Source organism: Homarus americanus, unplaced genomic scaffold (genome assembly GCF_018991925.1).
Source record: "Homarus americanus isolate GMGI-L3 unplaced genomic scaffold, GMGI_Hamer_2.0 scaffold15667, whole genome shotgun sequence".
Taxonomy (NCBI): domain Eukaryota; kingdom Metazoa; phylum Arthropoda; class Malacostraca; order Decapoda; family Nephropidae; genus Homarus; species Homarus americanus.
In genome coordinates, this window is record NW_024726107.1 from 386,388 (window position 1) to 519,982 (window position 133,595).

General features: G+C 42.5%; 2 protein-coding genes across 2 annotated transcripts; both read left to right on the forward strand.

Annotated features, from left to right (window-relative positions):
• Positions 1 to 26,276: 26,276 nt before the first annotated feature.
• Positions 26,277 to 115,354, forward strand: LOC121865347. The gene is made up of 7 exons (XM_042364687.1): positions 26,277 to 26,432; positions 36,286 to 36,451; positions 64,899 to 65,097; positions 100,015 to 100,195; positions 105,958 to 106,087; positions 110,366 to 110,538; positions 114,499 to 115,354. Exons 1-7 carry the CDS (start codon positions 26,380 to 26,382, stop codon positions 114,713 to 114,715), a joined length of 1,119 nt encoding a protein of 372 aa, XP_042220621.1. The 5' UTR covers positions 26,277 to 26,379; the 3' UTR covers positions 114,716 to 115,354.
• A 1,216-nt stretch (positions 115,355 to 116,570) lies between these two features.
• On the forward strand, positions 116,571 to 120,869 carry LOC121865354. The gene is made up of 2 exons (XM_042364690.1): positions 116,571 to 118,430; positions 120,012 to 120,869. The coding sequence occupies exons 1-2, from the start codon at positions 118,200 to 118,202 to the stop codon at positions 120,867 to 120,869; spliced, it is 1,089 nt and encodes a 362-aa protein (XP_042220624.1). The 5' UTR covers positions 116,571 to 118,199.
• The last annotated feature ends 12,726 nt before the right edge of the window (positions 120,870 to 133,595 follow it).

Consider the following 133,595-nt stretch of genomic DNA (forward strand, 5'->3'; position numbering starts at 1 on the left):
CATATGTTCCCATTCTTCCTCACAGTGCCATTACCTTCCTTACAAGTCTCCATCCTTCCTCACAGATCCCCATCCCTCCTCACAGGTCCCAATTCTTCCTCACAGTGCCATTACCTTCCTCATAGGTCCCCATCCTTCCTCACAGGTTTCCATCCTTCCTCACAGGTCCCTATCCTTCCTCATAGGTTCCCATTATTCCTCACAGTGCCATTACCTTCGTCTCAGGTCCCCATCCTTCCTCACAGTGCCATTACCTTCCTCACAGGTCCTTTTCCTTCCTCACAGATCCCCATCCCTCCTCACAGGTTCCCATTCTTCCTCACAGTGCCATTACCTCCCTCACATGTCCCCATCTATCCACAGGTCCCCATCCTTCTTCACAGGTTCCCATCCTTCCTTACATGTTCCCATTCTTCATAACAGTGCCATTACCTTCGTCACAGGTCCCCATCCTTCCTCACAGTGCCATTGCCTTCCTCACAGGTCCCCATCCTTCCCCACAGGTCCCCATACTTCCTTACATGTTCCCATTCTTCCTCACATTGCTTTTAACTTCCTCACAGGTCCCCATTCTTCTTCACAGGTCCCCAACATTCCTCTCAGTGCCATTACCTTCCTCACAGGTCCCCATCTTTCCTCACAGGTTTCCATACATCCTCACAGGTCCCTATCCTTCCCCACAGGTTCCCATTCTTCCTCACAGGATCACATTCTTCCTCAAAGTGCCATTAACTTCCTCATAGGTCCCCATCCTTCCTCACAGTGCCATTACCTTCCTCATAGGTCCCCATCCTTTTTACAGGTTCCCATCCTTCCTACAAGTCCCCATCCTTCCTCACAGTTTCCCTTTCTTCCTCACAGTGCAATTACCTTCCTCACAGGTCCCCATCCTTCATCACAGGTCTCCATCCGCCCTCACTGGTCCCAATCCTTCTCACAGGTTCCCATTCTTCCTCACAGTGTCATTACTTTCCTCACAGGTCCCCGTCCTACCCCACGGGTTCCGAACCTTCCTCACAGGTCCCCATCCTTTCTCAAAGGTCCCCATCCTTCCATAACAGGACCCCATCCTTCATCACAGGTCCCCATCCTGCCATCACAGGGCCCCATCCTTCATGACAGTTCCCCATTCTTCCTCACAGTGCCATTACCTTCCTCACAGGTCCCCATCCTTCCTCACGGGACCCGAACCTTCCTCAAAGGTCCCCATCCTTCCTCATAGGTCGTAATCCTTCCTCATATGTTCCCATTCTTCCTCACAGTGCCATTACCTTCCTTACAAGTCCCCATCCTTCCTCACATGTCCCCATCTATCCTCACAGGTCCCCATCTTTCTTCACAGGTTCCCATCCTTCCTTACATGTTCCCATTCTTCATAACAGTGCCATTACCTTCGTCACAGGTCCCCATCCTTCCTCACAGTGCCATTGCCTTCCTCACAGGTCCCCATCCTTCCTCACAGGTCCCCATACTTCCTTACATGTTCCCATTCTTCCTCACATTGCTATTAATTTCCTCACAGGTCCCCATTCTTCCTCACAGGTCCCCAACATTCCTCTCAGTGCCATTACCTTCCTCACAGGTCCCCATCTTTCCTCACAGGTTTCCATACATCCTCACAGGTCCCTATCCTTCCTCACCCATTACCTTCCTCATAGGTCCCCATCCTTTTACAGGTCCCCATCCTTCCTACAGGTCCCCATCCTTCCTCACAGTTTCCCTTTCTTCCTCACAGTTTACCTTCCTCACAGGTCCCCATCCTTCATCACAGGTCTCCATCCGCCCTCACTGGTCCCAACCTTCTCACAGGTTCCCATTCTTCCTCCTAGTGCCATTACCTTCCTCACAGGTCCCCATCGTGCCTCACAGGTTCCCATTCTTCCTCACAGTGCCATTACCTTCCTCACAGGTCCCCATCCTTCCTCACAGTGCCATTACCTTCCTCACAGGTCCCCATCCTTCCTCACAGTGCCATAGCAGATGTAAACAGGGAAGCCAGATACCAGATGAACAACGATGCCATAGAGAAATCCGACTGCGAGAGAGATTTAGGAGTAATGATAAGTAAGAACCTTAAGCCAAGTAAACAATGTGTTTTTGCTCGTAACAAGGCTAATAAAGTAATTGGGTTCATACAAAGGAGTGTTAGTTACAAGACTAGCGAGGTCATCCTAAAACTGTATCTTGCGCTTGTGAGACCACACCTGGATTGCGCAGTTCAGTTCTGGTCACCGTATTACAGAATAGATATAGAATCATTGCAAAGAATTCAGAGGAGAATGACAAGACTAATCCCGGGCATTAGGAACCTTGAGTATAGAGACAGGTTAAAGCATCTTAATTTGCACTCCCTCGAGAGACGTAGAGCGAGGGGCGACCTGATAGAGGTGTATAAGTGGAAGTCAGGGCTAAACAAAGGGGACATTACAAAGGTACTCAAACTATCCAACCAGGAGCGAACTCGTAACAATGGTTTTAAATTAGACAAATTTAGATTTAGACGTGAAATAGGTAAACACTGGTTCGGAAACGGAGTAGTGGATGAATGGAGCAAGTTACCAAATATCATCATTAGCTCTCCTATTGCACCCTTCTTTGGTCATCCTCTCTTAGGGATTATGGGGAAACTTTTGTCATAGCCCTCGACATCTCCAAAGCATTTGACAGGGTATGGCACAAGTCTTTGCTATCAAAACTTTCCTCTTTTTGGTTTCTCTCCCCCACTTTGTTCTCTCATCTCTAGCTTCCTTGAGAATCGATCCATGGCAGTTGTTGTCGAGGGATCAATTTCTCGCTCTTTCTCTACCAATAGTGGCGTCCCACAGGGTTCTGTTCTTTCACCAACTCTCTTTCTTCTTTTTATCAATGATTTACTTCACACTACAACTAATTCTATCCATTCTTACGCCGATGATTCTACTCTTCACTCTTCTTCACATTTTCCCTTTCCTCCTAACTCTCAAACTAGATCTGTTTCTAGAACTGATATCATTACTTCTATCAACGCGGATCTGTGCAGCATCTCTGAATGGGGAGATACAAACTTGGTTAAGTTCAATAGTAACAAAACTCAATATTTACCAATTACACTTTGTAAAGTAGACGATCTCCCACCAATTACATTTCAGGACGCTATCATCCCCCAAATTCTGAAATAAATATGTTAGGCCTCACCATTTCCTCCAATATGTCCTGGAAATCACACATCCTTAGTATAACTAAAGCTGCCTCCCGAAAGTTGGGAATGCTGTACAGATGCCGCAGCTACTTCACTCCTGAGCAGTTGCTCCAAGTATATAAGGGATTCATTCGTCCTAACTTGGAGTACTGCTCTCATATCTGGGGTGGCTCTTCTTCTGTCCAACTATTAGATAGGGTGGAATCAAAGGCATTTCGTCTTATTAACTCTCCTCCTTTAGTCGACAATCTCTCTCCCCTTTCTCTTCGCCGCAATGTTGCTTCACTCTCTCTCTTTTACAGGTACTTTAACGGGCAATGTTCAGGGGATTTGGCATCCTGTGTACCGCCGGTAAGGCCGTGGGTTCGTAACACACGTCTTGCCCGCGGTGCCCACCATTTCTCTGTGGATATCGGTCACACGAGAATAACCCGTTATAGTACCTCCTTCTTTCCTCACACAGCCAAACTGTGGAATGCTTTGCCTTCTTCTGTGTTTCCATGCTCTTACAATCTGTCTCACTGAAAAAAGCTGGTTTTCCGGCATCTTCGTGGAGTAGATTAATACAGTATAACCTTTTTTTCTATATTTTCAATTTCTTTCCGTTCTTTTTATTTCGCCCCCCAGGCTCCGTTGTGGGTCGTTTGACCTGTGCCCGGGTTGGCTAATTCCCGTTAAAAAAAAACATAGGTTGGATGCTTATATGAGCAATAGGGGTTGGGTGTAAACGGGACTGCACAGTATGGGCCAATAGGCCCGCAGCAGTTTCCGCCATTCTTATGTTTTTATGTTCTTATATATGCAAGTAAATCACTGTACGCTGTAGGTGCGCATGATCCAGGTATAACCTGATAACCACAAGGAAAAAGAAAACACAAAGTTTCCAAGCGCTTTCGTGTAATTCACATCTTCAGGGGTGAGTAGAGACTAAGGAGAAATTCATAACAAGGCAAATATATATACAGTAGAGGAAGGTGAGATCAATTCCACAATAGTCAGGTTATTAGGTAGTGACCCTACTAATCTTCAAAAAGCACCGCAGCAGTCGGTAGTCAGGTCAGAGGGTAAGATGACCCAACCTTCTCACCTGGTTACAAATTTTCTTAATTACGAAATTATCCAGTTTGTACATACCACTACTCAAATTCAATGGAGAATATCATGCTAAAAATTTTGGTATGGCGATGGGTAATCCTCTTTCACAGGTATATCGCAGCTTATATGTGGATTTTTTTTTAGAGAAACTACTAAGTAATATTTTACCACCTTCAGCAGTTTGATTTAGATATGAAGATGATGTAATATATCTTTGGCCATGTAATGAGGAGACCAGAAAACTTAAACATGACATAGGAATAAAGAAAGGAATTTATAAGAAATTAAAGGGAGGGGGAGGAGCAGCTCAGAAATAGGTATAATGAACTATCTAGGAATGTTAAGAAAATGTAGGGAAAGCAAAGAGAGACTATGAAATCCGAATAGCAAGAGAATCCAAGGCGAATCCCAAGGGATTTTTCCAGGTATATAGAACAAAGGTCAAGGACAAAGTTGGGCCTTTAAAGTCAGGGAGGGGAGAATTGATAAATGGCAGTGGAGAAATAAGCAAAGCATTGAACAGCTACTTCTTATCAGTTTTCGCAGAAGAAATTCGAGAGGAAATTCCAGAGGTGGAACTGATATTTAGGGGAAAGGAAGAAGAGAAATTAAAGAATATCACTATCAGTAAAGAGGATGTTCTTAAAAGGATAAATAAACTAAAGAAGACAAAATCCCCAGGGCCCGATGCAATTTTCCGTCGAGTCTTGAAATATAATAGGGAACATATTAGCGAACCCCTCGTAAATTTATTTACAAACTCATTGGACACGGGAGATGTGCCAGACTTGTGGAAACAGGCAAATGTAGTACCCATATTCAAAAAGGGAGACAGAGCATCAGCGTCAAATTACCAGCCGATCAGTTTGACTTCAGTAGTGGGGAAATTTCTTGAATCAATTATAGCAGATAGCATCCGATCGCAATTAGAGAAAAGCAAATTAATCTACGACTCTCGACATGGTTTTACAAAGGGAAAGTCTTGTCTAACAAATCTGCTGACGTTTTCTAGGAAAGTCTTCGAGGTAGTAGGTAATGACGAAAATTACGATGTTATTTACTTAGACTTTAGCAAAGCATTTGACAGAGTACCGCATCAGAGGCTTCTGAGAAAAGTTAAGGCTCATGGTATCGAGGGGAAAGTTTTAAATTGGATAAAATCATGGCTCACCAATAGAACGCAGAGGGTCAGCGTAGATGGTGCTAAATCTGAGTGGGGCTGTGTAACCAGTGGGGTTCCCCAGGGGTCAGTACTAGGCCCACTCTTGTTCATAATCTACATAAACGATCTAGATACTGGGATCAGCAGTGACATAAGCAAGTTTGCGGATGACACCAAAATAGGGAGGCAGATTAATTCAGGGCAGGATGCAAATGCACTACAGGAGGATCTAAATAAACTGCAGGGGTGGTCTGAAAAATGGCAAATGAATTTCAACACCTGCAAGTGCAGCGTACTTAATATTGGAAGAACAAATACTGTCAATGTATACAGCCTTAACAACATCAACCTTGAGAAGTCGACTTGTGAAAGAGACCTTGGGGTACTTGTAAGCCCGGACCTACGGCCTAGAAAACAGTGCGTTAATGTTCGAAATAAGGCAAACAGAGTATTGGGTTTTATTTCTAGAAGTGTAAGTACTAAGAGTGCAGAGGTCTTATTGCAACTATATCTTGCGCTAGTCAGGCCGCATCTCGATTATGCTGTTCAGTTCTGGTGCCCTTATTATAGAATGGATATCAATTCACTAGAGTCGGAGCAGCGAAGAATGACGAAAATGATTCCGGGACTAAGAAACCTTCCATATAGGATAGGTTAAAGAAACTAAACTTGCATTCCCTAGAAAGACGAAGAGTGCGGGGAGATATGATAGAAATATTTAAGTGGGTAAACGGAATCAATAAAGGGGATATAGATAAAGTTCTTTTAATATTCGAGCAGGATAGGACTCGGAGCAACGGATTTAAGTTGGATAAGTTTAGGTTTAGGAGGGAGATAGGAAGGAACTGGTTCACAAATAGGGTGGTGGACGAGTGGAACAAGCTTAGCAACTTTGTAGTAAGTGCTGGAACGCTGGAAAGTTTCAAAAGGGGACTGGATAGATTCATGGATGATAGAGAGTGGTAGTAACTCTCGACAGGAGCTGCCATGCGCAGGCCAACCGGCCTATTGCAGACTCCTTTTTTTTTATCTCATGTTCTTATGTTCTTATGTTCTACCACTACTTATCAACTTAGCTCCCTCAATGAAAATAACTGTGGAATTAGAGAATGACCGATCCACAGAGTAGGCAACACCTTTAAGTTCAGTATTTATAGGAAACCTACTAATGTGTGTTCAAATATTCATTATTAATCTGCCCACCATAATAGAGCCAAACAGTCAGTATTCTCATCAATGTTTTTACGGGCTCTACGAATATGCAGTCTTGAATTTATTGAAGAGGAATACAAATATATCTATAATATTGGTTTGAACTTAAATTACCCTAGTTCTTTTGTAGACAAATACCTTAACATTGCTGAGAGATCTTTTTATAGAACTGATCCTAAGCCTCCCCATGACAATAAGAATCTCTTACTATTACCTTTTAACAAAAAAATTCTCCCAAATTCCTCTACAATTGAAAACCTTGAACGTAAATGTAACATTTAGTAAATCATGCACTGTAAAACAAATGTTAATTAAGAGCTCCTTCAGCAATGCAGGTGGCTGCATTTACAAGGTTCCTTGCAAGGAATGCACTATATTCTACTTAGGTCAGACGGGAAAAGATCTTATAACTATACTTAAGCAACGTAAATATAATGTTATGACAGGTCAGGAATCCAATGCTCTGTTCATTCATATGAGAGTAAATAAGCATTGCATTAACTGGGATAATGCCTCCTCAGTATTACCTTGTAACTCAATTGTCAGTCGGCACATTATAGAATCTAATCTCATTAAACATACCGAATCTGTCAACATGAATCTGAGTAATGGCATGTACAAATTGGACAATTTTGTGATTAACAAGATTTGCAAATAAATCATTGTAGGTGCGCGTGATCCATGTACATGCTGATAACCACATAGGAACAAGAAAACACGAAGTTCTCAAGCGAATTTCGTGTAATTCACATCTTCAGGGGTGAGTACAGACTAAGGAGAAATACTTAACAAGGCTCATATATACAGTAGAGGAGAGTGATATCAAGTTCCTAGGGACAGCAGGTGTCCACCACATTCGGTTCATAAGGTAGTGACCCAACCCTTTCACCTGGTTTCAAATCTTGTTAATCACAAAATTTTCCAATTTGTACATGCTATTACTCAAATTCATGCTGACAGATTTGGTATGTTTAATGAGACTAGATTATATAATGTTCCTATTGACGATTGAATTACAAGGTAATATTGAGGAGGCATTATCCCAGTCAATGCAATGCATATTATCTCTCAAATGAATCAACAAAGCATTGGTTACCTGGCCTGTCCTAAAAGTATATTTATGCTGTTTAAGTATAGTTATAAGATCTTTCCCCGTCTGGCCATAGTAGAACATATTACATTCCATAATTTTACAAAAAATTATAAGTGTATAATAAGGTTTTGAATGGCTTACTAGATAAACATTAGTTTGCTGGGATATGCGGAATTTGTCTTGAGTGAAAAAGTGAGAAATTACGGTAATCCAATCCTTAATTAGTAATCATATCCTTCTACCTGGAGGATTATAAGGTGAGAACGGTGTGGGGAATGAAGTTGGAGTCTGTATATGAGGAAAGTATAGGCAGGTTTTGTCGTGCGTATCAAGGATAAGTATTAGGTGTAGGTGTAACAAGTAGCGCTAAGGAAAGGTGCAAGGAACGTTTATTAAAGATAAACAGACTTGAACTTTTTACTCACACTTTTTGGAGTTGCGTGGTGCTGATATATATGTGTGTGTCTATCAATTAAATCTATTATTCTATTTTTTATGACAACTTTATTATATACCTCTTAGATTCACTAAACATATCGAGTCAAACATCGGCCATGGTTTTGCAGGCAAAAGGTCAGAGGTCAAGATAACCGTTTCCGAGAGAGGAGTAAATATGTGGGTGGGTGCGCATATCTGAGGAGTGTTAAGTGACCTCACCAGTAATTTTATCAACACAAGGAAGACGTAAACAAACCTAACCTAGCCTAACCTAACCTAACCAAACCTAAAATTACTAACCTAACCTAACTAACCTAGCTTACCAAGGTTATCACAACACAATCACCAGGAATATAACATTTCACAAACACCAAGGTTATCACACTACAAACACCAGGAATATCACACCACAAACACCAGTATTAACCACACCACAAACACCGGAGTTACCACACCACAAACACAACGATTATCACACCACAAACACCAAGATTACCACACCACAAACACCACAAAGACTTGAATCTCCACACCACAAACACCTGAGTTACCACACCACAAATACCTTAGTTACCACACCACAAACACCTGAGTTACCACACCACAAAGACATGACTCACCACACCACAAACACCTGAGTTACCACACCACAAAGACATGACTCACCACACCACAAACACCTGAGTTACCACACCACAAAGACATGACTCACCACACCACAAACACCTGAGTTACCACACCACAAATACGTTAGTTACCACACCACAAGTTACCATACCACAAACACCAGAGTTACTACACCACAAACACCAGATACTTTACACCACAAACACCAAGATTACCACACCACAAACACCTGAATTACCACACCACAAACACATGAGTTACCACACCACAAACACCAGGATTATCACACCAAAAACATATAAGTTACCACACCACAAACATTTGAGTTATCACACGACAAAAACCAGAGATACCACACAACAAACACCTGAGTTACCACACCACAAACATCTGAGTTATCATATCACAAAAACCAGAGATACCATACCACAAACACCTGAGTTACCACACCACAAACGCCTGAGTTACCACACCACAAACACGTGACTTACCAAAATATAAACACTTGAGTTACCACACCACAAAATACATGAGTTCCAACAACACAACCACCAAGATTACCACACCACAAACACCTGAGTTACCACACCACAAATACATGACTTACCACAACACAACCACCAAGATTACCACCCCACAAACACCTGAGTTACCACACCACAAACACCTGAGTTACCACAACACAACCACCAAGATTACCACACCACAAACCCCAAGATTACCACTCCACAAACACCTGAGTTACCACACCATAAACACCAGAATGACCACATCACAAACATCTGAGTTACCACACTACAAACACCTGAGTTACCACACCACAAATACATGAGTTACCACACCACAAACACCTGAGTTACCACACCATGAACACCAGAATGACCACACAACAAACACATGAGTTACCACATTACAAACACCTGAGATACCTCACCACAAATACATGAGTTACCACAACACAAACACCTGAGTTACCACACCACAAATACATGAGTTACCACATCACAAACACCTGAGTTACCACAACACAAACACCTGGGTTACCACTCTACAAACACCAGGGTTACCACATTACAAACACCTGGGTTACCATACCACAAACACCTGGGTTACCATACCACAAACATGTGGGTTAACATCCTACAAACACCTAGGTTACCGAACTACAAACACCAGGGTTACCACACTACAAACACCTGGGTTATCATACCACAAACGCCTGGGTTACCTGCGACAAACACCTGGGCTTCCACACAACAAACACCTTGGTTACCACACTGCAAACACCTGAGTTACCACACCACAAATATGTGGGTTACTTCACTACAAACACCATGGTTACCACACTACAAACACCTGGGTTACCACACAACAAACATCAGGGTTACCACACTACAAACACATGAGTTTCCATACCACAAACACCTGGGTTACCACACTACAAACACCTCGGTTCCCACACTACAAACACCTGGGTTACCACATCACAAGCACCTGGGTTACCATACCACAAACACCTGGGTTACCACACTACAACACCTGAGTTACCACACTACAAACACCTGGGTTATTACACTAAAACACATGTTTAACATGCCACAAATACCAGGGTTACGACATTACAAATACCAGGATTACTATATCACAAATATCAGGGTTACCACACAACAAACACCAAGGTTACAACACCACAAACACCAGGGTTACCACACCACAAATACCTGATTACGTCATCACAAACAACAGGGTAACTACACCACAAACACCAAGATTACGTCATCACAAACAACAGGGTTACCACACCATAAACACCAGGGTTACCACACCACAAACACCAGGGTTACCACACCACAACAACCAGGGTTACGACATTACAAATACCAAGATTACTATATCACAAATACTAGACTTACCACACTACAAACACCCGAGTTACCACACCACAAATACATGAGTTACCACATCACAAACACCTGAGTTACCCCAACACAAACACCAAGATCACCACACCACAAACACCTGAGTTTCCACACCACAAACACCTGCGTTACCACACCACAAACATCTGGGTTTCCATAACACAAACACCTGGGTTACCATACCACAAACACTTGGGTTACCACACTACAAACACGAGTGTTACCACATTACAAACACCTGGGTTACCATACCACAAACACCTGGGTTAACATCCTACAAACACCTAGGTTACCGAACTACAAACACCAGGGTTACCACACTACAAACACCTGGGTTATCATACCACAAACTCCTGGGTTACCATGCCACAAACACCTGGGCTACCACACAATAAAAACCTTGGTTACCACACTGCAAACACCTGGGTTACCACACCACAAACACCTGGGTTACCACACTACTAACATAAGAGTTATCACACTACAAACACCTGGGTTACCACACTACAAACGCCTGGGTTATCACACTACAAACACCTGGGTTACCACACCACAAGCACCTGGGTTACCATACCACAAACGCCTGGGTTACCACACTACCAACACCTGAGTTGCCACACTACAAACGCCTGGGTTATCACACTACAAACACCTGGTTAGCATGCCACAAACACCTGGGATACCATACCACAAATACCAGGGTTACCACACCACAAACACCACGGTTACCACACCACAAACACCTGATTAAGTCTTCACAAACAGCAGAGTAACCACACCACGAACACCAGGGTTACCACACCACAAACACCAAGATTACGTCATCACAAACAACAGGGTTACCCCACCATAAACACCAGGGTTACTACACCACAAACACCAGGGTTACCACATCACAACAACCAGAGTTACGACATTACAAATACCAGGATTACTATATCACAAATACCAGGGTTACCACACAACAAACACCAAGGTTACCACACCACAAACACCTGAGTTACCACACCACAAACACCAGAATGATCACATCACAAACACCTGGGTTACCGCACTATAAACACCTGGGTTACGTCACTACAAACACCTGAGATACCACACTACAAACACCTGAGTTACCACACCACAAACACCTGCGTTACCATACCACAAACACCTGGATTATTACAATACAAACATCTTGGATATCATTCTACAAACACGTGGGTAAACATGCCACAAACACCTGGGATACCATACCACAAATACCAGGGTTACCACACCACAAACACCAGGGATACTACACCACAAACATCAGGGTTACCACACCACAAACACCAAGATTACCAAATAACAAACAACAGGATTACCACACCACAAACACCAGGGTTACTACACCACAAACACCTGAGCTACCACATCACAAACAATCAGGAATATCACACCACAAGCACCTAGGTTATCATACTACAAACTCCTGGGTTAACATGCCACAAACATCTGGGATACCATACTACAAATACAAGGGTTACCACACCACACACACCAGGATTGCCACTCCACAAACACCAGGGTTACTACAACACAAACACCAGGGTTACCACAACACAACAACCAGGGTTACCACATTACAAATACCAGGATTACTATATCACAAATAGCAGGGTTACCACACAACAAATACCAAGGTTACCACACAACAAATACCTGAGTTACCACACCACAAACAACCAGGATTATCACACCACACACACCAGGGTTACCACACCACAAGCACCTGAGTTACCACACTACAAACACCTGGGTTACCGCGCCACAAACACCTGAGTTACACCATAAACACCAAGGTTAGCACACCAAAAACACCTGAGTTACCTCACCACAAACATCCAGGATTATCACACAATAAAAACCTTATGTTACTACACCACAAACACTTAAGTTACCACACTACAAACACCAGGGTTACCACACCACAAACACCAGGGATACTACTCCACAAACACCAAGATTACTTCATCACAAACAACAGGGTTACCACACCACAAACATTAGGGATACCATACCACAACTACCAGGGTTACCACATTACAAATACCAGGATTACTATATCACAAATACCAGGGTTACCACGCAACATACACCTAGGTTACCACACCACAAACACATGAGTTACCACACTACAAACACCTGAGTTACCACACCACAAACAATGAGTTACCACACCACAAACACGAGAATCATCACATCACAAACACCTGGGTTACCACACTATAAACACCTGGGTTACCACACTCCAAACACCTGGGTTACCACACTACAAACACCTATGTTACCACACTACAAACACCTGGGTTACCATACCACAAACACCTATGTTACCTTACTACAAACACCTGAGATACGACACTACAAACACCTGAGTTACCACACCACAAACACCTGGGTTACCATACCACCTACACCTGCATTATCACACTACAAACATCTGGGTTTTCATACTAGAAACACCTGAGTTAACATGCCACAAACACCTGGGATACCATACCACAAATACCAGGGTTACCACACCACAAACACCAGGGTTACCACACCACAAACACCAGGGTTACCACACCACACACACCAAGATTACGTCATCACAAACAACAGGGTTACCACAACACAAACACCACGGTTGCCACACCACAACAATCAGGGTTACCACATTACAGATATCACAAATACCAGGGTTACCACACAACAAACACCAAGGTTACCACACCACAAACACCTGAGTTACCACACCACAAACAACCAGGTTTATCACACCACAAACACCTGAGTTACACCACAAACACCAATGTTACCACACCACAAACACCTGAGTTACCACACTACAAACACCAGGGTTACCACACCACAAAAACAAGTGCTACTACACCACAAACACCTGAGTTACCACACCACAAACAATGAGCTACCACACTACAAACACCTGAGTTACCACACCACAAACATCCAGGATTATCATACCATAAACACCTACGTTACCACACTACAAACACCTGGGTTACCACACTACAAACATCAGGGTTACCACACTACAAACACCTGAGTTACCACATCATAAACACCTGGGTTTCCACACTACAAACACCTGGGTTACCACACTACAAACACCTGGGTTACCACTCTACAAATACCTGGTTTACCACAGTACAAACACCACGGTTACCACGCTACAAACACCACGGTTACCACACTACAAACACCTGGGTTACCACACTACAAACATCAAGGTTACCACACTACAAACACCTGAGTTACCACACCACTAACACCCGGGTTACCATACCGCATACACCTGGATCATCACACAACAAACACCTGGCTTATCATACTACAAACACCTGGGTTAACATGTCACAAGCACCTGGGATACCATAGCACAAATACCAGGGTTACCACACCACAAACACCAGGGCTACCACACCACAAACTCCACGGTTACCACACCACACACACCAAGGTTACCATGCTACAAACCCCTATATTATGTCTCCGCAATCAACAGGGTTATCACACCACAAACACATCAGAACATAAGAAAATAAGGAGTCTGCAATAGGCCGGTTGGTCTGTGCATGGCAGCTCCTGTCGAGAGTTACTACCACTCTCTATCATCCATGAATCTATCTACCCTCCTTTTAAAAATTTGCAGCGTTCCAGCACTCACTACAAAGTTGCTAAGCTTGTTCCACTCGTCCACCACCCTATTTGTGAACCAATTCCTTCGTATCTCCCTCCTAAACCTAAACTTATCCAACTTAAATCCGTTGCTACGAGTCCTATCCTTTTCGGATATTATGAGAAATTTATCTATATCGCCTTTATTGATTCTTTTGACCCACTTAAATACTTCTATCATATCCCTCCGCACTCTTCGTGTTTCTAGGGAATGCAAGTTTAGTTTCTTTAACCTATCTTGATATGGAAGGTTTCTAAGTCCCGGAATCATTTTCGTCATTCTTCGCTGCACCGGCTCCGGTGAATTGATAACCATTCTATAATAAGGGCACCAGAACTGAACAGCATATTCGAGGTTCTTCCTGCCTAGCGCAAGATATAGTTGCAATAAGACCTCTGCACTCTTATTACTTACACTTGTTGATATAAAACCTAATACTCTGTTTGCTTACAGTATTTCGAACATTAACGCACTGTTTTCTCGGTCGTAGGTCCGGGCTTACAAGTACCCCTAAATTTCTTTCACAAGTCGACATCTCAAGGTTGGTGTTGTTAAGGCTGTATACATTGACAGTATTTGTTCTTCCAATATTAAGTACGTTGCACTTGCTGGTGTTGAATTTTATTTGCCATTTTCTAACCACTCCTGCAGTTTATTTAAATCCTCCTGTAGTGCATTTGCATCCTGCCCTGAATTAATCTGCCGCCCTATTTTGGTGCCATACGCAAACTTGCTTATGTCACTGCTGATCCCGGTATCTAGATCGTTTATGTAGATTATGAACAAGAGTGGGCCCAGTACTAACCCCTGGGGAACCCCACTGGTTACACAGCCCCACTCAGATTTAACACCATCTACGCTGACCCTCTGTCTTCTATCGGTGAGCCACGATTTTATCTAATTTAAAACTTCCCCTCGATACCATTACCCTTAACTTTTCCCAGAAGTCTCTGATGTGGTACTCTGTCAAACGCTTTGCTAAAGTCTAAGTAAATAACATCTTAATTTTCGTCATTATCTACTACCTCGAAGACTTTCCTAAAAAATATCAGCAGATTTGTTAGACAAGATTTTCCCTTTGTAAACCCATGTTGAGAGTCGTAGATTAATTTGCTTTTCTCTAAATGCGATCGAATGCTATTTGCTATAATTGATTCAAGAAATTTCCCCACTACTGACGTCAAACTATTCGGCCGGTAATTTGACGCTGATGCTCTGTCTCCCTTTCTGAATATGGGTTCTATATTTGCCTGTTTCCACAATTCTGGCACAACTTGCGTGTCTAATGATTTTGTAAATAAATTTACGAGGGGTCCGCTAATCTGTTCCTTACACTCTTTCAAAACTTGAGGGAAAATTTCATCCGGACATGGGGATTTTGTCTTTTTTAATTTATTTATCTTCTTAAAAACATCCTCTTTTCTGATAGTGATATTCTTTAATTTCTCTTCTTCATTTCCCCTAAATATCAGTTCCACCTCTGGAAATTCCTCGTGAATTTCTTCTGTGAAAACATTTCAAAAGTAGCTGTTTGTTCAATGCGTTTCTTTTTTCCTCACTGTCATCGATCACTTCCCCTCTCCCTGACTTTAAAGGCCCTACTTTGTCCTTGACCTTTGTCTTATATACCTGGAAAAATCCCTTGGGATTCGCCTTGTATTCTGTCACTATCCTGATTTAGTAGTCTGTCTCTGCCTTCCTTACGTTTTTCTTAACATTCCTAGATAGTTCATTATACCTCTTTCTGAGCTGCTCCTCCCCTCCCTTTAATTTCTTATAAATTCCTTTCTTTATTCCTATGTCATGTTTAAGTTTTCTGGTCATCCACCTTGGTTCATTCTTATTTAACCTGATTTTTCTGTATGGTATTTTTTGTTCTTGTGCTTTACGTAGTATAAGAGTGAATATATTATAGTCATGAACAATTGTTGTGTCATCTGTGACCTCACCCGTTCCTACTGGGGACTGACCTGACTGTTCCCAGGCGACCTCACCTAGGTACCTTCTTAGCCCCTGATAATCCGCCAATCGAAAGTTTGGGACTCTAACCCTATTGTCATTGTTTTTCGTTTCCCAATTTAGGGTGAACCTGATTTCTCTGTGATCGCTGTTCCGTAGTTCTTCCCATACTGTGATATCTCTAATAATATTTTCTTTATTTGTTAATACTAGGTCTAATATATTGTTATCTCTAGTACGTTCTGTAATTAGTTGTTTAAAAAAATTGTCCTGTACTGCATCTAGGAAGTCTTCAGATTCATAGTCACCTACAATGTTGTCCCAGGCAATATTTCTGAAGTTGAAATCCTCCATAATGCATAGGTTGTTTGTATCTTGCTGCCTTACTCATTTCCTGCCATATGGGCTGAGCTGCTTCTTTCCCAAGACTTGGGGGCCTGTAAATCACTCCCATAATTAGTTTTTCTCTTCCTTCCGCAATTTCTACCCATACAGACTCGGTTCCTATTTCACCCTTTATTGAATTATTAATACAACATTTTAATGTATCCCTGACGAAGAGGGCGACCCCTCCCTCCTTCCTACCTTCCCTGTCCTTGTGAAAAAGGTTTTACCCTTCTATGTGGTTCTTGCTCGCCAGATTCATCCAAGTTTCCGTGTTTGCTATGACGTCTATATTCTCGCCAGGGATACTACACCACAAACACCAGGGTTACCACACCACAAGCACCAGGGTTACCACACCTCAAACAACCAGGAATATCACACCACAATCATCAGGCTTACCATGCTACAAACACCAGGGTTACCACGCTACAAACACCACCTACAATCCATTCTACCATTTACCCTCTTGGAGTAGTTGACCGAAGCATTTCTTTTGGTTCATTACTGGTTCCCAAGACAATTATTTAAGCTTAATTTTGTTTCCCAGTTATTGCCAGGTTTATACTTAACTTTAATTTTGTATTCACTATTTTCCCTACATTCATGTTTGTTATTTAATTTGTAAATATTGCCTAAGTTAAAGATTTGAATGCAGTCAAGTTATTCCAGCTCCCCTGATACACAAACCTTATATATTTATGTTTCACACAAAATTCATCATCCTTCACAAACCCATTTCAATTATTTAAATGGCTTGTTATTTTACAGTCAGGTAGGTACTTACATACATATAATGCATAATGTACACTCGGAAACCATATTCTCTAGCCCACCTGGGTCGGTGCTGGAGGTTAGTACAGTGTCGTTTCTGGACGGGGGCCCACTCTAACTATTACGTGGCAACACACGCACGAACAACACAGTCATAGTACGGCTGTATAGATGATATTATGTTTAAATATTGTATATGGGATTTTATATTCTGCATTATCTTCATTATATATGAACACGAAGAAAAAATTACCATAAGTTGTAGTTACTAAAGTATGAATGGAAATAAACACTTCCAAACCACCCAGTGAATCCACTTGTCGTTTACAGCGCTTGTGGCCAGACCACGATGATTCCACCACACCCCATCTATATCTTTCATTTCCCATCATTCGCGTAACTATATGAAAAATCGTTTTTAATTTAACGACATATTTCAAAAACCTTAAATTACATGTGGATCAGTCACTCCTCATTTGACACACTTATAGTGTAATACTTTGACCATTCCACCTGGGCACATGGAAGCCCAAGGTAACTCTCACGGGGCAACATCCTTGCATTTGTTGAGAAGAGTTAAATATATATAAATACATATATATATATATATATATATATATATATATATATATATATATATATATATATATATATATATATATATATATATATATATATATATATATATATATATATATGCCCACAAGGAAAGAAGAAACACGAAGTTCCAAGCGCTTAATTCACATCTTCAGGGGTGAGTACAGACTAGTCTGTACTCACCCCTGAAATTAGTGCAGGAACCAGCATATACCTAGATCACGCGCACCTACAGTGATTTACTTGCATATATATATATATATATATATATATATATATATATATATATATATATATATATATATATATATATATATATATATATATATATATATATATATATATATATATATATATATATATATATATATATATATATATATATATATATGCTGTTCCCAGCTGTAATTCACATCTTCAGGGTGAGTACAGACTTCGTGTTTTCTTCTTTCCTTGTGGTTATCAGCATATACCTAGATCACGCGCACCTACAGTGATTTACTTGCATATATATATATATATATATATATATATATATATATATATATATATATATATATATATATATATATATATATATATATATATATATATATATATATATATATATATATATATATATATAATATATATATATAGAGTTCAGTAGGTTCTTATTAACGGAAATATACAAGGTGCGCATACAAGCGCAGGTAGTTCCTACACTCCTATATGGGTCAACTGACATCTCTCTGACCTCTCAGGCGACATGTGGTAAGTGGTACATTAACAGCTTCCAGATGTCGCCAGGCACATTTATGTAAGCGTGGGGTGACATGAAACAAGGGCATTGCCACACGCTACTGACTAGAGAAGTAATGTATATATATATAGAGTACATCCATGGTATACATACAACATACATAATATACCTACACCTCCCCCCCCCCTATACGCTCATAGCAAAGTCTTGAGCGGACCTTTTCCTTAGGATCCGTTCTGAGCGTCGAGGGGCTTAATCACTGGGGGGGGATATGGGACTCAACACTGGTGATGGGGTCAGCGGAACGCGCTACAGGGCGGAGAAAACGGCGGTTCCTTCACCACACACGACCACTGGGTAACCGCACCTGGTAGTCCCGTGACCTACAGAGACCCATGACTATGCCCACTTTGTCCCAACGTAGGAAGGTCGGGTCCTGAACACGGACTTGGGTGCCGACACTCAACCTGGGGAGAGTACGGGCGTGGTTGTTGCGGCGGGCGACGACGTCTTGAACACGTTCGGCGGCTCGGCGATCAAAATCCTCTGTCTTGGCCTGCCACTCCTTGGAGAAGGATTGAGGGTGAGCAGGGACACATGAACGGAGGGGGCGTCCATACAAGACCTGGGCAGGGGAGCGTCCGGTGTAATTGGGTGTGTTGCGGAGCTCAAGGAGACCCTGGTCGAAGGCCTCACAGTCAATATTCCCAGAAGGGGCCACTTTGAGGATGAGATGCTTCAGGGATTTGACAGCAGCCTCAGCGTGGCAGTTGGACTGCGGGTAATGAGGCTGTGACAACACATGCCGGACTCCCCATCGGTCGAGGAACGCAGCAAAGTCCTGGCTTGTGAACTGGGGCCCTCCGTTGGTTCGCAGGCGCAGGAACGCCCACGTAACGGAAGTAGTGGCGGCACTTGCTGATGGTGGCCGCAGATGTCGTGTCATTACCGCACTTGATGACAACCGGCCAACCAGAGAGACGGTCGACGATAACCAGGAAGGACTCTCCTGACACTCAGAAAAAGTCGGCCGACACAGACTCAAAGGGGCGGGTGGGGTTGTCGTCACTCATGAAGGGTTCCTGCTGCTGGCTGGGTTGTAGAACGTGGCGGGGCTTACACACCTGGACAGCATTGGAGATGTCGGGGTCGATGCCAGGCCGGAAGACAGTCTGTCTTGCACGCCGTTTGGTGGCCTCGGCTCCACGGTGACTGTCGTGGAGGCGAGCCAAGGCGTGGGGACGTGAAGCAGAAGGGACAACTACCGAAGGAGAGGTGTCACTGGCCAGAGGTAGGGGTAGGGCGGTAGCAGGGTAGTTGCTGCTCCCTTCGTGCACCCTGTTGGCGTATTTTACCTCCAGAATCGGTGTTGGGAAGTCCTGGGAGATGATGGCCAACTCTTGGCAATGTCTGTAGGACAGCAAAGGAGTCGGGACACCATTATGCACGTCAATCCAGGCTTGATATGACCTGTTGCCAAAGGTGATCTGTGCTTGGAGTGAACCTAGGGCTGGGGCCATCTGTGAACCATCTGCCGTGACGCGGAGGTCCTTGGGAGGCGGTCCTAGATCGCTTGGAGAGAACCCCAAGCATTGCAGATGCTGGGGACCGATGACCGTAGCCTCAACGCCGGTGTCGGGCAGCATCTCGAGACAGGATGACACGCTGCCGTAGGTCACGATGACGCTGATGTGCTGGGGGACTTTGGTCCTGGGACGCGAGGAGTACACCCTCCTAATATGGGTCGGGCTTTGTCCAGGGTCGTCGTGCCTCTGATTTGGCGACTGTGGGCGGCCCTCACTGGTGGAAGGGCGCGCTTCCGCCGACGCTGTCCCTTAGGTTTGGTGGTCGGACAACACTTGTCGTAGTGGCCCAGACGACCACACACATTGCACTGGACGCGTTTGGCTGGGCACCGTACTGTAAGTGACCAGTGGCCCTTGCGGTCACAACTGTCGCAGGTAGACTCAGCGGCTGGACATACCTGTGTTCCGTGCTGCCTACCACAGCTGTTGCAAAGGGAACCGGGCGTGGGCGTGGTGTGCGTAGGCGTTGGGGCAGACTTCTTGCCTTTCTTGTATTGGGACATAGCCCGTACGGCTGTAGGGGGAGCTCGGATGGCAGAGGTAGCACACCTGGCAGCCTCATAGGAGCGACATACTGTCAATACATCCTAAAGAGAGGAGGAAGAGTCGAGGGAGGTGAGACGTTGGACGAGCTCCTCGTCCTTAATCCCCATCAGGATCACCTGCTTCAACTGGGTCTCCTCGCACTTCTGAGGCTCTCTTGAGTCGTACATAGAAATTGTCAAAAGTCTCTCCCTCCATCTGTCTACAACCAAATACTTCCCTCCTGCGGAGAGCTTCATTTCGCTGACCTTTGATGTGCCGTTCTAGAACATCCAGTACCTCCTCTACAGACAACAATGACGTCGGTTGCACTTGCAACGTGTGTTCCAACACATGCTGCGTTCCCAAAGACAGGCACATACGTAGCTGAATGAGTTGTTTAGGCTGTGGCAAGCTCTGGAGATCCACCATTGTAGCATAATCAGTCCACCGTCGCCGCCACTCACGAAAAGTCTGGAAAGTCTCATCAGGCTTCAAGGTGGGTGGGGGTTGGAAAACCACTTTGGTAGAGGGCATTGACGAGGCATCTGAGCCAGTCGGTACCTGAGTAGTGGAAGGGCCAAGGGCTTGATTAGCAGTGAGGTTAGATATCAAAGCTGCAAACCGTTCGTTATCTTCAAATCTCCTTTGGTGGTCCTCAGCATGTCTTTTCGCTTCGTCCTGACGCATTTCCTCCCTCATAAGCTTCATCAGAGCAATTATATCTGAGGACGAGGCTGAGCGTAGAGGGGTGTGGCTGGGAGATGTGTTGGGAGAGGGTGGGGCGTCGCGCTCCGACTGGTCATCCATCTCTGTAGAGCTGTCATCCGTCTGATTCATCCGGGCGCTCGGGACATCCCTGCGTGAGGCCCGGGGCATAATTACTTTATCTGTATATTGTATCTCAAATCAGTGTTGACCGGTCAGCCCGTCGTGTCAACCAGATCTGAGATAACAAAATTAATTGAATACACAGATAAGTAACTTATATATATATATATATATATATATATATATATATATATATATATATATATATATATATATATATATATATATATATATATATATATATATATGAAGAAATGACCGGGGTCAGTGTGTTCGTGCGTGGGTTGGTGTGTGTAGGCGCGGTGGAGCGCGGAGGGAGGCGAGGCGGTGGGGGGTGAGCAGTGGGGGGTGAGTTACCCTCGAGGCAGCCTGGGACGGTCGCGCTGATGCACCACTCCTCACAAATGCCTTATATCAGCCTTCCACCTTAGGGAATCCTTTAAGACAAGGACACACACTTTAACACTACACACACACGAGGGGCACTTAAAGACACTTCACAGGAAATTACGGTCACTGCACACCGCTCAAAACTCGTTGGTAATTCAAACGAATTTTTGTGGGAGACAATGGCGACGGATGACAGAGTTGACGGAGGAGGTCTACCGGCCTTGATTTACATGAACGCACTTATTTCCACTTAATCGATCACTTGATACTCACTGCGCCATGGAGATGTTCGGGGTACTTGGTTCTAACTACAGGGGCGAACATAAACACCTGTAGAGTTCTGTGGGTTCTTATTAACGGAAATATACAAGGTGTGCATACAAGCGCAGGTAGTTCCTACACTCCTATATGGGTCAACTGACCTCTCTCTGACCTCTCAGGCGACATGTGGTAAGTGGTACATTAGCAGCTTCCAGATGTCGCCAGGCACATTTATCTAAGCGTGTGGTGACATGAAACAAGGGCATTGCCACACGCTACTGACTAGAGAAGTGATGTATATATATAGAGTACATTCATGGTATACATACAACATACATAATATACATACACTCTTCTCAACAAATGCAAGGATCTTGTCCCTCACCCTAGCAAACTAGTTAGCATAGCATAACCAAACAGCCTTGCAAGGAACAATAGGTCTGTATATAATGTATGCACGCCCTAAAATGACCTAGTATATTTTACTAATGTCTCATTGTCCATGGGTTTTCTTACAGTTTGGCTGTGAATTTTCTATTTTGTCTACCTGCCAGCTCAACAGAACTGCTAACCATCCTCCCAGCAACTCATGCCATCCCAGACCCACAGCCTATATGTATGGTGCAAGACCGCAGTCCAATACATACAAGTCAGGCAGTCAAGCGTTGGTTTGAGGCGCACCCGCAGATTATTCTATTGGACTAGCCCCCTAAAGGAGCTGATTGTAATCCAATAGAAAATCTATGGGCGCATATGGTTGTTAAATGGGATGTTGAGGAGAAACGAGGGAGGCAGTGAGGAGACACGCACATAACTTGTTGGAGGGAATAAGGAGGAGGCCGAACATCTGCAGCAATGTGGTAGATTCCATGCCCACCAGATTGCATGACGTTATAGCAGCAGATTGAGGTTGGACACGGTATTAACCTGTGGTCAAGAATTAAATCTCCGCCCACGACGGTGCCTTGTAGGGGGTGGCGGGGGAGTTAGCTCTCCGGTGTAACCTCGTTGGGGCCACATAGACTTCGTTTCCTAACTCTCGGGAATTTTACAATGTGGTTTTACGTCACTTCGCATAAATATGCTTACAAAATCTATGCATTAATATGCATAACTCTTGGGAATCTGTCCAGACATTAAATATATTTTATATACTACAATAATCACATAGATATGTTTACAATGTTTATGCATAATAAATGTGAAAAATATTTTTTGGGTTTCAATTAACCAATTGTCATGCCTACAAAACAATCTTGATGCTCTAAGTGCATGTATGTGTTAAATAAAGAGTAACTGATCCACATTATTTTGGTAAATAAAGAAATGAAAAGCAAGCGCTTAGCCATATGGATATAGTTGCACGGAAGAAGAGAAATAAGGATGAACCATGGTTTTGATGGAAACAATGTGTTCTGGGACGATGCTCACAATGACGAATGGGAGAAACCTCTTTATGAAACATCTTACCTACTGAGGATGAAGCTTAATGTTACATAACACACACACACACACACACACACACACACACACACACACACACAGTGTAACTTTGTGTGACGCGTTGTCTGACTTGGGGTGGCTTTGAGCGAACCATACACTTGATATTACAATTAATGTGTATCCTTCCTGTCCATGATTTACAACAATAACTGTAGGGCAAAAGTTACAATATTATACTAATAACACTGTCATATATTGATACTATAGTTACCAAGATACGGAGCACGATGAACACAACATGATAATGATAGTGAAGCCTGGAAGGGTTCATATCATAACTTGTGTGTTCGTGCGTAAGTTGACCCGTGAGAGTAACCGTGGGCCTCCATGTGCCCAGGTGGGATGGTCAAAGTATCACACTATAAGTGTGTCAAATGAGGAGTGACTCATCCACATTTATTTTAAGGTTTTTGAAATATGTAGTTAAATTATACACGATTTTTCATATAGTTATGCGAATGATGGGAAGCATCGTGGTCTGGCACACACACACACACGTTGTGTGGAGTCACTGCGTGGTTTGGAAGTGTTTATTTCCATTCATACTTTCGTAACTACAACCTATGGCATTTTTTCTTCCTGTTCATCTATAATGAAGATAAAGCAGAGTATAAAATGCCATATACAATATTTATACATAATGACATCTATACAGCCGTACTATGACTGTGTGTGTTCGTGCGTGTGTTGCCTCGTGATAGTTAGAGTGGGCCCCCGTCCAAAAAGGACACTGTACTAACCTCCAGCACCGACCCAGGTGGGCTAGAGATTATGGTTTCCGAGTGTACATAAGTACAAATGCATTTAAGTTGGTACTCATAGTTCAGGTCGTGTGCATGCCACTATTTTGCATTCATCCCTAGAAGAAGCACATTATTGTCAAACATATTTATGTTGCAACTACAAATCTAACTTCTAAAATACGTAAATAACGAAATACTTAAACTAATGACCAGACAAAGCCATTTTGGATAAGTAAATTATATAAATTGATGATTTATGTAAAAGTATAACACTTAACCTGGTAATAATAATGTTGTATGTAAGAGTGAAGCAGATATCACCGACAATTCATGAACGAAACATTTAATATATGTTCAAGCTATTTCCACTTGGACATTGAACTAAAATACATAAAGGAACTACTATTTAACAATGGTTTCCCTAAGAGATTTACAAACACTTATATTGGAAAAACCCTTAATAGATATTTTAGTCCCACACAGCCTCAAATCTACATCGTCCCTAAATATTCTATTTCACCAACCCGTACATAGGCCCACTCAGTTTCACCCTTAGAAATAAACTTAAGAAGCTTTTCAATGAATTCTATCCACAAATTTATCTTAGACTAATCTTTAAAACCCATAATTCAATTAAAAAATTATTTAAAATTAAAGACACCATACCCACACACCTGCAATCCTCAGTTGTTTATCAATTTACGCGTGCTAGCTGTAGGGCAGCATATATAGGTAAAACTAAAAGACATTTGATAACTCGCATCCATGAACACTTGGGCCAGTTAATCACACAACCACCACATTCAGCTATTCGTAACCACGCCCACCAACATGACCACCCGTTTTCGCCGTCCGATTTCTCAGTTCTCGGCAAGAGCGACTGTGAGACGGACCTCCTCAATATGGAAGCCTTGCACCAATATAAAGAAAAGCCATCCATTTGTGATATGGCTTCCTGTGAATTGTTGTGTTTCTCGCACTAAGGCTCGTCTGAATTAAGGTAATACCCCCCAGTATATTTTATTGCACACTTTTTATTCTTGATTTTAGCTTTGTATGTAGGTCTCTCGTCATTTTTGTCGGTTTTAAGTTGGATTGCTCTTTTTTTTAAATTGTATCGAAGGTACATTTTCGTATAATGCTATGTTTTTATTGTATATCACCTGCATTTGTAAAGCTTTTTCAAAACTTTTGTTTTCTGGGCTCTGATGATGGAAAATTATTATTTCCGAAACGTTATTGATTAAAAGAAGCCCAACTTAGTCAAGATGTTTGTGTTTCCCTGGTTCTCCTCTTCGTTATGAAACTACGCTTTCCACGTAACAAGTCCATTGCTGAAGTTATATATATATATATATATATATATATATATATATATATATATATATATATATATATATATATATATATTTATTTATTTATTCATTTATTTATTTATTTATTTATTTATTTATTTATAATTAATATTTTGTTCTAATAGTGAAACAAATAATGAGCAGTGAAGATAATATATAAAGAAAAAGCTCATTAAATTCTGTACTCCACAGCTAAAACAATATAAAACACAAGAGGGGGAGGATCCTAAATAATGGAAAGAAAAATATAAGTGCAACAAAGGAGAGGTGTCTAGTTGACGTGTGGAACTAAGTAGGCCATGGGACAGGTTCAGAAGCCACAGTCCAGCGCAGAGAAGGTTCCAGCAAACGGGTGAGACTCCCTAATGTTGTTGATGTTGTTTTTATATTAATGTTAACTCTTGCAGTGGTGACGAAATACAGTAACTAAAGATAAGGAGAAGAACCTTTTGAATTATTTTTTTCTTCTTGATCATTAATACAAATACCACACTATACTGTAAAAATAAGATAATAATTATATTGTTAGGCTTTAGCTGATATATTCCATTATTATGTTCCCTAAATTATTCTTTTTCCATGTAAAAAGTCAAAGTCAAAGGCAAATATATGTAGTATAATGCCATGGCCTCATTAAATTAATCCTTTTCCCGGTTTGGGCATACAAAATTTGGACGAGTTCAGGGGCAATAAGCATAAATCGATTCAGGGCGGCTTTATTCTGGGTGTCCCAGTCACACCCGACAACCTTCAAGCGCCGGATATCCTGCTCCAAGTCATAGCCAAAGTAGTAATTGAACTTGTTTCTCAAGTACTATATCACATGATCGGCACCCGCGAAGAAGGTGGAGAAGGCAGTCAACTTGACGCATGTAAATGGTCAGATATACAGCCAAATCGCCACTCTGCTCCTTTTAGACGCTCTCATTGATGTTGCTGGTAAAGTCACGGGAACAGGCCTCAAAGAGATCGGCTGAATCGTGGTTATGCAGGATCATAAAATATAGTGTATTGTGATAAAAGATAAAATGGGTCAGCTGTAAACCATGAATACATCATGTTTTTATTTTAACTATACTGTAATTAGATTTATGACAATATAGAATGCCCCAATCAACAAATCATCCCTTATGTGCCTTAGTTCAGAAGTTATAAGCCGTTTCCTATGTCGGGTAATTTGTTTAATTACATAAAATGCCCAATTAATGCACCAAAATGCCATTTGTAAATTGAACAGGGTTCAATTTCGTATTCTACACACACTCAAGTACCCAAAATCAACAAATAAATTAAAATTATAAGGAAAAACGAGCTAGAATCCCTATTTCTTCCCTCCCAAACCTCACTATATCCTCAATACACGTCTGAATATATCAGAGTTTCAACGATGTACTGATAATTACAGTAATTCTACTGTAATCGGGCAGATGAAGAATGAATTCCTCAGTTAAGGTTGTTTTACTTTGCATTCAAAATGTAGTAGTCTCTTCTACCACTACAACAGGTGCTTGAATATTCATATTTATTTTTCAGCACTATGGGTTTGACACTCCAACAAAACATAGTTATTTGATGTGTGTGTGTGTGTGTATGGCACAGTGGACTTCCATTTGCTTCACATCAACTGTTGTACGGTCATTAATCACAGCTACCGTAAAAGTGCAGGATTGTACTTTTCTTATGTTTACGAGCTTTAACCTTTACCATTTAAGGACGTTCACAACAAAGATTTTGGGAGATTTCTGTTACATATAAATTATATCCTCACGCTTATATCTTAATGTACGAGGAAAGGTTTAATATTCCTAGGTTATTTTAGAACACCTGGAAAATTAAGAGTATCTAAATAAACAAGATTATCTATACTTTAAGGTACAGTAATGATATTAAATGGTTAATAATGAAATGAGACGCAGTATGTAAAGGGCAGAGATATTATATTTACATTATGCCACCAGGATAAGAAAATATAACAGCATGGAAGCGTTAGGGCGAAATTTCAGCATGTAATACATTAAAGCGAGGAGGAGAGATAATCATTTCACAACACACTAGTTAATATAATATTTGCCGGTGCTGCATTTTACTTTAGTCTTACGCACAGTAGTTTTCATATAACATTCCTCTTCAATTAACAATACAGGAATTAAAACATACCAGAGCCATAAATAATTGCGTAATATTCCAAAATATTTTACCTGTTAAAGGAAATTATGTAAGCCTTGAGTGAAAAAATTAAAATAAATAAAGAAATGCATATGCAACTGAGATTAAATAAACCGTAACTATTTCTAAGATTATATAATCGGTATATGAACAGTTATACACTGAATCACACATCACACAATTTTCATTAACTATTTTTTTCATATATCACAAATTTTACATATTCAGTTTGGTATATTTATTACTCTTGGTATGACATTATGCCAATCGAAACACAACATTAAGCTAATCGTGGCATATCATTAAGATAATCGAGGCACATAATAAAGGTAATCGAGGCACATCATTCAGAAAATCGAGGCACTTCATTAAGAAAATCGAGGCACATCATTGAGATAATCGAGGCACATCACAAAGAAAATCGAGGCACTTCCTTAAAATAATCGAAGCACAACATTAAGCTAATCGAAGCACATCATTAAGCTAATCGAGGCATATCATTAAGAAAATCGAGGCACATCATTAAGATAATCGAGGCGCATCATTAAGATAATCGAGGCACATCATTAAGATAATCAAGGCACAGCATTAGAGGTAGTAGGTAGTAGGCAGCTATCAAACAGGGAGGTACTGCTACCTGGGAAGATATTGGAAGTATAATGTATTGTCTAATGGTAGACCCTACTGCCATATGGCATTACAAAAATTGTGACCAAGTCCCAGGTTGCTGATCTGACTTTCTGCCTCATTTACACACAATTGCAGGGTTTCAATTGTCTCTCTCACTTTGACAACACAACATACATATATCGATTCTCACTATTTTTTTAATTATTATTATTATTATTATTATTATTATTATTATTATTATTATTATTATTATTATTATTATTATTATTATTATTATTATTATTATTATTATTATTATTATGATTATTATTATTATTTCGCCCCCAGGCCTTAATGTGTGACGTTGACCTGTGCTCTGGTGGGCTAATCCCATAGAAGAAAAAAAAAATCGAGGCAGATCATTAAGATAATCAAGGAGGAAGAAATTTTCTAAAAAAAAAAAAAACTAAAACATTTGGCCAAAAATAATTAGAATTTACAAAAATAAACAAATTTTCCCTTTATGTGATGCAGATGTTTACACACTAGCCAGAGACACTAGCTGGTATTAACTCCCGGGTGTAGCGAACAACTACAACGGATGAAAACAAAATATTGACAGTGTCCAATGTCTCATTTTTTTTTTTTTTTACGGGGATTAGCCCACCCGGACACAGGTCAACGACCCACATCGGGGCCTAGGGGGCGAGTAAGTAAGAATAGAAAGAAACTTAAAATAGAAAAGGAAAAGGTTATATTAATCTCCACAGCGAAGGTAGGTGTTCAGGATCTCCTGTAGGCTCCCACCTGTCCACCACTGCGGACATCGATGAAGAGATTCAACATTGGATCAGATGTGCATGTCAAGCTTTTGGCGGACTACGTACTCGTGTCTTCAGCTGCAGGGAGCTGATATTATCTGCAAAGTTGCACGTATATCGAGCAGTGGTCCTTCCCATCCGACTATATGGCAGCGAGACATGGTTCACTTAGAGGAGGCACCTCAAGGCACTTGAAAACTTTCACGAACGTATTCTACGTATTCTACGTTTTCTCGCTGACACCAACTGTAGGAGCATCAAGGCGACCATTATCCATGAACAACTATGCTTTGACCGGCTGTGAACAACTACGCTGGACTGACTATGTTACCGGCATGAACGACAGTAGACTTCCAAAGCAGTTACTTTACATTTACCTAACGAATAGTAAACGTAACACTGGCAGACAAATGAAATGGCATAAGGATAGTCTTAAGACAAACCTTAAAAAGTGCCAAATCGACCCTCTCACTTGGGAGATTATTACACGACACCGTAACGCTTCGAGGAGCACCACACGAGGTGTCAATACTTTCGAGTTAGCCCAACTGCAAAACGAGGCAGACAAGCGCCAGCGCTGGAAAAATGCTGCCACTGCCCCTCGCGCACTAGATGTAGCCTTCCACACGTGCAACATCTGTGAATGACCCTGCCGGTCCTGTATCGGCCTCTCAAGTCACCTCAGAACTCACCAACATAGGTGACATCCTTAATAACTCATATCATTGTATCATAGCTGGATGATCGTCATACTCGATTCCAAGTGACAACCAAGTATTAGTCGTCGTAGTGTGTGGAGAAGGTGAAAAAAGAGAGACTTGCTAGGACCTGCATCACTCACCCTACAATCGACTTGACTAATCTAACCAAACCTAGTGTTCTGACCTCACTAGGGGAAAGGTCACGGCAGGGTTAGCTCCCGAGGGATAATTATCAGATATGGCCAGCGCTATGTGTGGTCTGGGGTCTGCGAGTTTGTTGGCCAAGCTGGAATGGGCCATGGAAGAATTGGAGAGGGCCAAGGAAGAAATAGAGAGGGCCACGTTGGAGAACCTGAAATTAAAAGAAGAGATGGCGAGATTGAAGGGGGAGGCGGGACAGGGAAAGCCAGTGTCTGACGAAAATTCAAGAAAACCAGTGTCTGACGAAAATTCAAGAAAGCCAGTGTCTGACGAAAATTCAAGAAAGCCAGTGTCTGACGAAAATTCAAGCGAGTGGAAGGTTGTAAGGAGAGGGAAGACCAAACTGGTGATGAAGAAACACATCAAGGATACGTCAACAACGACATCAGCAGCTAAGTGTACCAACTCGTTCAATCCCTTGATAGACGAATTGGACGTTAGTACAGTCAGGGACAAGGCTGACAAGGAAGGTATAAAAACTTTAATTGTTGGTGACTCACAGGTAAGGTACTTGGACAGGGCTTTTTGTGGTAAAAACATAAATAGGATGAGGGTGTGTTTGCCAGGAGCTGGGGTGGGGGATATAATTGACAGGATGGACAATATCTTGTCTGATAATGGGAACAAACCCATTATCTGCCTCAGTGGAGGAGGCAATGATATTAGCCGGTGTAGGAGCGAGGAGCTTCTTGATAAGTTCAAGGCAGCTATAGATCGTATTAGGACTAAGGGAGGGATCCCTATCATATGCTGTGTCCTGCTTAGAAGGAGAGTTGGCAGTGAATGGTTGTCAAGGGCAGTTGGTGACAACGACCGTCTTTACAGATATTGCAAGTCAATATCAGTCCCATTCATTGACAACTGGGACAACTTCTATGGCAGAAGGGACCTTTATGCTAGGGATGGGGTGCACCTGTCTAGGGATGGAGTAGCAACCCTGGCTGGGGCTCTAGAGGGGGCAGTTCAAAAGACATCTAAGTCTTTAAACTGCTAGGAGAACATATGAGCACGGGGGTGGAGGAGAATGCAGTGGGAGCGGGTAAACAAAGTGAAAGATTACAGGGAAATAGTGTTAGGAATCATGACAAAACTAAATTAGACAGGGAGTTTAAAACTAAACGCCGTAAGGGGAGGACTCAGAACACGACTAAATGTATACTAAGCGAACAGTAGAAGTATGAGAAACAAAATCGATGATATTAGGGCCTTGGTATGTACCGAAAAAATCGATATAAAAGCATTCACTGAAACATGGATCAACCTAGACTCACGTGAGTTACCGGTCGAATACCAAATTGCGGGTTACAAACTGTTCCATACCGATAGGCAGACCAGGAAAGGAGGCGGAGTAGCAATCTATGTTAGGGATAATCTGAAGTGTGAACTAAATAAAGAAATAAAAACTGAGCGGAATACAGAAACAATTTGTATAGAATTAATCAAAGGTAGGGAAAAATTAATCACAGGAGTAATATATAGACCTCCCAATCTTGATAGAGTCAATGAGCGACTTATCTGGGATGAAATGCGCAGGGCTTCCATACACAACAAAGTCTGTATAGTAGGCGACTTTAACCTTGGCCAAATAGATTGGACTGACCTTACAGGTAACTCAGAATCAGAGGACTTTCTCGAGACGATCCAGGACTGTTTCCTAAGTCAACATATAACCGAACCCACCCGGGGTAATAATATACTCGATTTAGTTCTGTCAAACAGAGAAAACCTCATTAGCAATGTCGAGGTAGGGAACAAACTTGCAAACAGCGATCACAAAGAAATTAGATTCCAGTTAGATTTTCAGGGCAGACGTAAGGAAAATTCCACTAAAGTACCAGATTTCAGAAGGGCAAACTTTGCCAGTTTAAAGAGGCAGCTGAGAGAGGGGGTGTCGCGCTTGGCCGTGAACCTGACAGATGACACCGACCTGATAACGAGATCTGAGATTGCCGAGTTCCATGACAATTTAAATAATGAGTTACTTAATGTACAAAGGCAGAACATACCATTAAAAAAATTCAAATCAGACAACAATGACCCTAAATGGATAAATAATTATTTAAAGAACATCATTGGCCAAAGGAAGGCTATAGGTAGAAGGATAAATCGTGGCGAAATTTACCTCCGGGATTATTATAGGGTATTGGGGAGTAGGGTTAAAACCGAGATAAGGAAAGCCAAGAGGAATAATCAGGTAAGGATAGCAAGGGAGGCGAAGACAAACCCCAAAGGATTCTACCAAATGTATCAAACTAAAACACGAGAAAATATTTTACCAATATGGTCAGATAACTGCGAGCTCACTGATAACGACAGAGAAATGAGCAATAATTTGAATAAATATTTTTCAACAGTTTTCACCACCGAAAATTTAAATATGATACCCGGGGCACCGACTCTTTTCAGAGACAGTAAAGAAAACAAATTAAGCGAGATAGTAGTGACTAGTAACGATGTTAGTAAGCAAATAGACAAACTAAAGCCTAATAAGTCACCTGGTCCCGATGAGATATTTGCCAGAGTATTAAAGGACTGTAAGGAAGAGCTTAGTATGCCCTTAGCAAAGTTGTTTAACATGTCCTTGAAAACAGGTGTAGTACCAAAATCCTGGAGGATAGCAAATGTAATACCGATTTTCAAGAAGGGGGATAGATCACCATCCTCCAACTACCGCCCAATCAGTCTAACTTCAATAGTAGGCAAATTACTGGAAGCAATCATTTCAAACTCTATTCGAAATCACCTGGAGAAGCACCTATTGATCAATGATTCCCAGCATGGCTTCACAAGCGGACGTTCATGTCTAACTAATCTATTAACATTCTTTTCATCAGTTTTCGAATCGGTGGACGAGGGGCACAATTATGATGTGGTATATCTCGACTTTAGCAAAGCCTTCGACAGAGTCTCCCACGAAAGACTAATTAGAAAGGTAGAAGCACATGGCATCAAAGGTAATATCCTTAATTGGATTAGGGCGTGGTTACAGGACAGGAAACAGCGAGTGAGCATTAATGGCACTAAGTCCCATTGGAGCAACGTCACAAGTGGAGTTCCCCAAGGCTCAGTACTTGGACCATTATTATTTATTATATACATAAACGACATAGATATCGGCATAGACAGCAACATAAGCAAATTTGCTGATGACACTAAAATAGGACGTGTTATTAAGTCTGACGAAGACTCCGCAAAACTACAGGAAGATCTAAAAAATTTTTCGAATGGTCTGAAAAATGACAGATGAAATTCAACGTGGACAAATGTAAAGTACTCAGTATAGGAGATGTAAACAGGGAAACCAGATACCAGATGAACAACGATGCCATAGAGAAATCCGACTGCGAGAGAGATTTAGAAGTAATGATAAGTAGGAACCTTAAGCCAAGTAAACAATGTATTTTTGCTCGTAACAAGGCTAATAAAGTACTTGGGTTCATACAAAGGATTGTTAGTTACAAGACTAGCGAGGTCATCCTAAAACTGTATCTTGCTCATGTGAGACCACACCTGGATTACGCAGTTCAGTTCTGGTCACCGTATTACAGAATGGATATAGAATCCTTGGAAAGAATTCAGAGGAGAATGACAAGACTAATCCCGGACATTAGGAACCTTGAGTATAGAGACAGGTTAAAGCATCTTAATTTGCACTCCCTCGAGAGACGTAGAGCGAGGGGCGACCTGATAGAGGTGTATAAGTGGAAGGCAGGGCTAAATAAAGGGGACATTACAAAGGTACTCAAACTATCCAACCAGGAGCGAACTCGTAACAATGGTTTTAAAATAGACAAATTTAGATTTAGGCGTGAAATAGGTAAACACTGGTTTGGAAACAGAGTAGTGGATGAATGGAACAAGTTACCAAATATCATCATTAACTCGAATACGCTGAATAGCTTCAAACATAGGTTGGATGCTTATATGAGCAATAGGGGTTGGGTGTAAACGGGACTGCCCAGTATGGGCCAATAGGCCCGCTGCAGTTTCCTCCATTCTTATGTTCAACCTAACGGAATCCAACTTAACCCAAGCTAACTTAATGTAACTTATCCTAACCTAACCAACGCATAACTGCTATGGCACCTAGTTTTTCCTGAGGTAACTAGGTAATTCCAGGAAGAACTTAGTTTTCTCACTTAGTGCTGTTTAGTTAAAACTAGGTACAGTCTCACCCAAGAGTTCGTTAACTCTCCTTGCCAGCTATTGTTGCACTGCCAGCTTCAGATGTTTGTAACTGTCTCAGTACCAACCAGAATATGAAACCAATACGAATTAATCTAAAGGTTCGAAGTAACAGACTCAAGTTCATACATTTGAAGCAAGCAGTGCAGCACTGGTTGGCTGGGAGAGTTAACGAACGTTTGGCTGAGACTGTACAATAATAGGAAAGTCCTAGATTTTGGGTTTTCCCCAAAAATTCTTAGGTGTAACCAGTTTTACTATTTAATACTAGTTATATTGTACAGCTTTTGGGCTTCTTGTTTTAATTGTAAAGCATACACACACACACACAGACATATATATATATATATATATATATATATATATATATATATATATATATATATATATATATATATATATATATATATATATATATATATATATATATATATATATATATATATGTATATATATGATATATATCATATATATATATATATATATTGGGAATATACATATATATATATATATATATATATATATATATATATATATATATATATATATATATATATATATATATATATATATATATATATATATATATATATATATATATATATATATTGATAAAATCACACGGGAAAAGGGAAACAACGGAGCACCTTAGCTTTTGTCTTTATTCAAGACATCTTCAGAGGCAACTGAATTACATAGACAGGCTTAAATATACAGGGTGATCTTATTAAACATGAGGTCAGGTCATAATCATGACATCCACTAATCCGCACACCAACACACACGTAGTGTATTCATGCACCGATGAAAAGATTTAATTTCTACGCTGGTTTGTCGCTGCTTTGTTCGAGTTACTCGTACTTGTTCCTTATACTGAACTTGTCATAAGACAATCCTTGTATATTTGTACCGAAGTTTTAGCTATAAGTTATAACAAGATAACTTTGAATGATCAGGGAAGTTTTGTCATAATTGTGGTGTGAATGTACCATTGATTGCTTGTTGTGGCCAGATGACTGAGTCAAGCTAATTTGCTTGTGTGTTATTTTGATCATTACGTATTACCTTCTTTTTTTACGGAATTAGCCCACCAGGGCACAGGTCAATGACCCACAGCAGGGCCTGGAAACAAAAATATAATAATAATAATAATAATAATAATAATAATTAATAAAATTTGTAAAAAGTATAAAAAATATTAGATTCAAATATAATAATAATAATAATAATAATAATAATAATAATAATAATAATAATAATAATGGACCATAAATAAATACAAAAAATTAAAAAAAGATCAATAATGAGAGACAATTGAAACCCTGCAGTCGTGTGTAAATGAGGCAGAAAGTAAGATCAACACCCAGGGAATTGTCACAAGTTTTGTGATGCCATATGGCAGCAGGGTCTACCATTAGACAATACATTTTGCTTCAACATCTTCCCAGGTGGTAGTACCTCCTTGTTTGTTTAATAAGTGTTTCCTGTGACTAGTCAACTAACAGTCGTCTCTACTCCACAGCAAGCGCAACCTGCCCTTCCGTCACCCGGACTTCTCTGATGACCAGATCCGCCAGTTGACTGATATCGCCAGGTCGTACAAGTCCACCAGCTCCGTGGCGTCCAAACGCTCCACCTCCCGCCCCCATTCGGGATGCTCCTCCCCAATCCTTTCCCCGACAATCCAGGTGAGTATTGTCCCTGCAACTACCATGTTCAGCTCTTTCTAACCTTCACCGATCAACTCAGTGTTTTGACGGTGGAAATAAGTCAGTAGCTTGCTGATCTCCAATTATATCTGATAAGTTTTTTCATTGTTTAGTTAGTACAGGAGAAAGCCCGAGTACCCGAAGAAAACTTCCATGTTTAGTTGGGTAAAACTGGATAATACCTTTTCCCCATCCAACCCTGGGATTTAATTCGAGACAGAATTACGAGAGACAAGTGCTATAACAACCATACTCTTCGCTGTGCCAACAAGTCCTGTATTTGAAATTCATTTGTTTTTTCCTTAATTGTTAGTGAATTTGTATCATTTTTCCTTTACTTCACACTTTTTGAAGGTTCAATTATTGCAAGATAGTTTTAAACCCAACCGTCCCTGACGTAATATAATCATCGATGACGTCACGAAAATGGTGGTCCGTTCAGAGTCTGAACGGACCACCAGAGGAGGAGTTAAAAGGTCAACAAACATGGACGATGATAGCCTTCGCTCCGCCTCCTTCCTCACTGCTACACACAGGGACTCGAGTTAGGAGAAGAGAATGGTCACGGCAATTACTGTACAGAGAGGCCACATTGGTGGTAGGACTACTAGTCCCGTGGTAAGTCTTAATACGTGAAAGTTCGAGACCCTACTTCGTAGCAGCAATAAAATAATACGGTTATACTATCAAATACCGGAACGAATTATTTAAATTTACTATTTACTTAAAAAATAAATGGAGTGGTCACGGCGTCTGGTGTCCGACTCTCACACCCTCTCTCACTACATCCTCACTTGCCCTATGACCTCCTCCTATAGGTCCCCAGCCGTTACCAACACCTCTTCCCTCCCAGACCAGATATCCCTCCTCCTAGTCACAGGCCTGGCATTTGACACTATTAGGGACCTGCCACTCTTTGCCATAAACAGATAAAATGTACCGGGAACTTTCCCCCCACACACTCATCATTCTCTCACTTTATGTAACTTGACAGAACCTATGACCCTTCAGGCTTTTACGCCCTTAATGTACGAGTCATAAAGGCAAGTATGAACTTTTCATACTTCCCTGTTGGGCGCTGTAAACGCTTCTGCGCTTCACCTTGCACAGGATGTAAGGGGGTGCCCAATAAACTAGCCCCCTCGGGGGCAAATCTGAAAAAATCTGAATCGGCGTCTGGTGTCATCGACGCTCTCCACCATCATAAATGTATTGGCCATACCACTATCCCGACTCTATTGTCCGTGCATATTGGCACCCAAATCAAGAGTCAGGGTAGATAGCCTTCATAAAATCAATGACATAACAAGTAAAACAAATCCTTTGCTGAGATCTTTCATGGAGATTTCCTTGGTCGTGGAGGGATCTATAGTAGTTAGCATCCTGAAGATCTTGAATCTTGGTATACACATATTAAATAAACTAAGTTGTTGTATTAATTAGTTGCTAGGAGATGCTAAAATAAATAGTGGATTGTAGATAATATATCCTCGCCAGAGGTTGAAATGAGGTCCGCGCTCATGATGAGTGTTGCTTCTGCACGTTTCCTTGCTTGTATCAGCTGCGTCTCTCCCCGGTCTCCTGGCGTCTGACTTGACGGGTGAAATGGCGGGAAACTTTTATGCTTAATATTATTTATCTTCTGAACTATAAATGATAATTGTTTTTATTCAGTAAACTTATTATTAAATTACGTAGTGAGTTTTCATTAAATTTGGTATTCATACAAAGTGTAGTTTAGAAGATACAAATTTCCCCTACCCGCCGGTTTATACATATTCTAGTCATTTCGTAGCTGATTTACTGATTTGCTCATTGAAATAACTAAGCTTATAAGATTACATATTAATTAATATTTTAATACTTTGTGTAGATAATTATTTAAAGTCATATGTACAGTCTCGTTCAAGATTCTTCGAACACTACTGGAGACAGCTGGCAACTCAAGGCCATTTGTTTACTATACTACGTAGTAAAAATTATGAATGAATGTAAAAGTGATCGGTGATTGGTTACTGAGTTCCCCGTTGCTTAATTAATGGTTGGGCTTTGTTGTTTCGTATTATATTATACCTTTCTGCTGGTATATACTGTTAATTTGATTATAAAATGGATAGACAATTAAACATAAGTAAAAATCGGTAAGTATGTTAAAGAACATCATGCATCGGGCACAGCTGTGTGCAGGCTGTTTACAATGTTGCCTGTTTATCATTAATTTATACTAATATTATCTTCAAATGTTTAATCCTTTTCGGATAATTAATCCAGTTGTATGTAACCGATGCTAAACAGACTTCTTTCTAAAGACGCCGATTTCATGTAACACAAACTGCGGTTTTAATTCGCTGTGGGATTAAGCAGAATCATCTGTTCACTGCTACCTGTAGTAAGTGTGTGTGTGTGTGTGTGCGCCTTAGTCTCTTGTGTGTCAATGCTTGTCGGTAAAAACAGTTCTATAAATGAAACAGTATTATTAAGTTTATTTAATGAAATTATATGTTTTACATTCCCTGTGAGGTATTAAAAATAAAAATCTATATATAATGTGTTATTTATTCATATATTTATTTCGGTTGCAATTATATGTCATGAAATGAATACTACACAGTTTCTACGAAATGAAAGACTTTCCAATGCGATCCTGTGGTGAACCAGTTTAAAACAATTTTTTTTGCTGGCAAACAATTGATAATCGAAAGAAATGTCATTTTAAATATCTAATAAGGTAAGTCTACTCAGATGACAATCGTAATGACAGTTGAAAGGTCTACACATGCTACCGCATTAGCTATACCTTCAGTACGAAATTTCACTAATTAATATAATGCGTATGTTTCCATGCAAGTGTGCGTGAGTGTTGGAACATTATTGTAAGTTATGAAATAATTGTGAGGTAACGTTGTAACCTAGTTTAGTATTTTGACAAGGATTTTTTCCCATTTCTTATAAATAAATGGAGAGAAAAATATATAAAAATACAATTATTACAGTAAACGTTTTCCAAGAATACATAAATATATTGTGAACGGCATGACATGAACTTATTAAATATGAGATTATGAGATTGGAATATGAAATATCAATTTCCTCGTCACAAGTGACTTGAAAAGACGGATCGGACAGCTGTGTCGGACCATTACATACAGTATTGTATGAATTGTGTCGTTATACAGTTATTTCTTTGTCTCCGTCTCCCTCTCTGATTTTATCCGCGGTAGATATGGTAATTATTTCACATGCGATATATTTATCACATATGATACTGTACTCTTTCATAATAATTATAAGTATAATGTTATGATTTGTTTGACTTAAATCATCCTGAATACATACTGCATAAGTGAGGATATTAGAAGAGGATCGTTTTCTTTACATTTATTATACAATTTGACATATATTCATGAAAATTATATTTATTTCAGTTAACATGGAAAAAAAATTAATATTGATGTGCAGCATTCAGTATGTGACGTTGATTACACAGAGAAATTATTTCTGACACATTAATATTTAGTCCAGCCACCTTCATTCTCGATTACTTGCTGCAGCCTGTTGGGATCAGAGGCGACGTGATTGTGTATCAGTTGCGGTTTCCGCCTCAGGACCTCCCATTCACGGTGTGTATGCTCCTGTAGCTGCACCCTGGTTCTCTCTTCAGTTGGCTCCCACATGTTTACAATATTGGCCCAAACGTTCTCTATAGAGTTCATGTCACGACCTTTACTTGGCCAGTCTAAAACTTGCAAATTTCTTTGTTCTGCAAACCACCGCGCTACAATCCATGCAGTATGGATAGGACACCTATCGTGCATGAAAAATATGTTTTCGGGAAACGGGAAAGCATATGCACGCACCGAGGAAAGCATAACTTCTTCGAGTATTTCTAAATACTGTTCAGCTGTGAATCTTCCTTCTATGTCAGTCAGCTCTCCAACTCTGCGCAAATATATCCATCCTCAAACATTGCAAGTCACATGGACACCCTTGCTTCCTCATAAATATGTTGTCTATCATATCGAGTGTTGTTCCTCCTCCGCAATATAACCTTCCGTGAGAGGTAGATGAGAAAGTTTTTTTCGTCAGTGAATATTACTCTTCTCCAGAAATCTAGGCCTTCTTCAGCATACCGTCGAGCAAACTGCAACCTGCCCTCGCGATGTCGCTCATTTAACTTCTCGTTGGTGGTGGAAATTCTATGGTGAATGCCTCCTTCGTGAAGTCTTCGCCTGATTGTTAAAGGGGTAATATTTAATTGGAGATCCTCTCTTATTGAACATGAAGTCTTGAAGGGGTTGACCTCGGCGAAATTCCGTATGGCTTCAACTTGTGCAGGTGTTTTTCTGAGCGGCTTTCCCGTCCTGTGGTGGTCTTTTAAATTTCCCTCCCCCCAATTGTCGGGCAATTTCAATGGGTGAAAACCCAGCCTCCTTCATGCTGATTATTCTTCCACGTTCAGTGATTTTCTGCGTGTGGTATTCCATGTTGGCAGGGGTCTTCTACAATTGAGGGACGGAATATGGAAGGGTAGTCAGCACTGACAGCACCTCTGTCTCCCTCACCTTCCCGCCAATAAGGTTAGCTTTATATTTATATTTTATTAGGCATTTAAAAAAATAGTTGAATGAATAAATAAATATATAAGATACAAATGTATAATACATCATACAAGTATTTGAAAAAATAGATTACCTTTTTTTAAAGACACCAGACTAAAGGTGACGTAATCTACACAAGTCAGAAACAAGGATTGGGGGGGGGGGGCAAATAGTCACTGAACGAAATAAATACTATTTGCTGTTTACAACATTCAGAGTCTTGGAATGACAATGATATTGCTAGATAAAGGCTTGTAAAAGTATTAGGCATATGCCATCAGACGGATGGTTCGTAAGATTAATTACCATCACCTTCAATTGAACAACGTCATTATTAAATACAGACACTGGCTGACACACACACACACACTCTCCAAATGCACTCACACACACACACACACACACACACACACACACACACACACACACACACACACACACACACACACACACACACACACTTACTACAGGTAGCAGTAAACCGATGATTCTGCTTAATCCCACAGCGAATCAAAACAGCAGTTTGTGTTGCATGAAATCAGCGTCTTTAGAAAGAAGTCTGTTTACCATCGGTTACATACTACTGGATTAATTACTCGAAAGGTATTAAACGCTTGAAGATAATATTAGTATGAATTAATGATAAACAGGTAATATCATAAACAGCCTGCACACAGCTGTGCCCGATGCATGATGTTCTTTAACATACTTACCGATTTTTACTTATGTTTAATTGTCTAAACATAAATTCATATAGGTTGGTCCATTATACCAGCAGAAAGGTATAATATAATACGAAACAACAAAGCCCAACCATTAATTAAACAACGGGGAACTCAGTAACCAATCGCCGATCACGTTTACATTCATTCATAATTTTTACTATGTGGTATAGTAAGCAAACGGCCTTGAGTTGCCAGCAATCTCCAGCAGTGTTCGAAGAATCTTGAACGAGACTGTACACTATCCCAAAAAAGTATCAGCCCCTTTTCTCATCGACACAATGTCACAAAGGACGAATATTTCCGATCACTAATTGCGATTCCTGCATTATGTTGGTAGGCCTGCGTTCCTAGTATCTGTGAGGTTGTCAGTTATTTATTCTGGCATTTTTTGTAATTATGGTGAAGCACTCATCTTTAGTAGAATAATATAATGATATTAATGTAACGAAGATATATCAACGGCAGTTAAATAGTGGGTGTTTCCTACTGGAAATCCTAACCAACACTAGTACCAGAGACTCATTGGAAATCACAGCTTGCGCCGACAGACATGGAGAAATGTCACTTCCATATAACAGTATAGCTATAAATTAATGTTTGTTAGCTATCTCCTTGTTGCTTAGGCCTATGTCGTGAAGGGCGATGATACTGCCTCGTGTTGCCTGTGATGTCTCCATAGTGACTGTCAATCCCTTGGGAGGACTTGACAACATCGTCTCGTAATGTGTATCAGATAATGTTCCATTGCCAGCACGAATCATGAGATGATACGTTATATTCATAATTGTTACCTCATCAATTGGGTAGAAATAATCTCGAAATGCAGTAAATCAATGTCATTGTAATTGCATCACAATACACGTGGTAAGTAATTTAGCATCCCGGACCCATAATTTACCAATTTCGCACCTCTAAACAACGTGAATCTCTCTTCTTTTATTTTGAAATAAATATAAAATATTTTTTTTAATTGCTGTGGCAAATAAATAAGGTTAAAATTTTTATAACTACAAATCTGCCCTCTTAAATAATCACATTTCTAGACCATTTCTAGACAGGCTGTATCACGTGAATCCAGAAAAAAAGTCATGAGAAAAAATCACAGAAAAAAGTCACAGGAAAAAAGTCACAGAAAAAACAAACCTAACCTAACCTAACCTAACATAAGTGTAATGCCATTATATATAAAAATTGTTTTGTCAATGTATACAAGTCATTTATTGGCAGTTATTTTTTATTTTTATTTTTTTTATTGGGCACCCCCCTATATCCTTGTGTAAGGTGAAGCGCAGAAGCGTTTACAGCGCCCAGCAGGGAAGCATGCTAAGTTCATGCTTGCCTTTATGTCTCATGAGTTAAGGGCGTAGAAGCCTGAGGAGTCAAGGGCGTAGAAGCCTGAAGAGTCAATGGTTTATGTCTAAGCAAGTTATTGGAAGCTCCAACAACTTGTCCCTGAATACGAATTCGCAATTTTCGATTTACAGCTGGTACCTACTTAGCTGCTAGGTTAACTGGGACCAAGGGAGGCTGGGAAGTGTGTCCAAACAACTTTCCACCGGCCCGGGAATCGAACCCGTGACATCTCGCTTGCGAGGCAAGAACGGTACCGTTCTACCCACCGGCGCCCCCTGATAGCTAATAAGTGGCTCAAAATATTTTGTGTTTTATTGTTTTAACTGTTAATGATATTTAAATAAAATTAGATTTTTCCTGTGACTATTTCCCTGCCAAAATTGTGACTCTTTTCTGTGACTTTTTCCTGTGACTATATTTCCGTTCATCGAGTCACGCACCTGCCCCCACCCTTCTTCCACACATGTCACTTACACAATAACATTGGACTGGTTTCATAATTGTATCAAGCACGGTATAACAAATTACTATAGTGCAACAAGTCTACTGGTTTAAATATAAAGTAAAATGTCTGCTTTGATTTACTCAAAAAGAACTTTAGTTTAGTCTCGTCTTAAACTGTCGAACGAATAGATTTCGTTTTCTTTTGTGAGCATAATATCGAGTATATTTTCATTTGATATATTTTCATTTGATTATAATTTTATCAATTATTTTCGTGAATGCTTTATATATTTTTTACAGTTTAGAGAACAGCATTGATTACAATTAAAGTAATTGTAATTGGATATAATTTTATCATAACTCGAGATTTTGTTTGCGAATTGGAAAGATTCAGACACGAATCCGGTAAACTTGTTTTTTCACGAGTGGCATTACTGATAACGACCGGCCGTGGGGCTGACTGTACACCATCCACCTTGACTGTATCAAGTACTTTCATCCAGAACTATACTTTCAAAATCTGTATATTATCATTGTATTGAATCTTTATGTTTCCAGATATGAATATTTACTATGCATTGTTATTTTGCTAAATTTTAAATGTTTCTTTATTTTCTAATTTCAATATACAAAAGGGCACCACTGCTTTCCGGGAGAGATGAAAATGGTTTGTCTGGACCGTGTCAACGGGCACTTTAGAAACGGGCAGAGAACATTTCCCGTGTCATACACGACGTCCACCGGTATGACGTCATCGATGGCTATACTAGGTCAGAGACAGCCGTCAAACGGGCTAGTATGAGCCGGGCTCTAATGATCTTTGGTCTATGTTCCATCAATAATATTTACAACTATTAATCGTGTAACTCTGCGGACCCAGTGTGTCGTGTTTCACTATCACTTGAGAGTGGCGAGCAACCCGAAACTTGTTTTTGTTTTTTCTCGATATTTGGTAAATCTCTGTCGAACAACAAAACAAATTCTGCTTGAAGATGATCACCTGACTTAAGGATACATTGAAGTGTGGATCAACTGACCCGATGAATTAATTGCAAGGGTACAGGGACATAAACTGATTCCTGAAGCGAGCTGACCACTAAGGCAGGATGGTTCAGATAAACACTGACTCAAAGTAAATGATGACCCTAGATAGATAAAGGATGACTCAAGATAGGTAAAGGATGACTCAAGATAGGTAAGGTATGACTCGAGGTAGACAAATGATGACTCAAGATAGAGAAAGAATGACTCGAGATAGATAAAAGATAACTCAAAGGGTCACATTTCTTATTAAAATATTTAGCCGAAAACATTATCATGCACAGATAGGTACCATGATACAGTCATAGCCTGTCAATTGATGAAATATTTAGGCTCGTCATCGTCAGGTGTCACGACTCAGATAACTCTGTTAGAGAATGATGACCTTCACGTTGAGATATGAAATAAGCCAAAGAGGTGTGAGCTCTGTAGAAAGGCAGGAAGACAATGTTTACCGAAGATATTGAAAATTAACCGATACTTAAACTTTAAGTGATTGTTGTTCTGATAGACTTTTATAACTTGTAACGAACAAGATTTATGTTTAATCGATCTCTTTCTCGTGCTAACAATGTTTGATCTAATCTATCTATGAAGATATCAAACTCAATATAAAGCTTTTGTTTTTCAGGGAGAAGAAATTTAATCCTTTATTTAAGGGTTTTTTCCAACATCAATGGTAAAATATTATTTTCCCTTCAAACTTCCCTTACTATCTCCCAAGTGAGCTTCTGCCTGATCACTCTCACTGGGCTATTACCCACCATGAGAATTCTAACCATAAGTTTCACTTGGCGCACAGATATCATATACATAGCTGTAATATATATTGTTTAATGAAATTGTTGTCAGAGCTTACACAAGCATCCTCTCTCACCAATATTAATAATATATATATATTTGATTAATCAAGTCTGAAGGTCATATCTGGTTCAGTGTGTGAACAATGAACACATTGCCGAGGTAACAAAATAGGTGAGGAGAGAATGAAGACAAAAGAATACAATTGATAACCTCACCTGAATCTTTGTACCGTTAGCATCATTAAAAACTGTACACTTATAATTATAGATTTTACAAATTGAAAGTTTTTTTATCCTACTGTTTGTGTCATATAAAAAACGAAATTCAGATGTTGTCACTATAAAGTTATTACCATGGTGACACCAGCCTTTATCGCAGCGTGTCAGGTCGATACACTGCAGCTGGCAGTCACCCGGGAGCTCCCAACAACCAGCCGTTTTATGGATATGAGAGACCTGAGTGACCATTTACCTCAGGCAATATCAAGCTTGTTGAATTTGACACGAAAACAATCAAGGTTGTACTACTACTATTACACTGCTGTCACTCGGAATCGAGTATGACGATCATAATGTTATAATGCAACAATATGATTTATTAAAGATGCCACCATCGTTGGTGAGCTCTGACTTGACTCGAGAGGCCGATACAGGATCGGCAAGGTCGTCCACAGATGTTGCATGTGTGGAGGGTTGCATCTAGTGCGGGAAGGGAGGCGGCAGCGTCTTTCAGGCGTTGGCTCTTGTCTGCCTCGGTATGCAATCGGACTAATTCGAAAGTATTGACATCTTCTCGTTTGGTGCTCCTCCAAGAGTTACGGGGTGAGGAGTGATCGTCTCCCAGATGAAAGGGTCGATTTGATGCTTTTTCAGGTTTGTCTTAAGACTATCCTTAAACCTTTTCTGTTACCCGCCAACATTAAGTTTACCATTCGTTAGGTGGCTGTAAAGTAGCTGCTCTGGCAGTCTACTGTCGTCCATACGGGCCAGTCCAATGTAGTTGTTTGTGGATAATGGTACCCTCGATGCTCCTATAGTTGGTGTCAGCGAGAATACTAGCATTTGTTCTCTTGTCTCCCAGCGAACTCGGAGAATGGAATATATACAACGTTGGTGAAGGTTTTCAAGTGCATCGAGATGCCTGTATGTGTCCCATGTCTCGCTGCCATACAGCAGGGTAAGGAAGACCACTGTTCGATACCCAGACAATTTGGGAGATAATTTCAGTTCCATACACCTGAAGATATGGGTACAGAGTCTGCCAAAGGCTTGAGGAACGCATATAATCCGATGTTGAATCTCTTCATCGATGTCTGCAGTGGTGGACAAGTGAGAGCCACGGTATTGAAAGTGGGTAACATTAAAAAGAGTAGTACCGTTAAGTTGGATGGATAGTGGAGGTGTGGTTGAACAAGGGTCAGGCTGAAAGAGCATCTGAGTCTGACTTGTATTCACTTCAAAGTCGAAGTGTGCATACTCATCTGCATAGGTGTTTAGGATCTCCTGTAAGTCGCATTCAGTGCGAGCGACGTTGATGAGGTCGTCTTAATACTGAAATCAGTGATGGGAGCGGCCGACACCTTTGTTCTTGCCTGGAGTCCCCTGATGTTGAAAAGTCCCTTCATCTGGTAGTGGATGTCCATCCCACCGGCTAATTTGGCGCTGGCATGAGCAAGGAAGGCAGCCAATAAAATGGGAAAGAGAGAACTCAGACTGGGTGCCATTGCACAGGACACTGTCATTCATGCCATCGTGGAGTTGCCTCACAATGGCAATGTATTTTGGTGGGCAGCCAAAATGACCGAGGGCCCGCCAGATGTCTTCCCTGTTGACCGAGTCGAAGGCGTTAGTACGGTCAATGAAGGCCATGTACAAGTCAGGACGTTGTTCTCTACACTTTTCCTGTATCTAGCGGGCAGCAAAGGTTACTCAATGTTGCCACGTGATGGTCAACTCTAAAGCCCCATTGAAATTCTGGGAGGAAGAGAAAGTTTTCCGCCTCATGAAGAAGTCTGTTTAGGATGACTTGGGCGATAATATTGCCAGCTACGGACAGTAGTGAGATCCTACGGTAGTTACCACAGCCTGACTGGTCTCCCTTGTTCTTATAAATATTTACGATCGACGTGTCTTTAAGATCTTGGTGGATTTCCTCCTTTTCCATTATATTCTCTAGGAGACAGTGGAGACGGCTGGTAAGCAAAGGTCCTCCTGCTTTATACACCTCGCCTGGGATTCCATCAGGCCCTGTTGCTTTGTTATTTTCAATCTGCTTGATGGCAGTAGCTACCTCATCCAGGGATGGAGGATAGCTGAGGTGGGTCAGCTCTGGGCGCTGAGGGACCTGCTGGGTAATCATGATATCCATATAGATGTTTCGGTAGAGCAGCGAATGGTAGTGCTCTTTCCAGCGCTGATGGTTGCCATTTTCGTCTTTAATTAGGGAGTTACCGTCGGTTGAGCAGAAAGGAGCCACACCCTAAGTAGTTGGGCCATATATTGTTTTAGCAGAATTGAAAAATTTACACATTTTGTGTTGAACCCAAATTTTTTTTTTTAATTTCAAATACTAATTTTTCCATCAGTCGTTTGAGAAGTTTGCACTGGACCGCTGCTTTCTTCTCGTGAGAACAGCACGCTTACTATTGACGAGTACTTCGAATTCCAGGTTGTTTTCATCAAACCAATCCTGGTGTTTTCTTTTGATCTGGCCGAGGGTCTCCTTGCAGGTTTTTGTAATAACAGCTTTGATGGGACCCCATTCGACATTCTGATTTTGGTTGTTTGTTGTTGGGTTGTTTATAAGCCCATCGTTGAGCTATTCACTGAAAGCAGGTGGTACCACTGGATCCTCCAGTCGCTTAGTGTTAAAGCCTGTTCTAGAGGCTTGTTGCCTTAATGATCTGTGTCACAGTGGTCTGAGCCATCGGGTGATGAGGGAATCTTGGCCATCTCTTCTCTGACAATGATGTAGTCAATGAGATGCCATTGTTTGGATTGTGGGTGTTGCCAAGAACCCTTGAACTTGTTGGCCTGCCAAAACAAGGTGTTGGTGATAGTGAGGTTGTGTTCGACACACTTGCCGAGGAGGAGTAGGCCATTGGGATTACGCTTGCCTATTCCATTTCTCTCTACTGTATGGGTCCTTGCCATATGTCAGCATCTCTGCCAACTCTAGCACTGACATCACCCAGGAGCACAACCTCATCGTCTCTAGGTATAGAGGTTAGCACTCTGTTAGCACTCAGTGTAAAGGACCTCCTTGATGTCATCCTTTGCATCCAGTGTTGGGGCGTATGCACTGAAGAGGAAGGCATGACGTGAGTAATTCAGTGGGACTCGGGGTGCCAAGAGGAGCTCGTTGATCCCAAAAGGTAATTTAGTTAGTCTATGTAGGATGGATTGGCAATTGGCAAATGCAACTCCGCAAATGCGGTGTCTCTCCGCGGCAGGCTTTACATCCCAGAAGAAGGTATAGCCGGACGGACCCAGTTCTGTGAGTCGACCAACGTCTGGGAGCCAGGACTGCTATGTTGATGTTATATCAAGCTAGCTCTTTTGCCACAAGGGCTGTTCTTTTTTCAGGACGCCCATTTGTGCCAGTATCCATGCAACAACCATGTGAGGCTGTTTAGTTTATTTTGCTCTGATCTGTGATTGTAATTATGTTTTCGACCGGCTAAGGATGACCTTACTGGTTCTTTAGGCAGGCTATGTTTAGGGCACCTTTTCCAGCCCCCTCCTCATGTGAGCAGAGTGGCTCCTGATAAGTAGCTGTTCAGTCGCACAGGCAGGACTGGATTGCACTGCTGCCTAGATCCCAGTGCATAAACGACCATCTTATCTATGCCTCCCATGTGCAGAGTTGTGACTAGAGACTCTCGGCAGTCGCCACCCGTCTGTCGCCATAAGACTTTTGAAGGATAAGGGTTTTGATGATGATGAGAAATATGATGACCTGGATGATGGCTGCGCGTGAGTTCGTGTGCGTTGATTTATGTGGTGAGGCAGGAGTGCAGGTTACAATCACACATCTTGGCTCTCCCTTTTCCTGATCCAGTGGTGCAGGTAGTTGCAGCGACTGCAGAGAGGGAGAGTTGCAATGGATTGCCGATAGCCCAGTTTGTTAGGTTTCGCCTTAATAGTCTGTCCATCTTGCAATACCTTCACCCGCCGGTGTAGTCGGTGAGTGCCCATGCTGTTCACCTCTTCCTCCACTTGGGGTCTTACAGGAGCTCTGTGAGCATGTCTGCCTGATGCGGAGCCCCACAGCAGATTTTTCGTTTGGGGTTTACTCCCATAGCCTTACACCTGCCAAGGTTAATCCGCAAGGCAGCGGGGCAGTGGTTGGTAGGCGCCAGGGCGTGTCCACATGTTATTGGGCCTATGCGCCGTCCCTCTGGAGCCCACTGCTGCTCAGAGATCTGCTGGTCTAACCTGTGGCTGCAAGGCACCAAGTTACCGTGTGTTGCCACGAGGAGGCACAGCAGAAGTCTTGATGGTGAAGAGGCTGTGTACTGTCAGGGGAAGACTTAGGCTTTGTTGCATTACACCACCCAGTGTACATCCATCCAGCAATGGCAGGAATCATTAGATCTTAAAAAATTATGTATGTTGTAAGTATACAGTTTACCTCGCCTTTGGTAACGAACTGAACAGTGACTTTTATGCTATGAGTATTTGACTTGTTTCATTTCGTCTCTTATATTGATTCGTTCTATCTAGTAAGGTTTTGATGGTTAAACTTCAAGTGGTATAGGAGATTTCTTTCTCTTTTACTTTAATATTCTCTCTATCCCACTAATTTTAAACAAATTGTAGGGAAGGTGTTGTTATTATATTTAATGTTCTCCTTTCTTTCTACTTTTTCTTCTTTTCTTTATTTCTTAACTGGTTCTCACTTCTAACGTCCTTTTTTTCAATTTCTTACTTTATTTATTGCTTATATTAGCTATTTAATAGTTACCTTTTCTCATTAGATACCCCGTAATCTCTTATCTGCGGTAGCATAGTTCGAGGGTTAGGACACGGGGGGTGGTGGGGGGTAATGTAATAACTGGTACCAAGATGTGGAGAAAGGCAAAGGTAAAATACTGCAGGGATACTGATACCCCAACATACAATAAAGATGGTTTATTAAAATGAAGTTAGGTTTATGACTACTTTTAATATTACAAAACTACAAGGATCATATCCATGATTTCACTCATTTTGGTACTTCTTAATTAGGTACACCTTTCAACACCCACCATTACTTGGCTTACTTTATAAGACACAACATTATCTTAGAGCACCACCATTTCATGTTATCTGAGAATTTATCTCTTACATACTAACAGCACCTTCAGTAATAGCACCATATTACTACTTCTATAGCACCATGACTAACAGCCTCCCTGCGCTACTTTGTTATACTCGCCAAGAAGTAAAGTGGCGACCGTCATACACTTGTCCACTCCATACACCCATACAACTGAGGAGATTACATACATGGATAATCGGAAGAATAGTATACCCAATAAGTAACTCTACTTATTGTTATGGACTCATAACAGTGCTTATTAGCTGGTCGTAATTACTCCGCACGTGAGATCAACATGAGGACAGCAAACACATTCTGGCCACCTCTTCTGAGCGGCTGGCTGTACGTAAGATTTCAGCTCACCACACTACCGTGTTACACGAAGCTGTCAGATCTTAATAGCCGTCATCCATCTCCATACTGGTGTTGGACGCCGCCCTGGCATACAACAACCACCCATGGTCTATTCAGGCACCTGTTACACAGAGGAGTCAGGACAGAGTGAGTTGACACGAATGTCATAAAGTACGTCGTGTAAGCTGATGGCGCATGAACACTTTACTAAAGACATCAAAGTTACGTTAATGAATTACTTGCATATCCAAACAAACCACAACTAAGTCAAATTCACTTAATATGACGGAGTGGGACATGAAATACTGCACAGAGGAGTTGGGGGCTTGAGTCAGGACAGAGTGAGTGCGTCCTGCCTCTCCCAGCCTCTCACAACCCCTATGTTACTAAGTAGGAACTTTCACGGATATATTAAATCAGAATCCTTTATTGTACGCATTGGCTTTTAAGCTAATCAATGTCTGAGCTTTCAATTACAATAAATAAACTGATGTTAAGTACTCAAATGTCAATGCATTGGGGGCTGAACTTCTAAAGGAGATACTGAGATTTTTCTGTAAGGTCCTGGTGATAAGCAGTAGACAGTTTACATTTCAGAAGACTAATTACTTTTCATAATACGAAACTTGACAACAAATTCAATCCTCTCATCAAATTCTCTGGGGTAGCTCATTAGTTTCACACATGTTTTGTGAACGGTGGAACATAATATGAGTAATTAAGTGTTGAACATACAAGCCGTGCTATTGTGACCATGACAGTGGCATAAACTGGGAGGGCTAATTCCCCAAATCTATGCACGTCCCATTACACCTTGTGTGTCCCAACAAAATGGATGATATGATCTCACCAGCTCAGGAATTGCTGAGGTCAAAGGTCACGCCTCAATGAGTTAAGCCCCTCTCTCCTCCCGTTAAAACACAACCTCTGCCGTGCTCCCTACCTCAGCATTCCCTCAGAAAACATATTCATAAAATATTATCAAGGTGTGAAACTCAAAAAATAATCGTCAAATGCCATAACGGCCTGATATCATCAGAGCCCAATCAGCATGCACATACATTGGACCCAAAATTATGTGAGAACAAGGAGCCACTCATTACTTGTCAGGGGGACAGTTCACTTACTGAGTCTTTCTACTTTACTCCCGAGTTCGTAAATAATGGGTGCTTCCTCCACCCTACCCGTAACCATGCACAACGACATTGGCCTAGAATACACAATTACATGTACAACACAAAATAAATCCCTTAGCACCCCCATGTCCAGAGTGTAAGATCAACCATGAAGGTCGTCGACCTCACACCAGGACTTGGTTAAGCAGCCCATAGTTGAAGAGAATGGAAGGCACTTAGTAGAGACTCGGCACAGCTACTCAGAATTCATTAGTTCCTCTCCTCCCTAGTACCATAGGATTTTCTGTCTCCCATAACCCGTCACTATTCATACTTTATTTCATAGAGTACTCTGTTGCATCCAGAGGCCGCTGACTTCCGTTACTTTACTTGAGAGTGAGAGTGACAGAGGTAATGCTACTCCAGTGCGCCAGATCACCGTACAACCAGGTGTACTCGCCCCCAGTCAGAAGAGAGATTAAGTTTCCCTTAGACTATACCGTAAGATCCCCACACATTGTATGCACTCCTTAGCTGTGGTGTAGAGTAGTAGACATCTTCATGCCTGGTAAATCAGGTCGCTAGCATGGCTGCTCGCTTCTGCAGGGTACCTCGTGGTCCCTGCGTCACTGATACCACCAGCTGCCAGCCTCCACGCCGCCAAGTTAGCTTCACTAAAACCTGGAACAATCCACCCATTAACCACTGTGTCTACCCTTCCCGTCCCTATCTAAGCACTGTACACACTTGAACAGAACTTACTTGTGAGTAATGTTGATGAAGTTTTCAGGGGTCATGACCACGTGCGGCGTTTTTTCGACACCGCAGTTGTGCATCCACCTTCCGCTGACGCTAGAATGGCTAGACAGAGAGGGAGTCCAGTGCCCCCGCCTTCAAGAACGCCTCACCCTCGCCGGCCTGTCTGCCTCTCGTCAAAATGCGTGCCTGCTGAGGAGGCCCCCATCTTCACTCTCCGGCTCATCCACCGCTGGGTTTCCCAAGGGGCTCAGGGGTGGAGCAACCTTCAAATTATTTCAGTGTTCCACCCTCGCGGCCAGGTTTTCCCCATCACTCGGCTCAATGCGGTACAGGCCTGGCTTAGAGTTGAAAACCTCGACAATGTGCCACCTCGTGCTGAACCAGTGATTCTGCATCTTGCATCTCCCTATCCTGGCATTATTTCTCAACAAAACCTCCTGGCCTACTTCCCAGTCACTCTCCTGAGCGCTCTCCTCTCTCTTCCTTCTGTTGATTTCCCTCTGCCTTCGCACATTGCTGTCCACTTCCTTTTGCAACCTCTGCTGCCTTTCTGAGCCCAATCACCCATTCATATACTGGCTCCTGGTCTACTTCTGGTCTAGGGTGAAACCGCACCTTCGGTTCCCTTCCATAGAACAACAGGTATGGGGAAAACTCCGTTGTGGAGTGCGGAGTCACACTGTACTGCACCTCCACCTCCGGCAGGTACTCAGGCTACTTTTTCTTCTCCTCCTCTAGGGTGGCTAACAGTCCATACATGGTCCGTCATGCCATTTCCCTGCGGATGATACGCAGACGTTCTGGTCTTCTTCACCCCGAATGTGGCACAAATTTGTCGGACAAGTGCACTGCTGAAATTCTTACCCTGGTCATGCAGCAACCAATCAGGTGTACTTACAGCATGGAAGATTTGGTTCACTAGGATCTTGGCTATTGTCGAGGCTTTCCGGTCTCTTGTGTATCTGCTGTACACGTCAGTCATTATCAGCACGTTCTCTATTCCTTGCCGCCTGTCAAGCAAGGTGAAATCTGCTGCCAGCATCTCTAGCGGCTTAACAGCCTTCGCCACTCCGGAGTCCGCACCTTTCGCAGCTGGCTATATATTCTCGCATAGTCACCCCCATGCCTGACCAGAAGCTTCGCTCCCGCACAAGTAAAAGGGTACGTACTGCCCCTGGTGCCCGAACTTATCATGACACGCTCTAATCAATTCCCTCTGGAACCTTGATTGTAACAGACACCTATCTCCATAGATTTGTTCCTTACGCCTTCTAAACCACACGGCATCCTCCCTAACTACCAAGGATTGCCTAACTCGGTATAATTTACGAAAACCATCATCCTCGAGTTCCACCTGTGCGTCCCCTCCCTGATGCTCTCCTGCCATCTATCTCCGTATCCCCTTAAAACGCTTCATGCCTTCCTGTTCCCTACGCAGCCCATCTACCGTCCACAGCTCACTCATCCCAGCCACATTCACCTCCACTACATTCATTGCTGTATATTCCTCATCACTCTCTCCTTTCTGTTCCGTAGGGAGCCGAGATAGAGTATCTGCCACCGTATTGCTCTTTCCCGCTTTGTAACTTGATGGTGAACTCAAACAGCTCTAGATCAACATTCCACCTGCTCTCCACTGCCCCAAGCTTAGCTGTCTCTCTATGAATCAGTGGGTTGTTATCCGTGTAGACAGTGAAATGTTTCCCCGCCAGATAATCCCTGAACTTTTCCATTACTGCCCCTTTGAGTGCTAACTTCTCTAACTTACGGGAGCTATAGTTTGTCATGTTTCTCTTTAATTTCCTAAGGCCCCGGCTTGCATAGCACACCGGATGCAGTTTGCCTTCCTTCATCTGGGACAGCACAGCATCTAGCCATCTGAAACTGGCATCCATCTCTAAGATGAATTGCTGAGTGTAATCTGGACAGGCCAACACCGGCGACTGCATCACCACTTCTTTCATCTTCGCGAACGCCTGCTGCTGCCTCTCTCCCTAATCACTCTCTACTAGATCCTTCGACTTCCCACGCAACAGCCCAGGCAACGGGGCAGCTATCTGAGCAAACCCTTTGATGAATTTCCGGTAGAAAGACGCAAATCTGATGAAAGATCTCACATCTTTCACTGTCTGAGGGACTGGCCAGTCTTTTGCCACCCCAACTTTCTCTGGATCAGCTGTGACGCCTTCCACAGACAACCTGATATCCTAAGTAGCTTACCTTGGATACCATAATTTCACACTTCTTGGGTTTAAATCTAAGAGTATGCTCCCTCATTCTGACAAACAATTCCCGCAACCTCACTAAATGCTGATCTATCGTTTGACAACCCCACTGGTAATCTCATGTACTCAAAATGTCCAAAGCTTTTGTTCAAGGAGGTCTTCGAACGGTCTTTTGGGTGTACTTCTAGCTGGTGGTACCCAGTCGCCAGATCGAAATTGGAGAAAAACCGGGCCCCGATCAGAGACGCTAGTGTTTTATCTATCCTTGGCAGAGGAAATGCATAATCAATGCATAACCTGATAAATGTACTGCTTCACCTCTGGTACCTGGTTCGGAGGGATCCTCCTGTATGACACTCTAACTGACCTGTCTGTTGTTACTGGGATCTCATGCTGAACCCCAAAGACCTTTCCTATGGGCTGACCATCCCTTCAAAAAATATCACTAAATTCCTCCAGCAAGTCCCTGACATCCTGCTGCCGCTCCGCATTCATCAAATTCGTGTGTACTTTGACCTCCTCCCTGACATCCTGTTGGACTGTCCTCACATGCACATCCTCACCGGTGGCTGCCTCGACTTCTGTCACGGAAGCCACCTTCCCAATCCGCCAATTTCTCTTCAATCTCCTTGGACACTCGGACAGATTTACCACTAGCACCTGAGTCATACCTCGCACTACTCTCACAACTGTAGGCAACACAACCACTCCTTCAGGCATCCAACCTTCATCTCCCATCTTCACGGGCTGGATTATCACTTCCTTACAAGCAACGTGGAATAACTCATAACTGATAACAAACGACTACATTGGGGAGGGATCATCGGAATGTCACCTCTACCTGTCACACAACAACCCAAACTGATGGCTTCTGCCTCCCGTAGGCACCTCATCTCCTACACACAATCTTCCCACTTTGCTGCACTCCTGGCTTCCTTACATAAGCGGTAAATGTGCGGCCAGATTTATGCGACCCACTCAACACATTCATGCCCAGTAATTCCACATGCGGCTGACCTTGCCCCGAGTCTCGATCCCCGGACAGATAGATAGATAGTGTTACAACCTTCACACCCTCTTCTAGGACTCACTAGAGGACGTATAGTCAGCCCAAAGGCCCATTATATCAGAGGAGACTCTGAAATAACAACTTCTGTTAAATGAGAGGTTAAATGTTAAACACAGACCCTTATCTTATTTCTGGCGAACAACCTCCTGATAGCTGACAGGTGTTTATTTCAATACCACTGTTCCCATTAAAACTTGTTTAATCAAAACACAGCTTTAAAATTACAACAAAATTTGTTTGACAACATGTGCATACAAAAGGCCACAAATCAATTCACGCAGAATAATGTTATCTCCACCAAATACAATGATCTCTCACTACTATAATATTCTTTAGACTATAATGAACATATTACACTTTAGTTAACACCATGATTGCCCAGATAATAATAGATAAATGTGCACCACACACGCTTGGCCCTCCTATCCTCCTCAACCTAGGTACCGAGAGAGCGTCAAAGCCAAAACAATGTTCAAATACTTTCTTGTTTCATCAACATATAATTTATATATTTTTTTATACTTCACACCTGCTTCTTACAGTCTTTCAAAACTGTATAAAAAATAAGAATACATTTTACAAAATTTACATAATGAAACAAATACTTGGATACATCCTTATATAAAATAATCAAAACATTTTTCAAAGTCCTTACCATAAGCTTGGAAATTCGATTCTTATGAAAAACGGGAAACAACAGAAACTGAATACAATGGGTAACTGAAACAAATATTGAGGGAAAGGGAAGACTACTGTAACATCCCCCTCCCATAAGAAGAATGAGTCAGCCGCAGGATGACTCTTGACTAACTGGAATACGGGACATGTGCATCAGCCACAACATTCAACTTTCTTTTCACATGTTTAATAATCAAGTCATAATCTTGTAACAATAGATTCCACCTTGTCAAACGTTGGTTTACATTTTTCATCTTGTGCAAAAATACAAGGTGATTGTGATCTGTAAGAACTTGGATCGGTATGCCTGACCCCTTCAAATAAGCATCAAAATGGTTCAAACGTAAAATCAATTCCAATGTTTCTTTCTCAATTGTACTATAGTTTTTCTGATACAAAAGAAACTTTTTTGAAAAATAACAAATAGGATACTCAACCTCATCTTTCTCTTGCATTTAAAACTCCACCATCTCCATAATCACTAGCATCTACATACAATTTAAATGGTTTATCATAATTTGGAGTAGAAAGTATGGGTGCACTTTTAAGTATCTGTTTCAATATTTTAAAAGCTTCATCACAATGATCACTCCACAAAAATGTTACTTTCTTTGACAACAGATTGGTTAATGGTAAAGCAATGGTTGAAAAGTTCTTACAAAATCTACGATAATATCCACTCATACCCAGAAATCTTAACAGTACTTTCCACCTCAGCATTAATTGGTCTGACGCTTCCCTGACCAACAACATAACCTAGATATTCTACAGTTGCTTCAACAAATTCACTCTTCACAAGGTTTACAGTCAAGTTTGCTTGATTCAATTTGTTAGGTACTTCTCTGATTAAATACAAATGTTTTTCCCAAGTTTTTTAATACAGTACAATATCATCTATATACACAGATCAACCTTTAACATCATAAAATACTTGATTAACTAATCTATGGAAAGTACTACCTCTGTTTTTCATACCAAAGGGTAACACTTTATACTGATATATACCATTCATAGTCACAAATGCAGAAATTTATTTTGCTCTTTCAGTCAGTGGTACTTCCCAATATCCTTTCAACAAATCCATCTTAGTTACAAATTTAGCATCTCCTATCTGGTCAATACAATCATCCACTCTTGGAATAGGATATGAGTCAGCTTTGGTTATATTATTTACTTTTCTGTAACCAGTACAAAATCTATATGAAATACCATCAGGTTTAGTCACCATTACACACAGTGAACTCCAAGGACTGTTACTTCTTTCAATCAAATCATTGTCAAGCAGATACTGTACTTCTTTTCTCATTATCTCTCTCATCTTAGGATTCACTCTATATGGGTGTTGCTAAATGGGTGTTCTATTTTCAACCTCAACATCATGCCGTAATACCTCAGTTCTCCAAGGAACACCAGAAAACAAAGGCCTAAACTCATGTACAATGTGTATGATTTGATTTCTCTTCTCAGTTCCTAAATGATCAAGTTTCTTTTCTAAATTATTCAACACACCTGAATTATTTAACAGTTTATTTTCACGTCTTCCCAACTCCATATCTTCACTTTCATCTATCATCTTTTCATTATCAGACCTGACACATCATTTCCTGTAGAGTTTCTATCATAATATGGTTTTATTATGTTTACATGTCACAATTGGTTTGACTTGCGTCTTCCTGGAGTATTTATAATATAGTTCAATTCTCCCACTCTTTTATCAGTCACCCAGGGACCACAAAATATGGCTTTCAATGGATTCCATGCTTGTGGCAATAATACCAACACTTGGTCGCCAGGTTTGAACTCTCTGCTCCTAGACTTCTTGTCATACCACCTTTTCATATCTTCTTGACTCTCTTTCAAATTTTCTGCAACAATCTCTCTAGCCCTAAACAATCTGTTTTTGAAATCTGATACATACTTCAATAACCCATGAGAATCACTTTTCCCAATCCACTTCCCATTCAGCATACTCAATGGACCTCTCACTCCATGTCCATATACGGTACCAACTCAATTGGGCTAAAACCTGTAGACTCCTGTACAGGATCTCTAATGGCAAACAACGCTAAAAGAACACCTTCATCCTAATCTACAGACAATTCCTCACAATAGATTCTTAAAGTATTTCTTAAAGTCTGGTGGAACCTCTCCACAACTCCTTGGCTTTGCGGGTGAAAAGCACTTGACAAATTTTGCGTTATATCTAATCCCTTTAATATTTTTTTAAACGCTCCTGATGTGAAATTACTTCCCCGGTATGACTGAATAATTTCAGGCAAGCCTACCCAGGAGAAATATCTCACTAACTCTCTTACAATATTTTTAAAATGCATGCTACGTAATGGTACAGCTTCTGGAAATCTGGTAGACACACACATTATTGTCAACAGATAATTATTTTCCTTCCGTGTATTAGGCCAAGGACCTACACAGTCAATTACAATTCTGCTAAAAGATTTAAAAAATGCAGGAATTGGCTTCAGTGGTGCCGGTTGTATAATCTGGTTGGGCTTGCCCACTTTCTGACATAACTCACAAGTTTTACAGTACTCAGATACATTTCTCTTTATATTAAGCCAATAAAAATGAGTTAGTAGCCTGTCAGTCGTCTTCCTGACTCCCAAATGTCCAGACAAACAAGAATCATGGGATAAAGCAATAACATGTTCCCTATATTCCGTTGGAATAACAATCTGCTTCCTAACCTCCCAATGATCCGATGCTGGAACATCAGCAGGCCTCCACTTTCTCATTAACACACCACTTTGTACACAAAATCCAATTGATACATCACTCTCACCCCCATTTCTCTTGGCTTCACTCCAACATTCCCTCAAACTCTTGTCGCTGTTCTGTAACCTTACTAATTCCTCCTTGTCCACAACAAAATCTGGTAGTACATCAATTTTTGCTTCTACAGTACACTCCTTATTATTTTCCAACTCTACTGTATTATCTGTTGTCATAACATCCTCTTTACCAAATATATCACTTATTCCCAAATCATCATCAAACTCTTCTCTTCTCTTTGACATTGCCCTGGTCACAACACAAACTGGGTACACAATTTCATTATACTGTATATCACCATCAGGTTTACACTTCTTTGAATCATCCAACACATCTTCATTTTTCACAGCATGGTTCACCTCTACAGTAGCCTCTTCATCAAATGGATTTTCACACATAATAGGCTCTGGGACCACTTTGTCACCAGCCAAATCATTACCCAATAACATCTGTACTCCAGGTACGGGAAGTTCAACGCTTACCCCAACTTTTACAATTCCACTCACAAATCCACTCTCAAGATTTACATTATGTAATGGGACAGTCATCCCTGACCCCAATCTCTCAATATTATAATTTTCTTCTCAATTCACAGATTTTGGCTTACTCACACTGTACTCGTTACCTCTTACATTACAAATATTCCACAGCCTTCCCGCAACAGTTAATGCCGCAGACTTTGGGCCACTCTGGCACTGATATTTAGCATGGCCAATTTCTCCACATGCAAAACATTTTATTGGTGGTCTCTCCTGTCTACTAACACAAGGGTTATAATTGGACTGAGGTCATGGATGTTTATATTGTGTTTGTCCTTGTGATCTATTCCCTACAGTATTTTGTCACACCTGGTTAGGTCGACCCCCTTCAGAATAATTTGGCTGCTTAACATTTGAATAGTTTGATACTTATGATTTCTGTCATAATTCTGGCTTCTACTATGCCTTACTCCACCTTGTTTATGTGACACCTCCTCCTTATACATTTTGGGTGCCACTGCTAGCTGGTCAGCCAATCTAGCCGCATTCATCAAATTCTTCACTCTATTCTTACTTATTTCATACTTAATCTCAGGGAGCACAAGACTTTTAAAATGTTCCAACAGGACTAACTGTCTTATGTCATCCACAGTCTTTACTTCTTCAGACTTACACCATCTATCAAATCTCATCCCACATTCTCCAGCCACTTCAAGATGAGCTTGTCCACTCATTTTCTTAATGTCCCTAAACCTTCTCCTGTACACTTCTGGATCCATTTCCACCGTATTCAACACTGCTTCTTTAACAGTCCCATAATCCATAGACTCTGACACACTCAGACACACATACGCCTCTCTGGCCTTACCCTTAAATTTACTCTGCACCAATATTGCCAGTCACTTTTGTTCCATTCTTTAATAGTTGCAACTTTTTCAAACTGAATAAAGAAGTCCTCAGTTTCTTCTTCCACAAACTCAGGTAAATAACATACTCTTATTAACTTTATCTCCATTTCCTCTCCTTATACCTGTCCTCTCCTGTACTCCTAATTTCCTGAGTTCTACCTCTTTATCTGCCTGTAGTTGCATTTTCTAAAATTCAAATTCTAATTTTAACTTTTCAATTGCCACTTGTTCACTTATCTGTTTATAACCACCACTAAAATTACCAACACCTTCAACTTCCTCCAATATTGACAAAGACACCAATTCATCAATTAACTCTCTCTGCATTTCACTTTTGATATATGACTTCAGAGAAATTTCATACCAAGATGCCACTTCAATTAGTTTCTCCTTATTACACTGGTACGAAAAATGATCATCATTGGTTTCCTGAAATTTATCAAAATTTCCTGCCATGTTTCCAATTTTTTCACAGTAATCACCTAACCTCACAATTTTTACTTGTTTACAGAAATATTCACCAGCACACCACACGAGAGCACAGTAACTAACCTTCAAACACTTCGGTACAGCCTGGTTACACTGGGACAATCAGCATACTCGACTCAATCCACTCCCGGACACAGGCCCCCATGTTACAACCTTCACACACTCTTCTAGGACTCACTAGAGGATGTATAGTCAGCCCATAGGCCCATTATATCAGAGGAGACTCTGAAATAACAGCTTTTGTTAACAGAGATATTAAATTTTAAACACACACCCTTACCTTATTTAACATAAGAAAAACATAAGAAAATAAGGAGTCTGCAATAGGCCGGTTCGTCTGTGCATGGCAGCTCCTGTCGAAAGTTACTACCATTCTCTATCATCCATGAATCTATCTAGCCTCCATTTAAAACTTTTCAGCGTTGCAGCACTTACTACAAAGTTGCTAAGCTTGTTCCACTCGTCCACCACCCTATTTGTGAACCAGTTCCTTCCTATCTCCCTCCTTAACCTAAACTTATCCAACTTAAATCCGTTGCTTCGAGTCCTGTCCTGCTCGGATATTATAAGAACTTTATTTATATCTCCTTTATCGATTCCTTTTACCCACTTAAATACTTCTATCTCTTCGTCTTTCTAGGGAATGCAAGTTAAGTTTCTTTAACCTATCTTGATATGGAAGGTTTCTAAGTCCCGGAATCATTTTCGTCATTCTTCGCTGCACCGACTCCAGTGAATTGATATCCATTCTATAATAAGGGCACCAGAACTGAACCGCATAATCGAGGTGTGGCCTGACCAGCGCAAGATATAGTTGCAATAAGGCCTCTGCACTCTTATTACTTACACTTCTAGATATAAAACCTAATACTCTGTTTGCCTTATTTCGAACATTAACGCACTGTTTTCTCGGTCGTAGGTCCGGGCTTACAAGTACCCCTAAGTTTCTTTCACAAGTCGACATCTCAAGGTTGGTGTTGTTAAGGCTGTATACATTGACAGTATTTGTTCTTCCAATATTAAGTACGTTGCACTTGCTGGTGTTGAATTTTATTTGCCATTTTCTAACCACTCCTGCAGTTTATTTAAATCCTCCTGTAGTGCATTTGCATCCTGCCCTGAATTAATCTGCCGCCCTATTTTGGTGCCATACGCAAACTTGCTTATGTCACTGCTGATCCCGGTATCTAGATCGCTTATGTAGATTATGAACAGGAGTGGGCCCAGTACTGACCCCTGGGGAACCCCACTGGTTACACAGCCCCACTCAGATTTAACACCATCTACGCTGACCCTCTGTGTTCTATCGGTGAGCTATGATTTTATCCCATTTAAAACTTTTCCCTCGATACCATGAGCCTTAACTTTTCTCAGAAGCCTCTGATGCGGTACTCTGTCAAGCGCTTTGCTAAAGTCTAAGTAAATAACATCGTAATTTTCGTCATTATCTACTACTTCGAAGACTTTCCTAAAAAACGTCAGCAGATTTGTTAGACAAGATTTTCCCTTCGTAAACCCATGTTGAGAGTCGTAGATTTATTTGCTTTTCTCTAAATGCGATCGGATGCTATTTGCTATAATTGATTCAAGAAATTTCCCCACTACTGACGTCAAACTAATCGGCCGGTAATTTGACGCTGATGCTCTGTCTCCCTTTTTGAATATGGGTACTACATTTACCTGTTTTCACAAGTCTGGCACAACTCCCGTGTCAAATGATTTTGTAAACAAATTTACGAGGGGCCCGCTGACAACCTCCCGAGAAGCTGGCAGGTGTTTATTTCAATACCACTGTTCCCATTAAAACTTGTTTAATCAAAACACAGCTTTAAAATTACAACAAAATATATTTAACAACAAAATATAATAAATATGTGCTCCCGTCCATGTGCATACAAAAGGCCACAAATCAATTCACTCAGAATAATGTTATCTCCACCAAATACAATGCTCTCTTACCACTATAATATTCTTTAGACTATAATGAACATATTACACTTTAGTTAACACCATAATTATCCATGATTGCCCATATAATAATAGATAAATATGCACCACACACGCTTGGCCCTCCTATCCCCCTCAACCTAGCTACCGAGAGAGAGGCAAAACCAAAACAGTTTCAATACTTTCTTGTTTTATTAACATATAATTTCTAATTCCTTTTTTACTTCACACCCGCTGCTTACAGTCTTTCATAACTGTATATAAAATAAGAATACATTCTACAAAGTTTACATATTGAAACAAATACTAGTATACATACTTATTGAAAATAATCAAGACATTTTTCAAAGTCCTTACCCTAAGCTTGGAAATTCGATTCTAAAGAAAAACGGGAAACAACAGTGACGATAGGTATTGGGAAAGGCGAGTTGTTCCAGCCGTATGTTGGCAGTCCTGATTGTCAGCCATATGGCAACACCTAGTGGAGGGGGGGGGGGGGTTTATGAGGATACACTTACCAACCTTCCCGCTATATCACAGTGTATACGTATCGTTTCGGAACTCGTCGATCTCACCCTGCACCGATACTTTTTGGTGCGAGTGTATGTTATATCCAACTCCTCCCATAATAATGTTTACAGTCTTCAAGGTCTTCAGTTGACAAGATCAGTATGCTTGAACATTAAGCATCTCGAAATATGATAAATTTTTAGTTAAAACTTTAAATACAGTACACGTCTTTGAATTAAATATCTTTGAATTAATTAGGTGTTAATGAAATATAAAATAGCAACTTCGTGTTATGCGATCTATTTGTTACTGTTAGTATCCTAGTTTTCTAGTATCTTGACACAAGGACCAATCAAAGTATAATATAAAGAGTTACGATATACAAATACACAAGAGACTTTGTATAATATTAAACACAATTTGTGTTTATGGCCCAGACGTGTTTTCTCCATGGTCATGGTTTGATGAACACTTTTACCAGACATCCTCATAACTTTGGCTTGATGAACACTTGTACCAGACATCCTCATAATTTTTTCTTGGTGAACACTTGTACCAGACATCCTCATAACTTTGATTTGATGAACACTTGTACCAGTTGTTATAATCATTGCATGATGAATACTTGTATCAGGCATAATAATTATGAGGTATCATCAAAACAAGTGGGTTAGCATGTGGACAACACATTTATATACAGACACACACAGGAACATCCGGGGGACAGTCTCTTCTCACAGTCTTATTACTTTACGTCGAGGCAATATGAAGTATTATAGCATTACAGTATGATAATGAGAATAATGTTGAGATAATTAATAATGTGTTGGTCCACAGAGGCTGCGGGCAGAAGGGTTCCCGCCGTTGGCTCGCTGTGGTTCTGACCCCGTGCTGCACGGCGCCCCGCCACAAACTGCCATGAACACCGGCTCCTTACCCTCCGACATACTGCCTTCCACCAGCTCCACCATACCTGTTACCCGGAACCATCGCAAACACCGAAGGGACCACAAAATTCGCGACGCTGCTGCCAAAGGTCAGTAAACAAAGGGTATTGTAGCATCCCTCTAATAATCCAAAGGAAAGGCGTGAAAACAGGGCAAAGTATCATATTGAGGGAGAAATAGAATACTCATATGTACTATAAACGCATATAATGTTCGACAGTGCGGGTAGACGTGTCCCTGATAAATACAGGGATATTCATCTCTCCATGTATAGTGACGAATGATAGAATGTATATAAATCTACAGTGTCCCTTCACATGTAATAGAAAGAATGGGAAAGAGAGTATGAGGCAAGTAAAAGTAGGTACCTGTAAGCATGAGCCAGCCATACATTCTAAGGAAGGGTTGACACTGCTTGTTGCATGGTTGATACACTAGCGCAAAGCACTTCAAAAGGTATTTTCTCCAAAGATCTTTGAACTGATTGGCCATGGCTGATGGCAAGTCATGGCAATAGTGGAATGACGGAAGATCGTGCATATGGTGGAAGGTATCCAGCACGATAGAAGGCCATTAAAATAGCGGAAGGTCATAGGAATGTTGGAAGTCATGGTTGTATTTCACGGCTGTGATCGAAAACTCCGCCCTGGAACATCAAATAGAATCGCCTCTGAAAAGAAAAAAAAATAAATAAAAATCCCTTCCCTTTTATAGTAAACTATAAAACCAATGATTCATTAACACCCTTTTAGAATCCAGTAAAATTAAGAAGAGCCTGGGTGAATATGGATGGTTCTATTAGGAAAAAAACTACCTTTTGCTACATATTTAGTGAAGGTCAAAGAAGAAAGCTTGAAAAACCCGGGTGAATGCGGATGGTTTTATTAGGAAAAAAACTACTTTTGCCGCCGAGTTAGTGAAGGTCAAAGAAGATAACTTTAAATTAAAGGAAGTGATAGCGAGGATGAAAGAAGAAGACCCGAGACAAGGAAAGCCCGTGTCTGACGAAAACTCTGGCGAATGGGAGGTTGTGAGGAGAGGAACGACCAAACTGGTGGTGAGAAAAGACACCAATGATACGACAACAGTTAAGTGTAAAAACTATTTTAGTCCTTTGATAGACGAATTGGACGTTAGCATAGTCAGGGACAGGGCAGACAAGGAAGGTACAAAAACCTTAATTGTTGGCGATTCCCAAGTACAGTACCTGGATAAAGCTTTTTGTGGTAAAAATAAAAATAGGATGAGGGTTTGTTTGCCAGGAGCTCGGGTGGGGGATATAGTTGACAGGATGGACAATATCTTGTCTGGTAATGGGAACAAACCCATTATCTGCCTCAATGCAGGAGGCAATGATATTGACCGGTGTACGAGTGAGGAGCTTCTATATAAGTTCAAGACAGCTATAGAACGTATTAAGGTGAAGGGAGGGATCCCTATCATAATTATGTGGTGTCCTGCCTAGAAGGAGAGTTGGCAATGAATGGCTGTCATGGGAAGTTGGTGTCAACGGCCGTCTTGACAGATATTGCAAGTCAATATTAGTCCCATTCATTGACAACTGGGACAACTTTTACGGCAGAAGGGACCTTTATGCTAGGGATGGGGGTTCATCTGTCTAGCAACCCTAGCTGACTCTCTCGAGAGGGCAGTTCAAAAGATGTCGAAGTCTTTAAACTGCTAGGGGAACATATGGGCACGGAGGTGGAGGAGACTGCAGTGTGAGCCGATAAACAAAGTTAAAGGTTACAGGGAAATAGTGCTAGGAATGATGACAAAACTAAATTAGGCAGGGAATTAAAACCTAAATGCGTCAAAGGGAGAACTCAGATCACGACTACCTTAAATGTCTACGACGCAAACAGTAGAAGTATGAGAAACAAAATGAATGAAATCAGGGCGTTGGTATGTATCGAAAAAATCGATATAATAGCATTCCCAGAAACATGGATAAACTTAGACTCACGTGAGTTACCTGCAGAATACCAAATTGCAGATTAAAAATTATTCCATACCGATAGGTAGATTAGGAAAGGAGGCGGAGTAGCAATCTATGTCAGGGATAATCTGAAGTGTGAAATAAATAAGGAAATAAAAACTGAACTGAATACAGAAACAATTTGGATAGAATTAACCGATGGTATATGAAAATTAATCGCAGGAGTAATAGCAGACCTCCTAATCTTGATAGAGTTAATGAGTGACTTACTTTGGATGATATGCGCATGGCATCCAGGCATAGCAAAGTCTGTATACTAGGCGACTTAAACTTTATCCAAATTGATTGGATCGACCTTACGGGTAACTCAGAATCAGAGGATTTTCTTGAAACAGTTCAGGGCTGTTTCCTAAGTTAATATATAGCCGAACCCACCCGGGGTAATAATATACTCAATTTAGTTCTGTCAAACAGAGAAAACCTCATTAGTAATGTCGAGGTAGGGAACGAACGTGCTATCACAAAGAAATAGGATTCCAATTAGAATTTAATGGCAGTCGCAAGGAAAATTCCATTAAAATCCCAGATTTCAGAGGGGCAAACTTTGATACGCTGAAAAGGCAGCTGAGAGAAGGGGTATCATGTTTGAGGATGGATTACATGACCGCATACAATGTACCCACAGAGGGCGACCTCACTTTACCTGGGGACCTGACAACGATATCCTCACAAAATATGACGGTTGACGATGACCTGATCACGAGATCTGAGGTTGACGAGTTCCACAGTAATTTAAGTAATGAATTACTTAATGCACAAAGGCAGAACATACCACACAAAGAACTCAGATCAGACAACAATGACCCTAAATGGATAAATAATTAGTTAAAAAATATTATTGGATACAGGAAGGCGATAGATAGGAGAAGAAATCGTGGTGATGTTTACCTCCGAGATTATTATAAGGTATTGGCCAGTAGGGCTAAGACCGAGATAAGAGAATGAACTGAGGGTAGCAAGGGAGGCGAAGTCAAATCGCAAGAGATTCTTTCTAATGTATCAAACTAAAACATGAGAACAGATTGGACCAATACAGTCAGATCCCGGCGAGCTAACTGATAACAACGGAGAAATGAGCAATAATCTGAATATATATTTTTCAACAGTTTTCACTACCGAAAATTTAAACATGATACCCAAGGCACCGATTATATACAGAGATAGTGAAGAAAATAGATTAAGCGAGATAGTAGTGACTAGTAACGATGTTCGTAAGCAAATAGACAAGCTAAAGCCTAATAAGTCACCAGGTCCCAATGAGATATTTGTCAGAGTATTAAAGGAATGTAAGGCAGAGCTTAGTATGCCCTTAGCAAATTTGTTTTACATGTCCTTAAAAACGGGTGTAGTACCAGAATCCTGGAGGATAGCGAATGTAATACCGATTTTCAAGAAAGGACGTAGATCACTATCCTCTAACTACCGTGCAACAGTTTAACATCAATTGTAGGCAAATTACTGGAAGCAATAATTTCAAACTCTATTCGAAACACCTGGAGAAGCATAAGTTGATCAATGACTCCCAAAATGGCTTCACAGGCGGGCTTTCATGTCTAACTAATCTATTAACATTCTTTTCAGCTGTTTTCGAATCAGTGGACGAGGGGCACGACTATGATGTGGTTTATCTTGACCTTAGCCTTCGACAGAGTCCCCCACGAAAGAGTAATAAGAAAAGTGGAGGCTCATGGCGTAGGAGGAGCTATTCTAAAATGGATTAGTGCGTGGTCACAGGACAGGAAACAGCAAGTGAGCATTTAGGGCACTAAATCCGACTGGCATAACGTCACTAGTGGAGTACCCCAAGGCTCAGTACTTGGACCATTATTATTTATATATACATAAACGACATAGATATCGACGTAGACAGCTACCTGACCTAGCTTGGAGAAGGGCAGGCCCCTAAGTGCTCGTGTTAGTGACCGTAGGAAATGGCCGCCGTGGATCGTTGTGTTGTGGGGGAAGAGGGGCGGTGTGTGAGGAAAGACGACCCCCTGGCCACTCTGTTAAGTAAGCTGGAGCAGTTGAGGAAAGAGATAGACGTTTTAAAGGGGGAGAACGAAGCACTCAGGACTGAACCCCTTCAGGTAGGTGCCCTGCATATGAGGACACCTGCGAAGGAGGAACAGGCATGGAGAGTGGTTGTTTCTAAGGGGACTAGAGTCAGACTCAGGAAAGTTGAGCAGGGTGTGGAGTGCAGTAACCCACAGGATGAGGAAGAGAAGAGGCAGGACGAGGAGGAGAAGAGGCAGGACGGTGAGGTGCCAGGAGAGAAAAGGGCAGTTGTTCCAACCCTGCCCAGTGGTAAGGTCGTGGTAGTTGGGGACAGCCAGGTGAGGTTCTTATATAGGACTTTTTGTGCAAGAGATAGGCAACGTAGGACTAGTATGTGTTTTCCTGGGGCTGGGATAGGGCATGTAGCTGAGTGGATAGATAGGGTTTTGGCAGGGGAGGGTACCAAGCCAGTAGTGTCTTAGTGTAGGAGGGTAACGACGTAGGAAAGGTTAGGAGTGAGGAAGTTTTCAAGAGGTATAGGGAGGCACTAGGGAAAGTTAGAGATAGGGGGGGGGATCCCGATAGTATGTGGTGTCTTGCCTAGAAGAGGAGTTGGTGGTGAATAGCTGTCCAGGGCAATTGCTATAAATTGCCGACTGGAAAAACATTGTGCAAGCAATGGTTGGGCGTTCATTGATAACTGGAAACCATTCTATGGCAACGACTACCTGTACAGTCGTGACGGAGTACACTTGTCTAGCACGGGGGTAAAGACGTTGTCTGCATCCCTGGAGCGTAAAATTGTCACTCTAAATGGGGGGTTTCGCCAGGAGAGAGGGGTCGGAGTAAGTGGGAGTCAAAAAACAAGCAGGTCCTGGGGGAGTAAAATTGGTTACTCAGGACAAGGGGTAAAACAGGACCAGGGAACGGTGGGTTTAAATGTATTCTGTACAAACAGTAGGAGCGTTATAAATAAATAGACTTGCCGAGAGCAATTGCATGTACCGAGAATGTAGACGTCATAGCAATCACCGATACTTGGATGAATCTGGCGAGCAAGAACTTTTTATCAGAGTACCACATAGAAAGGTACAACCCTTATCACAAGGACAGGGAAGGTAGGAAGTGGGGAGGGGTCGCCCTCTTCGTCAGGGATACAATAAAATGTATTAATAATTTAATAAAGGGTGAAGTAGGAACCGAGTCTGTATGGGTAGAAATTGCGGAAGGAAGAGAAAAACTAATTATGGGAGTGATTTACAGGCCCCCAAGTCTTGGGAAAGAAGCAGCTCAGCCTATATGGCAGGAAATGAGTAGTAGGGCAGCAAAATACAACAACTTGTGCATTATGGGGATTTCAACTTCAGAAATATTGACTGGGACAACATTGTAGGTGACTATGAATCTGAAGACTTCCTAGACGCAGTACATGACAATTTTTTTAAACAACTAATTACAGAACCTACTAGAGGTGAGAATATATTAGACCTAGAATTAACAAATAAAGAAAATATTATCAGAGATATCACAATAGGGGAAGAACTAGGGAACAGTGATCATAGAGAAATCAGGTTCACCCTAAATTGGGAAACGAAAAACAATGACAACATGGTTTGAGTCCCAAACTTTCGATCGGCAGATTATGAGGGGTTAAGAAGGTACCTCGGTGAAGTCGCCTGGGAACAGTCAGGTCAGTCCCCGGTAGGAACGGGTGAGGTCACAGGAGACACAGCAATTGATCATGACTATAAAGCACAAGAACAAAATATACCATACAGAAGAATTAGGTCAAATAAGAATGAGCCAAGGTGGATGACCAAAAACCTTAAACATGACATAGGAATAAAGAAAGGAATTTATAAGAAATTAAAGGGAGGGAAGGAGCAGCTCAGAAATAGGTATAATGAACTATCTAAGGAAGGCAAACAGGAGCTGCTAAATCAGGATAGCAAGAGAATCCAAGGCGAATCTCAAGGGATTTTTCCAGGTATACAGGGCAAAGGTCAAGGACAAAGTGGGACCTTTAAAGTCAGAGAGAGGGGAAGTGATCGATGATAGTGAGAAAATAAGCAAAGCATTAAACAGCTACTTCTTATCCGTTTTCACAAGAAATTCACGAGGAAATTCCAGAGGTGGAACTGATATTTATGGGAAATGAAGAAGAGAAATTAAAGAATATCACTATCAGAAAAGAGGATGTTCTCAAGAAGACAAATAAATTAAAGACGACAAAATCCCCAGGGCCGGATTAAATTTTCCCTTGAGTTTTGAAAGAGTGTAGGGAACAGATGAGCGGGCCCCTCGTAAATATATTTACAAAATCATTAGACACGGGAGTTGTGCCAGACTTGTGGAAACAGGCAAATGTAGTACCCATATTCAAAAAGGGAGACAGAGCATCAGCGTTAAATTACCAGCCGATTAGTTTGACGTCAGTAGTGGGGAAATTCTTGAATCAATTATAGCAAATATCATTCGATCGCATTTAGAGAAAAGCAAATTAATCTACGACTCTCATCATGGGCTTACAAAGGGAAAATCTTGTCTAACAAATCTGCTGACGTTTTTTAGGAAAGTCTTCGAGGTAGTAGATAATGACGAAAATTACGATGTTATTTACTTAGACTTTAGCAAAGCGTTCGACAGAGTACCACATTAGAAGCGTCTGAGAAAAGTTAAGGCTCATGGTATCGAGGGGAAAGTTTTATATTGATTAAAATCGTGGCTCACCGATAGAAAACAGAGGGTCAGCGTAGATGGTGTTAAATCTGAGTGGAGCTGTGTAACCAGTGGGGTTCCCCAGGGGTCAGTACTGGGCCCACTCTTGTTCATAATCTACATGAACGATCTAGATACCGGGATGAGCAGTGACATAAGCAACTTTGCGGATGACACCAAAATAGGGCAGCAGAATAATTCAGGGCAGGATGCAAATGCAGGAGTGATCGGCAAATGAAATTCAACACCATCAAGTGTAGCGAACTTAATATTGGAAGAACAAATACTGTCAATGTGTACAGCCTTAACATCAACCTTGAGAAGTCGTCTTGTGAAAGAGATTTAGGGGTACTTGTTAGCCCGAACCTACGGCCTAGAAAACAGTGAGTTAATGTTCGAAATAAGGCAAACAGAGTATTGGGTTTTATATCTAGAAGTGTAAGTACATAAGAACATAAGAAAATATGGAGTCTGCAATAGGCCGGTCGGCCTGTGCATGGCAGCTCCTGACGAGAGTTACTACCACTCTCTATCATCCATGAATCTATCTAGCCTCCTTTTGAAACTTTCCAGAGTTCCCGCACTTACTACAAAGTTGTTAAGCTTGTTCCACTCGTCCACCACCCTATTTGTGAACCAGTTTCTTCCTATCTCCCTCCTGAACCTAAACTTATCCAACTTGAATCCGTTGCTCCGAGTCCTATCCTGCTCAGATATTATAAGAACTTTATCTATATCCTCTTTATTGATTCCTTTCACCCACTTAAATACTTCTATCATATCTCCCCGCACTCTTCGTCTTTCTAGGGAATGCAAGTTAAGTTTCTTTAACCTATCCTGATATGGAAGGTTTCTAAGTCCCGGAATCATTTTTGTCATTCTTCGCTGCACCGACTCTAGTGAATTTATTGCAACTATATCTTGCGATAGTCAGGCCGCACCTCGATTATGCTTTTCAGTTCTGGTGCCCTTATTATGGAATGGATATCAATTCACTGGACTGGAGTCGGTGCAGCGAAGAATGACGAAAATGATTCCGGGACTTAGAAACCTTCCATCAGAGTGGACAACGTTGTTATAGAGAAATCCGAATGTGAGAAAGATTTAGGAATAATGATAAGTAGGAATTTTAAGCCAAGTAAACAATTTGTGTTTGCTCGAAACAAGGCTAATAAAGTACTTGGGTTCATACAAAGAAGTGTTAGTTACAAGACCAGAGAGGTCATCCTAAAACTATATCTTGCGCTTGTGAGAACTCACTTGGATTACGCAGTTCAATTCTGGTCACCGTATTACAGAAAGGATATAAGGGTATAGAATCCCTAGAAAGAATTCAGAGGAGAATGACAAGACTAATCCCGGGCATTAGGAACCTTGAGTACAGAGACAGGTTAATGAATCCTAATTTGCACTTCATCGAGAGATGTAGAGCAGGGGGCGATATGGTAGAGGTGTATAAATGGAAGTCAGGGCTAAACAAAGGGCACATTACAAAGGTACTCAAACTATCCAACCAGAAGCGAACTCGTAACAATGGTTTCAAATTAGACAAATTTAAATTTAGGCGCTAAATAGGTAAACATTAGTTTGGAAATAGAGTAGTGGACGAGTGGATCAAGTTACCAAACATCATCATTAACTCGAATACGCTGGATAGCTTCAAACATAGGTTGGATGGATATATGAGCACTAAGGGTTGGGTGTAAATGGGACTGCCCAATATGGATCAATAGGCCCGCTGCAGTTTCCTCCATTCTTATGTTCTTATGTTCTAACCTGTGGTATAAATTGAGATGACAGTCATTTATGGCCCTCGGCAAGGCAAAATCTTCTCTGCTCCCGAGGTACGACATGGACCTGACGATGCTGACCTGTGACCAGGCGAAGGTCGTAAGACTGTACCCAGTCACATGCCCTTCGCGCAAGCAACTAAACCTCTTTGACCTAAGGAAGTGTTTTGACTCCTAAGGAATCAGGGGGGTGACAAGGGACGTCCGCAGACCAGTGAGTGGTGGCCTTGTCGTCACCTTCCAGGAATGGGGACAGGCCCAGTAAATTGCCAACATAACAGAAATTAACGGGATCCAGATACTAGTGGAAGCTCACACAGAGGACAACTTGGTGTTGGGAGTCATCTCCCACACCGAGATAGAACACCTTGAAAAAGAAGAACTGGCCGAGCTGATCGGAGACCAGCTCTCAATAGTACGGAAGATGACCAGTGCAACTGCACTGGTTGGTTACCCCAAGAATCTACCAAACACCGTATTGCTGGGATGGGAGAACATCCCAGTAAGACCGTATGAAAGAAGACCAACAAGATGTTACAAATGCCAGAGGTATGGCCATCTGGCAGGGAAGTGACGAGCTCGGGAGGTCTGTTGCAGTTGCGGGACACCCTGGCACCAGCACACCAACTGCTCCGGATGCTCTACTTTGCAAGTTGAGCTAGCTGCCATCCTTGGAGCCCGAAGACACGCTTCCATAAACAGGCAACAAGGCATTGTAATACACACTGACTCACGATGTGCTATTGAAGCACTACAATGCAGAGAGCCTAGAGACAACATTCATCTCATAACATCCGTTGTTGGCCTACTGCAACTTTTAAAACTACAAGATCGGCAAGTTATCATTAACTGGGTGCCTAGTCATATCGGAATCCCAGGGAATGAACGAGCTGATGCTGCTGCCAAGGCTGCGTTAGGACAGCGAAACATTGAGATGAACATCCCGCCCAGTCAGGAGTAGATAAAGAAGACCACAATAACACGAACTGCCCAGTGGAAAATAGACAAACATAGAAGATTAACACCAGTATCACGATCGGCCAGGTGGTACTTGTGTGATACTCAGGTGGTCCTTACACTCAGGGGTAAAGGAAACACACTGATGTCAAGTCCGTAAGTTCTATTTCTGGTACAAACACAAAAAGGAGTTAAGACAGGGGTAAACAGCGTCCTGTCTTGGAATCTCTCTGGGTATCTCTATCTGCGCATGCGCGTACAGCGCGCATGTGCCCAAAGCATGAACTAACACTCAGTGACAAAAGGGAGTATGATTATAAGACATATAATATAGAGACCTGAATCAATAATGGTAAATAGTACAGAGTTACATATTACAGCCATATTCGTCTCATATATCTACAGTACTATCTGGTCACGAATTATGAGAGACCACCACTCATGAAGGATATAACAAGAAGGGAAGAAGTAAACTTCCACCGACTGAGACTGGGATACCCATGCATTTGGGAAATCATTGTACCAGTACCAGCAGAGCAGCGCATATGCAAGACATGTGGCAGCGGAGCAGAAAACACACTGCAGCACTACCTCATAGAGTGCCCTGGAACACAATTAGCTAGGAGAAACATACAACCACCTATCACAGCAGAGAAGGATGCCAGAATGCTAACCACCAACCACTCTCAAGAAACCCTACAGTTTCTTACCGAGCATCCACCCCCACGCTAGTGGTGGAGATGTACATTTAACCAAAAAGATGCTAGTGTTTTATCCCAGCCGTGGGTGGACCAGCATTTTAGCTTAAGGTCTGCCTAGGTAATATTCCTACAAATCTGTAAAAAAAAAAAAACTGCTCGGCGGCCGCCAAGAAATTCGCAGCTTGTGGTGGCCCTCACTACTCCTCCGACTGGGAGTGTCCCAATTGGAGGGAGGAGTGTAGGGTGGCTAAGCTGCGAAGCAAGAAAAAACTGAGCTACAAGGAGGCTCTTCTTGGAGTGAACACCGAAGAAAAGAAGAATCAAGACCCCCAACAAGACCACAGAAAAGAAGCCAGAATTAAACAAGACCGAAGAAAACGATTTAGTAACATTAACATCAACACCGTTTTTAGATGTCTGCGAGAATATACCAGAACAAGACCAAGAAGAAGAATGGCAATTGAAAAGTAAAAAGAACAAAAAGAATAAGTCCAAAGAAAATGACTCAGCAAACAAACAGCTTCGGCCGAAATAGCCTAACGGCGAAGTGGCCAGTAATCCCCAAACAACTTTCAACTTCTGGCGGAACTAAGCTAAATTTTCTCGCTTGGAGGATGTCCCCCTATTAACTGTAAGAAAAGTTCAACCAACTATACCTGACCACGAGACTGATTTTATGGGTCGTGGAATGGGGAGGCCAGAGAGTTACCTAGTAATGCAGCAAAACCGCGTTTCCCGACTTATACCGTGTTCTTCCCTTTCCATTACATACACAGTAAATCCCTGTAAGGTATCGTGTCTAGTTCTTCTAACCACATAGAATAAACATAGTATGTAATCTGTATATACGCATCAATCCTGCAAGAAAAAGTTATCTTTAATGAGAGAAACCCAAATTAAATAGCGGGGCATTGTAAAACTATCCCGATGCTGGCATTCCAAGGCCAGATAGCCAACAAACAGACCGCCTTGGCAGGTCAAGATCCCACTCTGCTTGGGAGGTATGCAATTACACCAACATCATTAAAGTGCCAGGAGAGAATTAGGTTTTGTAATGAATTCCAAAGGAATTGTCTTTAACATAAACATATTGATACAGGTCTCCCTCGTTTACAACGAAGATTTTCTACCAGAAATGAACGGTATACGAAAAAGCGGCATAAATCCGAATAAAGTGTGCCCCTATTTTGATGATGATTCTGTTCAGTACTAAGTTTTCATTTACACACTAAGAGCTGTATAATAACTAAATGCTATAAATATAATTGAATGATAATTATACAAAAACCACTCTATTCATCAATATAGTGTTGTCTTGTGCATAAGACTGTTGTTAGGTGAATGTAGTGAACTACGTAGTTGTGTGAGGTGAGTATGGTGTAGAGTTGTCACTGACATGTCGAAGGGGAAGAAGGTACTGCTGTAGCAAGCCAGAGTCACGGAGCAAGTGTGTACGCTGACAAGGATTCGGCCAGTCTTAACATCATTGGAGGTTGGCAAATAGTGTTATAGTCTATTGCTTTCCCTCGCGCTGTTTCTTTAAAAAGTTATCTGTAGGCAGAAACACTTGATGTTATCATCTTTCTACTCTGTAAACTTCGCTCCAGGTTGCGATCCATATGATTGCCTGATCAACGAGCACAAGGTTCAATTGTATGGTAGTTTCATTTGGTTCTGCCGCCTTCTCTTCTTCTTCTGCTTTGATCTAACAAAGCCTCTGGACATAATTCATTCAAATCAAGCACAATGTAACTACGGTCAATTATTCGTGCCATTTCTGATGACATCCTCGTCAAACTTTCGAAGTTGTGTAAACATTCTGGCCAAAAGGCCTTCCAAACTTCATCCATGATGGTTTTCTTGGTTGTATCCCAAACACTCATGTTACTTGCATTTTTATGGAGCATATTCCAATGGTGCCAGAAATCCGAGGAGATGATTTCTTGGGCCATCAGCACCTTTAGGCAACTGAGTTTATGTCAACCTCTTATAATGCATTTTAGATATTGCTACCCATTCCTTGATCCATTAGTTTAATTAAGGAGAATTAGGGTGTAGGTCATTCAATGTTCATAAAATGACACGAGGCATTATCGAGGAGAAGTAGGGCTTTTAATTGTGGTTAGAGTCACGGCATTAGCTCTCTACCTCCACACAAAAACAGTTCTAAGAGTTGTGCTGTTATTCTTTTTTATTATTATTGGCTCGCCAATGAGCAGGCAGAGTATGCTGGCTAATACACTTTAAAGCCTGAGAGCGGTAAACGAGCGTTACCACACACCAAAAGCATTAGCCGAGCTTTTGCCGCTTTAAAGCCAAGAAGATTCTCTTCCTCCGTGGAAATATAAATCATGCTGGGCATACGCTCCCATTATGAGCCTATTTGCTCAGCGTTAGATACATTCTGCAGTGACTATAGCCTTAAATAGCCCACGAAACTTTACAACAGCAATACTGGTAGCCTTTCTAGTTAACTGTTCGTTGTGTAGAGACGGGCTCTTTTAAACCCTTTAGAGGTCAGGGATGCCTCAGAGATGAATAAAATCGCCTGGCGCTGGCCAGAGCAAAATACCTATGGACGGCATTGCCCTCCAAAGAGGAAAACATGCCAAGCCACTTCGCAGGTCATCCACACATCTCGCACAGCTACAGCGCGTTTTCTTATGAGATGACAGAGCTCAGTGGCTCCGACTGTTGATTTAGGTATTAGATCCATACAATATATAATATTATAACCCTGGTGGCCATGGCAGTAGTTACTATAACCCTGGTGGCCATTGCAGTAGTTATTATAACCCCGGTGGCCATATCAGTAGCTATTATAACCCTGGTGGCCATGGCAGTAGTTATTATAAACCTGGTGGCCATGGTAGAAGTTATTATAACCCTGGTGGCCATGTCAGTAGTTTTTATAACCCTGGTGGCCATGGCATTAGTTATAAAACCCTGGTAGACATGGCAATTCAATTTTCAATTTCAATTGTTTATTCCTTGATAGAGGAAGAGGGATCCTAGTGCTGTCACTAGGTACCCTTGTACAATAACACCAGAAGCATCTGGCAAGTGTCACAAGTATATACAGTATAAATAAATATTATAAAGGGGCTTACATAATATCGGGCCAGTATGGGGAGGATCATCGTGTCTCCGTCAGGGGGTCGTGGAGTAGACATGGCATTAGTTATTATAACACTGGTACCCATGGCAGTAGCTCTTATAACTCTGGTGGCTATGACAGTAGATATTATAACGCTGGTGGCCATGGCAGTAGTTATTATAACCCGATGGCTATGGCAGAAGTTATTATAACCCTGGTGGCCATGGCAGCAATTATTATAACCCTGGTGGTCATGTCAGTAGTTATTATAACCGTGGTGACCATGGCAGTAGTTATTATAACCCTGGTGGAAATGGCAGTAGTTATTATAACCCTGGTGACCATGGCAGTAGTTATTATAAACCTGCTGGCCTGCTGGCCAAGGCAGTAGTTATTATAACCATGGTTGCCATAGAAGTAGTTATTATAACCCTGGTTGCCATAGAAGTAGTTATTATAACCCTGCTGGCCATGTCAGTAGATATTATAACCCTGGTGGCCATGGCAGCTGTTATTTTAACAATGGTGGCTATGGCAATAGTTATTATAACCCTGGTGGCCATGGTATTAGTTATTAAAACACAGGTGGCCATGGCAGTAGGTATTACAACCCTGGTGGCCATGACAGTAGATATTATAACGCTGTTCGCTCTCTCTGCGCATTAAGACGGGATTCCCTTTCCTGATCTGTTTCCTGTGACCGACTGTCCGCTGTTCGCTTTCTGTTAGTATTACGACGGTATTTCCTTTCCTGATCTGTTTCCTGTGACCGACTGTCCGCTGTTCGCTCCGGGCGGCTCATCCGGTAGGCCACGGTAGGATGCCACCCTCTGGGGGGCTCCACATTGTCTCACTGTTCAGTCCCCAAATCTTCTTCTTCCACCATTAATGGTGTATGTAAGTTCCAACATGTTTCTCACTACAACCGTACAGCAAAGTATATTTTTTTAGCATTAAACTGTTATTAATTTATTGTCTAATCATCACTACATACAACATCATCCGTCATCACTACATATAACACCATCCAGTATCATTACATATAACACCATCCATCATCACTACATATAACACCACCCATCATCGCTACATATAACACCATCCATCATCACTACATATAACACCACCCATCATCACTACATATAACACCATCCATCATCACTTCATATAACACCATCCATCATCACTACATATAACACCACCTATCATCACTACATATAACATCATCCATCATCACTACATATAACACCATCCATCATCACTACATATAACACCATCCATCATCACTACATACAACACCACCCATCATCACTACATATATCATCATTCATCATCACTACATATAACACCACCCATCATAACTACATATAACATCGTCCATCTTCACTACATATAACATCATCCATCATCACTACATATAGCACCATCCATCATCATCACTACATATAAAACCATCCATCATCACTGAAGATCGGTAAAGTAGTTTCCGAGATTCTCGTGCGGACACACATACACACAAACACACAAACAAACACACACACAGACATACTTCTTTGTTATATATATATATATATATATATATATATATATATATATATATATATATATATATATATATATATATATATATATATATATATATATATATATATATATATATATATATATATATATATAGATATTTAGATATATAGATATATAACCCATATAGCCATGGCATTAGTTTTATATTGTTGGCCATGGCACTAGTTATTATAACCCTGTTAGCCATAGTAGTAGTGATTATTACCCTGGTGGCCATAGTATTAGTTATTATAACCTTGGTGGCAATGGCTGTAGTTATTATAACCCAGGTAACCATGGTATTTTATTATAACCATGATGAATTGACAGTAGTTATTGTGGTGTGATGAAATCCTAGACAAGGTTCTTCAAACTCCAATAGCACGAGCAGTAGATATATTCAATAAGTGTACAAGACTTGGCAGGATAACCAACCGGTACAGGAACAGGAGTCAGCACAAGGAACTCCTCGTCGTAGGCAGGCCAAAGCCGATCTGAGGGAAATTAGCTAGCTAGGCAAGGAGAGTTGCTAGACATTACTAGGACAATAAATGGGGTCTTCTAATTACTCGACTAGCGCGGTACAGACATAGTGCATCGGGACATAGTAAGTGGACATAGGCATTAGACATAAGCATAGATATCAGACATGCTATAATAATATGTAGTAATACAGACATGTGAATAAATGGTACAATGAATGGTAACAGAGTCTTGGCGTCAGGCGTGTTCACATCTCTTGGTATTTACATATCTATACACCTCCCTCCCCCTTTACGCTCGTAGTGCAATCTCGAGCGGCTACGGACTCTTTTTCCATGAGTCGGGGGGAGCGGCGAGGGACAATGGGAGGATCAACTGACGACCTTCGTTCCTGGTCTGGGCAAGGGGACACAGGGGACGGGGAGGAAGGTTCGTCACTAGAGGATGGCACTGGGCGGAGATGGCGTCTGTTTCGCCACCACACACGACCACTGGGGAGGCGGACTTGGTACGAACGAGACTCGCCACGGCCCATGACGACCCCGACCTTGTCCCAGCGGTGTGACGTCGGGTCCTGGATTCGTACTTGCTGGCCGACGGTCAACCTGGGAAGGGGGCGGGCGTGGGCGTCATAGTGGCTTGTCGCTTGGGCCATCCGGGCAGCCTCACGGCGGTCACACTCGTCCGCCTTGATCTGCCATTCATCTAAGAAGGACTGGGGGTGGGCAGGCACACAAGTACGAAGGGGGCGGCCATACAACACCTGGGCAGGAGAGCGTCCGGCAGGGGTAGGGGTGTTACGGAGTTCCAGTAGGCCCCTGTCGAACTCCTCGCAGTCCAGGTTCCCCGTCGGTGCTGTCTTGAGGATGAGGTATTTTACGGACTTTACCGCTGCCTCGGCGTGGCCATTCGCCTGCGGGTAATGAGGGGAGGTGACGATGTGGTGGACGCCCCAGCGTTCGGCGAAGCTCTTGAACTCGTGGCTATTGAACGGGGGCCCACCGTCGGTTCGGAGGCGGAGAGGCACTCCGACTTCCCGGAAGAAGCAACAAAACATCCGGATGACCCTGGAAGAGGTGGTGTCCCGACCACAGGGAACTACCACGGGCCATCCAGAGAGCCTGTCGGCGACCACCAGGAAAGACTTTCCGGCCACATTAAAGAAGTCGGCGGACACGGACTCAAAGGGCCGCTTTGGGAGGTCATTGCACAGGTACGGCTCCTGTTGCTGGCTGGGCTGGAGTTGCTGGCAAGGCTCACAGGCCTGAACCGTGCTCTTAATATCGACGTCAATACCAGGCCAGAAGACGGTCTGACGGGCTCTGCGCCTGGTGGCTTCAACGCAGCGGTGGCTGTCATGGAGGCGGGATAAGGTGCGCCGGCGGAGGGCAGCGGGAACGACGATCCTGGGGCCGTACAACACCAGCTCTCCGTCCGCATAGAGGCTATCCCTTAGCTTCCAGAAGGGGAGGGCGGAGGCGTGAATGTCGTAGCGGTTGGTGGGGAATCCAGCGGAGACGTAGTCGAGGAGTTGGACGTATGCCGGGTCTTGAGCGGCGGCGATGCGAAGCTCCTGGAGAGTCCTATCGTCTTCGATGGAGGGCGTCGTCGTCGTCTTGTCAGCAAGAGAAGTGGCTGTGTGTGTCACTAAAGACCGAACGTGAGCCGCGGCCGTGGTACAGTCGACTTCATCTTCAGGTGTGGGGCGACTAACAGGGGCTCGGGAGAGGGCGTCTGGTATGCACAGAAGCTTCCCGGCGCGCCACACAGCTGTAAAGACGTAAGGGGCGGTCTTCTCTTTGAGACGTTGGAGGCGAGGATTTTCGATGGCGTCCAACGTGTAGTGATTGAGGATGGGTATGAGCGGGCGATGGTCCGTCATGAGGGTGAAATGCCCAAGGCCGAACAGGTAAAGGCGGCACTTGGCCATAGCCCAGGCGACTGCCAGCATCTCTAGTTCGATGGTGGCGTATCTGGTCTCCGTGTCGGTCAAAAACCTGGAGCCACACTGAACTAAGTGCAGTCTACCCTGGCCGTGATCTTGAAGGAGGGCATATCCGAGGCCGTATAGACGGGAGGCATCGGTCTGGAGGACCACTGGTAAGGACGGGTCAAAGGGTGCCAAGACTGGTGGTGACAGCAACGCCTTCTTAACATTCCTGAACGCTAAGTCGTGGTCAGGAGTCCAGAGGAAAGAGCGCTTGGGGCTAATGAGGGGGCGTAGAGGTTGGGCTGATGTGGCGATTTTAGGGGAGAAGTCGGCCAGCTGATTTACCAGGCCCATAAATGAGCGGAGGTCGGTCAGGTTCGCTGGAGTAGGGAAGTCCCTGATGGCCTTGACCTTCTCCTCATCAGCTGAGATCCCCTCTGGCGAGATGTTGTAGCCGCAGTAGTTAACTTGGGAGGCGGCGACCACAAATTTATCTTTGTTCAGGGTGATACCATGGGCACGACATCTTGTGAGCATCAGATGAACTCGGTTCAAGTGGGCCGGGAGATCATCGTCGAAGAGCAGGATGTCATCTACGACCTTCACGCAGTTGGTGACACCCTGCAGAGCCATATCCCCACGGAGGCAGTACGCATCCCCCGTTGCTGCGAAGCCCATGGGTCCGCGGCAGTGTTGGAAGCGGCCGTGGGGCGTGATGAATGTAGTGAGGTGGCGATCTTCTTCCGCCAGGTCGACTTGCCAGTACCCATGTAGTGCATCCGCCGTGGTAAAGAACTTTGCAGACGGGGTGACGCTGCGGACTGCTTGAATGGGCGTAGGCGATGGATGGGCGGGACGGGAGACCTGCGAGTTGAGATGGGTGAGGTCCACTGTGATGCGAACACCTACAGGCTTGGGTGCCAAGACCATAGGGTGGCACCACTCGGAGGGCTCCTCACCGGCGTGTCTGATGATCCCCTGCTGCACCAGAGAATCGAGCTCAGCCTTCACCTTGTCCCGTATGGCAAAGGGGATAGGCCTGGGTGTGTGGATGGCGAAAGGCGTCGCGCCAGGCTTGAGGTGGATTCTCATCGGGGGGCCTGTCATCTTCTTGAGCGGCGTCTTCTGGAGGTCGGACTTGGAGACAAGGACGTCGCTGAACTGGCGAAGAAAGAACTCCCGGGCGGCAGCAGGTGTGGTCATGGCTGCAACAGGTATCTCTGCACACCTGTTGAGGTGTGTCACGGCGAGGATGGGCTTTGGGAACTCGGGTGAGACGATGGCCAAGTCCTGACAATGGCCACATGACAAGAGAGGGGTTTGGATGCCCTCGTGGACGTGGACTGTGGCAAGGCAAGACTTGGGACCGAGCTGTAATGTTGCCTTGAAGCACCCCAAAGCTGGAGACATCGGGGACCCGTCCGCTGTGAGCACGTCGTTCATGGCTGTGGGTGACAGGATACTCCTGGGAATGTTGAGGGCGTCCAGGTGTGTTGGTCCAATCACCGTGATGTCCGCGCCCGTGTCAGGTATCATCAGAAGGTTGGAAGAGTTGGTGCCGTAGGACAGACGAACATTGACGGGCTTGGGGGACCTGTCACTCGAGGCATCATCCACGCGTAGGCATCCTTTGTTGTTCTTGGGAGACGGTGAAGAGACATTTTGACCTGGAGATGGAGGCTTCTTGGTGGACCCGCAACACTTGGCGAAGTGTCCTTGCTTGTTGCAAGCGTTGCATGAGACCTTGTTGGCGGGACATCGAGGTGTGCGGGGCCAATGGCCTTGAAACCCGCAGTTTCGACATGTACTATCAGCCGCAGGGCACTTTCCTGGACCGTTCTGACGCTGACAGCTTCTGCAGGATTCGGGGGAAAAAACTGGTGACCGTGACGGGGGCTGTGGAGAGGACGCCGTCTGCATCTGGCGTTGATTCCTCTTGTAGGTGGAGACGGCGTGAACTTGAGATGGTGATGAGTGTATAGCTGAGGCAGCCTCTCTTGTGGCCTCATACGACCTGCAACGGGTGACGAAGTCGGTGAGGGGAGAGGCGGCGTCGAGGGTGAGGAGTTTCTGAAGCAGGTCCTCGTCACGTACACCCATCAGCAAGATCATCTTGAGCTGGATCTCAGCACAGGTTACAGGATCGCCTGTACATAGGTCCACCTCGGCTGCTAGGTCCTTAAGTCGTGCGTAGAAGTCTGAGAATGATTCCCCAGAGGCTTGTTTGCAGGATAGCAGTTCCCTACGACGCAAAGCTTCATTGTGGAGGCCACGGAAATGACTCTGCAAGGCGTCTAAGACCTCTTTCACTGACATGGAGGAGTCAGGGGGAATGGCTAGCATGTGCTCTAGGAGGCGTTGAACATCGAGGGAAATGCACTATCTTAATTAGATGAGTTGTTTATGAGGGGGCATTCGGTTGAGGTCAGACATGACAGCAAAGTCTTCGAAACGACGTCGCCATTGACGGTATACTTGATATGTTGCATCAGATTGAAGAGGTGGGGGGCTGGTAACTGAAGACTTGCTGTGCAGGGGTGTGCTCGAGGCGGCAGGCGGTGGAGGAGGCACGGAGAGGTCGACGAGAGTTGAGACTGGAGCAGGTGGTTGAGAAGGCACTGAGGTATACCCAAGTGGGATAGGTGACGTGTGAGGAGGCGTTGTCTGAAGGATAGATGAAGAGGCTGAAGCTGGCGAATTGGTTGTGGCAGCTGGTGAAGTCGTCCTCGTTGCCAGCAATTCCAATAGTCCCAGGAGTTTGTGGTTATCAGCTTGGTGTTGTTGTTGAAGTTGAAGACGGTAAGCTGATTCCTCTGACTGTCTTGACAATTCCTCTTGACGTCTTGACCATTCCTCTTGACGTCGTTTTTCCTCCTCTAATTGACGTCTTTGGGCTTCCTTCTCTTGGGAAACTTGTAGGAAGTGAATTAACTGACGTATATCCTGGCTCCCATCCTTTGAATTTGGCGCGCCCGGCGTGTGAGGCGTGAGGGGGGGTGGGAGGGTCTGTGAGGCTTTGTTGTCCTCATAATCCTCATCTAAATTTCCCAGCAAATCGTCGTGGTCAGACATCTCGTGTTTGGTATGGTTGCGATGGGAAAGACAAGGAGAATAAGGTGGAGTGCTATGTTTTCGTCAATGTACTTGCCTAAGTGCGGGAACTGGCGGGCAAGGAAAAGAGTATTGACTGTAATATTTGTGAAGTGAGGGGAGACGGCTGGCAGCGGTGTATCCCTCCTGGCGCCCGGGCGAGGCTGGTTGTGAGTCAGTGGCTTGTGGGCCTGTGCGGACGGGGGGGTGTATGCCGGAGGTGCTGTCTTGGAGACTGGGCTGAAGGCGTTTCTGCTACCTGTAGGGCCGCAGAGACATACCGAACAGACATGAAAGGCACTGCACTTCACTTAGGGCACTTCACAAGGTCACAAACCACTTTAAATCCAGGGGCACTGTAGAGTAGATCTTCTGGACGGGAAACAGAGGAGGCCGGGAAACAGACGGGGCCGGCTCTTGAGGCTTGTAAACTGTCGTGTTGGAGCTACTCAACTGCGCCATGTGGTGTGATGAAATCCTAGACAAGGTTCTTCAAACTCCAATACCACGAGCAGTAGATATATTCAATAAGTGTACAAGACTTGGCAGGATAACCAACCGGTACAGGAACAGGAGTCAGCACAAGGAACTCCTCGTCGTAGGCAGGCCGAAGCCGATCTGAGGGAAATTAGCTAGCTAGGCAAGGAGAGTTGCTAGACATTACTAGGACAATAAATGGGGTCTTCTAATTACTCGACTAGCGCGGTACAGACATAGTGCATCGGGACATAGTAAGTGGACATAGGCATTAGACATAAGCATAGATATCAGACATGCTATAATAATATGTAGTAATACAGACATGTGAATAAATGGTACAATGAATGGTAACAGAGTCTTGGCGTCAGGCGTGTTCACATCTCTTGGTATTTACATATCTATACAGTTATTACAACTCTGGTTGCCATGGTAGTGTTTATTATGCTCTGATAGCCATAGCAATAGTTATTATAACTCTGGTGGGCATGGTAGTAGTTATTATAACCATGGTGGCCATGGCAGTAGTTATTATAACCCTGGTGGCCATAGCATTAGTCATTATAACCCTGGTGGCCATGACATTCGTTATTATAACCCTGTTGGCCATAGCAGTATTTCTTAAAACCCTGGTGGCCATGGCAACTTATTATAAGTCTGGTGGGCATGGTGGTGGTAATTATGCTCTGATGGCCATATCAGTAGTTATTATTACCCTGGTGGCCATGGCAGTAGTTATTGTAACTTTGGCGGCCATGGCAGTAGTTATTTTAATTTTGGCGGCCATGGCATTAGTTATTAGATTCTGATAGCCATGGCAGTAGTTAATATAACCCTGTTGGCCATAGCAGAAGGTAATATATCCCTGGTGGCCATAGCATTCGATATTATAACGCTGTTGGCCATAGCATTCGTCATTATAACGCTGTTGGCCATGGCAGTAGTTATTATGAGCCTGGTGGCCGTGGTAGTGGTTATTATGCTCTGATTGCCATGGCAGTTATTTTTATAACCCTGGAGGCCAAGGTAATATTGATTATAACCCTGGTGGCTATGGTAGTAGTTATTATAACCCTGATGGCCATGGCAGCAGTTATTATATCTCTGGTGGCCATGACAGTAGTTATTATAACCCTGTTGGCCATAGCAGTAGGTATTATATCCCTGGTGGCCATGGCAGTAGGTATTATAATTTTGGGGGCCATGGCAGTAGTTATTATACTCTGATGGCCATGGCAGCAGTTAATATAACCCTGGTGGCCATAGCATTCGTTATTATAACGCTGTTGGCCATAGCATTCGTTATTATAACGCTGTTGGCCATGGCAGTAATTATTATGAGCCTAGTGGCCGTGGTAGTGGTTATTATGCTCTGATTGCCATGGCAGTTATTTTTATAAGCCTGGAGGCCAAGGTAATATTGATTATAACCCTGGTGGCTATAGTAATAGTTATTATAACCCTGATGGCCATGGCAGCAGTTATTATAACCCTGGTGGCCATGACAGTAGTTATTATAACCCTGTTGACCATGGTAGTAGTTATTATAACTATGGTGGCCATGGCAGTTATTTCTATAACCATGGTGGCCACAAGCAATAGTTAATATAACTATGGTGACCATGACAGTAATTATTATATCCCTGGTGGGCATAGTGGTGCTTATAATGCTCTGATTGCCAGGACAGGAATTTTTATAACCCTGATGGACAAAGCAGTAGTTATTATAACCCTGGTGGTCATGGCAGTAGTGTTATAAACCTGTTGACCATGGCAGTAGTATTTATAACCCTATTGGCCATGGTAGTAGTTATTATAACCCTGGTGGGCATAGTGGCGGTTATAAGGCTCTGATGGCCTGGACAGGAATTTTTATAACCCTGATGGCAAAGGCAGTAGTTATCATAACCCTGGTGGCCATGGCATTAGTTATTATAACCCTGGAGGCCATAGCAGTAGTTACTATAACCCTAGTGGCCATGTTAGTAGTTATTATAACCCTGGTGGCGATATCATTAGTTACTATAAACCTGATGGCCATGGCAGTAGCTATTGTAACCCTGGTAGCTAAGGCAGTAGTTATTATAACCCTTATGGCCATTACATTATTAAGTTTACTGAGATGGCCATCGCAGGAGTTTTTATAACCATGTAGGCCTTGGTAGTAGTAATTATAACCCTGGTGGCCATGGCAGTAGTTATTATATCCCTGGTGGCCACGGCAGTAGTTATTATAACCCTGGTTTCCTTGGCAGTAGTTATTATAAGCCTTGTGGCCAAAGCAGTATTTATTATAACCCTAGTCGCCATGACGGTATTTATTATTTTCTGATGGTCATGGCAGTAGTTATTATAACCCGGGTGGCCACAGCAGTTCTTATTACAACCCTTGTGGGCATGGCAGTAGTTATTATAATCCTGGTGGCATGAGCATTAGTTATTATACTCTGGTGGCCATAGCAATAGTTATTATAACCTTGGTGGCCTTGGCATTCGTTACTATAACCCTGTTGGCCAATTTAGTACTTATTAGAATCCTGATAGCCATGGCAGTAGTTATTATTCTCTGATGTCCAAGGCAGTAGCTATTATAACCCTGGTGGCCACTGTACGTGTTCTGGGTATCAAGTTCTATCTACAGGAGCGAACACAAACACCTGTAGGGTTTCGTAGGTTCTATTTACTGGATATACAGATATGTGCACAAGGGAGGTAGCGCTCCTTACTCTGTATGGGGGTCAACTAGTCTCTAGGCGACATGTGGTGAGTGATACATTAGCAGCTTCCATATGTCGCCAGGCACATTAATTAAACATGTGGAACATGGTAGCTAGGCTGAATAAATAGTGTATACAAATGGAGCACATACATAATATACATACAGCATACATAATATACATACATAATACATAATATACATACACCTCCCTCCCCCCTATACGCTCATAGTAAAGTCTTGAGCGGACCTTTTCTCTTGGATCCGTTCTGAGCGTCGAGGGACTTGAACACTGGGAAGGGTATGGGACTCAACACTGGTGGCGGGGTCAGCAGAAGGCATTGTTACGGGGCGGAGAAAAAGGCGGTTCCTCCACCACACACGACCACTGGGTAACCGCACCTGGTAGTCCCATGACCTACCGAGACCCATGACTACGCCCACTTTGTCCCAACGTAGGGAGGTCGGGTCCTGAACACTGACTTGGGTGCCGACACTCACCCTGGGGAGAGAACGGGCGTGGTCGTTGTAGCGGGCGACGACGTCTTGAACACGTTCGGCGGCTCGGCCATCACAATCCTCTGTCTTGGCCTGCTACTCCTTGGAGAAGGTTTGAGGGTGAGCAGGGACACAAAAACGAAGGGGGCGTCCATACAAAACCTGGGCAGGGGAGCGTCCGGTGTAGTTAGCTGTGTTGCGGAGTTCAAGAAGATCCCGGTCGAAGGCCTCGCAGTCAATATTCACAGAAGGGGCCACCTTAAGGATGAGGTGCTTCAGGGATTTGACAGCAGCCTCAGCGTGACCATTGAACTGCGGGTAATGGGGCGATGACAACACATGCCGGACTCCCCATCGGTCAAGGAACACAGCAAAGTCCCGGCTTGTGAACTGGGGCCCTCCGTCGGTTCGCAGGCGTACAGGAACGCCCACGTCACGGAAGTAGTGGCGGAACTTGCTGATGGTGGCGGCACACGTCGTGTCATTACCGCACTTGATGACAACCGGCCAACCAGAGAGACGGTCGACGATAACAAGGAAGGACTTTCCTGACACAGAAAAAGTCGGCCGACACAGACTCAAAGGGGCGGGTAGGGTTGTCGTCACTCATGAAGGGTTCCTGCTGCTGGCTGGGTTGTAATACTTGGTAGGGCTCACACGCACGGACAACATTGGAGATGTCGGAGTCGATGCCGGGCCAGAACACAGTCTGTCGTGCACGTCGTTTGGTGGCCTCAGCTCCACGGTGACTGTCGTGAAGGCGAGCCAAGACGTGGGGACGCGAGGCAGCAGGGACAACTACACGTGCTCCGTACAGAACAAGGTCTCCGTCGCAGTAGAGTTCATCGCAGAGTTTCCAATACGGGAGCAGGGTGTGGTGAAGGTCGTAGCGGTTGCTAGGGAATTCATTCCTCACACACTCGACGAGTCGGACGTAGGAAGGGTCATCTCAGGCCGCTGTTCGAAGGTCCTCCATTGCCTTGTCGTCATCTGGTGACAGGTCCGAACGAAGGGATTGGACGGCGTGTAGAGTGACCACAGTCCTGACGGAAAGAGCGAGATCGACGTCGAGCACATGGTCTTCTGGAGTAGGGCGGCTGACAGGAGAGCGGGATAAGGCATCAGGGATGCAGAGCTCCTTACCAGCACGCCACACTGCTGTGAAGATGTACGCCGAGAGCTTCTCTTTCAGACGCTGGAGGCGAGGGTTCTCAACGGCGTCCAGCGTGTAGTGGTTGAGGATCTGGACAAGCGGGCGATGGTCGGTCACTAGGTGAAAGTGTTGCAGGCCTATGAGGTAAAACCTGCACTTGGACATCGCCCAAACCACAGCCAACAGCTCCAACTCAATAGTGGCGTCGCTCATTTCGGTGTCAGAGAGGAAACGCGAGCCACACTGGACGAGCCGGAACTGCCCTCCATCGTGATCCTGCAATAGGGCGTATCCTACGCCGTACAAGCGTGAGGCATCTGTCTGCAGAACCGTCGGCAAGGCTGGGTCAAACGTGGCGAGGACAGGTGGACTAGACAGGGCCTGTTTCACTTGCTGGAAGGCCTTGTCGTGGTCGGGGGTCCACAGGAATGTCCTCTTGGGGCTCATCAGGGGGCGAAGTGGTTGGGCAGCTGCGGAGATGTCCGGCGAAAACTCTGCTAACTGGTTGACGAGACCGATGAAGGACCTCAAGTCGGTGAGGTTAGCAGGGGTGGGAAAATCTGTGATGGCGCGGACCTTTTCCCGGTCAGCTGCGATACCATTCCCTGAGAGGGTGTACCCACAAAAGTCCACTGAAAAGCTGGCCAGAACAAACTTGTCGGCATTTAGGGTGATTCCGTGCTTCCGGCACCTGTTGAGTACCTTGTAGATACGGCAGAGATGATCCATGTACTCCTCATCGTACACGAGTATGTCGTCGACCACTTTCACGCAGTTTGCCAGACCTTGTAGAGCCATATCACCTTGAAGACAGAAAGTGTCTCCTGTAGCGGCGAATCCCATGGGGCCACGGCAATAACTGTAACGTCCATGCTGGGTAATGAAAGTTGTAAGTGGTCGGTCTTCTTCTGCAAGCTCTATCTGCCAGTATCCACACAGGGCGTCCATCGTCGTGAAGAAGCGCGCCTTCGGGTTCACACTGCGTATAGCTGCAAAGGGCGTGGGAGAAGGGTGCGCAGGACGAGACACCTGGCTGTTGAGCTTGGAGAGGTCAGTGGTGATCCGAACACCACCTTTGGGTTTTGCGACGACTACCATAGGGTGACACCATGGAGACGGGTCATCACCGGTTGGTGCAATAATTTCTTGGGCGACCATGGAGTCCAGCTCGTTTTTGACCGCCTCGTGGAAAGCCAGGGGGACCAGTCGAGGGGTGTAGATAGCGAAGGGCTTCGCGTCGTCCCTCAGGTGGATCCTCATGGGGGGACCTACCATCTTCTTGAGAGGCTTGGTTTCCAGAGCGGACTTGGTAACCAGAACGTCGCTGAATTCCTTCAGGAAGTACTTCCGAGCATCCGAAGGAGAGGTATCACTGGCAAGAGGCAGGGGTAGGGCGGCAGCAGGGTCTTTGCTGCTCCCTTCTTGTACCCTGTTGGCGTGTTTTACCTCGAGAATAGGTTTGGGGAAGCCCTGGGAGATGATGGCCAACTCTTGACAATGTCTGTAGGACAGCAAAGGAGTCGGGACACCGTTATGCACATCAATCCAGGCTTGACACGACCTGTTGCCAAAGGTGACTTGTGCTTGGAGTGAACCTAGGGCCGGGGTCATCTGTGAACCATCTGCCATAAAGCGGAGATCCTTGGGGGGCGGTCCTAGATCACTTGGAGAGAGCCCCAAGCATTGCAAATGCTGGGGACCGATGACTGTAGCATCAGCGCCGGTGTCGGGCAACATCTGAAGACGGGATGACACACTGCCATAGGTCACGATGACACTGATGTACTGGGGGACTTTGATCCTGGGACGCGAGGGGGAACACACATTCTTAATATGGCTCGAGCGTTGTCCAGGGTCGTCATGCTTCTGATTGGAAGACTGTGGGGCAGCCCTCACTGGTGGAAGGGCGCTAAAGCTTCCGCCGACGCTGTCCCTTGGGTTTGTTGGAAGGGCAACACTTGTCGTAGTGGCCCAGACGACCGCACACATTGCACTGGACGCGTTTAGCTGGGCACCGTACTGTGAGTGACCAGTGGCCCTTACGGTCACAACTGTTGCAGGTAGACTCAGCAGCTGGACACACCTGTGTTCCGTGCTGCTTACCACAGTTGTTACAAAAGGAGCCCGGTGTGGGCGTGGTGGGCGAAGGCGTTGGAGTAGACTTCTTGTCCTTCTTGTACCGGGACACAGCGCGTACAGCTGTAGTGGGAGCTCGGATGGCAGAGGTGGCACACCTGGCAGCCTCATAGGAGCGACATATCGTCAACACATCCTTAAGAGAAGAGGAAGAGTCGAGGGAGGTGAGGCGTTGGACAAGCTCCTCGTCCTTAACACCCATCAGGATCACCTGCTTCAACTGGGTCTCCTTGCACTGCTGGTGATTACCTGGGCATATATCTACCTCTTCCGAGGCATCAAAAGTCTCGCCCTCCATCTGTCTGCAGCTAAACAATTCCCTCCTGCGTAGAGCTTCATTCCGCTGCCCTTTGATGTGCTGCTGTAGAATGTCCAGTACCTCCTCTACAGAAAACGAAGAGGTCGGAGGTACCTGCAACGTATGTTCCAAGACACGCTGAGTTTCCAAGGACAGGCACATACGCAGCTGAATAAGTTGTTTAGGCTGTGACAAACTCTGGAGATCCACCATTGTAGCATAATCAGTCCACCGTCGCCGCCATTCACGTAAAGTCTGGAAATTCACATCAGGCTTCAAGATGGACTGTGTTTGAGCAGCCGCTTTGGGTGGGGCTTGGGAGGGTGAAGAAAGCGTTGATGAGGTATCTGAACCAGTTGATACCGAGGCAGTGTTAGAGCCAGGGGCTTGGTTAACAGTGAGGCGAGATATCAAAGCTTCAAACCGTGCACTGTCTTCCAATCTCCGTTGGTGGTCTCTCTCTGCCTCTGCTTGCCTTCTTTCTTCGTCCTCCACACGTCTTTTAGCAAAGTCGTGACGCCGTTCATCTCTCATAAACTTCATTAAAGCAATTATCTCTGGAGACAACGCTGAATATCGAGGTGAAGGGCTGCGCGATGTGGTGGGAGCTGGAGCACCCTGTCCCGCCTGGTCATCCATCTCTGCCGAGCTGTCATCCGACTGACTCATCCGGGCGTTGGCTCCACGACTGCGTAAGGCACGAGACATAATTACTTCATCTGTGTACTGTGTCTTAAATCAGTGTTGACCGGTCAGCCCGTCGTATCAACAAGATCTGAGACAAAAAATTAATTAAATGAACAGATAAGTAGATTATATATATAAAATATATATAAAGGAATGGCCGCAGTCATTGTGTTCTTACGTGTGTGTGTGTGCGTGTGTGTGCGCGCGTCTCGGGCGGGCAGTGTCTCGCTGTGAGGGGGTGGAGGCGACGACTGGCGTCAGTTACCCTCCAGGCTTCGGGAGGGGAGGTGTACTCAAGTACTCCTTGCAAATGCCCAGAACATGCCTTTTACCTTGGGAATCCTTTAGAACAAGGTCACACAGTTATGACACTAAACACACAATGCACTAAACACTTCACAGAAAATCACTGTCACTGACACTGCTCAAAGTTGCTATAAATTCTTGGAGGAGACGGCCACTAGCGGCGGTTGACGCAGAGCAGGAGTCCATAAGCCCTGTCTTCCCACAAACTTTACACTGTTACTTGTATAATTATCCAGTAAAATTAAACACTGCGCCATGTACGTGTTCTGGGTATCAAGTTCTATCTACAGGAGCGAACACAAACACCTGTAGAGTTTCGTAGGTTCTATTTACTGGATAAACAGATATGTACACAAGGGAGGTAGCGCTCCTTACTCTGTATGGGGGTCAACTAGTCTCTAGGCGACATGTGGTGAGTGATACATTAGCAGCTTCCATATGTCGCCAGGCACATTAATTAAGCATGTGAAACATGGTAACTACATTGCCACACGCTGCTAGCTAGGCTGAATAAATAGTGTATACAAATGGAGCACATACATAATATACATACAGCATACATAATATACATACATAATACATAATATACATACAGCCACAGCATTAGTTAATATAACCCTGGTGGCCAGGGCGGTAGTTATTATTACCCTGGTGGCCATGGCAGAATATATTATAATCCTGAAGTCCATGGTGGTCGTTATTATACTCTGGTGGCCATGGCATCAGTAATTATAACCGTGGTGGCCATGGCAGTAGTTATTATTACCCTGGTGGCCAGAACAGTATTTATTATATCCCTGGTGGCAATACCAGTACTTAATATAATCGTGGTGGCCATGGCAGTAGTTATTATGACCCTGGAGGCCATAGCAACAGTGAATATATCCCTGTTGCCAATGGCAGTAGATATCCATGGCAGTATCTATTTTCACTGATTGCCATGGCAGGAGTTTTTATAAACCTGGTTGCCATGGCAGGTGTTAGTATAACCCTGGTGGCCATGGTAGTAGTTATTATAGCTCTGGTGGCCATGGCAATTGTTATTATAACCCTGGTGGCCTTGGTAATAGTTATTATAACCCTGGTGTTCATGGCACTATTTATTATAACACTGACGGCCATGGCAGTACTTATTATAGCCCTAGTGGCCGTGGCATTAGTTATTATAACCCTGGTGGCCATGGCAGTAGTTATTATACTGTGATGGCCATGGCAGTAGTTATTATAACCCTGGAGGCAATGGTGGCAGTGATAATAACCTTGGTGATGATGGCATTAGTTATTATAACCCTGATGGCCATGGCATTAATTATTATAGCCCTGTTGGCCATTGCATTTGTTATTATAAACCCTTGTGGGCATGGCAGTAGTTAGTATAACTCTGGTTACCATGGTAGTGGTTATTATAACCCTGATGGCCATGGCAGTATCTATTTTGCACTGATCGCCATGGCAGGAGTTTTTATAACCCTGGATGCCATGGCAATTATTATGATAACCCTTGTGGCCATAGCAGCAGTTATTTTAACCCTGATGGCCATGGATGGAGTTATTTTACTCTGATGGCCATGGCAGGAGAAATATAACCCTGGTGGCCATAGCAATAATTATTATGACCCTAGTGGCCATGGCAGTAGATATTATAACCCTGGTGGCTATGGCAATAATTAATATAAGCATGGTGGCCATTGTAGTAGTTAATATAACCTTGATGGCCATGGCAGTAGTTATTATACTCTGATGGCCATAGCAGTAGTTATTATATCACTGGTGGCAATAGCAGAAGTTATTATAACCTTGGTGGCCATGGAATTTGTTATTATAATCCTGGTGGCCATTGTGGTGGTTATAATGCCTTGATGGCCTTGACAGAAATGTTTATAACCCTGGTGGCCATGGCAATAGTTATTATAAACCTGGTAGCCAGGGCTGTAGTTATTATAACCTTGGTGTTCATGGCACTATTTATTATAACACTGACGGCCATGGCATTATTTATTAAATCCCTGGTGGCAATGGCAATAGTTATTATAACCCTGGTGGCCATTGTAGTAGTTATTATAACCCTGATTGCCATGGCAGTAGTTATTATAACCCTGGTAAACAGGGTAGTAGTTATCATAACCTTGGTGGCCATAGCACTAGTTATTATAACCCTTGTGGCCAGGGCTGTAGTTATCATAACCTTGGTGTTCATGACACTATTTATTATAACACTGACGGCCATGGCAGTAGTTATTTTATCCCTGGTGGCCATGACAGTAGTTATTATAAACCCTTGTGTCCACAAGAACATAAGAAACATCAGAAAATAAGGAGTCTGCATTAGGCCGGTTGGCCTGTGCATGGCAGCTCCTGTCGAGAGTTGCTTCCACTCTCTATCTCCCATTAAGCTATCTAGCCTCCTTTTAAAACTTTACAGCGTTATCATAAGCCTGGTGGCCATGACAGTAGTTCTTATACTCTGAGGGCCAGTGCAGTAGTTATTAAAACCCTTGTGGCAATGGCAGTAGTTACTGTAACCCTGATGGCCATGGATACAGTAATTTTACACTGATGGCCATGGCTGTAGTTATTATAACCCTGGTAGCCGTGGTAGTACTTATTATAACCCTGGTGGCCATAGCAGTTGTATTGTAACCCTGGTGGCCATGGTAGTTTTTATTATACCCCTGATGGCCATAACAGTAGTTATTATGACCCTGGTGGCCATGGCAGTAGTTATTATACTCTAATGACCTTGGCAGTAGTTATTATATCCCTGGTAGCCATGGTGGTGTTTATAATGCTCTGATTACAATGGCAGGAATGTTTATAACCCTGGTAGCAATGGTAGCATTTCTTTAACCCTGGTGGCCATGGCAGTAGTTATTATAACCCTGATGGCCAAGGCAATAGTTATTATTCTTTGATTGCCGTGGCAGTAGTTATTATTACCCTGGGGGCTATGGCAGTAGTTTTTATAACCCTTGTGGCCTTGGCAATTGATTTTATAACCCTGGTGACCACGGCAGTAATTATTATACTCTGACAGCCATGACAGTAGTTATTGTAACCCTCGTGGCCATGGTGGTAGTTATTATACACTGGTGTCCATGGCAGTAGTTATTATAACCCTGATGACCACGGCAGTAGTTATTATACTCTGACAGCCATGACAGTAGCTATTGTAACCCTCGTGGCCATGGTGGTAGTTATTATACTCTGGTGTCCATTGCAGTAGTTATTATAACCCTGATGACCATGGCAGTTGTTATTATACTCTGATAGCAATGGCAGTAGTTAGTATAACCCTGGTGGCCGTAGAAGTAATTATTATAACTATGGTGGCCATGGCAGCAGTTAGTATAGCCCTGGTGGTCATGGCAGTATTTATTATAACCCTGGTGGCCATACCAGTTGTTACTATTACCCTGGTGGTCATGATAGTGGTTATTATGCCTTGATGGCCATGGCAGGAGTTATTATAACCCTGGTGGCCATGGCAATAGTTATTATATTCAGTTGGCCATGGTAATAGTTGATATAACCCTGGTGGCTGTGGCAATAGTTTTTATAACCCTGATGGCCATCACAGTAGTTTTTAAACTCTGATGGCCATGGCAGTAATTATTATAACCCTGGTGGTCATAGCAGGAGTTATTATAACCCTGGTGGCCATGGCATTATTTATTATAACCCTGGTGGTCATGGCAGAATTTATTTTAACCCTGTTGGCCATGGCAGTTATTATTATAATCCTGGTGGTCATATCAGTGGTTAGTATAACCCTGATGGCAATGGCAGTTTTTATTATAATCCTGGTGTCCACAGTAGTGTTATTATGACCTTGGTGGCCATGTCAGTCGTTATTATAACCCTGGTGGCCATGGCAAAATTTATTATATTCCTGGTGGGCATGGTAGTAGTTATTATAATCCTGATGGTCATTGCAGTTGTTATTATACTCTGGTGGCCATGGTAGTAGTTATTATAACCCTGGTGGCCATTATAATAGTTATTATAACCTTGGTGGCCAAGGTAGTAGTTATTATAACCCTGGTGACCATGGCAGTAGTTATTATGACACTGGTGGCCGTAGCAGTAGTTATTATAACCCTAGTGGTCATGGTAGTAGTTATTATAACCCTGGAGATAATGGCTGTAGTTTCTATACTCTGATGGCCATGGCAAGTTATTATAATCTTGGTTGCATGGTAACAGTTATTATAACCCAGGTGGCCATGATAGTTGTTATTATATCCCTGGTGGCCATGGTAGTAGTTATTATAACCCTGATGGCCATGGCAATAGTTATTATAACCCTGGTGGTCATGGCAGTAGTTATTATAACCTTGGTGGCCGTAGCAGTAGTTATTATAACCCTGGTGACCATGGCAGTTGTTATTATAACCCTGGTGGCCATGGCAGTAGTCAATATAACCCTTGTGGCCATGGTAGTAGTTATTATAACCCTGGTGGTCAAGGTAGTAGTTAGTGTAACCTTGGTCGCCATAGCAGTAGTTATTATAACCCTGGTGGCCATTGCAATATAAATTATAACCCTGGTGGTCATTTCAATATTAATTATAACCCTGTTTGCCATGGTAGCAGTTATTATAACCCTTGTGACCAATACAATATATTTTATAACCCTGGTGGCCACGGTAGTAGTAATATAACCTTGGTGGCCATTACTATTTATATTATGACCATGGTGGCCATGGTATCCATGGTAGTAGTTATTATAACCTTGGTGGCTGTAAACGCCTTAGTTAAGGACGTTCAGGTGACGGGCAAGTCGAAGGGAATGATTGAAACCCGTCTTTTGACGCATTCAATATTTATTGATGTGGTCAAAACCTGCAGACAACAAGGCGTTCATTAGTATTACATGGTGATCTATCTGATACTTAATTAGTTAGTCTCACACAATTTATCTTAATTATAATTGATTATTGATCATAATGACATCATACAAAGTTCATAACTCTATTAATCTTAGCTACACTTCATTCAGCGTTGTCTTATTGCGCCAGATAAGGCAGGAATGAGTGGGAATAATTAGTCCACAATATTTCAGTACTGAGGGGTATGTCATCACTTGGCTGTACTTACAAGTGCCGGGTCAATGCGAACCAGTATGGTGTTCCAAGGGAAGATAGTACTGTGTAAATTGTTCCAATTCAAAAATTTGGCCAGGATTGGGAATTGTTGTTCACCACTGCTAGCAGAGGGCTGGGCGTCACAGCATCACTTGAGGGGGCAGTCTCCTAGAGTCCAGGTGGCCACGCCGCCTTTTAAACCATACATTTAGCAGAGTCAGGACCTCTTCTCCATAAACACCGTCCACCCCCTATCTTTGTTCCGGTAAGGCAGCAAAAACGTCAGCACTGACACCAGTGCTGACGCCAGCGGTGATAACACTCCCAGCGATGCCAGCATTTATGCCAGTGGCGATGACACTCCCGGTGGTAAACAACGCCCCCAGCTGCCACATCTGTCGAGGTAACAGGTTGCATGGTGGGGGGGGGACATCACTCGAGAGGGCTATCTGTGTCATGAGAGCCATGCCACCCTCTCAGCGCTCACGCCAGTGATGATGACACTCCCAGTGGTAAATACCGCCCCCTCCCCCCCCCCCAGTTGCCACACCTGGTGTGGTAATAGGCCGCATGGGTGGGAGGGAGGTTGAGGCACGTGGTCGCAGGCTGAGATCTAATGTTTTGTTAAGCAAACGTCAGCTCTGACACCAATGATAAAACCCAGCTGCGATAACAGTGGCCATTACAATTTATATTATGACCATGGTGGCCATGGTAGTAATTATTATAACCCTGGTGGCCATTACAATATATATCATAACCCTGGTGGTCATTGCAATATAAATTATAGCCCTGGTGGCCATGGTAGTAGTTATTATGACCCTGGTGGCCATTATATTAGTTATTATGACCCTGGTGGCCATCACAATATATATTATAACCCTGGTGGCCATGGTAGTAGTTATTATGACCCTCGTGGCCATTAGGATATATATTATAACCCTGGTGACCATGATAGTAGTTATTATAACCCTGGAGGCCATTACAATATATATTATAACCCTGGTGGCCATGGTCGTGGTTATTATAACCCTGGTGGCCTTGGTAGTAGTTATTGTAACCCTGATGGCCATTACAATATATATTATAACCCTGGTGGTCAAGGTAGTAGTTATTATAACTCTGGTGGCCATGGTAGTTATTATAACCCTGGTGGCCATTACAATATATAATATAACCCTGGTGGTCATGGTAGTTGTTATTATAACCCTGGTGACCATGGTAGTAGTTATTATAACCCTCGTGGTCATGGTAGAAGTTACTATAACCCTGGTGGCCATGGTAGTTATTATAACCCTGGTTATCATATAACACAAATTTTTTAACAGACCCTGGTGGTGGCGGTGGCGCGGGGTCTGAGGTAAGCAGTGGGGGCAGCCGAGCGAGCGATAGGGAGTTGCTGGCGATTTTGATGAACCGCCTGGTGGCCATGGAAACCCAGCTCTCCCACGCCCGCCAGTCTCTTAAGCAGAGAGATTTCCACATCGCCGTGTTAGAGGAGAAAGTAAGGTGAGTCATGATGACGGGTTTATGGTGCCACACCTGCGCTAATGCTTCACCTGTTATGGTGTTTCACCTGTGGTGGTTTTTCACCTATGCTATTGCTTCAACTGTGCTAGTGATTCATCTGTGCTAGTGCTTCAAGTGTGCTAGTGATTCACATGTGCTAGCGCTTCACCTGTGCTAGTGCTTAAACTGTGCTGGTCATTCACCTGTGCTAGTGCCTCACCTGTGCTAGCGATTCACGTGTGCTAGTGCGTCAACTGTGCTAGTGATTCACCTGTGATAGTGCTTAAACTGTGCTGGTCATTCACCTGTGCTAGTGTTTCAACTGCACTAGTGATTCACCTGCCCTGCTAGCCATACTTAAGATTGCTACATCGTTACATCTGTACGAAGACGACACTAGTGGATGATACACCTATACTAGTATCACCTGTAATTGCGTTACACCTGTACTGATACCATATATGGGCTTGTTGTTGTGATCTTGTCCAGTAGATAGCGTTAGTAGTTCATGTGTGTGTCAAATTAGTTACTACACACTCCCCGTCATTCATCAACTTTACCTTCTCTTAACTGTATTAATCTCCTTTATTGAAATTCATTTAGGGTGAGCTGTAGTATACTGTGAGCAGATCATCTTCGTATTTACCTGCTAACATAAAGCTACATAAGCTGACAGTGAGAGCTTCGTTTACCGTTTTACCATAAAATTTGATTTAGAATCTGGAAAAAAATACAAGAATATTTAGACTCCCAAACTGTGGTGTTTACGTTAATTCAAGTCAGATGTGAATATGATTAAATGGGCGACTCTTCAAGATATCACGAGCCAGGAAGAGTTTCGTAATTATCAAGGAGTTATTTGGAGAAGATCGGTGGTGTCTTTATATGCTCATTGGTGTGATACAAATTTTGTATAAACTGATAATTCACGTTGGTTCATGCGAACTCTATTTTGAGTTACGTGATGTATGAGTAAAGGCAATATAGATCAGGTAAATTTCTAAAACTAAAGAAAACTGAACCAGCAGTTTTCCAGCTTACTTCACAACCATAAAGCAATGAGCTAATTCAACATGTTTCTATTGAGAAATGATGGTGAAATGGTTGTCATCCTGGCTGGCAGTTCTTTTTTCCCGGGACCGATTACCCATAGAGAAGAGAATGTGTGATTGATATAAGACATAAACCAGTATAAAGCCATAGACTGTTCACATATATCCACACTATAGTGGAAGCTTTTCTTGAAATACACCACCACCACTACTACCTACACAACCACCCCACCACTACCTACACCACCACCACCACCACCACTACCTACACCACCACCACCACTACCTACACCACCACCCACCCACACCACCACCATCCACAACCACCACCACACCACCACCCACCACCACCACCACCACCACCACCACCACACCACCATTCCACCAACACCACCACCAACCACCACACCACCACACCAACCCACACCACCACCACCACCCACCACCCACCACCCCACCACCACCCCACCAACCACCACCCCACCACCACCACCACACCACCACCACCACACCACCACCCACCACCACCCACACCACCATTCCAACACCACCACACCACCAACACCTGCCACCCACACCACACCACCAATCCACCACCACCACCACCACCAATCCACCATCACCACCCACCACCAATCCACCACCACCCACACCACCACCACCACCACACCACACCACCAACCCACCACACCCACACCCACCACAACACCACCATACCACCACCACCACCACAACCTACCACACCCAACCACCACACCAATCACCACCCACCACCTCACCACCACCACCACCACACCACCATACACCACCACCAACTCACCACACACCACAACCCACCACACCAACCACCACCAACCACCACCACCCATCACCACCCCACCCAACACCACCCACAACCACACCGCCACCCACACCACCACCACCACCCACACCACCACCACTCCACCACACCAACCCACACCACCCAACCACCACACCACCCAACCACCACCACCACCACCCAACCACCATTAACCACCACCCAACCACCACCCACACCACCTCCACACCACCAACCCACCACCACCACCACCAACACACCACCACCACTACCACCACCACAACCCCACCACCAACTACTACCCAACCACCAATAACCACCCAACACCACCCACCAACCACTCCAACTAATCCACACCACCAATCACCAATCACCAACCACCAACCAACCCCAACACCACCCACCACCACCACCGTCCCACCACCACAACCACCACCCACCCACCCCACCACCCACACCACCAACCACACACCACCCACACCCACCACCACCCAATACCACCCAACCACCACCACCACCTACCCACCCACCCACCCCACCACCACCCACAACCCACCACCCCACCACAACCCACACACCACCAACCCCACCACCACCCACACACCACCAACCCAACACCACCCACACCACCAAGCACCCCACACCACCACCAACCACTTCTCCACCACCACCCACCCACAACCACCCACCACCACCACAAATACAACCCACCACCCACACCACCACACCACACACCACCACCACCACCAACCACCAACCAACCACCACCCACACCAACCACCACCACACCACCACACCACCCAACACCACACCACCCAACCACCACCACCACCCACCACCCCAACCACCAACCACCAACCACCACCACCCACCACCCATCACCACAACCTCACAACCCCCAATCCCAATTCCACACCACCCACAACCACCACACCACCCACAACACCAACCAACACCAACCACACCACCCCAACACCACCCACCCCCACCACCACCACACCAACCAATCCACCACCACCCCACCACCACGCACAACCACCACCCAACACCCACCCACAACCACCACCAACCAACACCACCACCACCTCCACCACCACCACACCCACCACCACCCACACCACCCAACACCACCACAACCACCCAACCAACCTAACCCACACCAACCACCCCACCACCACCACACCACCACCACCACCACCACACCACCAACACCACAACCCACACCACCACCCCAACACCACCCACACCACCACCACCACCACCCACACCACCAACCCCAACACCACCCACACCACCACCGCCACCCGCAACCACCACCACCACCATCAACACCACCACACCAACCACCACCCACACCACCACCACCACCCACCACCACCACCACCCACCAACCACCACCACCCACACACCACCACCACCACCACCCACACCACCCCCACCACAACCCACACCCCACACCACCAACACCCACACCACCACCACAACCCACACACCACCACCACCACACCACACCACCACCCCACCGCAACCCACACCACCACTCCAACACCACCACACCACCAATCCACCCCACTACCACACCACCCGCAACACCACCCACACCATACCACAACCACCACCCCCAATCACACCACCAACACCACCACCACCACCCCAACACCATCTACCACCACCACCACACCACCACCACCACCACCACCACCAACACTCACCACACCACCCACACCACCACCACCACCACACCACAACCACCACCACCACCACACCACCACCACCACCACCACCCACACACACAACCCACACCACCAACCCACCACCACCAACCACACCACCCACCACACCCACCACCACTACCTACACACCACCACCCACCACCACCCACACCACCACCACCACCCCACCCACCACCCACCACCACCCACACCACCACCACAACCACACCACCCCCAACACCAACACCCCCACCACCACTCCACACCACCACCCACCACACCACCCACCACCACTACCTACACAACCACTTCCAACACTACCTACACCACCACCTCCATCACCACGTCACGTCAATCATAGGCAAGTTGCTAGAGTCAATTATTGCTACAAAAATCAGAAGCCACCTTGAAACATTCAACTTAATTTATTCTTCTCAGCACGGGTTCACCCAGGGACGTTCTTGTCTCACAAATTTGCTTAGCTTTTTCTCAGAAGTATATGAAGCGGTAGATAATGATAAGTCATATGATATAATTTATTTAGATTTCAGTAAAGCATCGATAGAGTCCCTCATGAGAGATTGATATGAAGGTAGAAGCACATGGAATAGGTGGATCAGTATTAAAATGGATTAGGTCATGGTTAACTGGTAGGAAACAAAGAGTCAGCATAAATGGATTAAAGTCAGACTGGGGTGCGGTCAAAAGCGGAGTTCCCCAGGATCTGTATTAGGCCCTCTGCTGTTTGTTATATCATTAATGATCTTGATTTAGGCATAACTAGTAGGATTAGTAAATTTGCAGATGATACCAAAATGGGGAGAGTGATAATTCAGACAGTGACTTTGAACACCTTCAAAGAGATCTAGATACCTTACATGAGTGGTCAGTAGACTGGCAAATGAATTTTAATACTGATAAATGCAAGGTACTACAGATAGGGAAGACGAATACAAACGTTAAGTATAAACTAGGTAACACGGAAATAGAAAACTCAGTTTGTGAAAAAGATCTAGGTGTATTTGTTAGCAAACGACTTGAAACCTAGAAACAATGTATTAGCGTTCGCAACAAGGCAAACAGGATTCTTGGGTTCATATCTAGGTCTGTGAGTAACAGAACTGCTGACGTTATCTTGAAACTTTACCTAGCATTAGTGAGGCCACACATGGATTATGCGGTTCAGTTCTGGTGTCCTTATTATAGAATGGACATAGATTCTTTGGAGAGAGTACAAAGAAGAATGACAAAAATGATCCATAATATTAGAAACCTTCCATATGAAGAAAGACTGAAAAGCTTAGGCTTACATTCATTAGAGAGGCGTAGAGTTAGGGGAGATATGATAGAGGTGTACAAGTGGGTAAGTGGGATTAACAAGGGTAAAATGGAAGATGTTCTGAAGCTCAGTAATAACGAAATAACTAGAACAAATGGCTTTAAATTAGATAAATTCCGATTCAGAAAGGATATAGGCAAGCACTGGTTTGGTAATAGAGTTGTGGATATGTGGAATAGGCTACGAGTGCTATAGTAGGATCGGGGACGCTAGGGAGCTTCAAGACGAAGTTGGATAGGCACATGGAAGTGCTGGGATGGGTGTGAAAGGGATCTGCCCTGTATGGGCCAGTCGGCCTCCTGCAGTATCCCACTTCTCTTATGTTCTTATGTTGTTCTCCATGTTATGCACTGCACACCAACCACCAACCCAACCACCACCACACCACCACCAATAACCCACAACCAATCAACTCCAACACCAATCTACACCAACTCCAACCACCCCACCAACCAACCACCACCACTACCAACCAACCCAACCACCACCAACACCAACCACACCACCCCACCACCCACACCACTCCAACACCACCCACACCACCACTCCACCACCACCACAACCACCACCACCACCACCTGCACACCACCATTTCAATCACTCAATTCACCAACCAACACCACTAATCACCACGCACCAATCAATCCAACACCACCACACTAACACTACCCCACTCACACACACCACCACCAACACTACCTACACCACCACCACTACCAACACCACGCCCCCCCACCACTACCTACACCACCACTCCCAACACTACTTACACCATCATTATAACTTTGATGTGGCCTGAAAGTATATCAGGGTGATCCTAATTAGATACTGACCCTCAGGTTGTACATGAAGGCGGAAGAAGACGCAGTGGGGAGCAAGATGGGCTTCTTGGAAACACTGAAGGACACCAGAATGTCCTCCGTCGAGGAGAAGTGTCGCAAGCTGGAGCGTCAGGTCATGGAGATGGAGGTGAGGTGTGTGTGTGTGTGTGTGTGTGTGTGTGTTTGTGCTACATAACTAACCTCAGGGTGTACTGATAACAAAGCCTCCTGGTTTAGTTCGGGATGGCTTATAAATATGAATCAATTAATCAAATATGGCAGTGACTGAGTACTAGAGGCAGCATGGTCAATGAATATCAGTAGAAAATGGTAAACAATAAACATGGCCACAAGCGACCAAAGTGACATAGGCCCCGAAAGACACAAGGATCAGTTAATTAACATGATGTACAGTACTACCATGGTATTCATAGTGATGTATACCTTAATATAATTAAGTCAACTGTAACATACGAAGGTAGTAGTATAAGATGCCTCTTATGCATATGTATACTGTACTCAAAAAATCCTATGGAAATAACATAGAATTTGTGACATGTTCACATGTCAATTATACAATGTTTCCTAAGCTTATTACATTCATTGTATAACCATATGCTGTAGGGTGTGCATAAGAAATCATAAATATTCTATGTACACATTTTCAGTTGGTGCCAAATAATTTAATTTGTTTAACTTCCAGCTTTTTTTAATTGATTGACATTTAAACGGATGCTCAATAGATTAGAAGTTACCTAGATGCTGGTTCTTTTCCTCATCCTTTGTCAGTGCACCATTGAATTTCTGAATGAGAGCTACACCACGTTCAGCAAGGTCTTTAACAACCTTTAAGCTCAGAACAATGCCCTGAGGAGTAGTGTAGGTTGTTGTGCCTAAGCAATTTTCAGGATCCTCGACTAACGTGTCAGTTGGAATTTGGAGAATTGTGAAAAAGTTCTTCTTCCGGGTAATGCAAAGTCGGCTTGTGTTTTTTTCCTGTTGAATTAAAGTGTTAAATTCTGCGCAGAATATCTTCAGAGCAAGGCATCTCTTTTTAAATTGTTGACTATCTCCATTTAATATTATGAGAGCCACAGAGTCAAATAGCCAAAGAAACATTCACCTCATGAAGGTACCATAGATGGCTGCTGAATAATGTAAAGAGGGCACCAGCTTTCGCATTATTTAAGGTACAGTACACATAACAATGATGAAGTTGAAATTGAATAAATTCTGACATATAACAGTGAAACTTCCACCTGTTGATCGAGAAGGTGATGCCCTTGACTGGAGCTGGAACAAGTCGCTGAACACACACATTTCAGAGCATAAATTTCACGTAAGCCTTCTTGCCAGACATACAGTGCATTGAGCATTCAGTAAATATAAACCAATGTCGACGAAATTTTGCAAATATAACTTTATCTTGAAAATTCAATAAAGGTGTACTGTGTGTGATCATGCAAATTCATTTTTAATTTGTAGCCCTATGCGGTGGGTGCACCCTAATTATAAAAAAAGTAACCTATAAGTAAAAATAAATAAAGTACAACACCTTGGTGTCCACAAAAGCCTGTTACGGTTTTAAAATGTTCTTTAAAAAAAATAATGAAAATTTTTGCATATTATTGCATAACAAATCGAGTTTTATATGTTGTTCCGTGCACCCCAACATGTGCACCATTAGTGGACCGTAGTATATCCAACCGATACTCCACTTCAATCATATTGGTCAACATAGCTTTTGTCACTCTCCTGATGCCATCGGTTATTTTTGTAGTAGGCAGCTACCAAACAGGGAGGTACTACCGCCTGGGAAGATATTGGAAGCATAATGTATTGTCTAATGGTAGACCCTACTGCCATATGGCATCACGAAAATTGTGACCAAGTCCCAGGTTGCTGAACTGACTTTCTGCCTCATTTACACACAATTGCAGCGTCTCAATTGTTTCTCTTACCATTGACAACACAACATACATATATTGTTTCTCACTCTTGATCTTTTTTTTTTAATTTTTGTATTTCTTTATAGTTCTTTATTATTATTATTATTATTATTATTATTATTATTATTATTATTATTATTATTATTATTATTATTATTATTATTATTATTATTATTATTTTATTATTATTATTATTATTATTATTATTATTATTATTATTATTATTATTATTATTATTGCAGTGTTGTTTATATTATTATTATTATCATTGTTATTTTATTATTTTTATTTTGTATTTTTTATGATAAATATTACTTATCTGAATTATTATTATTATTATTATTATTATTATTATTATTATTATTATTATTATTATTATTATTATTATTATTATTATTATTATTATTATTATTATTATTATTATTATTATTATTATTATCATTATTATTATTATTATTATTATTATTATTATTGTTATTATTATTATCATTATTATTATTATTATTATTATTATTATTATTATTGTTATTATTATTATTGTAGTGTTATTATTATTATTATTATTATTATTATTATTATTATTATTATTATTATTATTATTATTATTATTATTATTATTACTATCATTATTTTTATTATTACAATTATTATTATTACATTTTCGCCCCGCAGGCCCCGATGTGGGTCAGTGACCTATGCCGGGGTGGGCTAATCCCCGTAAAAAAAAAATGTGATTCAATGTCAGCAACTTGGGTCTAGAAGAAATGGTTGTAACTCTTCCTGTCTCCCGAAACTTGTGAAACCTTTTTGCCTCCTAATGCTTGGTTTGGAGGGAGGGTCCTTTCCATATTGACGGCTGTAATTCTGCTGAACAGTTGTCACTGATCTTGACTGTTGCCAGCCAGAGAACACATTGAGCTTTCTCTTGCTTTTTCGTCATCTTCATTCAGGTTTTTACTGTTAGCAACTACAGACATAGACTACTAGCTGTAAATAGAAAAAATCCTTGGTTAAGCAACAAAATGCAAATCACTGCACAAGTCCTCTTTTTAACCTTATTGTCATAAAACCAGAACAGAATTTCCCATATATCCAGTACATCAATGGTGCCCGAGGTCACAGTCAATATAATTATTATTGACAATACTAAGAATCGAACGATTAATTCCATTTTTTTATAAATTAAAATCTAATCAAATAATATAGCACAGTAAGTCTATATATACTGTACTGTATATTATATTTTCAAAGCAGCTTTAGATTTATAAGATCAATTTTAACTTCCTGAGAACTTTAACGCTTAATCACAAATACTAAAATTTGATCAGCATAGCAAACTAGCCACGTGAAATCTGGCCTCAGAGCAATTATTATCAGCTACAGTGGCTGAGGTCATGGCTTAAATAACCACCTCATTTAACTTACTTTCTTGATTGTACTCAACAAGGTGTGTGATGGAGGACCACACACTGCATCACACCCTTAGCTTACTGGAATGTTCATCCTGAATAAAGTTTGTTATTGACACCTTGTTTATGTATGATAATATGATCCGTTTCTTATAATAAGGACAACTAGTGTGGACTACGCAACTTCAATACTTCTCAATTCTCATTGACAATTTGAGCAGCTGCTGGTTTAATGAACGCTCAGCCCTACAAACGAATGAATTACCTCATGTATTTAAAGACATCCTCATCGCTTCACCTGGTAAATTAATCATATTGAACAGCAAACGCAATAAGACAATGTTTATATATGTATTTTGTTCAAACAACACCGAAAATGTTATTTTCACCCCGAGAGAAATTTTAAGTCCGGAAGTTTCTTTGTTTGTTTCTGACGAAGTAAAAATAGTATAAGCATCCCAAGTGTCAGCTTTTTATGTTTAAAAGCGGATTAGGCAAAAAAAGAATCCTCATAGAGACACACAAACGCACTATTTAAGAGGGGTAGCTCATAGCCAATGTCCGTACTTGGCCAAAATTAAGTACACTGTTTTTTTTATTGAAGGAGCTCTCATCTTTGGAGGTCCCACTGGGGCCCTCCCCAAAAATTCTACCTTCCTGACACTTGTAGGATGTATCTCTAAGATAAATTTCAGATCTCTATCTTCAAAAGCGTGGTCGTGATATAGGAAACTAAGAGGCATCGTGCTTTATATATAGAGATATAATTCTATATACTTGTATAATGCCTTGAAAATTGTACTTCTTCGTGGTCCTCTTTCATCATAGGAGGACTTCACTCCTCTGGGGACTGCGTTCAGCTCCTGATATTTATTGTCTGTTCTTGTATTAGCAGTAGCACAGTACAGCATATGAGAGGTTTGTTGGCTACAGATTCTGAGGGAGCGTACGATTATGTGGAACAAGTGAGTGAATGGGAGACTGAGCGTGTGGGAGAGTGATAGAGAAGTGAAGGAGTAAACAGAGTTTGTTTCAGACACAGAGGATCATTGGTTTTATTGGTTGCAGAGATTCCTTGGGGAGTACGGCATGGTGTGGTGCGAGGCAGAGGAGACCTACTTGTTGGACAACCCCGTCAACGCCTCTTGCAGCTACTCGTCATCGGAGGCCACCACGCCCAACATCACGCCATCACACACACCCCGGGCACACCCACGGGTCAGGATCAAAAGACATAGAAGGTCAGCGTACATTAGTAACCCACTGATTAACTCCAGCGATCATCTTCGTCATCACCTGCCAGTAGATTGATCTATTCTAATGGTCATCTTCGCCTCGTCTCTCTGGAACTAATTCATCCTGATCGTCACCTGAACCTCACCTTAGCCTCACCTTACCTAACCCATTCTAGTGGCCACCCTCTTGTAATATGCTTATGTACTGGATTCATAAAGATTTATACGTCAAAAAGTTTGAACCTCATAGAGCTCTAAATAGATAGACAGAGAAAGGTAGGAATTGAGATAGATAGAGAGATAGAAAGGTAGGGACATGGGACTTGAATGTTAATTTTTTGAAAATACAATTAATTAAAATAAAAATATGGATGAAATAATCCTCTGGGTAGCAACCAAAGCTTCTATTGAAGACCCAGGCTTGTTGGAATAGAATATTTAACTCGCACATTACTGGTTGAGTGCCTTCACAGGAGTGGTTACAGATTTCTATGAGTGTATTTTGTAGCACTCAGACATACACCAGTTCCTTCACTCACATTTGGCAAAGGTACTGTGATTCTACTTAGTTACTGACTATATAAATGTTGTACACCAGTCAACACAGCAGATGATAAAATGCAGTTCTTGCCGATTTCATCCCGAATGTCATTTTGAGTTACTAGGTGGGGCTTACTGGCGTGACTCCTTAACTAATTGTTTCTATGTGATTCCCCGCGCCTGTAGAGGCAGTTATTGCATGAACACGCAAGGTAAGCAATGGATGTAATGTTCGCATTGCACAATAAGTTATTTTGCTTTAGTGTGGAAAGACCAAGTAATCCATCCGCTGGCAAGGATAATGCCTGTATTGTGTAGAAATCCGCCAGAAAAGCATTACTGGACCTAGAAAAACGGATTGGCAATGCTGTCACCCCCCCCCCCCCGTTACTTTTAATTAAATTCCTAACACACCAGGCAGAGGAATGTCTGTAGGTCTTACTGGCCACTTATTAGGAGGATACCACATCTTTAATTCGCTTAACGACGCCAGTGAGATAACATCTGCACAGGCTCCCGTATCAATGTCTAGGGATAACTGTTACCTATTCTTGCTGTTACAGTCAACTCCTCCACCTTGTTTAATGCGGAAATTAATGAACCCGTCAGGGAAGCGTTGTGTTCTTGATCCTTTGTGTCATGCCATGACTATGGACCAGCTGGCTAAGGACTCGTTGGCTGGTTCAAGCAGCAATTACTGAAGTCAATCAACGCCACAGTGCATCATAGCCCGAACCATCACCCGGTGACAGATGGAACTCCTGGCAGGCCCGGTCAACACTTACTGCCGTGCGCCGTGTGCTGTAGTAGTACTGCCGTGAACCGTGTGCTGTGTTACTCCTATAGTGTGTGTGGTGCTGTAGGAGTACTGCCTTGAGCCGTGTGCTGAAGGAGTACTGCCGTGAGCCATGTGATGTAGGAGTACTGCCGTGAACCGTATGCTGTAGGAGTACTGCCATGAGCCGTGTGCTGTAGGAGTCCTGCTGTGGGAGTCCTGCCGTGAGCCGTATTCTGTAGGAGTACTGCCATGAGCCGTGTGCTGTAGGAGTCCTGCTGTGGGAGTCCTGCCGTGTGTGTGTGGTGCTGTAGGAGTACTGCTGTGAGCCGTGTGCTGTAGGAGTACTGCCGTGAGCCGTGTGCTGTGGGAGTCCTTCCGAGTGCTGTGGGAGCACTGTCGTGCGTCGTGGGAGTGTTGCCGTGTGTCATACCAGTGTTGTGCGTTTTAATTATTAAATAGTTAAGTCCACCCTTATACGTTGTTAATACCAACCCTATTATTCTACTGGAAATAGCATAACACTTTGACACTATCCTAAATCTGGTTGCTGGACACACCCATCTTCCCCGGAAGATTGTTGACGTAACTCTCGTCGTTCTGTGTACTCCTTTTGTTGTGGTTGTATGGCTTTGCAGTCTTTCGGATTATGAGTATGGGAGTCATGCAGTACACACCATTGATTTTAAGTGCCCTTTGTGTTTGGAGGCATTTTATTCACTTGTTTTTACTTCCCCACGGAATGCGCGTATTTATATCGATTTTTATCAGTTATATTCAGTTATATAAATGAGTTGGAATATATCCAGCCATACAAATTGTAGTTCATTACCTATTGTGCAGTATGTTTGGTATCATTTGTTTCTGTTTGCTTTATGTTTGGCACAAAACAAAGAAATAATGAAATGGTTTCATTCGAAAGCGAATTTCATCTTTGACTTCGACCTTGTACGGTAAATATTTAGAATTTTCTAACATCCTCTCTGAAGTGCTAATGCTTTGAAATCATTTGCATTATGATATTCATGATATTTAACATTATTTTAGAGAATAACAGGTCTGCTTATCAACTGTGAACACATTTAGTTTGAATAATTGGACAGCTACACGAACATTTTCTTTGAACCAATCAGCTATATTTATAGAAGAGGGGCGTGGCTTACGGGCCAGGGTAGCGTGAAAATGCTGTAGAGACGCAGCAATGACATTAAGAATTACTCCAAGGCAAAGAGGGATTTCTTTCATAAGAATTTAACAATATAATTTTCTTTTGCGGTGAAATCTGTTCTCAAAGATAAAACGATGGGGATGTTCATTGCTCTGGCAATCGTTGTATACAATAAATTAGTTTTTTCTTATTTCAGGATGATGGTAATGCTGCAGTTTTATACTTTGACTGCAGTCTTAGCATTATTACTGATAATAATCTACAGAAGGCTTGCAGGCCTATTAAAGTAATATGGTTCGGTGACTACAAATTGGCAATCAGTAAATGTATTCAAAAATGAAAATATCTCTTCCTAGTTCTAAGTTCCTTCCCATAATAAATAATTAAGTGTATACAGTAGAGTAATGGTGATAAGTTAGTGTTTTTTTTGTTTTTGTTTTTTTACGGGAATTAGCCCACCCAGGCCTGGGGGGCGAAAATGTAATAATAATAACAACAACAACAACAACAACAACAACAACAATAACAATAACAACAATAATAATAATAATAATAATAATAATAATAATAATAATAATAATAATAATAATAATAATAATAATAATAATAATAAAGAACCACAAAGAAATACAAAATGAAAAAAAATCAAAAGTGAGGAGCAATATATGTATGTTGTGTTGTCAATAGTAAGAGAAACAATTGAGAACATCCAATTGTGTGTAAATGAGGCAGAAAGTCAGATCAGCAACCTGGGACTTGGTCACAATTTTCATGATGCCATGTGGCAGCAAGATCTACCATAGACAACACATTATGCTTCCAATATCTTCCCAGGCGGTAGTACCTCCCAGTTTGGTAGCTGCCTAATACCTACTACCGATACAGTGTACAGTAGACTATAGTATTTCCACGCTATACTGGCCCATAAACCACGCCCCTCTTCTATGCTAATACCTGATTGGTTCATAGAAAATTCAAACTAAATGTGTTCACTATTATTGGTAAGCAGACCTGTTATTATCTAAAATAATGTTAAATATCTGAACAATCAAAAAATGCAAAAGATTTCAAGGCATTATCACTTCAGAGAGGATGTTACAAAATTTTTAATATTTATCATAAAAGGTCGATATAAATACGCGCTTATACATGAGCACATTGCGCAGTCCGGGTGGAGGTAAAACGTTCAGGGGAACCAATCAGCTATTTGTAGCTATAGACGAGGAGCGGGGCTTATGAGCCAGGTTAGCGTGGAAAGGGTATAGTAGTGTTGACTGTTGAAGTAATATACAGTAGACTAGTGGTGATGAGGTAGTTTACAGTAGACTAGTGGCGATGGGGTAGTTTACAGTAGACGAGTAGTGACTAGGTCGTTTACAGACTAGTAGTGATGAAGTCTATTGTAAAATAGACTAATGGTCATGAGGTAGGGTGCCTCAAAGTTATTATATGGGTGTAGACAGTATACTTATATTTCTAAAAGGAATCACAAGAACCGGGAAGTGCGGAGGGTAGTGGCCGAGTCCACCTCTAGGAGCATCTCGTCTGAGGCGGAACCTTTCAGCCTCGACTATGAAAAGCTGCTGGCCGCCATCACTGAGCTGAACATAGTGGCTCAGGGAGACGCTGCCGCCGAGGTAATGTATTCCTTCTCCGTGTTTGTCCTTCACCTGGTCACCTGCTTCTATCATGGCATATAACCTAACCCTTCGTGCTGGAGGCTTTAAAATGAGCTTTTGTAATGAAACCTTCCAATTTTAACGTAACTCCCTATAGATCCGCCTCGCATATCTGAAGTAAGACGAAATGCCTAAAAGTGCAGCTTTATTATTTGACCCACTTGAAGAAAATCATTGTTCTCATAAGTTATTCGTAAGATTATTGTTATATTAACGATTAGCTCGTAGGGCAGGCACCACAACTGTGAATGAGTGGTTACTTTTTTTTAATTAAAATTTAAGGCATTGAGTGCAGTACCAACCATACTGCTTCCTTGTGTAGCGAAGGATTATTATTTAGTGTACCCACACTGTCTCTTATAAGCTGCCAGGATCCTGGGATGCTAAAACTAGTTTGGCAATAACGGAGAAGTGTCCTAGACTTACCACAGTTCACATAGCACTCTTGTAAATACATATTGTTACTTTCTTAGTACGCCTTGTTACTTTCTTAGAACGCCTTGTTACTTTCTTAATACATTTTGTTATTTTCTTAATAAATCTTGTTACATTCTTATTACAACTTATAACTTTCTTACTTAAGATTGTTACTTTCTAATTGCTTCCTTTTACTTTCTTAATAAATCTTGTTACTTCTTATTTTAACTTTTAACTAACTTATTCCAGGTTGTTACTTTCTGATTGCGTCTTGTTACTTTGTTATTACATCGTGTTACTTTCTTAATAAATCTTGTTACTTCCTTCATGCATCGTGTTACTTTCTTAATGAATCTTGTTACTTTCTTATTACATGTTAATACTTTCTTATAACAAGTTTTTACTTTCTTATTGTAGCTTGTCACTTTCTTATTACATCTTGCAGTTTGTTAATTTATTATTGTATCATGCTACTTTCTTATTCCAACTTGTTACTTTCTTATTGCATCTTTCTACTTTCGTGTGACATCTTGCCATCTTCTGACAAACTTATTATTTTCATGTGATATTTTTATTACTATGTTCAAGGTTTAAACTCCTCTGATCTTACTCCTCGTCATATTCACTTCTCTATTATAAAGCTGATAGTTTACAAAGCCAAAGGTCTCCTTTTATATACAAGGTTGTGGATTAACGAAAAAAATCAACGATATCTTCTCCATCATGACAAAGAGTGTTGACCTCTAGCATCTTCTTTAAACACCAATTTACTCTCGTAATACTGTCCCTAGACTCCACCCGGCCGTTTATTGGAGTAATTCTTATAATATATCGGCAATCACATGGAAACTGAAACAGAAAGATGGGTAGTGTGATGGTGGAATGTGGTGATGAGTGGAGTGATAGTGTAGCGTGGTGGTGGATAGTGTGATGGTGGAGTGTGGTGATGGGTGGAGTGATTCACTTTAATCTGATATTCTACAAGTCATAGGCTCATCCGGTGTGGTATGTTATTTCCGGAAGTTTTATCATATCCTTGAAGCGTTTTTCTACATTGTCTTTTTTGACAACAATTATCATTGTCTTAATTATGTCTCATTTGATTTACTCCAAATTCAAATTTTATAACCTTGGCAGCATGCAGGTATGGGCAGTAGTGAAATACATTTACTACACTACACTACACTAATGGTTGCCCCCCGTGTAACGAGGATGACCGGCACAAGGGCCACCTAGGTGTGAATTTGTTTAAGGTGCATGTCTCAGTGTCAAGGAATAGTCAGAGAAGACCGGACAACTCGCCAACTGCACTGGGTAACCATTACTCCGGAACACGTTCCGCAAATCGATTAACATTCAGGTTCCCAATTACTGCTGGGTTAACAGAGGCAAATGGCGAAAAGAGCTCGCCCATGGTTTCACCCTGCCCAGAGATCGAACCCGGGTCCGCTCGCTTGCGAGGCGAGCATGCTGACCATTACACTACAGGTCGTCACACTACACAACACTACACTAAACTACTCAAGTAACTTTTTTTGTACTTTACTATTTTCTCAAATACTCTAAAAATATTTTACTCTTTAATTTTATTAAAGTAAAATTAAGAAAATAAATTGTTTACATCATTATGTTTCTTTCATAAGACTAAATGACGAAAAAAGCTTCCTGGTACCATGGTGATGGCCTTTGTTTATATCATCTGATCGATCAGTGTGCAGCTACTTTTAAGCAGAGCAGGAACACAGCAGCCATTTCCAATCTAGTGTTGATCCCCTGATCTTCATCCCGCTGTGGTTAACTCGTCCTGGAAAGAATATCCGTAGCCTCATTTGGAAAAGTTGGATGAAGGTATATTTTTATTTCTCAAGATCTGCACCAACCATGAGACCAAAGAGTCAGGTGGGATGTTTCAAAATGTTTCTCATCCATCTTGAAGGCATCATGAAGGCAAACACCCCTTTGACCACTTTTGCAGCATGCAAGCAGTTTAGTTCAGTAGGCTCTTGTTCACGCCAAGAAGAGCAAAGCTTTTTGACAACACCTTTGAAAATCAGCTGCTGCTAACAAGTGGACTGGGAGAAGAACTGTACCATTGGTGATATGTTTAATAAAAAAGAAGATTTCACTATAAGTTTGTATTATCAATACTTTACTCTTTACTTTTGTAACTCAAGTATTCATCAATGAAGGGGTACTCTTACCTTTACTTGAAAAGCTATTTAAAATATTAAAAGTACTTTTACTCAAGTAAATAAATATCAGTATTTTACCCGTTTCCGGCATTATGTATAGTAATGTATAATAATTACTGTAGGTATTATTGTTCCTTGGGTGGTTCTGGGAGAAAATTAGTTTCCCTTTACAGTATAAAGGAAGTGTTTTTCCTCATAAATATTGACATCTCCTGAAACACTTTTCGTCATATGCGGAATAATTCTTCCGCGGCGATTGATGTTTACGATAACCAGGCACTGAATTCTGGTTGCGAGCGAAGGAAATGATCCTATTAGATAATATATGAAGACCTCAGTCAACGTGCTTCAGTTTTAATGCATTGTATGTACTGCAAATTGCCATTACTAGTAACCTGCGTTCTTCTGGAATGTTAACAACTGCTTCAACCTGCTTTGGAAATGTTCAACATATGATTGTCTTCTTTCTTTTTATATAAGACCTCGGCAATAATGTAACTATTGTTTTCCTAATTTTGAATGCACAGACTTTAAAGTTATGTTGATTTTCTGATGCTGAAAATTACGTAAAAGAAGTTGATACTGTTTTAGTTACATTTGTTCTTTCTTAAAATACCTTATGCACTTACTTTACAAACTTCGCTCATGTAATCCCCTTCTTTATTAGTACTTGCAGGAGGTATCAGATCATAAATCAGTGTCTGACCCTGTACTAAAGTTATCCTGGGGATTGAGGAAGACGTCTCCAACATCTCCTATGATCAAGGTCTCTTATTATCATTACTATTATTATTACTATATAAATTAATGATGGGAAATTAAAAATCAACTCTACGTTTTCTCCTTCCTCTCCTCGAAGTCTTGGCTCCATTTATGAATGTATTAGGACCTTTATTATGGAGTATACTGAGAAAATTAATTCAATGAAGTTTGAGCAATCATCAAAGGTTGGCCGTCAGGCCTGTGAGAGTCTACAGCTGACACTGTACAAGAACGGCGTCGTAGTGGACGACGGCGGCTTCCGCAGCTTTGAGTCGGTCAAGACAAGACAGTTCCTGCAGGATATCCTTGACGGCTTCTTCCCAAGCGAACTGCAGGACATATACCCTCAGGGGGTTCCTATTAAGGTAAGTCCTCTAAAATATGTTCGATATTGGCAGGACAGAAATTTTACACCAAGTACATTAGTACAGCCTCCCAGGCCCCGATGTGGGTCATTGAACCTGTGCCTGGGTGGGATAAGCCCCGTAAAAAGAAGAAAAAAAAACTTACTGCCTCTCTGTTTACTGTGCATCAGGTACAGCCTTCACTTACCTCACTTAACACTCTATATAGTAGATACATAAAAAAAATTATAAGAAAAAAATCAGGCTCTCGGTATAATACTTTTCGTGTATCATTATTTTATTTAATCGAGATAGGTTTTAGCCCTTTGTCTACGGGAGGTTACCCTAAGCTGTATATAATCGTTTAGGGGTAGCCAGAATAAAGTAGCAAGTGCGGGAATTGCAACGAAAGGGTTTAATGTGGTTCTGCTGTTACTTTCATGGTCATAGTTCAACACGATACATCTTCAGATTTTTATGATATCAGATTCTTATTCCTATGTTGTCTTTGATTCATATTCTACTGAAATCCCTTATTCTTTTTATGCATCCATCTTTATGTCCAGTCCGTGGATCACTCGCATTTCGTGGAACCGCTTCTTCTTCTTCTTCTTCTTCTTCTTCTTCTTCTTCTTGCTATTACTTTTACCTACAATCTGTAACTTGTCCAGGGGAAAATAAATTCATGTCATCAAAGAATTACCTGTGTAAGGTTAGGCTGTTATCATGATCTTTGGTTATTCATGTGAACTGCTCCTTCGTACTGTACATCATGGTATTAGAGCCGTTACAGGGCAATTATGGGCTTTCCATGGTTAAATCGATTGTACTGTATACCATTGCCTGTATACCTGCATTTTTTAGATACATGATGAACCAATGTGAACGTGTATGATGATTTTTCCTAAGAAGTATCTATCTATTGTAAATTCACAATACTGAGTTGTGATACACAGCGAGGAAGAGTCTGGCCGAGTGATGCAGGGAGGATGACAGTGTGAGAGAATAGTACAGCATGTTGATAAGAGATATGTTAATTTGAAGAAGAATGTGGAGATTGAGATCAAGAAGGGTTATAGGCAGAGGCATGTTGGAAACAGAGAGTGAGTGCCATTACCCGCTATGTCGGTCAATACTCCGATACTTGATGGGCAGCTTAAGTAACTATAGTAATGTTTTAAATATTTTGCCTGATAAAATACAGCGTTATTAAGGACATAGCCTGGTGAAAAAATCCCAAAATACACTTACAATTGAACATCAAATGTACTCATTTTAGTGATCTTCTTAACAACAGTAATTGCAGGTTTTTTTTTATATATGTGTGTGTGTGTGTGTGTGTGTGTGTGTGTAGTTACACTTTAACAAGCCAAAAAAGTTGTTATTTCATTAGTCCTCTCAGAATATTTCTATCAGATCACAAATAGTTACCGAAGTGAGACAGCAACCTCGTGCTATCTTCTTCACATACCTGACTCTTTTTATGTTTCAATAGAAAACATGCTGTATAGGCGACTGGATGAATTTTTTTTGTAACTAAATCAATTTTTTTTAAATTAATTATCGCTGCTGAATTGTCTGACATATGATCATCTTTTTCAGGTTCGTGATAAACGACAAGTAATATTTCTACCTAACTCCTCTAAACGTAAGGGGGCGGCCCGGCCTCCTGTACCACCAAAACCTAGAATTCCCATCATTGATTCGATACCTACCGCCTCCTCCCTCACCTCGGTTACTTCCATGTTATTTAGCAGCGTATCAGAGACTGAACCAAAGCCTATGGAGCCTCCAGTCTCGGGTGAAACTAGCGACAGCGCGCCACCCACCGCTCCTATACCTGAAACAACGGGAGATACTACACGACTATGTCCAGAGGTGGACTACCGTAGCGAGTCAAGTGATGTCAGCAGCCGTCGGAACTCTCTACAAAGAGGCAGTGACAAATCCGAGGGTGAGGGAATTGGGAGAGGAGAGAGTGGGCGCCGAGGGAGTGAATTATGGCGGCTATCAGAGGTTCCTAGCGTATCTGCCGTGACCTCTGCTCGTCGTGACAGTCGCAGAGAGAGCGAGTCACGTCGTGGCTCCGATCACCGCACGCACCAGTGCCGCCGTGGCTCAGAGTGCCGCCGCAGCAGTGAATTAGCCAGAACTACACTTGACCTTGATCTGGGCCGTCGTGCTACCTCCAAACATCCCCTTGAATGGAACCGTATCAACCGTACTGCCTTTCTCCTTAGTGACGACACTTTCGACTCTAACGGCAATCATATGCGGCGTGGCAGCCTGGGTGTCATGAGCGCTGACCCATATGACATGGAGAGTCTGAGGAAGAGACGCACGTCAGTAGAAGATTTCCTTGCTAAAGTTCCCACCTGTGTTGTCAAGAATGGCAAGATCGTTAACCTACGGGAAGAGGTGGCTGACATGCTCATGGTAAGTTCTTCAAAATATTCCTGATTTTTTATTTTAGGTTACTGTGACCCACTTTACGAAGATATATATTTTTGATCCACATTTTAGAAAGAACAGCAGGAAATTTATTTTCATATGTTACACAGATAAGTGGCAATGTTTGATGTAATTACTGTTAGTAGGTTCATGAGTGGCAACATGATCAGTGTCAGGTAAGTGTCAGCTTTACGAGCATCAAATACGCTAGTCTCGGGAACATAGCTGTCATAAATGTAAGCGTGAAATATGCGGGTGACAATGAGAATGTAGGTATTATGTACTGTACATACGTATTAGGTATATGATGGTCAGGTACTATACCTCCCAAGGGGCGAGTCAGCCCCGCAAGTTGGATTACAGTTTTGAAGAAGGTCGGGGAAGAATCGTGTACTATCTCCTGTCCTTACGCCTGGCAAAGCCGGGTAACCCACCATTCAGTATATTTGCAGTGTATATATATATGTGTGTATATATATATATATATATATATATATATATATATATATATATATATATATATATATATATATACTAAAGGATGAATAACAGTACCAACGTATGGATAAACAGCAACATTTATTTGGTAACGTTTCGACAAATCTTTTGCCATCACTTTAACCATACAGAGCAAAAACACTAAAATTAAGAAAAGCTTAAATGCTACAAGTGATAATATAAAGACAGGTCACATATGCCACAACAATCAAGAACAAATCATACCCGTTAAAAACAAAGTAATGAAGTGTAGAGTCATGCGTGCCTGTTGCTGGTTGTACTCGGCGGGTGAGGAGCGACTCACGTCATATCGTCAGGGGAAGTGGTAAGGATGATCGGATGTGTGGCTATGGTCTCTGATTGTTAAATAAAGTGGTTTAGACAATGGTTGGTTTGTTCTGAACGAGCGACCCTGATATTCGGCAATTCAAACTCTCAGCTGTCGCTACATTGCAGGGACTACACTTGAATAAATAAGCAACTGAGGATTGCAGTTCATCAGGGACTCGATCTTTTTATTTAAGCCACCTCTGTAGTGTGGTCTTGATCTGAACATCACTCTCAATGACACTTGCGGATAAAATTCACGTAACAACTTGGCTAGTTTGTTTCCGAGGGCATAGGTATAAGAACCTTGGTATTGTAATGAAAAATAAACTATTGCTTTGCTGGCTGTGGTTGGGTGGGTCTGTGGTTTAAGAAGTTTGAAAAGTTGTTTACCTATATAAACATCAATGAAGCTTAATGGAAGGCCATTGAAATTTAAGGATTTCCTAAGGGACTGTAATGTAAGATGTAATTTACAGCATCTTAGCAAATGTTGTAAGTTCTAGGGATTAAGGTGGATATTAGATTCTTTGGGGATCGGTGGTAGAAGCGGTACCGTTCTTGCCTCGCAAGCAAGATGTCACTGGTTCGATTCCCGGGCCGGTGGAAGTTGTTTGGACTTACTTCCTAGCCCCCATTAGTCCCAACCTGTTCACCTAGCAGTCAAGTAGGTACCTGTTGTAAGTCGAAAGTTGCGAATTCGTATTCAGGGAAAGTTGTTGGAGCTTCCAATAACTTGATGACATAAACCACTGACTCTTCAGGCTTCTACGCCCTTAACTCATGAGACATAAAGGCAAGCATGAACTTAGCATGCTTCCCTGTTGGGCGCTGTAAACGCTTCTGCGCTTCACCTTACACAAGGATGTAAGGGAGTGCCCAATAAAAAAAAATTAGATTCTTTTTGTAATGGACAGGTTTTGAAGGACTGGAATTTGGTGGTTTGACTCCACTCTTGCAGTTACCACTCCTCTCTCTTCGAGGTCTGAATCTCAAACACTGAAATCTGAATTCGAAGCATTCGCCAAGTGAGCGGGTGGGAGAGGGGAATGGTGTCTTTCTGTGGGGGACGGGTTACTGGGGGTGAGGAGGAAAGTGTACAGTATTACAATTACTTGATCAGAAAAATCACAAATTACAATTACAATTACATTTACTTGATAGTTTGCATTAAATTGTTTTCTCCAATTTCTTCAAATTTTACAAATGATGAAGTCATTGTTAAAAGTTCGAAATAATAGCAAACGTTTTATTTCATATTTTGTATTTAAACGTAAGGACCTGAACAATGCAAATGAATACCATTGTTATGTTTTCAATTACAGCCATAATATTTGTTACACTAGATCAGCCCGAGATTCAGGAAGATTACAGATAATCTTCACTTCACATGATGTACTTCTCTGTGGTTAGGTCTGAGAGATAATATTTAATAAATTTATGTTTTTCGTTCACTACAATTATACCAGGAAACTGCACCTGCAAGCTGAACAAAATTAGAAGAATTTCTCAGAAGTTACAAATGAGTCTAATTTCACAAAGAGTAAAATAATGAAAATAATAATGACTGTAATGATGGACATCACCTTACATCCATTTTCACATATTACAGATCATTAAGATTCAAGTATGGAAGGAACTCATAGAGTTCTCGGTTACACTTAGTCACATCCAGTACAAGTAATGGACGTGACCCAAACAACGAGAATCACACCAGGATGTACATTTATGCACCATTTGTCGTGTACTTACTCTCGTTTTATCCTTAGCCATAACAGTGTTCCAGTTTTATGACGTAATTTAAGCAGGAATAAGCTTGACAACATTCAGTTATAATTATAATTACGATAATTTTGCAATTTAAATGTACACTTACAATTACAAAATCCCATTTTTTGAATCATTTACATTCAGCTTCAATTACAATTACAATTACGCTTTTACAACACCGACGGTGTTTCCTCAGCTGAGTGTTATCGTCTAGCACCTAACAGATGAAAATAATAAATTACAATAGGATTAAAGTGGGAGAAATTCAGGTTCTAGGAAAAAAAAAAATAAAAAATGGAGTATATATAAGTAAATATGTAATGAATATAAATGATTCTATATCTTCTAGAAACAGTAAAGTTTTGTTTAACCCCTTGACTACGAGGTGGAACTTCCACAGCAGAATAAATTCATCTGGTGATTATCAGAATAAAATAGATAAGAAGACATCGTAGTGAAGGGATTAATTAGCAATCAAAACAGCCAGTAAGTGGGCACCACATACTTATTATGTTACAAACTTGATGTGAACAGAAATAGTTCAGTTGGCAGCTGTCCGGTTTATAATCAACAAACCACATAGTTCAGTTGTGCCAAACAGTGAGGTTAAATGGGTAAATATTATTATTATTATTATTATTACTATTATTATCATTATTATTATTATTATTATTATTATTATTATTATTATTATTATTATTATTATTATTATTATTATTATTAGTATTGTTATTAAATGGCCAATTTATGGTGAAAGGAAATATAGCGGCTGCTTTAATATTAAAGCTGCTTCTATGTTGAGAAGGAACCTTCATCTACCCACTCCACCACCCTCCCTGCCTCCACTGTCCTACCCTTACTCTGGGTTACTGGTAGTTGAATCACTGCAGACAATTTATAGAGCAGAATAATGTTGTCCTTTCATTCCGATGAGGTATTTATGATGCGAATACAAATACAATAGTTGATCAGTGGTCGGGGTTGTGTTTGCATCACCGCGCGGGTTGGACAAATATTCGTGTCCAGTTACTGCCACCGCTGGCACAAGCAATGGCCAATACACTGAAAATGATGTACCTGAGGCACGATTTATCCACAGTGAAATTACACAACATCTTACCGTTTTTGCTTGAACCCAACGTTGACATTTCTCTAAGTCTTTGTTAGGCTTTTTAAATGGAAGTCATCTCACACCTTGCATATCTTCACGGTCTGCATACCTGCTATCACTTTTACAAAGGCCATAACAACAATGTCGAGTGGATCCTTTCTTTAAAGACTTCCCTATTGTACTTTGAACAACACCTGTACTTAATTCCATTGTCCCCAGACGTACTTTGTTACGGTGTGGTGGTTCCGCTTTATCATTCAAACTGGTGCAGTGAACCAAAATGTTTGTCCTACTTTGCAGCTGACAACACTCGCGTGATGATGATGATGATAATGAAGTAAAGTGGCAAATGACTTTGCACTGGGAAAGGAGAGGAGAGAGAGAGAGAAGTAAAGCATGGAAACGGGAAGAAAAGTGGGAGGGGTAGATAGCAGGTGGGCTGTCCACCTAGCGGAGACGAGTTGAAATGATGGGGTGGTGGCCGCACGCAGCACACGCCCGCCCGCTCAGGGAGGGAGGTTGAGGGGGGGGGAGGGATGGAAGCTAAGCTAGCTAGGTATTCATTATTGTAATGGGTGTTAATTTTTGTTTGTCCGATGGTGGTGTTATTTGTTCACATATATGTGTAAAGTGGGTCTTGTTCTGCTATGTCAGCATGGAGGCTCTTGGGCCACCAGCTGTGTGTTTTAGATGTTCCTTCTTCTTTTAACTTGGAGAATAATGGATCCTCCATCTCTTCAAGTTTGATCCATATTCTCTGTGCTTGGCTGTGTGTACGTATGTTCAGTGGTTCGATATTGTATAATTCGTGAAGTTCTTGTATTTTGGTGGTGTATGGCGGGAGTTGCTTTGATGCTCTACGGATAGCTTTGTTTTGTACTGCTTGAAGTTTAAGTTGGCTGGATTTGCTGATCGTGTTGAGTGGTATTGGTGGATAATCTAGGTGAGGGCGGACAAGTGCTTTGTATAGGTGTAGTTGAATTTTGGTGTCCATTTTGCTGAATCGTCGTAGTTTCGTGAGTTGTGATTGGGCAGTCTGTTTGCGTTGTTTTACGTGTTTTGCTATGCCTGTTCTTGTTATTGTGAGTCCCAAAATTTTGCCTTCGTTGGAGTATTGTATAGGTACGTTGTTGACTGTGATTGGTGCTGGGTTTATTTTGGCAATGTGTATTATCATTAGTTTCTGTGTATTGGTTTGAATTTTCCACTTTTTTTCATATTCGTTGATTTGCTCGATGGCCTGGGCTGTTTTCCGTGCCATCATCTGTTTGCCCTTGCCTGGATGTCTGATGATTTGGGTGACGTCATCAGCATAAGCTATGTATTCTCCGTGTGTAGGAGGTGGCATGTCCGCCGTATATATTGTGTAGAGTGTGGGCGAGAGGTTACTTCCCTGTGGTACTCCGCTGTATAATTTGAAGCTTGGGCCTATGTGGTTACCTATGATAATTTTGGCCTCTCTATTGTCGAGGAAGTTGCAAAGAAAGGAAGTAAAGTTGTTGGGAAGTTCTTGGGTGGTAATTTTGTATTTGAGTCCTAGGTGCTAGACCTTGTCGAATGCTTTAGCTACGTCCCTTAATACTATGTTACATTGCTCCTTGTTGTGCATCGCGTTTGCTATGTTTTCGTAAATTAGGGCTAAGGCTGTATGGGTTCCTCTATGTTTTCTAAATCAGTGCTGTCTGGGGTTGTACTTCTCTTCAAATTCGAGGTGTGTTCTCAGTCGGTGGTTAATTATTTTTTCTAGGACTTTTCCCGGTGTTTCTAGAAGAGAGATTGGTCTGTAATTTGATACTTGGATTGGGGATTTACCTGGTTTTGATATAAGTCTGATGCTTGCTGTTTTAAATTTCCTTGGGAAGTAGCCAGAGGCAAGTGCTGCATTAAAAATGTTTCTGAGTTGGAGTATCATGTTGATTGGTAGATGCTGGAGTATGGGTTTGTTTATTTTACTGATGCCCGGGGCCTTGTTCTTGAAACTGATTATTGTTTTCTGAATATCCTCTGCGGTGATTGGTTGGATCAGTGTGGAAAGATCGTCCAGAGCGTTTGTGTCTATGCTGGGACTTGGTTGCCAGATGTGGGTTGTGTGTGTCATGTGATTGGTTACTTGTTGCTCGGTATTCATACAGAAGTTCAGGTTGTCTTCTTGGCTTATTTGAAAAATTTTGCTCCAGTATTTCCTGAATTCAGGTTCTTGTTCTTTGGGTTCAGTTAATTTGATTTGGTTGCTATTTAAAATGTAGTTTGATTCGTTGCTGGAGATTCCCATTAGGTTTTTAATTTTTCGCCAGAATTCTTTCGGGTTGTGGTAAATTGCTTCTGTGTCTGCTATTAATTTCTCCCAGTTATTCACGTATGCTTCTTTGGACATGTTTCTTAGTTGTTCGTGTATGGTGTAATATTGTATTCTGTATTCTGGTGTCCATCCTTGTTCTAGGATTAATTTGAATAAATTACTGAACTGTGTCTGTAGAATTCTTGATTGATGTGAGTATTGGGGGTGTGGTAATGTGCGGTGAGTGGTCGTGGGTATGTGGTGTTCCATTGCTTGGATCACGTTTCCGTACCATATCTCCAGTGTGCTGTCTATTTGGGAGGTGTGTTTGTTGTTTAGCTGGGTTATTTGGTGGTTGCTTAACTCCTTTTGGAATTCCTCCCAGTTGGACCGGCTGTAGCTGTATCTCATCCTGGCAGGGATCTGTATTGGCGACGTGGAGAGTGTGGCTACGATAGGGAGAAGGTCACTGGTGGTTATTGGGCCGGGTTCCATTTGCAGGTTAAGATGGTGATGCTGGTTTGTTAGTACTATGTCTGGATGTCCGATTTGGCCTGCTCTGATGTATGTGGGGAATTCCGGGCCAAGGTGTATTGCGTTGCCGTGACTCAGTAATGTGTTTAAAATCTTGCCCACGGCGTTGTTGTCCTGGTGCCCCAAGACGCGATGTCGAGCATTTAAATCACCCAAGAAATATGCTGGTATGTTTCTTCTCAGGAGTTTGAGCATGTCTGCTAGTGGGAATATGGGTCTTCTCGGAGGGAGGTAACAGGTACCGATTATAATAGGTCCTGTTGGGCAGTTAATTTCGAGCGCCAGAAAGTTTTCTTGAAATGAGTCGTGTATCTTGTGTTGTATGTTTCGTTTGATGGCTATGGCTATTCCATCATGTGGTGTGTCTTGATTGTTTTTTTGGTAGACTGTGTAGTTAAATAGTTTTATTTTTTCTGAGTTTTTCTTACCATGCGAATTGATGAGAATAATATCTGGGTCTATGTTACGGTATGTGTTATATAATTCGCTTGCTCTTTGTGGGATCCATGCTAAGACATTATGTTGGATTATTTTAAGCTTATTTATTATGAAGGCTGGTGCCTAGAGCTGGTTTGCGCCATTTTTGCTGACCGGTGCTCCCCTGACATCCTCCTGTCCAGGCCCAAGCGGATCTTTTTATATGTTGACTGATCAACTCTCTCTATTCTGTTGTGTCTTGTGAGTATTCTTCCCTTCTTGAATAGTGTTTAAATATGTGTGTCATCTAGGTTTTTGTCTGAGTATGTGTATTTAATCTTGCCTTGCCTTATTTCTGCCAATAGTCTTTCTGTTGAGACTATGGGGGGAGCTGTAGTGGAGTAAAATCGAATACCAGTTTCATGCCCTAGGTCTTTGTTCTCCGTAGCAGGTGGTGCCTTAGTTCCTGCTTGATTCTTTTTTTGGGTGTTGACTCTGGCGGCTTGTTCTGTTATTGCGGTGGTTTCATCTTCGCTTGCGTCTTCCATCGATTCTTCCTCGCTTGCTGGCTCGGGTTGTATGCCTGAGGTAGTCTGTTCTTGAGTTGATGGTTCGTGAGTTGATGATTCGTGAGTTGTTGGTATTTGAATTCCAGTGCTCTCTGATTTGTAAATGAAGTTGAAGATTTCAGAAGAAGGCACATCGTTTGGGAATTCCATGTCTGGCAGGTTGTTGGCGGCGAACATGTCCCTTGCTGCCTTGGCAAAAGTTCCAGGTCTGGCTATATTCATGATGTGGGCGTGGATTATGGAGGTCATTATTTTTACGGAAAGATTATTTCCAAGCTGAAGCAAAATAGGTTGGTTTGCGGGGGGTGGTGTGGCGACTTTTTCGAGGATCTTTGTCGTTTCTCTGGTTAGTTTTGTCACAGCTGAATATGTCTTGTTTTGCTGTTCCTGTGTCTTCTCCCTCTCCTTCTCCTTCTTTTGGTTGACTATTGCTTTTCGTATGGGGCAGCGAGTAGCCAGTGTTCTATGATCTCCTTCGCAGTTTAGGCATTTGGGATTATCTTTGTTTTTGCACTCTCTGAAGGTGTGCCCCTTATTCCCGCATTCTGAGCAGCGCTTGGTGTCCTTGTTAGGGCAGTCTGTTGCCATGTGTGAATATTGGTAACAATTCCAGCATGGAATGATGGGGAAGAATTCCTCCTGCTCCACCTGGCTGCTGCTGACATGGTAGTAGGAGAGACAAAGTCCCTCCTGGATTGCTTTTTGGGCCATGGCTATTTCCGTGAATCGTATTTTGAGCATGGATGGCAGTCTGGGCAGCTTGACCACTTCCTCCACCTTGGCCCATTCGTTTTTGTCTTCTATATCAGATACCAATTGCTGTTCACTAGATTCTTCGGTGATTGCTTTATCTAGTCGTTTGATCACAATTGATTTCCTCGCTCGGAGTTGAGGAGGGATTGCAACTTCAAATTTCGCGGACTTCAGTTTCCTTGTGCTGTCGTTCGATAAGAGTAAGTCGACATCATTCTCAGTCAGGCACAGGGCGATGAAGGAGTCCTTGGTCGTGATGAGGTTGGATATTTTGATAAGTAGTGTTGCAGTAAGGAGTCTTGCCAATTCGGTTTTTCTTTCGTCAGTCACGCCCCCTTCATGGGAGCGTATCCGTATCCGGTGTGCCCTCATTCCAGAGAGTATGTGGTGGACATGCCACCCTTGCGTGATTTCAGATTGGAGACCTACCTATTCCAGGACAGGAGTTTGTTACAGGAATTACAACACTCCCCACCGCCTTTTGTTGGTCGAGTGGTCGTAGAGTGGTTCCCGCAACACTGTCCCGGAAGCCCCGTCAGGGGATCCTACTTCCCTAGTGTTACTGAATGCTCACTTATAGACGTGAGCTAGTGTACCTAATTAGGGGGGGGGGGAGGAATTCAGGATTGCGACCCCCTTCCCAGGTGGACCCGCACGTTCACGGTTACCTAGGAAGGCTCGGCGGAGGGATGGGTAGTGCTCCTGCCCCCTTTCTTGTTCACAAACTCCTGGGAGGGAGGTGAACAGTTACAGGGGGGACCCAAGGACGAATACACCTTAGGGTGCAGGTCCCCAGGCCAGAGCGAAAAAGAAGGAAGAAAAGAGGAAGAATAGCCACTGGTGTAAGTAACACCGGTGGGGTCGCGGCACAAGTCCGCTGCAAGAAGCCGTTGCAGAGCACCCAATCAGGGCCGCCTCTGATCAGGAGTCACCCCTGATCAGTTGGGAGGCACAGAAAGGGCGTTGTCTGGAACAAGCTTCCCACGTGTCAAAGTGATGGTTAGTGAGGTTGTCGTTTGAGTTCAGTTCGTAAACGGTAAGAGATAGGTTGGCTGGCTTGGCAGTGAGGGGTCTAGAGAGACGTCCATTCACAACGAAGGCTGGCTGCGTGTGTCACACTCGCGTGCGTACGGGCGGATTCTATTTATAGCAACTTTCGGGGGTCGCCGATCAGCACTATTGATACTTAGTATTTCAAATAACGGTCATGAGCGTAATGAGGTAAAATCATATTTGTCTGATATAATACATTATCTGGTTACTATATTGCATAGTAGGCAGCTACCAAACAGGGAGGTACTACCGCCTGGGAAGATATTGGAAGCATAATGTGTTGTCTAATGGTAGACCCTACTGCCATATGGCATCACGAAAATTGTGACCAAGTCCCAGGCTGCTGATCTGACTTTCTGCTTCATTTACACACAATTGCAGGGTCTCAATTGTTTCTCTTACCATTGACAACATAGCATACATATATTGTTTCTCAATTTTGATCTTTTTGTTTTATTTTTTCATTTCTTTATTATTATTATTATTATTATTATTATTATTATTATTATTATTATTATTATTATTATTATTATTATTATTATTATTATTATTATTATTATTACAATGTTGTTGTTATTATTATTATTATCATTAATAATTTATTATTTTATTTTCATTTAATTTTATTATAAATTTAAATTACAATGAATAATTATTATTATTATTATTATTATTATTATTATTATTATTATTATTATTACATTTTCACACCTTGAGGGTACCAAGTTGCATGTCTTTAACTTTCACTTTTGTAACTGAAACAGTGCAGCAGCCAGGTGGTGGTGGTGGTACAGGGGTGGTGGTGGTGGTGGTGGTGGTGGTGGTGGTGGTGGTGGTACAGGTGGTGTTGGTGGTACTGGGGTGTTGGTGGTTGTGGTACAGGTGGTGTTGGTGGTGGTGGTACAGGTGGTGTTGGTGTTGGTGGTACAGGGGTGGTGGTGGTGGTGGTGGTACAGGTGGTGGTGGTGGTATAGGGGTGTTGGTTGTGGTACAGGTGGTGCTGGTGGTACAGGTGGTGGTGGTGGTGGTACAGGTGGTTTTAGTGGTAGTACAGGTGGTGTTGGTGGTGGTGGTATAATGGGTGTTGGTGGTAGAGCAGTAAAATATGTGTCTTTCACCACTACATCAAGGATTTGAGTCCTACTGCCCAGACACACGTGAGGGTGTGACCCTCACTACCAAACACCCACAGGTTTCTCTGAGTCCACTTCCTTCTGTACCAATACTGGATAGACCAACCACCTGAACGGCTAAATAAGTGGGTGGAAATTATAGCAAAAAAGGAGGAGGAAATATGACATAACACTAGTGTAATCGCTCATAGGAGCGATTTTCGTTTGTGCAGGACAATAAGACCCTTGTAGTTGAGGCATGAGTATAATTCGTCAAAACCTGTTGAATACAATTCATATAACAACTGCTGGTACATCAAGACACAGTTTGAATAATACGATCAATATTCACTACATAATTTCACTTTTAAAATTATTTAGAGTTCTCAGAGGATTCAACAGTTCACAATCACACTCACGTTTTGGGATCTAGTGTTAGATCAACGAGAACAAATCTAATGTAATGCTGGTGATATTGGCTGACGAGAATCCAGATGCTGCCTTTACAGTAGAAGGCGATAGACTGTCCCTCAGACATTCACACAGTTGTTACCAGTTCCATTTCGCTAGTGACATGTGGCCGCCTGCATTTAACACTCACCAAAGTTCGTTGTGAACACTGTCTCAACTCTCCCTTTCTCTTTCTCATCTAGTTTATCTTACTGTGGCTATCCATCTCTTTCTCTCTCAGTTTAGTTTATCTTACTGTGGCGGTAACACTCTCCCTGTCGGCTTCACACAAAATTACGGCCTACCATTAGATTCACTCTCTGACCCCTTCCAACAGGAAGAGTCTCGCCGCTGGGCGTGATAACACTGTGTCCTTTGTCTTCACTTTAACACTTCAGCACCACGCAATTCGTGCCGTAGTGCCTCCCGTACTCTCTCAAGCATCCACTGACCTCCTGGGGATGGACTGTCCAGAGATGATCACAATATTCCAAGCGTGGAGATTACGGTGAGTTTTGAATAATCTTTGTCACTGGCGCAGTGTCGGGAGATATTCCTTCACCCACGTCTTCCAAAAGTAAGGTAAAAATACTAAATCCATTCTTCTTGTTTTAGTAAAAGGTCAACTTTCTCATTGATGTTTGGACTATTAAAAGTTACTATCGCTGAAATCATTACAAGTGTATTTAGCCTTTCCTGATTCTAGTGCTCCTCGAAAGTTTTATTCTTTTAATGTTGAAAGCAGCATTCAGGCTCTGATTTAGTCATAGGAATTGTCAAGAAGTTTTATGAGGTTCGTGAAAATCTCACTAAGGCACCATCTAAATTATTTCCAGATAATTTCAGGTTATGGTCTTCTACTGAAATTAAATGCATATCGGACCTACTTAAGTCTCTAAGTTCAGTTTCAAATTTTCTTTGTCCAATCATGGAATAAGCCAAGTGGTCAATCTATCTCTGCAGGCAGTTTATTCTTAAAACTAAATGAAGCTTTGCATTTGATGAAATTTACTTGACTACTAATTGTTTAGTGAATATCTCTCCACTATATCAACACATATGCGATCACACTTCCTTTGCTAGCCATGGGCGTCTTTGAAGGATTCACATTACTTTGATTTCTTATTTCTAAATGTGGTTTAGGTACTATATATTCATATACTTTAACCCTCTTCTCAGACTGTTGGTTATAAATGCGCTTCAACATGAGAACTGAATCTGTTCGAAAAACTCCGCCAAACATAGATTTTCATTATTCAGGTAGAAAAATTCCTGTTACTGAAATTCGATGCATTACGTCAACTAGTTCAACCGGCAGCTTTTAAGGTTACCGTTTCATAGACTTTGTTCCGGTCTGTATATTAAAGTTCCTGTAGAGGATAGGCGGCGGAATACTGGCGTTATATATTGAGAATGGATACCGTTGTAGTACGATCTTAGAAAATATTGCTATATAGCCAAAAACGTTAGAAAAAGTCCGTATTCGCACTGCATTTCTCATTAATAAATTCTGTTGAATTAGCATTAACAGTGAACTAAATAAGGCATTATTATAAACTTCTTTAACGCAGAAGCCTTTTTGCCTTTCATGACATTTGCCATCAAATGTCTGGGCTCTAATTTGTCTATTTCCTTGAAGGTTATCTAACAACCAGGTAACGATATGCCATCTACGTTGATTTTCTGGATAAATAATCCCCAAAAATATTTCTTCATTCATACGTGATAAGACAATTACCATTTGGTGTGTTCTGAAACATCTGTTGTGTCATCAGCCGCAGCAGCTACAAATGAAACTTCTTTAATCTCTTCTTTATCTCATCATGGTATATCTGCAGCGGCAGTCAAGTATCTCATTCTGAA

Bases quoted from the DNA above. Each gene is read 5' to 3' on its own strand.
- LOC121865354 (XM_042364690.1), top strand. From the start codon at position 118,200: ATGGAGTATACTGAGAAAATTAATTCAATGAAGTTTGAGCAATCATCA. The intron at 118,431-120,011 runs GTAAGTCCTCTA...CATCTTTTTCAG, and splicing joins CTCAGGGGGTTCCTATTAAG to GTTCGTGATAAACGACAAGT.
- LOC121865347 (XM_042364687.1), top strand. From the start codon at position 26,380: ATGGGACAGGTTCAGAAGCCACAGTCCAGCGCAGAGAAGGTTCCAGCA. The intron at 100,196-105,957 runs GTGAGTCATGAT...ACTGACCCTCAG, and splicing joins GTGTTAGAGGAGAAAGTAAG to GTTGTACATGAAGGCGGAAG. The intron at 110,539-114,498 runs GTCAGCGTACAT...TATTTCTAAAAG, and splicing joins AGGATCAAAAGACATAGAAG to GAATCACAAGAACCGGGAAG.